The sequence below is a fragment of the Gossypium arboreum genome, chromosome 12, assembly GCF_025698485.1.
Source record: "Gossypium arboreum isolate Shixiya-1 chromosome 12, ASM2569848v2, whole genome shotgun sequence".
Taxonomy (NCBI): domain Eukaryota; kingdom Viridiplantae; phylum Streptophyta; class Magnoliopsida; order Malvales; family Malvaceae; genus Gossypium; species Gossypium arboreum.
Window position 1 is genome coordinate 87,214,550 of NC_069081.1, and position 144,179 is coordinate 87,358,728.

The 144,179-nt window shown below is 35.6% G+C and overlaps 6 protein-coding genes across 7 annotated transcripts; 3 read left to right on the top strand and 3 right to left on the bottom strand.

The window, feature by feature from the left end:
• Positions 1-26,461: 26,461 nt before the first annotated feature.
• LOC108478374 (ras-related protein RABH1b-like) lies at positions 26,462-100,736 on the top strand. Its single transcript, XM_053022788.1, has 7 exons — positions 26,462-26,465; positions 98,541-98,673; positions 98,849-98,919; positions 99,224-99,312; positions 99,510-99,621; positions 99,751-99,841; positions 100,147-100,736. The coding sequence occupies exons 2-7, from the start codon at positions 98,557-98,559 to the stop codon at positions 100,291-100,293; spliced, it is 627 nt and encodes a 208-aa protein (XP_052878748.1). The 5' UTR covers positions 26,462-26,465; positions 98,541-98,556; the 3' UTR covers positions 100,294-100,736.
• LOC108478174 (eukaryotic translation initiation factor 4G-like) lies at positions 79,741-87,411 on the bottom strand. The gene is made up of 10 exons (XM_017780597.2): positions 87,079-87,411; positions 86,762-87,005; positions 86,464-86,597; positions 86,212-86,361; positions 85,985-86,052; positions 85,839-85,895; positions 84,027-85,466; positions 80,824-83,942; positions 80,348-80,542; positions 79,741-80,251 (listed from the first exon to the last, which is right to left on the bottom strand). Exons 2-10 carry the CDS (start codon positions 86,938-86,940, stop codon positions 79,921-79,923), a joined length of 5,673 nt encoding a protein of 1,890 aa, XP_017636086.1. The 5' UTR covers positions 86,941-87,005; positions 87,079-87,411; the 3' UTR covers positions 79,741-79,920.
• LOC108479805 (E3 ubiquitin-protein ligase ATL4-like) lies at positions 91,599-93,751 on the top strand. Its single transcript, XM_017782602.2, has one exon. It carries the CDS (start codon positions 92,262-92,264, stop codon positions 93,354-93,356), a length of 1,095 nt encoding a protein of 364 aa, XP_017638091.1. The 5' UTR covers positions 91,599-92,261; the 3' UTR covers positions 93,357-93,751.
• LOC108479804 (protein TRIGALACTOSYLDIACYLGLYCEROL 4, chloroplastic) lies at positions 93,906-97,229 on the bottom strand. Its single transcript, XM_017782601.2, has 5 exons — positions 96,714-97,229; positions 96,227-96,476; positions 95,347-95,728; positions 94,683-94,975; positions 93,906-94,299 (listed from the first exon to the last, which is right to left on the bottom strand). The coding sequence occupies exons 1-5, from the start codon at positions 96,983-96,985 to the stop codon at positions 94,102-94,104; spliced, it is 1,395 nt and encodes a 464-aa protein (XP_017638090.1). The 5' UTR covers positions 96,986-97,229; the 3' UTR covers positions 93,906-94,101.
• Positions 100,737-101,426: 690 nt separating the features above from the next.
• LOC108478316 (probable purine permease 11) lies at positions 101,427-103,837 on the top strand. 2 transcript variants are annotated; one of them, XM_017780763.2, is made up of 2 exons: positions 101,427-101,626; positions 102,507-103,837. In XM_017780763.2, the coding sequence occupies exons 1-2, from the start codon at positions 101,620-101,622 to the stop codon at positions 103,592-103,594; spliced, it is 1,095 nt and encodes a 364-aa protein (XP_017636252.1). In that variant the 5' UTR covers positions 101,427-101,619; the 3' UTR covers positions 103,595-103,837. The 2 variants fall into 2 exon arrangements, with proteins under 2 accessions (XP_017636252.1, XP_017636253.1); XM_017780764.2 differs by lacking the exon at positions 101,427-101,626 and adding an exon at positions 101,662-102,006.
• A 5,631-nt stretch (positions 103,838-109,468) lies between these two features.
• LOC108478837 (uncharacterized) lies at positions 109,469-110,996 on the bottom strand. Its single transcript, XM_017781296.2, has one exon. The coding sequence runs from the start codon at positions 110,620-110,622 to the stop codon at positions 109,726-109,728; it is 897 nt and encodes a 298-aa protein (XP_017636785.1). The 5' UTR covers positions 110,623-110,996; the 3' UTR covers positions 109,469-109,725.
• Between the last annotated feature and the right edge of the window lie 33,183 nt (positions 110,997-144,179).

Genomic DNA, 144,179 nt, shown 5'->3' on the forward strand with positions numbered 1-144,179 from the left:
TCCTGAATGTTGAATGAAATCCTTGAATTGGAGGTATAGAGAATAATCGGCCAGGGCAATGATAAGATTGGAGGAGGATACTCTGGTGGTGGTAGAGGTTGGGTTCCACAACTACAGTGTCTAGCGAAGAGGTTATCGTGGTGGTCGGGCAGGACATGGTAGTCGTGGAGAACCTTTTCCAGTGGAGTTTCTAGTTCTTGAGTGATGATGAGCTTTGGAGCTCTTTATAACTGTGATAACATCAAGAACCCTTTAGGAAATATAGAGAAGCATAATTACTCGTAATGAAATAACCGAAACTATAAATTGTTCAATAAATATTATAAAGCCTAAAAATGAAATAGTATTAAAGGAAAATAAAATAAAAAGTACTTAAAAAAGATAGATAAAAATAAATGTGAAAATAAAAATAAAAAATAAAAAGTCTTTAAACATCGTCATCGCCGGATGGTTCGCGAGGTGGTGGTTGCGATGAGATGTGAAAGAGCTGACAAATCTGATGTAGAGTAGCATCAATGTGATCAAAGCACTAAAACACTGCTGCTCAAATCGAGTAAGGCGCTTAGAGATGTCAGAGTATGAAGTCACCGCATGAACTGGACGATGGATGGGTGGTGGCTGAGACCGTGGGTCCTCGTACTGTGGAGGGACATCATTAGTAATGTCCTCTAGGTCCTCCTTCTCGGCAGACTGGACGAGGCAGTACTGAAGAGGGTAGGTTCTACGTCGTTTCTTGATCATCCTCATATGTAGCATACTGGAGATGCCCTGTAGGGGCATTTGGCTGATGAGGGTCAGAGAGGATAATTGTGCTGCTGTATTGAGGAGCCCGAAGAACCATGCCAGTCTAGTCACATAGGGGCAAATAAAGATAACTACTCTCCTATGCCGCTCTGTCTGATGGCGAATGGCTAGGGTAATGAAATAGGCATGGTCGAAGACGTACCCATTCGCCATGCTCCACAAGAAATAGGAGTCGTGAGTGTTGACGACATCGGTGCTCTCTCGCCGCTCTATCAGTGTGTGAGTAAGGATAGCATGCAGGTATCTCATGGATGAGGCGAGAGCCGATGCCTTAGAGCGGCTGGGGTCATAGGTGGCTGAGTCAGGGACTAAAGCTCTCCAACACTTCGAAGGAGGATAGTGGATATGGCGATAGAAGGTGTCGCATTCGTTGTCGTCCATGAACTCCTCTGTATATAGCCCTAGTACAATTCCCAACTCAGGTACGCTCAACTGGCGAACCAAACCACCGAGGCAGAATTGGACCATTTCTGGATCATCAAACTCTGTCATAACGGTTTGGAAGTGAAAGGTCGAACAGAGTTCCAGTGTGAGCTCGAGGTATGTCGGCTCGATGATTCCAAAGAAGAGCTCCCATGGATCAGTCGATAGAAGGGCTCTGATCACGTCAGCCAGTTGGACTTGTTCAAGTGTGGTCCAGTCAATACAGTGGCCCACACCTAAGGGTCGGGCCCGAAGTATCTGAAAGAGTTCTTCTTGGGGTCCTTAGGAAAACTGAATAAAGGGGTGTCTGATCTTCGTTGTAGGACCCGATGATGACGCTACTCTTTTCCTTTTTTTCGAGGCGGGGACAGCGGTTTTCTTACCCCGTGGGTTTGACATGGTATCTACTATGAAAACATGAAGTTATAAGAATAATCCCCACGAATGGAAAGGCATGCAATAATGTTAAAACCAAATAACACTATTTCATAGGGGTTTTCTGACTAAATGAAAATCTACTGAAAAACAATTCAAATCCTAATTGATATATCAAATTATTATTATGAATACAAAGACGAGAATGATGCTAAAGGAAATAACTAGTGGATGACTGTATATGGGAATGATAATGAATGACTGTATCATAAAAAAGGGAAAAGAACTATCATTAGAACTATGAAAACAGTCAAATAAAATAAGAAAAATCAAATTAGTAAACAAAATGAAGAGAAAAGAATGAACAAATGCAAGAGCTTGGTAGAGAGAGGAGCTTGGGTTGTCGATGATGGTGTTGTGGTCGGCGCATGGGCATGGTAGGAAGGTGTGGGCAAGAGTTGCAGCAGCTAGGGTTAGGGATTTTAGGGACGGGGATGATGAATAGTGAGGGGTTTATATAGATTTTGGGGCACACGACTGTCGGGCACGCTCGTGTGCCCTTATTTTAGCCCGTGCTTATTGTGATTTTCAAATTTGGGCGCATCTGAAATTCATACCACGCCCGTGTCCTTTGGGCGTGTTGGTGCACACGGCCGTGTCCTACTTCGTTCGCCTCTCTCACGCCCATGTATATAGGTGCACGCCCGTGTTGTTTTATCAGTCTTGAGCATGGGTGGTGGGCACGGTCATGTCGTACGCCCGTGCTAAATTCTCAGTTTCAACCACGGTTTCTAGACACGGGTGTGTCACGCACCCGTGTTGTTTTGACAGACTTGCTCACGGCCACGTCGCACAGCCGTGGCAACTTATCGCATCTCGTGTTAGGGAAAAAAATTGCCCTGTTTTTACACGACCGTATTGCATGGCCGTGTCTACGCCCGTGTTGTGAGCACGGCCTAAGGCACGCCCGTGTGCCTGGCCGTGTAGATTAGAAAACTTGTGTTTTAAGGACTCAATTAGTATTAGATGTTAAAAACTAAAATTTAAAAGAAATCAATACTGTTAGTGCTCGGGTTGCCTCCCGAGAAGCGCTTATTTATAGTCTAAGCTCGACTTACCTTCCTTTTGTATGGTCTTGGTGGTGCAAGGAGTTTACACTCCTTGTTCCTGCTATCAATTTCATCAAAATAAGGTTTTAAACGTGTACTATTTACCTTAAAATTTCTGAATTTGGGATGAATTACCTCGACTGTACCGTATGGAAAAATATTAAGTACCGTTAGAGGGATTTCTCCATTAGGTTCAGAGGTGGCAATATGAGGGTCTACTGCATCTAGTAGTACTTTGTCTCCAACCTTGAGTTGATTTGGTGAGATATTGAGCTTGTCATGGCATGGTTTTGGTTTATCGTGTGTCTTCGGTTTATTTGTCCTCCATTCATCTAGTTTCTCAACTCGTAGCCTTCGTTCTTCATAGATAGGTCCCTTGTCGTTATTCGAATATAGCTCATGTGTGCTCTTCGAACGTGTTTCCTACAAAGAAGTTTTCACCACATGATCAGCATTAGTAGTACGATTTATACAATCACCCTGGATATTTGATGTGTTACTTGAATTACGAGCTTGAAGATTGATTGTTTCATTACCCACACGAAGTGTGAGTTCACCTGTACCAACATCAATTATCGTTCTAGCAGTTGCTAAAAAGGGCCTCCCTAAAATTAAAGGTACGTTACTATCCTCCTCTATGTCTAGAACAACGAAATCAATTGGGAATATAAATTTGTCAATTTTAACGAGTACATCTTCAATAATACCCCTAGGAAATCAGATTGTTTTATCAGCTAATTGAATGCTCATCCTAGTTTGTTTGGGTTTCCCAAGACCTAGTTGCTTAAACATTTTGTAAGGCATGACATTGATACTAGCCCCTAAATCGGCCAAGGCATTATTAACATCTAAGCTACCAATTAAACAAGGAATCGTAAAACTCCCGGGATCTTTCAATTTGTTGGCCAGCTTATTCTGTAGAATGGCTGAGCAAACTACATTCATCTCCACATGTGACGCCTCGTCTAACTTCCGTTTATTTGCTAAAAGCTCCTTTAAAAATTTGACTGCGTTTGGCATCTACGAAAGAGCCTCAATAAACGGTAAGTTAATATGTAACTTCTTTAAAAGTTTAAGGAATTTACCAAATTGTTCGTCTGAGTGGTCTTTCCTTGTCGTATTGGGGTATGGTACACGTGGTTTGTACTCTTTACTTACCCGTTTTTGGTCATTGTGGTCCACCTCACCTTTACCTTTACTTACCACAGTTTCTTGCCTCGGTTCTGGTTCAGGTGCAACTAACCCTTCCTCATCTTGCATGGTAACCGTATTGAGCTGCTCTCTTGGGTTAGATTCAGTGTTACTCGGTAGGCTACCTTGTGGTCGTTCAGATATCAATTTAGCGAGCTGGCCTATCTGAGTTTCGAGCCTTTGGATCGAAGCTTGTTGATTCTTAAGTGCTGTCTCGGTATTCTAAAACGAGTTTCTAACACCGAGATGAATTTTGTTAGCATCTCCTCAAGATTCAGTTTTTTCTCTTGTTGGTAAGGTGGTTGTTGGAAGCCCGGAGGTGGTGGTGGTCTCTGATTCCCTTGGCCTCCCCATGAGAAATTTGGGTGGTTCCTCCATCCTGCATTGTAAGTGTTGCTACAGGGATTATTTTGAGGTCGAGGATTATTACCCATATAATTTAATTGCTCATTTTCCATGTTATGGCCATAAGATGGGTATTCTAAATTGCTCGTTCCTCCTTCACTTGTATTGCATTACATTGCATTACTGGGTGAACCTGTGAAGAACCAAGGAAACCGTCAATTTTTTTATTCAAAAGTTCTACCTGATTAGAGAGCATGGTGACTGAATCAACGTTAAAAATGCCGGCTGCTTTCATTGGCTTTGTCCTCATGACTTGCCACTGATAATTGTTCAGTGACATCTCTTCTATAAATTCATAAGCATCCTTAGGTGTCTTATTATTGGTAGTCCCACCAGCGACTGCGTCAACCATCTGTCTAGTTGAAGAATTCAAGCCATTGTGAAAAGTTTGAACCTGTAGCCAGAGTGGTAACCCATAGTGAGGGCACCTTCTCAACAGGTCCTTGTATCTCTCCCATGCATCGTAGAGTGTTTCTAGATCCATCTGCACAAAAGAGTATATATCAGTCCTTAATTTAGTGGTTTTAGCCAGCAGAAAATATTTTAGTAAAAACTTCTCGGTCATTTGTTCCCAAGTGGTGATTGACCCTCTTGGTAACGAGTTCAACCACTGTTTAGACTTATTCCTTAATGAAAAGAGGAATAACCGAAGACGAATGGCATCATCAGAAACGCCATTGATTTTAAATGTGGAGGAATAACCGAAGACGAATGGCATCATCAGAAACGCCATTGATTTTAAATGTGTCGGAAAACTCTAGAAAAATTGCCAAGTGATTGTTTGGATCCTCATCCTGCAAACCATCAAACTGAACAAATTGCTATATCATTTGAATCGTGTTAGGTTTTAGTTCAAAATTATTTGTAGCAATTACAGGCCTAACTATACTTGAGTCAGTTCCTATTAAATTAGATTTAGCATAATCATACGTAGTGCGTGGAGCATGATTCTGATTTACTGGATCAGCAACAATCACAGGAGGTAGCAGATTTTTCTGATTTTTAGCCATCTCCTTGGTTGTGGTTTGAATATTGTCCTCTTGCTCTTCCTCTGTGTATCTTAAGTTTCGTCTTATTTCTCTTCGGTTTCTATAAGCTATGTGATCGATCTCACTATCAAAAAGTAATGGTCTTGATGGGTTTCTTCTGGTCATAAACTAGAAAAACCTATCAGAAGCTAATAAAAGAAATAATTAGAAAAGAAAATAAAAAGTTAAATTGCAAATAAAGTAAAATGGCTAAAGTAATAAAAATCGAGTGTTCCTAATATCTTAGTTCCCCCGCAACGGCGCCAAAAACTTGATACGTGATATTCGCCACAGGTTTTAAAAATTTTCTAATTAATCGTTCTTGAAACTAACTATTATCACGATGAAGGAAAGTGTACCTATTGAACAGTAGTATAGCTTTAGCAAGATCGGATTGTCGAATCCAAAGGAACCAAGAGTACTAGTAATTACTTTCTTTTTATTATCTAGCCTAAAAATTAAGGGATTTGTTTATCTAAACTAATTAACTAAACTGAGGGTGCACAGAGAGAAAATTGGGAAAAGCTTTTTGGGAAAACTCGATTGATTAAGACAATACTCAAGGAAAAATCCACCTAGACTTCACTTGTTATTTGACTCTGAATCAGATGATTTATTCATTTGACTTGATCCGTAGAAATTCCTAAGTTATATTATTATCTCTCTCGAGACTAATAACGTCTTACCCTAAGTTGATTAATTGAAATCTTTTTCTAATTAACACCCTAGTGTTGTATTAACTCGACCTATGGACTCCCTTATTAGGTTTCACCCTAATCCAGCAAAATCTTGTCACCCTATCTCTAGACGTGCAATCAACTCCATTTAATTACGACAAATTTACTCTTAGACAGGGACTTTTGCTCCTCTAAATAAGCGTATTAACTTGAATCAATATCCTGGAATATTAAAACAAGAATTAAGAACACATAATTAAGAACAAGTCAAATATTTATCATACAATTCAGATAATAATAACAAGATCCGTCTTAGGTTTCATTCCCCTTAGGTATTTAGGGGGTTTAGTTCATAATTATGAAAGAAAACATCTCAAAAGAATAAAGATAACAAAACATAAAGAAAACCCAAAACTCCTAAAGAAATTGAAGGGAGATCTTCAGTCTTGACGATGAATCCGACTTCTGAGATGGATCAATCGGCTTCCCTTGAGTAATTCCTGCCTCCTACTCCATATGTCCCCTTCTAAGTGCCTCCTCAGGTGTTTAAATAGTCTTTAGAATGCCTAAGAGCCCTAAAAAGTAGCCTTTTCCAAATAGAACTATACTTGGGCTCGACAAGAACACGCCCGTGTGCCACACCCGTGTGCGATTGCTTCAGACCATGGTCAAGGTTGTTAAATAGGCACGGGGGTGTGGTCTACCCGTGTGAATTGTGCTTCAATTCTGCCAAATGGACATGGCCGTGTGGCCTACCCGTGAGAGGAAGTCCAGCTGTGTTGATTTCCCATGTTCGCCCATTTTCTCCGTTTTTGGCCCATTTCTCGCTCTTTTTACTCTCCTATGCTCACCTAAGTATAAAACATGAAATTAAAGGATTAGGAGCATCGAATTCATCAAATCGAAAGAGAAATCTTCCATAAATGTGCTAAGAATAGGATAAAAATATATATAAACTACGGTTTATCATGAGCCCATACGGGCAAGCCACGCAAGTATGTGGGCTCGTAATTCTGTAATTTTCCCTAAGGCCGCATTGGCCGTTCCGATAGACTGTGGGCCTACCATATGGTCGGTAAGGGCTAACTAACCCCAATTTATGTGATATGATATTCTGATAGCCTGCTCTGAGTAGGACACTGATATGTAATATATGACTGTTCTGTTAAGTAAATATATGTTATTTATACGTGAGCATGTTAGGCATGTTATTTCTGTATCTGTATTCTGTATCTATGTTTGGGGTGGGACTTGTATATGTAGAGGATGTGATCTGTATGGCGACACATCGCCTATATTCTTGCAGCTTGACTACATATAAGCAGAAGTGATCTGTGTGGAACCAGGATCAATCAATGCAGTAATATCAGTATCAAGTAGAGAAAATGTACCAGTAATAAGGTCTGGTGCAGAGGCATCTTTTCTAGCACGATAGCATATGTTCTTACATGTGCTCTTGCTTTAGATCTAACTGTCGTATCCCTGATAATACCTCGACTACCACTAACATTGCAAAGGTGACAGGGTGGTCTACCCCTCGAAACAGGATTACTAAGCTTTGAGGCTGTTTCCATTTCTTTTTCAATTCTTTCTGGACAATCTCTGAGAAAATGGTCAAGTGAACCATATCAGTAACAAGCCCCACTTCAAAAAATAGCATTCCCCAAAATGAAATTTGTTACAATGCTTACACTTTGGTTTGGGATTACCGACACTAGTTACGTCATATCTCCATGCTTGAGTTCTAAAAATTCATTCTTTTTTTGATCCATAAATCTTTGACTAACATATTTCTTCCTAAATTCGGCCTAGAAGAATCCCCATGTAATGTTCTCTCTCGGTACAACTGAAGTTATGGTATTCCACCAATGATAAGTTGTATCTTTCAGTAGAGACACTGCACATTTCAGACATTCAGCAGGTGTATAAGATAATTCATCAATAACCCGGATGGTATTTTCCAACCAAAATTCAGCCTTTTCTGAATCATCATCTGCGGTAGCCCTAAATTCTTCCGCCTCATGCTTACGGATTTTATCTACTAAAGGCTTACCTATTCTAGAGGGGTTCAGCACCCTGTGGTACCTCAGGAACCGGTTAAGAAGCAGGTGGGGGAAGTCGTTGCTCAGCGGGGTTTGTTCTTAAGTACTCGATAAACCATTCATTCATCAATTGAAAGAAGGCTTGTTTTACCTCCTCACTTCGGCCCTCAGATACGGGCCTTTCACTATCAGATGTAGATGCAACTCTTTGAACTGAAGCTGAAGCATTGCTACCAGCTTCCTCGGATTCAGCTCTAGCTTGATTGGATGACATTACTAAATGAAAAACACATTTAAAATGATCAGGAGACATCACACTATTACAAATTATATAATGGCATGTATAGCTAAACTCGTGTTTGCTATGTCAAATTCGAGAATCGACTAAATCGTAGCTCTAATACCATTAAATGCAACACCCCTAACCCGTATCTTTCATCAAAATAGGGTTTCAGAGTATTACCGAAACGTTCAGAAACATTCACAGATAAATCATGCAAGTTACTACTCAAATTTTGAAATCACAAATTTTGAAATCATTCGTAACGTCCCTTAAATGGACCCTCAATGCCCAATACGAGCATTAGAATCTAGTCGAGACTTAATTGGAAGCTCTTAGAATTTTTCACGAAATTACAAAAAATTTCCAAGATGCAGAGCTCACATGCCCGTGTGGTCCAAGGGACACGTCCGAGTGACCCTAGAACATGCTTGTGCTACAGGCCGTGTTCGACCTCATGTAACTCTCTGACTTGTGCATACGGCCATGCCACATGCCCATGTGCTAGGCCATGTGGTTAGTGAATTCTTTTCAAAATTAGGTGCAGGTTTCATATGGCCAAGGCACATGCCCATGTTCTAGGCCATGTAGCACACACGGCTGAGACACATGCTTGTGTCTCTACCTGTATGCTCAATTCTGAGTATTCTGTTTCTAAAAATTAAGGTGCAGGGGACACACGGCCTAATCACATGCTCATGTACCAACCGTGTGTCACACACGGTCTAGACACACGCCTCATGTATCTGCCCGTGTGGACAAAATAAAGCTATTTCTAGCTTCATTTCTCACCCAAAATCAGACCAATGACCTGCACTTAAACTCATATCCAAATACTAGCCATTTCAAATATTCAAATTAAGCAAACTCTATCATTCAACATGGCATATCATTAGATGCATACATGTTTATAATCTTACCTTGGTATATTCCATATGATAGGCATAATTTGAACAACCTTTTAACATGCATATAACTACCATAGTATGATATTATAAGTATATAAAAAACAACCATTACTAGCCATTCTAATGGCTAGATTACAAACCACATACTTAAGCCATCTATGGCCAAGTAGTCTATACATCCCATTATACCAAAATGATTTTACTATATATACCCAAAATAAGCTAGTGAATAGTGTGATGATGCTCCAATGATCTCTAACCTTCGCGAGCTTTCGAGCACTATAAAACAGAGGGAAATAAAAAAATTTAAGCATTACATGCTTAGTAAGTTCGTATAACAGAAACTAAACTTAGCAATCCCGTTTATTTCTATGCATACAAATCATGTTTTCCATCCATTTGGCAAAATTGCCTAAACACATGCATTCAATCAAACATGTTAGTCACAAAATTTACATATACATCAAGTAAGGATGGATGAGCTCATCATGCAATATTCTCTCAAGCCATTATTCATTTCATCTCATAAATCCCTTATCGTGCTAAGAGTTTTGTGTCCATTGAATCGTTGAAATTCCGATGGATGCTCAAGTAGTACACTTGAGGTGTACTATTAAATAACCCGTCAATTCTTATTCAAGAGTACCCACTAGGGCACTTAATCAAGGAACGCACTTTAGAGCTACATGATGTATAACATGATTACCAGTCCAGGCTAAATCCTTTATATAATGTATGTTCTGAATAGCTCAAATAAGATTACCAGTCCAGACAAACCTTAATTGTAACATATTCTCGAGAGGGTTTACATTAGGATTACCCGTCCGGGCTAAATCCTTTTTATAATGAGGTCAATAGGATTACTCGTCCAAGCTAAATCCCGTCAACAACAAATGCAAGACCTCATTCATTTCGGGAAAGCACATATGTTCTTCGGAATTCAATATTCAATCGAGACTTAACCCTTTTTCACCATTTTCTAGCATGTTTAACCCTTTTTCACCATTTTCTAACATGTATTAATTTCTCATATTATAACATCTGAGTAAATAACATAAATGATAATCACATTTCATACAATCACAACATTTAATTTAACATAATTACATACTCGATTAAGTTACACGTACTTACCTTGACACTTGTTCGCGTAAGTAATCTACTAATCCGAAACATTTTCTTTTCCTCGATCTAACCTCAAATATAAGTTGTCCTAATCTATATAAATTGCTTTAACCATCAATTTCTCATATTTCATACTCATTTGGACTCAATTTACGTTTAAGAAAAAATTACCATTTTGCCCTTAACTTTTCTATAAATTCCAATCTCGTCCCTAGGCTCGGAAAATGAAACTTGTGCAATTTACTTCTTTTTCCAAGCCTAACCAAAATCCCATTACAAAACTTACAGCACATGTATTCATAAAAATTCAGAATTTTTCATCAAATTTCACAACTTTACATTTTAGTCCCTAAATCATGTTTTCATCAAAAGTCACTTGTAAAAGTTGTTTATCTATCAACAACCTTTCATTTTCTACCATAAATTTCAAATTTCCAGCATATTCGTGCATGACCCAAATTTCATAACTTGATAACTTTTCAAATTAATCCCCCAAATAGATAGATTAGACTATCCCGATTCTAAAAATATAAACATTACTAAAAACGTGACTTGATTTCATACCTTTTTAAGCTTGGAAAGTTTTCTTCCTCTCTCTTAGGGTTTCCATAGAAATTTTGGGGAAGAAGACATGAAAATAAGATGATAATTTCTTTTTAATTAGTTATCATCTTTTAATTTTTGTGATTTCTAATTTAGTCCCTACTCTTTTCTAATTATTCCATGGATAAGTCACCCAAAAATCTACATACCTTTCTTTAATGGTCTAATTACCATATAAGGACCTCTAGTTTTGAATTCCATAGCTATTTAATCCTTGTAGCTACTAGAATTCAACTTTTGCATTTTATGCGATTTAGTTCTTCTCATAATAAAACACTTAATCGATAAAATTTTCGTATCAAAATATTTACATGACATATCTATCATAATACGGGCAATATGATAAAATAAAAATAAACTTTATTTTCAGATCGGATTTGTTGTCTCGAAATCACTGTTCCGATTTCACTAAAAATAGGCCATTACACGGAGTCTCATGGTGACCACAAGTTTGTGAATTGACATTAAATAATTGTTTTTATTTAATTAATGATTATTTCTTGGAGTTTTGTAATTAATGGACTCTCCGGACTGTTTGGTCGTTTTGACTCTTTATTTGCTATAGTTGACTAAAAACATGGTTTTTACTAAAGCAAGGGTTTTTTCTGAAAATACAAACAGGATTTTCAAAATACAACGATTTCTAGTAAATTATGTTTTGGCAAGTGAATTAATTAAATAACGCTTTCAGTAATAGTTATAAACGAATATGGGTTATAAAACTTGGATGTTTTATCGAACAACTTTACAAAGCTTAATCGAAATAACACTGTTTTCAAAACCCTTCTTTGTAACATCTCCAGATTCGGCCATAACGTCTAGCCCGGGTTTGGGGTGTTACCGTAACATCCACATTTTGACTCGGAGCTAGGTACAGTGATGGATAGGATCAAAAAATAGTGAAGAATTTTTTAAATAGACTAAATAGGGTTTTTAAATATTAAATTAGGAAGTATTTAGACCCGATAGGAAATTAGAAAATACTTTTTAGATAGAAAATTTTAAATAAAAGCATTGACTAAATTAAAAAAGTATAAAAATTGTTATGGTGGAAGTAGGAATTTAGAAAGTTATAAGAATTTGTGTAGTAGTAGAAAATCAAGGAAGAACTGATAGGAAATTTTGCCAAACTAAAATATGATTCATACATGGGATTGTGAAGATGATTAAGGGTAAAATACGTAATAGTTAAATAAGATATTTTTAAGGTACAATCATTAAGGGTCAAAGTGTAAAGATGATAGGCTAAAGGACTAGCTTGCATTTTGATCATTTTAAAATAAAAATCATGTATTTTTCTTAAGAACTGTATAGAAAATTTGAGAAAGGATGAAAGCCACCATCCTTACTTAAGAAGCCAACCGTCACTTTCTTTTCTTCAACAACCAAACTTTTGTTTTTCTTCCATTTATGTTTTCTCCACCATTTTTAGCCATTCCAAGTTCATTTTCTTCCACTTATTTGATGTTCTCTTGCTACTAACCTTAGAGTAAGCTAGTAGATATCTAATTTCTTAAAGAGAGCTTCCATAGCTATATAAAGGAAAGAGAAAGTTAGGGATTTAGTGGTGATATCAAGTGGTAAGGTAAGACATGATGAAAACTTTCATTACATACATGTTTATTTCAATAGATAGCCTAAAAAAGTTATTTGATTATAGTTTTTAATATGGAGATGTTGTATTTATGGATATGGGATTAAAGAAAAAGAAAAGAATATTAAAGATCAAGTTGAAGGAAAAGGGAAAGATTTGGCTAAAAAGTAGGAACGAAGAAGAATCTATCATCCATATTTTGGTTGTAACTACTTCAAGAATTTTGTAACACCCATAACACGTATCTGTCGCTGGATTAGGATTACGGAGCATTACCGGACAAACGTAACATTAAAACATACATTTCATACATCATTGAAAACATATTTAACAACATTCATTCACGTACATATCGTCCCTAAATCGAGCCCTCGAGGCCTTAGAAACACCTTAGAAACAATTCGGGACCAAACTGGAAACATTTGGAAAGTTTAAGAAAAAGTTAGAAAAATTTGACTACAGGGGTCACACGGTCGTGTGGCTAGGCCATGTAACAATCAAATCAGGGCACACAGCTGTGTTCCAGCCCGTGTGCCAGGCTGTGTTACACGCCCGTATGCCAGGCTGTGTAACTCTCGAAATAGCCCCACACGCCCATGTGCCGGGCTGTGTGCTAGACCATGTAACTGTCTTACTTGCATTCAAAGGAACCTATAGGGGATACACAGCCGTGTCACTAGGCCATGTGTCATATACCGCTGAGTCACACGCCTGTATCTCAGGCCGTGTGAACATGAAATTTGCCCAAAATTAAGCCATTTCTACACCAATTCATGCATGACCATTTGAACAATTTATGCACACTAATAAGGCATCAAAACATACCTAAAGATACATATATTTGCCATTCCACAAGCAATACACACCTAACCAATCTAGTCATTTAAACATGCTTCAATGAACATAACCATCATTCACCACTATACAAACATACCATTTTAATGTCCTAAAATAAACCAACCAATTTTTCATTCATAGACACCACAATTATGTCCAAACATCAACAACTAAAACATGTCAAAATTGATCCATTCCTTGCATAGCAACTTAATTCAATCATATACCAAAACACATTACAAGTGTTCACTTTCATACCATTCTAATTATACAAAAAAGATACATATTTACAAGCTTGATAAAATACCTAATAACATAGTTTAGTATAGTATCAAATTGTACCAAAACAACCCATTTAGCCACATATACATGCCACTACCCTAAGAGATACAAGAACTACCAACATTGATGGATAGTGTGAGCCAAAAGTTTGATCCGTCCAAATGTCAGCATCAACGATCTACAAAACAATCCACTAGAACGAATAAGTTGATGGAGCTTAGTAATGACATAGTATATCATTTAATCTAACAATAATTGAAAACTATTCATATATTATTCGATTCAAGGTTACTGGAGTGCACACAAGGACACAAAAGTGATTCACGGGTACCAAACTACAAACAGGGGCACGTATGTGCAATTCAGGGGTACAGAAGTACAAATATGGGCACGCATGTGTGATTTATGGGTACCGAAGTACAAACAGGGGCACGTATATGCAATTCATACAATAATTAACTATAAGCATTTAACCAATAACTATAATATGAAAATACAAGTAGAGATTCAATTACATATTGAAATACTATGGACTTACCTTGACGACTAGAGCATATAAATATGATTGAGCTAATCCATTATTTTTGGCTTTTCTCGATTAAGATCCGGTTGAGATTTATCTTGATCTAAATAAATAATTATATTCAATTAAGTGTTTCAATCAATCTCAAACATTCAATTCAATCCATATTTCACATTTATGCATAATTACCATTTTACCCTTAACATTTTAACTTTTCACAATTTAGTCTTTAAGCTTATAACTTAAAATCTAACCATTTCAATCAAATTCCATGCTAATCAAACATTCAAGGGACCCTGAAACTACTCATATTTATCATTTTTCACAATAAAACCCTATAATTTATACCTTTAATAATATAATCCCTAATTCTAAAATTCAACAAAAATCACTTAACAGCAATGACTCATAATATATCATTAAACATCAATAATCATACAAAATAATTCATGGAATAACCCCAATCTTTAATAGTTTTACAAATTGATCCCCGAGCTAGCTAGATTAAACTACAACGATCCTAAAAACATAAAAATATTAAAAACGAGACTCAAAATCATACCATGCAAGTGAATTAACCCTGGCTAAATTCAAAGCTTCCTCTCCCATGGTAATTTCGGTTGAAACAAGAAAGAAATAAGGAAGATGACATCTTTTCTTAATTTAATTTTAACTTTAATTACCAAATTACCTTCTTACTCTTTAAAAACATTCAAAATTTAAAAAAAAAACCTTGCCATGAATATCCACTAACTATAGAAATGGTCTAATTATCATCTAACTCCATTCAGTTTAAAGTTTTATATCCATTTAGACCTTTTAACTAGTGGAACTCTACTTTTACACATATTACGGTTTAGTCATTTTTACTTAATTAATCATGCAAACATTAGAATTTCTTAACGAAATTTTAATACGAATTAACTAACATCCCATAGACATTAAAATAATAAAATAATAATTTACTCGTAGGATTTATGATCCTGAAACCAGTGTTTCGATTTTACTAAAAACGTGTTGTTACAACTCTCCCCCTAAAAGGAATTTTCTTCCTCGAAAATCTTACCAAAAAATAGGTGCTGGTATTGAACTTTCATAGCTTCTTCCAGTTCCCAGGTGGCGTCTTCTATTCTATGTCACTGCTAGAGAACTTTAACTAAAGTTATACTTTTATTTCTTCATTCTTTAACTTCCTGAGCTAGAATTCTAATCGGTTTTTCACCGTACGTTATATCAGACTAAATCTCAACATCAACTGGGGATATTATGTGTGAAGAATCTGATCGATACCATCGTAACATCGATACATGGAATACATTATGTATCTTTTCTAACTCTGATGGCAAATCCAACTAATAAGTTACTGGTCTAATCCTCTCAATAATCTCGTACAGTCCGATACACCGCGGACTAAGCTTTCCTTTTCGACCATATTGAAGAACTTTCTTCCAATGGGATACTTTCAGGATACTTTGTCACTAACTTGAAATTCTATATATTTTCTTTTCAAATCTACGTAAGATTTCTAACGATCTGAAGCTGCTTTCAAATTATCACGTATCACTTTCAACTTTTATTCAGCTTCCCGTATCAAATCAACACCAAACAACTTTTCCTCGCTCAACTCAGTCTAGTATAATAGAGTTTGACACTTTCGTCCATACAAAGCTTCATATGATTCTATTTTAATGCTCGCTTGATAGCTGTTATTATATACAAATTCAACTAACGGTAGAAATCTCTCCCAATTACCTTTTTAACTCTAAAACATAACATCGAAGCATATCTTTGAGTATATGTATTACTTGCTCAAACTGACTATCAGTCTATGGATGAAATGTTGTGCTAAAATCTGTATTCACTAGAATGAAATGCGTGGATTTCTTTAATCGATCTACAATGACCCATACAACATCTTTCTTTCTCAATGATAGCAGCAATCCCGATACAAAATCCATCGTAACATGTTCCCATTTCCATTCTAGAATAATCACAGGTTGTAGCAAACTAGAAGGTACCTGATGCTTAGCTTTAACCTGTTGACAGATTAAACATTTTGATACAAACTCTAATATCTCTCGTTTTATACTTGTCCACCAGTACATGTGTTTCAAATCACTGTACATTTTATTGCTACCAGGATGTATTGATAAGCTACTACTGTGAGCTTTCTGTAAAATCATCTGAATGAGATTAGAATGTCTTCCCCAAATTCCGCCTTTGAAGTACAACCTGTTATTGGAACCAATATGAAAATCTGAATCAGATGCTGACTCAATCTATTTCCATTTAGCAATCAAATTTTCATCACACTTCTAAGCTTTGAAAATTTGTTGTAGAAACATTGGTCTAGCTTTCAATTCAGCTAATATTGAACCATCATCAATCATCGTCAATCGTATGTTCAACGCTCGTAAAGCAAACAGAGATTTTCTACTCAAAGCATCAGTAACGACATTAGCCACAAGAGTTGTCTCGATAAGTCAATTTAGTCTAAAGAGAATAATGAGAGTTTGAACACTCACAAAGTAATATGATATTCATCAAATGATCCAAAGTTTCTTCACAATCAGTTGGAAACAAATATTTATAGCTAAACAAGAGGCTAGTCTAATGGTCTTCAAGCAACTAGAAAGTCGGCTTTTAGCTCAAATGAGCTGAAAATTCTATGAAATTTCCTTGAAGTTAATGTTGAGCTAAACAGTCCTTGATAGATTCAGCCAAAGAAAATGCATGGACTTTAATTTGCTGCTTTGGTTAGCTGAACAGCCTTGGAATATTAAAATTCAGCTTGGACACCCCAGTAGTCAAGCAATGGTTCAGTTGAATGTGGTGAAAATAGTTGTGGTTGATGGTGTTCACGATGGGTCAGCTTGGGAAGAATAATCAACACACTTCTTGGCTCTTGATGTTTCATGAAAAGACACTTCTTGGCTCTTGATGTTTTAATGCAGCTCATGTCTATTGAGCTCCACGAATAGTCACATGAAAAAGAGAAATCATCAACACCTTCCATGTCGTTCCATGCATGTAGCTGCACATTAAATTCAACAAATTAAAACAGCCTAAAATACATTAAATCTGCAGCAGCTAGGACACTTTAAAATTATGTTTGAGCTAAGACGCAATAATACCTACATATTAATTTGGCTGAAACTAAAACAAATTAAAAACATGTACTAAACTAAGACATATTTAAAACATGAATTAAAATAAAATACATTTAAAACATAATTAAGATGTCTAGATTTTTGACACATTAAACACAATAATTATTTAAGCTGATTTAACTAATTTAACTAAACACATTTAATTTATTCCAGCAACTAAAGACGCATAAAATAAAATGAAAGAAAGTCAAGCTCAATGAGCTAGGATCAAGTCGATTTGAGCTCCATTGAGCTGGATTGAGCTGAGTTAGCTTGCAAGAGGTTGCAAACTACACTTGGTAGGCTGGTCCAAAAATGATCAATGAGTCCGGCCACCTCTTCTCCCCAAGCTCAGCCTATGTAGCTCGTTATAGCTTTTTGGAACTTCTTAGCTTGAGATCGGGTGATGGGACCCAAAGAAAGCTCAATGGGTCGACAGCTAACTCCTCGACTAAGCTCGCATCACCCTATCCGTCAACTCTTGCAACTGAGCTTTCAACTCTTTTTATTCTGTAGGTGCCATTCTATACGGAGTTATCGATATCGAAGATGTTGCTGGCATTAACTCAATAGCAAACTCAACCTTTCTGATCAGCAGTAACCCTGGTAACTCCTCTAGAAATACATCTGTGAACTCACACACAATCAGAACTGATTCTAATTTTAATTTTGATACCATGGAATCAACTATATAAGTGGGATACGCTTCATAGCCTTTTTTAACATATTTTTGTGCCGTCACAATTGAGATTATTCTAGATGTACCATCCAATCTATCTGATTCAATTCAGATCCATTTATCGTTTTGCCATTTTAATACGACATGCTTTCATCTACAATTCACAATAGCTTCATGCAGAGTCAACCAGCCCATACCTAAAATTACATCAAACTCATCAAAGGGTAATAACATCAAACTAACGGGAAAATCGTAACCCCTAACTTTCAGTAGACATGATCTACATATCTGATTAACTAAAACACACTGACCCAAGGGATTTGTAACTTTAACAGTATATTCAGTGAACTCAACAAGTAATTTCTTTTTGTCTACTAATATAGTGTATATATGCGAATGAGTTGATCTAGGATCAATCAATGCATATACATTAATATCAAAGAGAGAAAAAGTACCCACAATAACATCTAGAGCAGTAGCTTCCTCTCGAGCTCGGATTGCATATGCCCTAGCTAGTGTTCTTGCTTCAGACCGTTCATACATCTTGCTAGCCTTCCCTCGACCTGGAGTAGCATTCTAGCATTTCCAGATCGTTTACCTTTCTGGGAAGTTGTTTCAAATTTGTTTGATTGATTACCAAAATCATTTTCCTTTTTTAGACTATCACGAAGGAAATGATCAGTAGATCTACAACGGAAACAATCTATTGACTTTGACCGACATTCACCAAAATATTTTTTATTGCATTCCTCACAGATGTTTATCTCAACATTTCTTACACTTCCAACACTAGTCGTTGGAGAATTTACAGATTGAAAAATATTTTGCCTGAGTTTCTCTCTACTTGTGAACTCTGAAAGGGTAGCTAATCGACTTGTATCATTTCTAAATTTCTTTGATGAAGGCATTTGAGCAGGCCTGAATGACCCCCTTTTGTTACATTCTTAAAATTTTAAATCTGACTGTCGTTTACTTTTACAAATTTCTTCAACTTTCTAAGCCCGTTCTAAAATTTTTACAAATTCTCGTAACTTCAATGCTACCATAAACATACAGATATCATCTTTCAACCCGTCCTCAAATCTAATACACATTTCCTCTTCATTTGATACTATGTTACGGAGGTGCTTGCTCAACTACACAAATTCCCGTTCATATTCAGCTACAATCCAATTTCCTTGTTTTAACTAGAGAAACTTTCTTTTTCCTGTCAATAAACAACTGACTAACATATTTCTTCTTGAATTTAGTTTGAAAGAAGTTCCAATTAATGCGATCATTTGATATCATCGTGTTCAAGGTGTCCCACCATAAATACACTTCATCTTTCAATAACAATACTGCACATCTCAAGCAATCTTCGAGAGTACACATCAATTTCACAAAAACTCTTTTTGTATTCATTAACCAATACTCGGCTTTTGAAGGATCATCATTGTGACAACCCGAATTAGGGCCTAATCGGAATAGTGGTTTCGTGACCATAAATCCGAGATAGAAATAATTGTTTTTAATTATTTTGGGGTTTATGATATGATTGCATGATTGTGTGAAAATTTCGTGATGAAATTCTATGCCTAAAGTGCTTAAATTGAAAATAGGGACTAAATCGAATAAGTTGCAAAATTTACATCCCAGAAGTTTTTAGTATGAAATTGTTTTGGAATATTAATTAGGAGGTCTTAAATAGCAATTTGACCAATTTTAAATTCATGGACAAAATTAGGACATGGAAGGAATTTTGAAAGTTTAGTAAGGAGGGCATTTTGGTCATTTGGATATTAAATGAAATAAAATGGGAAAAATAACACAAAATTGATCATCATCCTCCTTAGTTGCTACCGAATTCTCCCTCTCTCCATAGCTAGGGTTTCTTCAATTTTCAAGCTCCATAATCAAGAAAGACGCGAATTGATCTCGAGCAGGGAAGGAAAAAGTTTTGGACTAAATTGCAAAATTTCCATATTTTGCACCAAGGTAAGTTTGTATGTAAATATTACAATAATTTCATGTACATTCTTATATTTCAGCCTATTATATAAACATACTAGCTGATGTTAAAATATAAATCGACTATTGGAAGAATGGAAATAAATATAGAGAGAGATCCGGTTGAACATTCGGAGAGATCGAATGAAATAGAGGGCGTAGCTAGGTCACATGTATGATGCTGAGTGCACATCATGTGTACAAGAAAGCTACGAGACACCTGTAGTAGCTAGGTCACATGTGTGATACGAGATGTATCCCATGTAGACAAGAGAGCTACGTGAAAGATAAATGTAGCTAGGTCGCATGCATGATTCCAAGTGAAGGACACCATGTAGACAAGAGAGCTACGTGAAAGATAAATGTAGCTAGGTCGCATGCGTGATTCCAAGTGAAGGACACCATGTAGACAAGAGAGCTACGAGACAAATCGGTTGGGTCGCATGAGTGGTACTAAGTGTTCACCATGTGTACAAGAGAGCCGAACTAAGCGAAGTATGATGGTGGGGCCGTGTCTTTGAAACCATTAAATATCGAGGATTGATCCGAATTGTTCAACGGGATGGTTTTGTGGTGATATTGTGGTTTGGACCTACACTTATGGTGAATGAAATGTGGTGAAAATGATTTGTGGTATATACATATATAAGATAAAATGAGGTTAGCATAAAATGTGTGAAAGAGTGAAACTAGCATTAAAACTGTTTTTAAATGGTATCAGTGACGTGATTTTGAAAAATCACCAAAAATAGGAGGAATATAATTAGAGATTGAATGAGATGTAAAATTAAAGCTTAATGAGTCTACTTTCATATAAAAGAAACAGAGCAAGCAAAGGAATTCTATATTTTGAGATATTTACAATTGTATGTGACTTGCTCAGGATGAATACGTGATCCCTGTTCCAACTTTGAAAAATCATTAAAAATTGTACAAAGAAAATTAAGAAATATAGTTTACATGCCTAAATTCCTTATTGAGACTAGTTTTAAATGAAACAGACTTCAGGGTTGTTTGAATTGTGTACTGAGAGATATTCAATTCGTAGTGAACAGAGGTCAGATCAGTCGAGCTGTGTAACCGGGAAATTTTAACTAATAAACTGTACTAATCGGCTGAACCAAAATTATAGAAAAAATTAGCAAAAATCTTTATGAGTCTAGATTCAGGAAATTTTACGGATTTGAATTTCGAGTTTTGTAACTCGAGTTATGATTTATTTAGTGAATATGACGCAGCGAGACAGCTTAATCAAAGTGGAATGAATAGTGAAGTTAAAGTAGATATACTTGAATTGTTGTGTAAACATGTTAGATTCTTTAATTAGTATTTACATACTTACTTACTAAGCTATAAGCTTACTTTGTTTCTCTCTTTTGTCTTATAGTGTCCTTGACTTGTTCAGAGTTAAGGATCGTGAAGATCTACCCGCACTATCATACTTTAGGGTATTTGAACTAAACGTTTTGAATTATGGCATGTATAGTAGGCTTAATTATTTTGTTACGTGTCATATTTGTCTAGGTTTAAAATATTAGTTACAGTACTCGACCAGCTACTTTGTACAAGCCATTAAAGTTGGCTAATATTGTTCAAGACATATGTTATACGATGCACTATCAAATTGGATGACATATTTATATCTCGATTATGTTTAATGGTATGTGTTATGTTACGGTAATACCTTATATCTGTTCCTATGACGATAGCGGGTAAGGGTGTTACATTTAGTGGTATCGAGCTATGGTTTAGTCGGTTCTCGGACTAATAAAGTGTGTGTAAAAGTCTAGCTATACATGCCATAAAAATATTGTGATAGTGTGGTGACTCGATTATTCTAAAGCGTGTTTTGTTTTAATATAGTAATGGATCCCAAGGAACTGCGGTGATGATGTTTGCTAGTAATGCGCGGTTCCGTACAAGGGACCGCTACTGTGGAAAGTAGACACGAGACATTGAGACAAGGAGATGAGGCTCGGATGCCTTTCTCCAAATGATGAACAATTGGTATCTTGAATTTATTCGAGCAAATCCAAATGCTCAACCTCCTCCACCCCTCCTATACCTCGGGCGATTCCTGTGGCTGCTCAAGGTATAGATTTGGTAAGAATGAACAAGCCTCCGGTTGACAAGATTCAAAACAAGGGGCGAAGAGTTTAGAGCAAAGGTCGATGATGATCCCGAGAAAGCGGAATTACGGCTTGAAAATTCTACTCGTGTATTTGATGAGCTCTCATGTACACCGAGGAATGCTTAAAGTGTCTTTGTATCACTTTTGAGAGATTGACTTACCACCGGTGGAAGACTTTGGTTGCAGTGGTGCCAAAAGAAAAAGTTACTTGGGATTTCTTCCAGAAGAATTTAGAAAGAAATACATAAGTCGTGATTTATTGATCAAAAGCGGAAGGAGTTCCTTGAATTGAAGCGAGGGAAAATGTCTCAGCAGTATGAGCGCGAATTTGTAAGACTCAAGCAAGTATGCTCGAGAATGTGTGTCTACCGAGGCCATTATGTGTAGAAGATTTGAAGATGGACTGAATGAGGACATTAAAATGCTTGTAGGAATTTTGGAGTTGAAAGAATTTGTAGTATTGGTTGATCGAGCTCTTAAAGCCAAGAATTGAACAAAGAAAGAAGAAAAGTCGCTATTGAGGCCCGAGACGTCGAAAAAGACAGATAAGCAAGCCATTTCAATCTCAACCAAAGAGGTCCAAAGAGACAAACCCTCGAATGACAGTTTCAATTGGGGATTCACACGAGATCGTGGTAGAGCATATTCGGGTCTAAAGCTCAAGCTACTTGATGGCAAGTGTGGGTAATGTGCGACCTAGAAAGCCCGAGTGTCGACAATGCGGCGAGCAACATTATGGTGAGTGTTGGGGACCGAAAGCGAGCTTGTTTCAAAAGGTTCTCGTGAGCATTTTATTAGAGATTGTCCGGAGAAAATTAAAGAAGAAAGATTTGAGTGCTAGAGCAGAATACCACCGCTAGTAGAGGTAGACCACTGAGAAATCTTGGAGGTGGGACTAGTAGTAAAAGCGTGATGAAAGATTTAACGGCAAGATCGGAAGCTAGAGCACCTGCTAGAGCTTATGCTATACGTGCCGAGAAGATGCATCATCTCCGATGTCATTCTTGGTACATTTTCTCTCTATGATACTATTGTTATTGCATTGATTGATCCGGGTCCACTCATTCCTATATTTGCATGAATTTAGTATCCAATAAAAGTTGCTGTTGAATTCTTGAGTTTACGATTAAAGTGTCGAACCCTTAGGCCAATATGTGCTAGTTAACAAGGTTTGCAAGAATTGCCCATTAATAATTCAAGGTCACTGTTTTTTTGCCAACTTGATGTTGTTACCATTTGGTGAGTTTGACGTTATCTTGGGAATGGACCGGTTAACATTGTATGATGCTAAGGTAGATTGTAAACAAAAGACACTAGAGTTGAAATGTGAAAATGGAGAAATTCGTGGGTTGAAACAGATGAATCAAATAAATTGCCTATGGTGATTTCGCACATGTCTGCACGAAATACATGAGAAAAGGGTGTGAAGCTTATCCGCTTATGTAATGAATATTGAGTTGCCCCAACCGAAATTTGAATCGTCTTAGATAGTCCGTGAGTTTCGGATGTATTTCGGAGGAATTGCAGGTTGCCTCCGAAATAGAGATAGATTTTGCTATTGATTTGTTACCGCACCGCACCGATTTCGATTGCTCCATATAGAATGGCTCATTGAATTAAAAGAATTGAAGGCTCGATTGCAGGAGTTAACGGACAAGGGATTTGTGAGACCGAGTTTCTCTCCTGGGTGCTCTGTATTATTCAGTAAGAAGAAGGATGGTTCAATGAGACTTTGCATTGATTACCGTCGACAATAAGGTGACTATAAAGAACAAGTACCCATTGCCGAGGATTGATGATTTATTCGATCGGTTAAAGGGGCCACAGTGTTTTCAAAGATTGATTTGAGGTCCGGTTACTACCAATGAGAGTTAAGGAGTCGATGTCTTAAAGCGCCTTTAGGACAAGGTATGGACATTATGAGTTTCTTGTGATGCCTTTCGACAACAAATGCTCCACTATATTTATGGACTTAATGAATCGGATCTTCCGCCATATTTGGATAAGTTTGTAGTAGTGTTTATAGATGACATTTTAATTTATTCTCGAGATGAGTCTGAACATGCCGAACACTTGAGAACTATATTGCAAATCTTGAGAGAAAAGAAACTGTTTGCCAAGTTTAGTAAAAGTGAGTTACGGCCGTGAAGTCGGATTTTTGGGGCATATAGTCTCGGTGATGGTATTGGGTGGATCCAAGTAAGATTTCTGCGATCGTTGATTGGAAACCGCCAAGAATGTATCCGAGGTTAGAAGCTTTTAGGCTTAGCCGGGTATTATAGACGTTTTGTTGAAGGATTTTCGATGATTGCCTCTCCTATGACTAAGTTGTTGCAAAAGAATGTTAAGTTTGAATGGACTGATAAATGTCAACAAAGTTTTGAAAAGTTGAAAGCACGATTGATGAAGCACCAATTTTAGTACTGACTGAGTCGGGAAGGAGTTCGTAATTTATAGTGATGCATCATTGATGGGCCTTGGATGTGTGTTGATGCAAGAGGGTAAAGTGGTAGCTTATGCTTGAGGCAGTTAAAACCGCATGAGAAGAACTATCCTACACATGATTTGGGCCGTCATTGTTGTTTTTGCCTTGAAGATTTGGCGACATTATTTGTACGGTGAAAAATGCCGAATTTTTACTGATCACAAAAGTTTAAAGTACTTGATGAATCAAAAGGATCTGAATCTGCGACAGCGAAGATGGCTTGAATTATTAAAGGATTATGATCTAGTGATTGATTATCATCCGGAAAAGCAAATGTAGTTCTTGGCGCCTTGAGCGAAAATTTCTTTTTACTTTGAGAGCCATGAACACGGGGTTAGCATTGTCTGATGATGGGTCAATCTTAGCAGAGATGAGAGCTAAACCGTTATTTCTCCAGTTGATTTGTGATGCTCAAAAGAATGATAGTGAGTTGCGGATCAAGAGAACTCAATGCGAATCGAGTTACGACTCAGATTTTCGAGTTGGACCGGATGATTGTTTGATGTTTGAGACAGGATATGTGTGCGAAAACGATAAATTGATTGAGAAAATATTACATGAGGCGCACAATGGTCATTTTATCGGTTCATCTGGTAGCACAAAAATGTATAATGATTTAAAGAAGTCATATTGGTGGCGGTATGAAAAGGACATTTCGAATTTGTAACCAAGTGTTTGATCATCAACAAGTAAAAGTGAACATCAAGTGCCTTGAGATTACTTCAACCGGTAATGGTGCCCGAGTGGAAATGGGACAAGATTACCATGGATTTTGTAACCGGTTTGCCTTTAACTCCTAAAAAGAAGGATCTTTGTTTGGGTAGTGGTTGATAGATTAACAAAGTCACCCACTTTATACCGATGCGTCTGATTACTCACTTGATAAATTAGCGAATTATATATTGTGAAATTGTGAAGTTGCACGAGTACCTATATCTATAATATCGATAGAGATCCAAGATTTACCTCGAGATTTTGGAAAAAGTTACAAGAAGCTTTGGGTACAAAATTGAACTTTAGTACCGCATTTCATCCACAAACAGATGGTCAAGCAGAAAGAGTAATCCGGTACTCGAAGATATGCTTAGATCTTTGTGTTTTAGAATTTGGAGGTAGTTGGGAGAAATATCTATCTTTGATTGAGTTTGCCTACAATAACAGTTATCAATCAAGTATACAAATGGCACCGTCTGAAGCCTTGTATGGTCGTAAGTGTCGGACTCCTTTGTATTGGACCGAGCTTAGTGAGAAGCAGATTCATGGAGTTGATCTAGTTAAAGAAACCGAAGAGAAAATAAAAGTAATTGAATTGCTTAAAAGTCGCTTGGATCGACAAAAGTCATATCGATTTAAAAAGAAAAGAGATTGAATTTCGGTGGGTGATAAAGTGTTCTTGAAGGTGTCACCATGGAAAAAGATTCGAGATTTAGTCGGAAAGGCAAGTTGAGTCCGCGTTTTATTGGGCGTCTGAGATTCTTGAGAGAATTGGACCATGGCATATCGGTTGGCCTTACCGGCAGAGTTAGAAAGAATTCATAACGTGTTTCATGTATCAATGTTGTGACGTTATCGTTCTGATCCTTCACATGTGATTTCTCCAACAGAAATTGAGATTCGATCGGATATGACCTATGAGGAGGAACCAATAAAGATTTTGGCTCGAGAGGTTAAACAGTTAAGAAATAAAAGTATAGCTTTAGTGAAAGTATTGTGGCACAGACATGGGATAGAAGAGGCTACGTGGGAACCTGAAGAAGCTATGAGGAAACAGTACCCAAACCTCTTTACCGGTAAGATTTTCGAGGACGAAAATCTCAAAAGGGGGGGAGAATTGTGACAACCCGAATTAGGGCCTAATCGGAATAGTGGTTTCGTGACCATAAATCCGAGATAGAAATAATTGTTTTTAATTATTTTGGGGTTTATGATATGATTGCATGATTGTGTGAAAATTTCGTGATGAAATTCTATGCCTAAAGTGCTTAAATTGAAAATAGGGACTAAATCGAATAAGTTGCAAAATTTACATCCCGGAAGTTTTAGTATGAAATTGTTTTGGAATATTAATTAGGAGGTCTTAAATAGCAATTTGACCAATTTTAAATTCATGGACAAAATTAGGACATGGAAGGAATTTTGAAAGTTTAGTAAGGAGGGCATTTTGGTCATTTGGATATTAAATGAAATAAAATGGGAAAAATAACACAAAATTGATCATCATCCTCCTTAGTTGCTGCGAATTCTCCCTCTCTCCATAGCTAGGGTTTCTTCAATTTTCAAGCTCCATAATCAAGAAAGACGCGAATTGATCTCGAGCAGGGAAGGAAAAAGTTTTGGACTAAATTGCAAAATTTCCATATTTTGCACCAAGGTAAGTTTGTATGTAAATATTACAATAATTTCATGTACATTCTTATATTTCAGCCTATTATATAAACATACTAGCTGATGTTAAAATATAAATCGACTATTGGAAGAATGGAAATAAATATAGAGAGAGATCCGGTTGAACATTCGGAGAGATCGAATGAAATAGAGGGCGTAGCTAGGTCACATGTATGATGCTGAGTGCACATCATGTGTACAAGAAAGCTACGAGACACCTGTAGTAGCTAGGTCACATGTGTGATACGAGATGTATCCCATGTAGACAAGAGAGCTACGTGAAAGATAAATGTAGCTAGGTCGCATGCGTGATTCCAAGTGAAGGACACCATGTAGACAAGAGAGCTACGTGAAAGATAAATGTAGCTAGGTCGCATGCGTGATTCCAAGTGAAGGACACCATGTAGACAAGAGAGCTACGAGACAAATCGGTTGGGTCGCATGAGTGGTACTAAGTGTTCACCATGTGTACAAGAGAGCCGAACTAAGCGAAGTATGATGGTGGGGTGTGTCTTTGAAACCATTAAATATCGAGGATTGATCCGAATTGTTCAACGGGATGGTTTTGTGGTGATATTGTGGTTTGGACCTACACTTATGGTGAATGAAATGTGGTGAAAATGATTTGTGGTATATACATATATAAGATAAAATGAGGTTAGCATAAAGAATGTGTGAAAGAGTGAAACTAGCATTAAAACTGTTTTAAATGGTATCAGTGACGTGATTTTGAAAAATCACCAAAAATAGGAGGAATATAATTAGAGGTTGAATGAAATGTAAAATTAAAGCTTAATGAGTCTACTTTCATATAAAAGAAACAGAGCAAGCAAAGGAATTCTATATTTTGAGATATTTACAATTGTATGTGACTTGCTCAGGATGAATACGTGATCCCCTGTTCCAACTTTGAAAAATCATTAAAAATTGTACAAAGAAAATTAAGAAATATAGTTTACATGCCTAAATTCCTTATTGAGACTAGTTTTAAATGAAACAGACTTCAGGGTTGTTTGAATTGTGTACTGAGAGATATTCAATTCGTAGTGAACAGAGGTCAGATCAGTCGAGCTGTGTAACCGGGAAACTTTAACTAATAAACTGTACTAATCGGCTGAACCAAAATTATAGAAAAAATTAGCAGAAAGCTTTATGAGTCTAGATTCAGGAAATTTTACGGATTTGAATTTCGAGTTTTGTAACTCGAGTTATGATTTATTTAGTGAATATGACGCAGCAGAGACAGCTTAATCAAAGTGGAATGAATAGTGAAGTTAAAGTAGATATACTTGAATTGTTGTGTAAACATGTTAGATTCTTTAATTAGTATTTACATACTTACTTACTAAGCTATAAGCTTACTTTGTTTCTCTCTTTTGTCTTATAGTGTCCTTGACTTGTTCAGGAGTTAAGGATCGTGAAGATCTACCCGCACTATCATACTTTAGGGTATTTGAACTAAACGTTTTGAATTATGGCATGTATAGTAGGCTTAATTATTTTGTTACGTGTCATATTTGTCTAGGTTTAAAATATTAGTTACAGTACTCGACCAGCTACTTTGTACAAGCCATTAAAGTTGGCTAATATTGTTCAAGACATATGTTATACGATGCACTATCAAATTGGATGACATATTTATATCTCGATTATGTTTAATGGTATGTGTTATGTTCTGGTAATACCTTATATCCTGTTCCGGCGACGGTAACGGGTAAGGGGTGTTACAATCATACACTTTACCTTTGAATTCACCTGCTACATATTTTCAAATTTTATCTACCGATACTCGGGTAACCATCATAGGCATAGGGTTTGGAGTATTCAGGGGTGCCGAAGGAGGCACAGTAGGGGGTAGAGGTGGCAAAGTTGCAAGATTTGATTGCTTGAACTCATTGAACCACTAGTTCATCATTCTAAGGAATACATTTTTCATCTCATCAACAAAATATTGTGGAATAGATGCACTATTACTTGCTTTAGGAATCGAAGCTTGAACATTACTTTTAGTTTCATTAACTATAGCTCGGTTTGATTCAACTAACATCTTGAATCTATAAGAAAATACAATATTAGAACAAATTAAAAGCATTACACTATCACGGGGTACATGTGGCATGCATACACTAAACTCTATATCGCTACGTTAGTCTTAGAATCGGCTAAATCGTACTTTTGATACCACTAAATATAATACCCTTAACTCGTATATGTCACCGGATTAGGATTACAAAGTATTACCGTACAAACGAAACATTAAAACATACATTTCATACATCATCGAAAACATATTTAAAACATTCATTAACATTTATGGTCCTTAAATCGAGCCCTCGAGGCCTTAGAAACACCTTAGAAACAATTGAGACCAAACTAGAAACATTGGAAAGTTTAAGAAAAAGCTAGAAAAATTTGACTATAGGGGTTACACGGCAGAGACACAGGCCTGTGTCTTAGGTCGTGTAACAACCAAATTAGGGACACACAGCCGTGTCCTCACCTGTGTAACTCACTAAGTATGGTCACACAGCCGTGTGCTAGGCCGTGTAACTCTCGAAATAGCTTTACACGTCTATATGCCAGGCCATGTGTTAGGCCGTGTAACTGTCTAACTTACATGCAAAAGAACCTACATGGGACATACGGTCGTGTCGTCAGGCCGTGTGTCACACACGACTAAGTCACACACTCGTGTCTCAGGCCATGTGGACATGAAATTTGCCCAAAATAAAGCCATTTTTACACCAATTCATGCATGACCATTTGAAAATTTTGTGCACACTAATAAGGCATTAAAACATACCTAAAGATATATATATATATATATATATATATATTTGTCATTCCACAAGAAATCACACCTAACCAACCTGGTCATTTAAACATGCTTCAATGAACATAACCATCATTCACCACTATACAAGCATACCATTTTAATGTCTTAAAATAAACCAGCCAATGTGTCATTCATAGACACCACAATTATGTCCAAACATCATAAACTAAAACGTGTCAACATTGATCCATTCCTTGCATAACAACTTAATCCAACCATAAATCAAAACATACCACAAGTGTTCACTTTCATACCATTCTAATTATACCAAAAGATACCAATTTACAAGCTTGATAAAATACCTAATAACATAGTTTAGTATAGTATCAAATTGTACCAAAACATATATTTAGCGACATATACATGCCACTACCCTAAGAGACACAAGAACTACCAACATTGATTGATAGTGAGAGCTGAAAGTTTGATCCATCCAAATGTCAACAACAACGATCTACAAAACAATCCACAAGAATAAATAGGCTTATAAAGCTTAATAAAGACATAGTATATCATTTAATCTAACGATAATTGAATACGATTCATATATTATTCGATTCAAAGTTACCAGAGTGTAAACAGGGTACAAAAGTGCATTTAGAGGCACCAAAGTACAAACAAGGGCACATATGCGCAATTTAGGAGTACGAAGTAAAAACAGGGGCATGTATATGCAATTCAGGGGTACCAAAGTGAAAACAGGGGCATTTATGTGCAATTTAGGGGTATCAAAGTACAAATAGGGGCATGTACGTGCAATTTAGGGGTACCAAAGTACAAATAGGGGCACGTATGTAAAATTCATACAATAATTAACTATAAGCATTTAATCAATAACTATAATGTGAAAATACAAGTAGAGATTCAATTACATATTGAAATAGTATGGACTTACCTTGATGACTAGAGCGTAGAAATATGATCAAGCTAATATTTGATTTTCGTCTTTCCTCGATTTAGATCCGATTAAGATTTATCTTGATCTAAATATATAATTATATTAAATTAAATGTTTCAATCAATCTCAAGCATTCAATTCAATCCATATTTCACATTTATGAATAATTACCATTTTGCCATTAACATTTTAACTTTTCACAATTTAGTCTTTAAGCTTATAACATAAAATCTAACTATTTCAATCAAATTCCATGCTAATCAAACATTCAAGGGACCTTGAAACTACTCATATTTATCACCTTTTCAAAATAAAACCCTATAATTTATACCTTTAACAATTTAATCCCTAATTCTAAAATTCAATAAAAATCACTTAACAAAACTTGTTTATTTTTCAACAAGGACTCATGATCTATCATTAAACATCAATAATCATACAAAACCACTAATTTAATAACCATCAATATTTAATAGTTTTACAAATTAATCTCAATGCTAACTAGATTAAGCTACAATGATCTCGAAAACATAAAAATTATTAAAAACGGGACTCAAAATCATACAATGCAAGTGAATTAACCCTAGGAAAATTCAAATATTCCTCTCCCATGTCAATTTTGGTTGAAACAAGAAAGAATTAAGGAAGATGACATCTTTTCTTAGTTTAATTTTAACTTTAATTACCAATTAACTTTTTACCCTTTACAAACATTCAAGATTTCAATAAAACCTTGGTATGAATACCTACTAACTATAGAAATGGTCTAATTACCATATAAGTCCATTCACTTTAATTTTTTATAGCCATTTAACCCTTTTAACTAATGGAACTCTACTTTTACACCTTTTACGATTTAGTCCTTTTTACTTAATTAATCATTCAAACATCATAATTTCTTAACGAATTTTTCATATGAATTTACTAACATCCCATATACATTAAAATAATAAAAAATAATAATTTACTTGTCAAATTTGTGGTCCCAAAATCTACATTACGATTTTATTGAAAGCGGTCATTATAAATTTATCCATTTTTAGTTAGGGTTTAAGTATAAATTATGTTAATTGATAGTTGAAATCTAAAAATATTAATATTATGTGTAGTAAAAATTAATGCAGAGTTTATGAGAAGATTTCAAGTATTAAATTGTACAATAAAATTTGACATTTGCATAGTGATGGTAGAAGAGGACTAAATTAAAGAGAAGACAAATTATGTCTTGATATTTCTATATATATGGGAAGGTAAATTTTAAAAAGGTTGTATGAAGTGATTAAGTTACTAGAACTAAATGTGTAATCAAATTAAAAATTGTATAATGTTTGCAATAAGAAGGACTGAATTGTGAATATGGAAAACTATATACCATTTATCAACTAAATGTTTGTTTCAAATAGTGAAAATTTCAACCCAAATAGATGAGATAAGAACCATTAGTATATAAATGGCATGCCATTAAGGATATTTAGCGCGACCACTGTAACAACCCATTTTCAGTGAAATCGGAACAGTGGTTTCGGGACCACAAATCTGAGCCGAAAAGAAAATTTATTTTAATATTATTGCATGACCTACATTATGATAGGAATGTCATATGAAAATTCTAATAAGAAAATTTTATCGATTATGTGTTTAATTATGGAAAGGACCAAATTGCATAAAATGTAAAAGTTGAATTCTAGTAGTTATATGTATCAAATAGCTATGGAATTCAAAACTTGAGGTCCTTATATGGTAATTAGACCATTAAAGAATGTTAGTAGATATTTTTGGTTATTCATCCATGGAAAATTAGAAAAAGCTAAGGACTAAATTGGGAATCAAAAAAATTAATGGATGATAAATAATTTAAAAAGAAATATCATCATATTATTATCATCTTCATCCCAAAATTATATGGAAACCCTAGGAGAGAAAAATGAAACTAATCAAGCTTAATTAGGTATATTTTCTTGTCCCGTTTTTAGTAATTTTTATATTTTTGAGATCGGGATAGCTTAATCTATCTATTTTGGGAATTAATTTGCAAAGATATCAAAGTATAAAATTTTTTTCATGAATGAATATGCTAAAATTTTGAAATTTATGGCATAAAATGAAAGGCTGTTGATAGATAAACAACTTTTACAAAGTGAATTTGGATGAAATTATGATTTGGGGACTGAATTGCAAAGATGTAAAAGTTGTGGACAAATTCTGAATTTTGTGAAATACATGTGCTTTAAATGTTATATGAAAATTTTGGTTAGGCTTGGAATAAAGATTAAATTGCATGAAATTCATTTTCCGAGCCCAGGGATGAAATTGTCATTTATGAAAAGTTTAGGGGCAAAATGGTAATTTTGTCTAGGATGTAAATTGAATTCAATTGAATATGAAATGTGATAAATTGATTATCAAATTCGTTTATATAGATTCATATAACTCAAATTTGAAGCTAGATTGAGGAAAAGAAAAAGTTTCGGATTAATAGATTTTCATACACGAACAAGTGTCGAGGTAAGTTCGTGTAACCAAATTGTGTTTATTTATATGCTTGAATTGAATGTGGTATGTGAATGTATGAATTATATGAATGTTAAAAAAGTTGAAATAATTATATGTTCAATCATATCCGAAAAGTATTAAGTTCTGTTTGAATAATGAAATTCGATGGATATATGTGATTTCCCATATTACATGTGGTCCTGTATATGTTGCAGACAGAATATAGCTCAGACGAGCAGTCCTGTTAAAGACCTATTGAGCATTCTGATAAATAGTTCTTGCGAGCATCCTGATCGAATGTGATTCTGCATGGTTGCTCACTACTGTAGCTCTGTGTGAGTATCCTGTTACATCATTTGATCGATTATGATCCAGTATATAATGCGGAGACAAACGCAGCTCTGCGTGAGAGTCCTGATATAAGCTCTTATGGGCTTCTTGACATAGCTTGCTTGAACTCCCTGTTACCTTATTCAGTACTCCCTGATATTAACTCTTCGGAGTTATCTGTTAAGCTCTATGAGCTCCCTGAATAAAACTCTTATGAGTTTCCTGTTTAGCCTAGATAAGTGTCCTGATGCATGGCTCATCTGAGCATCATGATATGTGGCTCGAGAGTGTGCTCCCTAATTAAGTGCCTTAATGGGTACCCCTGATTGTGAATTGACAGTTTACAGTTTTGTACACCTTGTATGTACTACCTGAGTATCCATGGATAAATTTCCCAAAATGAGAATCTATGAAAATTTTTTTTTGACAAATGAATCTATGAAATTAAATGAACTATATCTCGAATGTTCTTCAAATTCCTGAAAGTTTGTAACATGATGAGCTCATCTATGTTTTCTTGATATATATATATATATATATATATGAATTATGTAACTTACTTGTTTATTTGAGCATGTGTAATTAGTCAAATTTGCTAATTTGTTTGGAAGCATGATATTTTTATGCTTATTTAAATGAGTATGATTGGTAATTTTAATTCCTGTTATACAAACTTACTAAGCATTAAATGCTTACTAGGTTTTATTTTCTCTGTTTTATAGTGCTCGAAAGCTCCCAAGGTTGGAGATTAGTCGGAGCATCATCACATTATCCACTAGTTCGTTTTGGTATAAACAGTAAACTTATTTTGGTATAATGGCTTGTATAAGCTAAATTGGCGAAATGATGGCTTGTAAATGGATGGTTGTAATCTAGCCATCGGTATGGCTAGTGATGTTTGATTTGGTATATTATAATAAGGTTATATCATGTTAATATATATATGTATATGGTATGGTAGATTGAATTAAAGTAAAACTTCTGCCTTTACTAAAAGTTAAGTTTGATTATATGAAAATAGGTGATGTTATATCATATATGTTAATGATGTTTGCTTGGTTTAATGCTTGGAATTGGTTGCTATATATATGCAAGTGTTATTGTAGGTTGATGGCAAACTTTGGGTGAGAAATAAAGCTAGGAAATGGCTTTATTTTGTCCACACGGGTAAACACACGGGCCAGTGTCTTGACCATGTGTGACACACGGCCTGGCACATGGGCATGTGGTTTGACCATGTGTCCCTTGCATTTTACAATTTAGAAACAGAATACTCATAATTGAGCACACGAGTAGAGAGACGGGCTTGGGTCTTAGCCGTGTGTGCTACACGGCCTAGAACATGGGCTTGTGTCTTGGCCATGTGAAACCTACACCTGTTTTGTGAAAATTAAATTGACCACACGGCCTAGCACATAGATGTGTGGCAGGTCGTATGGCACAAGCCAGAGAGTTACACGTGTAACAGCCCGATTTAGGGCCTAGTCAAAATAGTGGTCTTAGGACCACAAATTTAGAGTTGAATAAATTATTTTATTATTATTTTGGAGTCATTGCATGTTTATATTAGTGTATGAAAATTTTAGTGAAGTAATTTTAACGTTTGTGAGCCCAATTGCGAAAAAGGACTAAATCGCATAAAATGAAAAAGTCCTAAATTGATAGCTAAAAGTGTCAAATAGCTAGGAAACCTAAATTGAGGGTTTTTAAAGGGAAATTAGACCCTTTAGGGAGGCATGGTCAGCCATAGAAGACAAAGGTGGTCAAATTTTCAAAATTTGGTAGGTTAGGTGGCTTATTTTGACTAAAATAGGAGTAATGAAAGGAAAGATGATATCATCCCTTTTTCATCTTCTTTCTCCTCCGAAAATCAGCCATTGAAGGGGGTTTGAAAGCTTAAAAATTTCAGCAACTTGTAATCCTCACAAGTGATTTTGATAGTTTTTCTTGATGATTTTTGCATTTTTTAGACCCTTGAAGCATGAGCTTTCAAATTAGGGTACTATTTTGCAAAATGATTAAGAGTGTAGGGTTTTTACATGAAAGGATTTGTAAAGTTTGCTAAGTTTTTATGGAAGAAAGTTAGTATTGGGTGTGCTATAAATAACTTTTGTGAAAAGTGTTAGCATGAAAACACCTAAAAGGACCATTTTGCATAAGTTGTAAAAATAGATGATAAATGTGTGAAGAAGTGGGAATTTGGAGTTGCTATAAGAGTAGAAAGGATTCGGATAGTCTTAAGATGCGAAGAAATTTGATAAAAATTGATTTTCGGGCTTAGGCGTAAAATGGTTATTTTGCAAAAGTTTAGGGGCAAATTGGTCATTTTGCCCAATTATGACTTATGGGGTGCTTAGATTGATAATTTGACTAAATAAGTGCATTTTTATTATATATCAAGAAATACCGAATCAGAACCTAGAATGGGAGAAAGCCAAGCAAATCGACTAATTCGACTAGTCGCCACATTTTATAATCCGAGGTAAGTTGTATGTAAATAATACAACTACATTATATGCGTTTGAATTGTATTGAAATTATTATAGCATGAATTGCTTGATTGTGGAAATGAGAAAACGTGATGTGAATAGAGATAGTAGAATTTCTGATTAAACCTTAGGAAATAAATCGGATGTTCATGCCATGACATTTGGGTCACTTGTGTGAGCTAGTGTAAGACATGTCTGGGACATGCATCGGCCACATTATGAGAGCCAGTGTAAGGCCATGACTGGGACATGGCATCGGCATTGAGACGAATGCTAGTGTAAGGCATGTCTGGGACATGCATCGGCTACGAGATGTGTCAGTGTAAGACTATGTCTGGGACATGGCATCGGCACAGATATGCTAGAACTTGTGTAAGACCATGTCTGGGATATTGCATCGACATCTGACCCCATATTTGAGGCTAAATGAGTATCCGATAATGTCCCAAATGGTTCAACGGTGAAAGTATGATTTCAAGTTAACAAGAAAAGTATAACCGTATTGTGAGTGGCATAGGTACCTATATGGTACGTATGAAATGTGAGCTCAAAATATGCTATATGAGGTGTAATGATTATTGATGAGTAAGTTTTTCTTATGACACTTGTGTATTATGATACTTGTTGATGAATGGAAAATTTATGTTGTATATTTATTTAAGTGAAACTTACTAAGCTTTATGCTTACTCCCTCTCCTTTTTTATTTTCTTATAATGCCGCCTATTTAACTCAAGGACCAAAAGAAGTCAGAGATATCGATCACACTATCAATCGAAGCATTCGGTATAGTTTGATTTATATTTTTGAATATGGCATGTATAGGGCTTAGACTTTACTATTTTTATGTCATTGAAAACTAGTCAAATGTGTTGGCTTGGGTTGGAAACCCTTCATTTTGTATTAAGCCTTGAATAATGGCAAATATTCATTTTGATATATGTAAATGAAGTTACTCTCATGAAAGAATAATTGCTTAATTGATATGTAGTCTATTGTGGCTGATTGTGGTTGCTATCATGTAGATTGTGTAAGTAAGGGTGGCAAATAGGCTTGGTAAATAGCCTTATATTGTCCACATGAGTAGACACATGGGCATGTGTCTAGGCCGTGTATGACGCACGATCTGCCCTATGGGCGTGTGGTCCGACCGTGTGTCCCCTACGAGTAAAAAAAATCTCAAGTCAGTATGCATGATAGTAAACACACGGGCAAAGACATGGCCGTGTGCCTCAGCCGTGTGATGGACACGGCCTAACACACGGTCGTGTGCCTCGACCGTATGACATTTTGGGGATGCTGACGTCAGAAATAGAATGTCTATGTTTTTACACACGGGCTAGGGCACGGGCGTGTCATGGCTGTATGAATGAGGGACACGGCGTGTGCCAGGCCGTGTGAAAACCTCTCTATGTGTGCATTTAGAATTAATTCCACATGGGTGGAGGACACGGGCGTGTCCTTATATTGCTTAGGCCATGTAAGCCACAAAGGCCATTAACACGACCATGTTGAATCGGCCACACAGGCGTGTTGCCCTTCCACAGGAGTGTGTGCCCTACTTTAAAGTCAAATTTTCTATAGATGGTTTAAGGACCCGGGTTGATCCCGAATAATTTACAATGGTAGATTTGGGGCTCGTAGGCCCATAATAAGAAGTTTAAAGTAGAAATTGAAAAAGTTCTAAAGTGGACCAAGTCTTGGTGACTTGGGGAACATTTGTGTACATGAGATCGACTTAAGTAATACCTCGTATTTCGCTCCGACATGGGTTACGATATGGGGTTTACATTTAGTGGTATCAGAGCTATGGTTTAGTCAGTTTTAGGACTAACCTAGCGAGAGTACGAGTCTAGCTATACATGTCATAACTGTATATTGACAGTATGACGACTTCTAACAATTATAAATTATATTTTCATATAGTAAATAGATCCTGATAGAGCTACGGCGGATGACGTGGAGAGTAACATGCCAGCTCCTGCTGAAGGGACTACGCTAGTTGAGATGAGCCCGTGACTATGGGCCAAGACGGAGGGGCTAGAAAAGCCTACCTCCTAATGATGGATGCTTGGTATATGGTGTTCGTTCATGCGAATCTGAACACTCCACCTCCCCCACCTCCTCCGATTCCTCAATATGCCCCGGTATCTCCGCAAGGCACTGACTTGATCAAGAAGGAGAAGCCTCCTGTAGATAAGATTAGGAAGCAAGGGGCCGAGGAATTCTGGGCTAACTTAGATAACGACCAGGAGAAAGTAGAGTTTTGGTTAGAGAATATCATCAGGGTATTTGATGAATTGTCGTGCATGCCTAAAGAGTGCTTGAAGTGTACAGTGTCACTCCTACAGGATTCGGCCTACCAGTGGTCGAACACTCTCGTATCAGTGGTACCGAAAGAGAGAGTAGCTTGGGAATTCTTCCGGGAAGAGTTCTGAAAGAAGTATATTAGCCAGAGGTTCATAGACCAGAAAAGGAAGGAATTTCTAGAGTTGAAGCAATGTAGTAAGACTGTGACGGAGTATGAACTTGAATTTGTGAAACTCAGCAAGTATTTGCGAGAGTGCGTATCCAATGAAGCCGCTATGTGTAAAAGGTTTGAGGATGGTCTAAATGAGGATATCCGAGTATTCGTTGGCATTTTAGAGCTAAGAGAATTTGTGGTGCTCGTTGAGAGAGCATGCAAGGTAGAAGAATTGGTTAAAGAGAGGAGAAATACAGCTATTGTGTAGCGAGATTGAAAAAAAAGACAGATAGGGAAATCAAATCCGTCCTCATCTAAGAAGTCTAAGGAATTCTATACCCGAACAAATACTTCGATGGGGTTTTCTAATAGAAAGAAGAACCAATAGAACATGGCCTTTAGAGCCCAGGCCACCTCTATCTCAAGTGTCGGCAGTACTCGGCCAAATAGGCCAGAATGTTTGCAATGTAGTTGTAACGCCTCGGAATTTGGGCCTGGAAGAAATGGGCTTCGCGTGTCAGACGAATTGGAATTTAGTTGTGCAAGTGAATGACATAATTAAATGTATGTTCAAGTGGTTAAGGGTCGTGAGAGGAGTTGGAAAAGTCTTGGGTTCAACCCCGGGCTTTAGCAAAAATTTTGGTTTTAAGTGAATAAAACTCTAGATGCTTGGAAGTAGGCCTATTAAATTATTGCGTTAAATAAATGACACAAAGAAGCATGTGGTCTAGTGGTTGGAGTGTCATTAAGGTTGAAAGGGAGCCTGGGTTCAAGTCTTGGCTCTTGTAATTTATTTTAGTTTTTCTCTTAAGTGAATCTGAACACTAGCACATTTGTCTTATAGTTAATTATAGACGTTTTTATCACAAAAGGAGCCTGTGGTGTGGTGGCAAGGTGGTATGTAAAGGAACCTTAAGGTCTGAGGTTTGAGCGTAGCACAGCACAAATGAGGTATTTATTTTATAATTGGGTTCGACCAGTGGTTGAGTTGTAGTGGAATTCTGATGGAGGAGGTTATTGAGCAGATAATTGAGGAGTGATCTTGAGAGTGGATCATGGAGAGATAAGGGGATAATTATGTGGAGAAAATCGTGAAGTTTGATTGGGGGAGGAGTTGGCTGAATTTGGGAGTCTATAGGTGCCTATTCGGTCATTGACTTAGTGCCGAATTTGTTAAGGGAATTGAGAGTGTTCGATTTTGGTCAATGTGGCTTTGGGGAGAGTTTTCTTTTGTCGATTTGTTTTAGACTTCTAGTGTCGAAATCAATCTTGGTCATTTGGGGTATTTCGTTTGAGTCATTTTTACTCTCTTCCTGATTTCTTTTTGGTTTTCATTCTGCCAAAACCCCTGTTGGTAAAGTGCCAAAATTTTGTGTTGCTTTCCTTATATTTTTCTCTTCTTTCTTGTGTTCCAATCTTTGCCAAAGTACCTTTTCCTGGTTCTCCCTTCTCCGTTTTTCCTTTGGTCGAATAGTGATAAACCCGTACTTTGGTTTCTTTCAATTTTCTCTCTAATCGATTGCTCCCTTTTCTATTCTTTTCTTCTCTCATTTCTTCTTTCTAGATCGATTACTCGTGGTCTTTCTCTCCTCCTTAATACTTGACCAATTGTTCTGTACTCTGCTGTTAGTGTTAAGATTTTAGTTTTGCAAGAATTTCTGACAATCGGTGAGTATGCTTATGTTTCTCTATTGTTCCGATATATGATTTTCAATCTGTTCCTTTTATCTTTTTCTGAAAGTCAAAGTTTATTCTCCCTATATTCTTTGATTGTGTTATTCACTCCATCTCCAGGATGTGATTTGGGTTTTAGGTATTTCAGTGGGGTAAGGGGTGCAAGCGTTTCGGAAGCAATCAACTCTTTCTCTCATCATTCAATTAAGGTGAGATGTTACTTTAGTTTTGGGGTATTAGTTGAATTTTCCCTATGTCTCTATAAGATTAGTATTTGTGGATTTAGGCCACATTTATGATCAAGCCCGATTATTATGATCTGTGTTCATAATGCAAATTTTTGGAAAGAAAGGTGTGGTCAGTTTTAGCCAAGTGATCTAAAAGCAATAAGCCATACACATTCGTTCAAGGTAAAGGGTGTTTATCAATTTGGGTTAAGTGCTTATGAACGCTAGTGATTGGGGGTCTAACTGTAAGCCTTGACTGAATGTAGGCTTGGGTGCGGTGGACTGTTTACTCGACTTCAAAAAGGTGTGTAACCATACAGTATTCTATACTATCAAAAGCCGAAAAGGTGTGTATTCACACCCTATTTAACTGTGAATCAGTAAAAGCCGAAATGCCTGAACCTCGGCATTCGAGGCCCACGAGCGTGCGAACGCACGTAGGTCAAACCAAGCCTCAAATCATGGGTAACAGACTGCAGAGGCCACCACATGCGTTTTCGTGGACTAGGACCGTTATGGGCCTCAATGGCCAAAATAGACAGCGTGGGCCCAATGGGCTTGTAGGCCCACTCGGGTAAAATCCTCTATAAGTGATCATTGATAGGTTAGTTTATGAGGCTTGCGATGCCGTATGTGAATCTGGACTAAATGGGTCACACGAGCATGTGGGCCCACTTGGGCCTAATAACGGGTTTTGGGCCCATATACACTGTTCTAGGAGGCCGTGATAAGTACTGAAATACCCCCAATTGGTGAAAACTACCGAAATGCCCCTGTAGGGTAACATGACCGTAATACCCCTATATGGTAGAATAACGATTATTCCCTTATGTTTCGTATGACTGATGTGCTTAATATTTACATATATGATTGTACTGAGTATGACTCTGCGTACACGTATTATTTATGACATGACATACTGCATAGGGTTGGGTTTTATTGAATGAGGAAGTGTACGGCCTGTAGCCGTTCTGTATAAGGCTTTCAGGCTTTCTGCGATACTTATGGCTTATAGCCGTTCTGTTATTTGGCAGCGTTGCTACGATATTTATGGCCTTTAGCCGTTCTGTCTACGGCATTGAGTCGTTCTATTGCCTTAATGCCGCAACCGGTGCTAAGCTTGATGTATTAGCTGGGTGGGTCGATTTTATCCCTACAAAGTGTGCTGGTTGGTACGGGTGGTGTATTGGTTGGAATGGGCTGGATATCTGTCTGCATATCTACATCTATTACTGATTCTATAGTGGGCTTAGGCCCACCTGATTCTATTATTGGGCTAAGGCCCACCTGATACTGTGTCTGTGATAGGCTCAGGCCCAGTCTATGTCTATATACCGTACATCTGATTGTTTGTATTATAAGGGATTACACACTGAGTTTTCACAAACTCACCCTTCTGTCTAACTGTGTAGGTAATCTCCAGCCTTAGGCGATTTGGAGCCGCGAGAGACTCGGAGGTGGCCACACGACCGCTGATGCTCTGCTGTAGACTTTTTATTTGAATTTTATGTTTTGGGGTTTTAATTCTGTAATAAGGCCTTTGAGGGATTAAAATTTTAATTGGCTTTTGATTTCCTTATTTAAAACTGCTAAACAGGAATTTTCAAAAATTAATAAATATTTTCAAAAACACTTAAAAATATACGTTTTTATATTTCAAACTTTAGTAGCTTCTGTGTTTTGAAATAACTTAAAGTATCAATGCTAGACGTTAAGTAAACGTTTTTGAAGAGATGATTTGCTAACCTCGAGCAAAAGGTTTTAATTATAGAAATGAACTTTTAACGACAACTCAATTTTTGAATGACGCTTTGATGTGACACGTCAGATTCGGTCAAAATATCTAGGCCAATTTCAGGGTGTTACAGTGGTAGACACCATTTCAACAAGTGCCGAGGTAAGGAAAAAGGGTGCTTCAAATGTGGGTCACTAGACCACTTCATAAGAGACTATCTCAAAATGGAAGAGACATAGAAAAAGTAAGAAACGAAGGCAAATAGTGCTCCATTGAGGGGTAGACCACAAAAGAACTCTAGAAGTAGGGCTGCTAGTAGAGGTACATCAAGAGATCTGTAGTGAGGTCTGAGGGCAGAGTGCCTGCAAGGACTTACGCTATTCGTGCCCGTGACGAGGTAGAGTCTCCCGACGTGATCACGGGTACCTTTTCTATCCATGATATATCTGTCGTTGCTTTAATTGATTCGGGGTCAATCCACTCTTATATTTGTATGGAATTGATACCTCGTATGAACATGATAGTAAAGTCCACTGAGTTTGTGGTAAAAGTGTCCAACCCTTTAGGCAGACATGTGCTAGTGAACCAAGTATGTAGAAATTATCCTTTGACAATTAGGGATCGTTGTTTTCCGGCTAACTTGATGTTATTTCCGTTTAATAAATTTGATGTAATCCTTGGGATGGATTGGTTGACTTCTCATAGTGCTGTAGTGGACTGTGGGAGAGAAGTTATTGAGTTGAAATGTGAAGACAAAATTGTTCTTCGGGTTAGACCAGATGAGTCGAATAATTTGCCTGTAATAGTATCGTCTTTAACTAGTGAGAAATATTTGAGAAAAGGATATGAAGCTTACCTAGCTTTGGTGAAATATTTGAGAAAAGGATATGAAGCTTACCTAGCTTTGGTGCTGAATACTCAAGTGTCTGAGTTGAAGATTAAATCAGACCACTGGTTTGTGAGTTTATAGACGTGTTTCCGGAGGAATTACTCGGATTACCTACAGTGAGGGAAGTTGAGTTTGCAATAGAGTTGGTCCCTGGTACATCACCCATCTTGATTGCTCCGTATAGGATGAATCCTACGGAGTTAAAGGAATTGAAAGCTCAACTACAAGAGTTAACTGACAAGGGCTTTGAGAGACCAAGTTTTTCCCTGTGGGGTGCTCTGGTGCTCGTTGTGAAAAAGAAAGATGGGTCGATGAGATTATGTATTGACTATAGACATCTCAATAAGGTAACAGTGAAGAATAAGTATCCTTTACCAAGGATAGATGATCTGTTTGATTAGTTCAAGGGAGCCACTGTATTTTCCAAGATTGACCTAAGGTCAAGATACTACCAGTTAAAGGTGAAAGAGCAAGATCTACTAAAGACTGCGTTTCGGACAAGATACAGGCATTATGAGTTCCTTGTCATGCCCTTTGGTTTAACTAATGCCCTAGTAGTGTTTATGGATTTGATAAACCGCATTTTTCGACCGTATTTGGATAAGTTAGTGGTGGTCTTTATCAACGACATACTGATTTCCTCGCGTGATGAGAGTAAGCACGTGAAGCATTTAAAGATTGTATTACAGGCCCTGAGAGACAAAAAATTGTACACCAAGTTCAGTAAGAGTGAATTCTGGCTTAAGGAGGTTGAATTTCTAGGACACATTGTGTCAGGTGACGGGATTAGACTTGACCCAAGCAAAGTCTCGTCTATTATTGAATGAAACCACCGAAGAATTTGACAGAGGTCCAAAGTTTTTTAGATTTGGTCGGATACTATAGGCGGTTTGTAAACAGATTCTCTATGATAGCTACCCCGATAACAAGATTGCTGCAAAAAGATGTCAAGTTTGAATGGACAGAAAAGTGCCGACAGAGTTTCGAGCAATTAAAGGCTTTGTTGACCGAAGCCCCAGTGTTAGTCCAACCGGGGTCAGGTAAGGAATTTATGATATACAGCGACGCCTCCTTGAATGGTTTAGGGTACGTACTTATGCAAGAAGGTAAGGTCATAGCTTACACTTCGAGGCAGCTAAAGCCACATGAGAAAAATTACCCAACGCGCGATCTAGAGTTGGCTGCCATCATGTTTGCATTGAAGATTTGGAGACACCATTTGTATAGAGAGAAATGTCGAGTATTCACTGACCACAAAAGTCTCAAGTATTTAATGACTCAGAAGGAATTGAATCTACGAAAATGAAGGTGGCTAGAGCTAATAAAGGATTATGAGCTGATAATTGACTATCACCCGGGAAAGGCAAATGTAGTTACCAACGCTTTGAGTAGAAAGTCATTATTTGCCTTAAGAGTCATGAATACTTAGTTGACTGTGTCTAATGATGGTTCGATTCTAGCAGAGTTGAGAGCTAGACCGACATTTCTACAAGAGATCCGTAAAGCTCAGAAAGGTGATAAGGAGTTGCAAGCTAAGATGGCTCAGTGTGAGACAGGAAAAGAATCCGAATTTCGTATTGGCACCGAGGGGTGTATAATGTTCAGAGATAGAGTTTATGTACCCAAGGACAATGATCTTATTTAAAAGATTCTGCGAGAGGCACATAGTGGTTGTTTGTCCGTCCACCTGGGCAGTACAAAAATGTACAACGACTTGAAGAAAAGGTATTGGTAGATGGAGATGAAAAGAGATATTACAGAGTTTGTTTCCAACTATCTTGTGTGTCAGTAAGAGAAGGCTGAACACCAAGTACCTTCGAGTCTACTTCAATCTATCATGGTCCCCGAGTGGAAGTGGGATCGGATCACTATAGATTTTGTGACGGGTTTGCAGGTAACCCCGAAGAAAAAGGATGTTGTTTGGGTTGTTGTGGATAGGCTAACAAAGTCGGCATATTTTATACCAGTGCATACCGACTACTCCCTTGAGAGTTTGGCTGAATTGTATGTTTCCAAGATTGTGAGATTACACGGGGTGCCCTTGTCGATTATTTCGGATAAGGACCCGAGATTTACCTCAAGGTTTTGGAAAAAGTTACAAGAGGCATTGGGAACAAAGTTGAGTTTTAGCACGGCATTTCACCTGCAAACCGACGGCCACTCAAAAAGAGTGATTCAAATTTTAGAAGACATGTTGTGGTGTTGTGTTCTCGAGTTTCAAGGCAGTTGGGAAAGGTACTTGCCATTGGTTGAATTCGCTTACAACAACAATTATCAGACAAGTCTGAAAATGGCGCCTTATGAAGCTTTGTATGGGCAAAAGTGTCGAACACCCTTATATTGGACTGAGCTTAGAGATAGTCAGATTCACGGGGTCGATTTAATCAAAGAGACTGAAAAGAAAGGTAAAGTGATTCGTGACTGCTTGAAGGCTGCCTTGGATAAAAAGATATCCTACGCAGATTTGAAACAAAAGGAAATTGAGTTTCAAGTTGGCGATAGGGTATTTTTGAAAGTATACTCGTGGAGGAAAGTCCTCAGTTTTAGTAGAAGAGGCAAGTTGAGTCCTCGTTTCATAGGACCTTATGAGGTTATCGAGAGACTATGACTGGTTGCCTATCGATTGGCTTTGCCACCAGAGTTGGAAAAGATTCACAACGTGTTTCATGTATCCATGCTATGTCGATATAGATTAGACCCTTCGCACGTGATTGCGCTGACAGAGGTTGAGATTCATCCGGACATAACTTATGGCAAAAAGCCGGTCAAGATTTTATTTCGGAAAGTCAAACAGTTGAGGAATAAGAGCATAGCGCTTGTAAAAGTTTTATGGTAGAGACATGGAGTCGAGGAAGCCACATGGGAACCCGAGGAGACTATGAGAGATCAGTACCCAAACTTATTTGCCGGTAAGATTTTCAGAGACAAAAATCTCTAAGGGGGAGAATGTAATAACCCGATTTAGGGCCTAGTCAGAATAGTGGTCTCGGGACCATAAATCCATATTTGAATAAATTATTTCATTATTATTTTGGAGTCATTGCATGTTTATATTAGTGTATGGAAATTTTGGTGACGTAATTTTAACGTTTGTGAGCCCAATTGCGAAAAAGGACTAAATCGTATAAAATGTAAAAGTCCTAAATTGATAGCTAAAAGTGTCAAATAGCTAGAGAACCTAAATTGGGGGTCTTTAAAGGGAAATTAGACCCTTTAGGGAGGCATGGTCGGCCACAAGATACAAAGGTGGTTAAATTTTCAAAATTTGGTACGATAGGTGGCTTATTTCGACTAAAATAGGATTAATTAAAGTAAAGATGATATCATCCCTTTTTCATCTTCTTTCTCCACTAAAAATCAGCCATTGAAGGTGGTTTGAAAGCTTAAAAATTTCAGCAACTTTTAATCCTCACAAGTAAGTGATTTTGATAGCTTTTCTTGATGATTTTTGCATTTTTGAGACCCTTGAAGCATGAGCTTTCAAATGAGGGTACTATTTTGCAAAATAATTAAGAGTGTAGGGTTTTGCTATGAAAGGATTTGCAAATTTTTCTAAGTTTTTATGGAAGAAAATAAGTCTTGGGTGTGCTATAAAAAACTTTTCTGAAAGGTGTTAGCATGAAAACACCTAAAAGGACCATTTTGCATAAGTTGTAAAAATAGATGATAAATTTGTGAACAAGTGGGAATTTTGAGTTTCTATAAGAGTATAAAGGGTTCGGCTACACTTAAGATATGAAGAATTCGATAAAAATAGATTTTCGGGCTTAGGGGTAAAATAATCATTTTGTAAAAGTCTAGGGGCAAATAGGTCATTTTGCCCAATTATGAATTGTAGGGTGCCTAGATTGATAATGTTACTAAATAAGTGCATTTTTTTATTATAGATCAAGAAATACAAAATTCGAACTAGATCGGGGGTAAGCCAAGCAAATCGACTAATTCGACTAGTCGCCAGATTTTGTAATCCGAGGTAAGTTGTATGTAAATAATACAACTACGTTGGTAATATATGTGTTTTAATTGTATTGAAATTATTATAACATGAATTGCTTGATTGTGAAAATGAGAAAACGTGATGAGAATAGAGATAGTAGAATTTCTGATTGAACCTTAGGAAATAAATCGGATGTTCATGCCATGACGTTTGGGTCACTTGTGTGAGCTAGTGTAAAACATGTCTGGGACATGCATCAGCCACATTATGAGAGCCAGTGTAAGACCATGTTTGGAACATGGCATCAACATTGAGATGAGTGCTAGTGTAAGACATGTCTGGGACATGCATCGGCCTCGAGACGTAAGCCAATGCAAGACATGTCTGGAACATGCATCGGCTACGAGATGTGTCAGTGTAAGACCATGTCTGGGACATGGTATCAGCACAGATATGCTAGAACTTTTGTAAGACCATGTCTAGGACATGGCATCGGTATTTGACCCCATGTTTGAGGCTAAATGAGTATCCGATAATGTTCCAAATGGTTCAACGGTGAAAGTATGATTTCAAGTTAACAAGGAAAGTATAACCGTGTTGTGAGTGGCACAGGTACTTATATGGTATGTATGAAATGTGAGCTCAAAATATGCTATATGAGGTGTAATGATTATTGATGAGTAAGTTTTACTTATGACACTTGTGTATTATGATACTTGTTGATCAATGGTAAAGTTATGTTGTATATTTATTTATGTGCAACTTACTAAGTTTTATGCGTATTCCCTCTCCTTTTTCATTTTCTTATAGTGCCGCCTATCTAGCTCAAGGACCAAAGGAAGTCAGAGATATCGATCACACTATCAATCGAAGCATTCGGTATAGGTTGATTTATATTTTTGAATATGGCATGTATAGGGCTTAGACTTTACTATTTTTGTGTCATTGAAAACTAGTCAAATGTGTTGGCTTGGGTTGGAAACCCTTCATTTTGTATTAAGCCTTGAATAATGGCAAATATTCATTTTGATATATGTAAATGAAGTTACTATCATGAAAGAATAATTGCTTAATTGATATGTAGTCTATTATGGCTGATTGTGGTTGCTATTATGTAGGTTGTGTAAGTAAGGGTGGAAAATAGGCTTGGTATATAGCCTTATATTATCCACATGAGTAGACACACGGGCGTGTGTCTAGGTCGTGTGACGCACGGTCTGCCCTATGGGTGTGTGGTCCGGCTGTGTGTCCCCTGTATGTAAAAATAATTTCAAGTCAGTATGCATGATAGTAAACACACGGGCAGAGACACGGCCTTGTGTCTCAGTCGTGTGATGGACACGACCTAGCACATGGGCGTGTGCCTCGACTGTGTGACATTTTGGGGATGTTGACGTCAGAAACAGAATGTCCATGTTTTTACACACGGGCTAGGACACGGACCAGGGACACGAGCGTGTGCCAGGCTGTATGAAAACCCCTGTAGATGTACATTTAGAATTAATTCCACATGGGCAGAGAACACAGGTGTGTCCCTATATTGCTTAGGCCGTGTGAGCCACACGGGCCATCAACATGACCATATTGAAATGGCCACACGGGCATGTTGCCCTTCCACACCGACGTGTGCCCTGTTTCAAAGTCAAATTTTCTATAGATGGTTTAAGGACCCGGGTTGATCCCGAATAGTTTTCAATGGTCGATTTGGGGCTCGTAGGCCCATAATAAAAAGTTTAAAGTAGAAATTGAAAAAGTTCTAAAGTGGATCAAGTCTTGGTGACTTGGGGAACATTTGTGTACATGAGATCGAGTTAAGTAATGCCTCGTATTTCGCTCCGGCATGGGTTACAGGTATTGGGAGTTACAACACGGGTAAGGACACGGGCTGGGACACAGCCATGTGTCTTATATTGAATGCCCAGATGGCTTGAGACATGGGCATGTCACTTGGCCGTGTAAGCCACACGGCCTACTTACACGGGCGTGTGACTCCCGTATAAAATAAAAAATTTTAAATTTTGGGAAAAATTCTCTGAGATTCCAATTTAGTCCCGACTTGATTCTAAAGTTTAAATTGGGCCTAGAGGGTCCATTCTAGGGACAATATGATTAGTTTCGGATATGAATAGTAAATGACATGATTTACATGAAATTATTCTGTAAACTCTAGTATTGCTCCGTAACTGTGTTCCGCCGACGGAAATAGGTTAGGGATGTTACACCCACTGTTCTAAAATTCACTTTAGTGCCTTTTGTTCAGTTTAGCACTACAATGCCTACTGATATGATTATGCTCTTTAATTTGTCTTATATTCACGTATGTCCTAATTTGTTCTGTTAAGTCTACATCGGGCAATGATAAGAAATGTGGTTTATACAGGAAATTTTGTGTAATAATGTAAGTATTGAAAATAAAGGGTTGATTGTGTCGATTATAAGTATAAATTATAGTGTAGAAGAATATTTTAAGTTATTAATGAAATTTGGAAATTTTAATTGTTTATAGAATTCTTTTTGTACTTATTAAGTCTTCGTAGATTTAACTCATTTATTTTCTAGCATGTAGGTACAACAGATTCCTTCGAGCTTATATCAAGGTTGAGGGTATCCCATCTCATCACCACTTCAAGTGTCACTTGAGTATGTATAATTTTTGGAGTTAGTAGGACATGTACATAGGTTATTGGTATAGGTGAATGCTAGAAGGGCTAAAATGCAAACTTTGAAAACCTTGTTACTTTGGTATTCTAATGTAAGAACCCGATTTTTAGTGGTAACAAAACAATGATTTCAGACCATAAATTTTCATCATATCGACTTATAAATATTATTTTTAGAATATTTATAGAGTAATTAGGGTCGTATTAAAATTTTAATAAGAAATTTTAATGTTTAGATGGTTAATTAAGGAAATGATATTAAAATGATAAAAATATTAAGTTTTTAATGGAAAAATGGTAATTATAATGAAATTAAATAACAAATAGTAAAACAATACCTTTCTTTTTCATCTTCACTTCTTCCATAACCAAAATTGTCTTGAAATGGTGGCTTGAGAATCGGCTAAGCATAGAAACCTTGCATGTAAGTGAAATTCTTGCATTTTTTTTTGTAATTTTTATGTTTTTGATATCGTTGCAACTAGGTCCAACTAGTCTGTACCTTCGTTTTCGAATCTGTTAAAAGTTTTGGAAGTTTCCATTGATGAATATTGAATGTTTTTTTTTTAATACCATGTATTTGAAGATTTGATTGTGTTGTTCGATGATTTTGTAAAGTGATTTTTGTTAGATTTTGATTTTAAGATTAAATTGTAAAAATGTCAAAATTTTAGGGTTTGATAGTAAATTTAATGTTCATTAGGGACTCTTTAAGGGCCTATTATATTTGGATGGAATAATGACTTGAGAAAAATGGTTAATTTGATGAATTTTGGGTTAATGGACTAAAATTGAAAAAATTATAAAAGTTTGGGGTAATTGTGTAATTTTAAAATATATTAGTGTAGTAATTTTAAAATGGATTGGAATGTGAAATTTAAGCTGATAATTGGGAAATTTTATATTTTAGATCAAGATACTGTAGATACTCGTGAAAAATGAAAAATTATGAATAGTCCCTGAACTTCTACAACTACTACAATTTAATCCAAGTTCGTATGGTTTAAAATTTTACATCTATATGAATTATTGAATAGTATAACATGGTATGATAAATATATAAAATTGTTGATAACGAATGATTATTTGAGAAATATTATTGAATTTGATGTTTGGGTTGGATCTAACGCGGGATAGAGTACAGTCGAGATCTGGTGTGTTATTGGGGATTGGAGTGGAGATGGATACGGAGTGATGTACATAAATGTTTCTTGAGTAAACCGAGATTTAGCATTTGTTGTGAACTCTAGTGTCATACTCTCTGTTTGGTGTGTTTTGGAGGGACTAGCTCTTATGAGCATTGCTGTGTTTTGGAGGGAATGGCTCGTGTGAGCATCTAGTGTGTTTTGGTTGGACTGACGATATACTCCTATTTGTAAGTCATTCTTCGAATTGAAAATCTCAGTAAGCTAATTTGTTTAATGAATTTGATGGACTTGCTATATATTTGTGTATTGAATTGGACGTTTTTGATTTATCGGTTGAGATTGTGGATGACAGAGAACCTTCATAGTTGAATTCTTATTTTTAGAATTTTTGTATTTATTTTAGTAAGATTTATTTTTTTAATACGTCGAACTTATTAAACTTCATTGAGCTTACTTGTGTTATTTAATGTTCTTGTAGATACTTGGAAGGTAGGACGATTGGATCTGCACTCGAGTCACACTATTCAACATAATTCAGTAGTTTTTGGAATGTTTATTTTAGATTATATGGCATGTAATAGGATTGAATGTTGATATTAATGTTTTGGATATGTAAATAGTTAAGTATAATCTTGAATATATTAGTTGTTTATGGCTGATACTCATTTTAGTATGAGTTAATGTGGTTATGTTATAATTCTTGTTTGAAAGCTCGTAATGGTATGTGATGAATTGGTTTCAAAATGACCAAGAAATGGTATGTTTTTGAGATAGTATTGAACTAGATGTGTATGATTGAAACGCGGTAAAGTATATGTGTTTAAGCATGTTTGAATGTTTGCAATTGAGGTGCCTTGTATGACATATTGGAGAAATGATTTTAGAATATTGAATTGATCATTTCATGTAGGTTTTGGTCATGTTTCGATCCCTTGATGATAAGTACAAAAGGTTCTTAGGTGGTTGCATGATTTGTTGTTAAGAATGGCTTGATTTTAGGCAAATTTATTTCCACACGGCCTGAGCTGACTCTGCCATGTGTGACACATGGCCTGGCAAAACGGTTGTGTGTCCCTTGTAGGTTCCATTGCATGCAAGTTAGGCTATTACACGGCCTAGCACACGGGCATGTGAGGCTATTTCGAGAGTTACACGGCTTGGCACATGGGCGTGTGGCTTGGCCGTGTGACCCAACTCAGAGATTTACATGGGTAAGGACACAGGCTGGGACATGGCAGTGTGTCCCTATTTCGATTGTTACAAGGCCTGAGACATAGGTGTTTGTCTCAATCGTGTGAGTCACACGGCCAGGCCACATGGCCACGTGATCCCTGCAGTCCAAATGTTTTGACTTTTTCTTCATCTTTTCAAATGTTTTCAATTTAGTCTTAGATTGTTTCTAAAGTATTTTTAGGGCCTCGAGGCTCGATTAAGGGACGTTATGAATGTAATTGAATGTAATTGCATTGATGTATGAATTGAATGATTTAATGTTTCGTTTGTTTGGTAATGCCCTGTAACCCTATTCCAGTAATAGATACGGGTTACGGGTGTTACATCTAATGATATATTTTGTTAGTATTTGAAATGAATTTATAAGAGTTTAACATATGTATGCATATAAGACATTATTATATGGCTTTTGTGCTGAATTTTAATGAGTTTGAGATGAATTAGACTAGTTTTAAAGTGTTGGACTGTTTTGAAATATTGCAAGGGTTTTTAACAAATTTTCCAACTGAGTTTTAACAAATTTGACCCAAGGCATCGATACCAGGGGTTTAGATATCAATACCTGGTATTTAAAATTGAATATTTCGAAAACAAAATGTCATTTTTTTATCAATATCACATTTGGTATCAATTTTAAAGGCAAGGTATCCTTACCTAGGTCTAAGGTATTGATACCTTCATCAAAATTTGAAATTTTGGAGTTCTAGAGGCCGATTTTAGTATCGATACACATCAGGGGTATAGACATCTTAACATAGGTATCGATATCTTATGTTTTAGTATCAATACTTGACCCCTCTATTGATTAAAAATCATTTTTAATTCATTTTTAAATATACTCGATTAACCAATAATGTCCTTAAACTTCTAAAAAAATATTATCGGATTGATTTAATGAAAATTTCATTGCTTAGTGTTCATAATACCTAGTGACTAGTCAATATTGCTTTGGCACCAAATGTAATACTCCTATATCGAGTTTCAAAGGTCGGATCAGGAATAAGGGTGTTACATTTATTGATATCAGAGCTTAGGTTTTCTGATGTTTGAGTCGAGAACAAGTCTAGACGCAGGTGCCATGTAGGATATATTGTTGTGATGAGATGAGATTTAGTTGTTTAATTGTAAAATTCTTATATATTGTATACTTAAAGATGTCAAATAGGACTCGAGAAAGTTCTGAAGAGGAAGTAGATATTAGGGCTTCTAATATGGTTAGAGAAAGAAATCAACATAGAGCCGGAGTACGAAATGGATCAAATGAACCTGTGAATTTAAAAGATGATAGATAATAGGAATTTGAAGAAAGAACACAACCTGAAACTGAACAAGATAATATATAAAGAAATCAATGTAGGCCATTGCCAATGTGACTCCCTCAACACCCCAAACCGTCACTATTTCACTCGAATAGGCATGGCTAGCTCGGTTGTCGCTTTGGTCCAAGCTAGTGACGACCTGATTGGTTCGGTCCAACCACCAATTGGAGCATCAGCCCAGTTTTATACACAGGGCTCAGTTCAACCAATTTTTAGGTTTCAATATTGAGTTTTGGTTCTTGGGTTTGACTTTCGATCTCAGGTCCAACTTTTAAGTTGAATTACCCATTAGGCAAATTATCTGACATGAAAATTAACTACTAAAAATACTATATTTATTATGATTAATTTTATTAATTTAATTTTACTTGATCAAAATTAATTTTATCAAAAATCACCGAGACTTTCCAAATTAATTTTTCAATAAATTATTTAATTAAATTCTCTAGTTGAACAATCCTCACAACTGCCTAATTTATTTCCACATAAAATAAATAGATTCAATAAATTATTTCCAAATTCGTAAAGTTTTCTTCTAATTCAAATGCAGTTCGATGGAGCTTTTGTTCAGCTAGCAGAGGGACCAATCAGACATTTACAATTAGGCTCGAGTAATTGTAATTATATCCAGGAGTATCGTTTCGATAATTCGAAATTTACTCAATTATGGAGTCAGTCCACAAGAGTACCACGATTGAAATATCCTTATTGTATACTCTTTACTAAAGCAATTCATCACAATTTACTTATTTTGGACAAATACAATGATCGCTTGCTCCGTTGATGCCGAGTGTTCCACCGTCTATTTTGGACCTTCAAGCAATGCTCTCTAGCATTCGATTTGTAACACCCCTAACCCGTATCCGTCGTCGGACCAGAGTTAAGAGGCACTACCAGACATATCGAATCATTTAGCATTCATTTCATAATCACCAAAGCATCATAGTCACACATCATTACAGAGTCCCCTACATAAGTCAACGAGACCTAAAACATACTTTACAAAAGGGTCGGGACTGAACCGAGCAAATACAAGTTTTCTTAAAACTTAAAAATTTTTCTAAGTTATAAAGGTCACACGCCCATGTGAGCAAGCCATATGCATTACACGGAATTAGACACGCCCGTGTATCTAGGCTGTGGCAAAATAGGGCATACATACTGACTTGTCCACATGGCCACAAGAAATGCCCGCGTGCCAGGCCGAGTGAAAATTAGGAAGGCTATTGACTTGAGTCACACGGCCAATCACATGCCCGTGTGTCTAACCCGTGCTCGAAAATGACTTGGCCACACGGCTTGGCACACGCCCGTGTGTACGACTGTGTGGTCTGCCAAGGCTCATTTTGAAATGGCCCTCGAGCAACACGGCTGAGACACACGCCCGTGTCTCAACCCGAGTGGTCAAAAATAGACCATTTACAAGGCCAACATGCCATCCATTAAGGGTCCTCCCTACAAGCATCAAAACCAATTCATTTTATACCAAATTTTCAACCAATCCACAACCAAATCATACAACAATCATGCTATATTATAATCAACCAATTGCATGCTATTAATCCATACCAAAACATAAGCCAAAGTCATACCAAAACATAAAATTCATAACCTTAATTTACTCATTCAATCTCATGCCATAATCTTACCAAATATCAAAGTAGGCACACACTAAAAAATTCCCAACTTAACCAATTCTCTCGGCCATATATGAACACATCATATTAGCAATATTTCATCACATAGTTTATACTCAAAAGTCATATATAAACACAACCAAAACCAAGACATATCACATGGCTAAATTTAAACTTCACAACTTAAAACATATCTCAAATACTTTTAGCCTATACATGCCATATTTCAAATTTACATTTTCAAAAGGTACCAAAATAGAGGTCAATAGTGTGGTGATGATCCTCGATGATCCCCGAGCTCTCGGTAGCTTCGATATCTATAAAACAATTTAAAACACACACAAAGTAAGCTTTCAAAAGCTTAGTAAGCCATATACAAATAAACTTATCACATAACATAATTTAAATTCAATTCAATCATAAAGATCATGGCAAAGCATAACCACATATCTATAAATCTCATATAACTCATACATATTCCATATGTCCACATATGTTCAAATACAAACCTTTTATTCTTAACAATGGTATACATTTCAAACATACCTAAGTTGAAACACAACCATATAGTTACTCGTTTCTCGACATACCCGTTGAACCGTACGGAATAAAATAGGATACGCGGATAACTCGAAAAGCTCGTACAATGCCAACGTCTCAGACGTGGTCTTACATGTAATCAAGTATCGATGCCACTGTCCCAGACAGGGTCTTACATGAAATCAAATACGATGCCAATGTCCCTGACATGGTTTGACACGTAAATCTCAAATCATTTCCAACCTCCCAGACGTGGTCTCACACGAAATCACATATCGAAAATCCTATGTCATGACATATGTATCCTAGCTATTCTTATGGTTCATACGAGACTTTTCGGACATTATCACAATATCAGAAATTTCTTGGATTTCATATATTCAGCTCTCATATCCATTTACCTCAATTCAAATATCATATAAGAAATAATAATTCAATTTAACACATTTATTTGTATATCAACTTACCTCGTACGGATTCAAACGAACGAAATCGACTACTCGACGACTTTCGACTTTCCCCTGTATAATTCTGTTTTCTTTAGTTATTGATCTAAACACGTCCAAATTTTACTTATTCAATCTAACATTCATTCAAATCAATCCATAAATAAATTAGCCCTCACATTTTCACATTTTAACACTTTAGTCCCTAATTCACAAAATCACAAAATACACAAAATTTCATTATTCACATACTTGTCCGAATATTCATAGTGTTCATATAAGCCCACATCTTTCATTTATTTAACATTTTAGTCCCCAAAATCTCATTTTTATAATTTAACCCAAATTACTCAAATTCATCAAAAATTCAAAGACAAAATATATTAACCCAACAAATATCTTTCATTTTCCATTAGCTAACTTCACAAAGCTTACAATTTCTTCAATGGCATAACTCAAAATCATCAACAAAATCAGAAATTGAGACATGGGCTTGATAGAACACTAAGCAACAATCACAAAGACGTAGAAATTATCAAAAACCGAACAAAATCCATACCTTAATCACCAATCAAAAAGCTAAAACCCTAAGCTTGTATTTTTATTTTTTTTTCTTTGATATATTCAGCCAACATGGATGTTAATGGCCTAAATTTTCACTTTGTTTTATTAAATATAACTTTAATTACTAAATACCAATTCTGCCCTTAACTAAAAACATATAAAATTCCGTTAACTATAGGCATTTAAGTCCATCCATTACTCAAATGGTCTATTCTCAACATAAGAACCTCTCATTTACAAAGACATAACAAATAAGCACACTTAACATATGGCAAGTAACTTTTACATTTTATGCGATTAGGACATTTTATGCGATTAGGTTCTTTTATCAAATTGAGCACACAAACGATTAAATTTTCATACGAAACTTTCACACATGCTTAACCACATATTGTCAACACATAAAATAATCTTTAAATATTTTTCTAACTCGAATTTGTGGTCCCAAAACTACTATTCCGACTAAGGTCTAAACTTAGGGATTTTCATCCTCGAAAATCATACCGTTGAATAGATTCAGATATTGCTATCTCATAGCATCTTTAGGCACCCACGTAGCCTCTTCAACACCTGTCGATGCCACAATACTTCAACTAATAGAATTTTCTTATTTCACAATTTTTTAAACTCGCGTGCCAAGATACGGATTGGTTCTTCTTCATAAGTCATATCGAACTGAATCTCGATTTTGGACGGAAAAATCACATGTGAAGGATCAGATCTGTATCGTCGAAGCATCGATATGTGAAACACATTATGAATTTTTTTCTAACTCAGGTGGCAACAACAATCGATAAGCAACCGGCCCAATACGCTCGATAATCTCATATGGCCCGATAAACCTTAAACTCAATTTGTCTTTTCTGCCAAATAGGATTACTTTCTTCCACGGATAAACTTTTAAAAATACTTTGTCGCCGATCTCAAATTCAATATCTTTTCGTTTCAAATCTGCATAAGACTTCTAACGATCAAAAGCTACTTTCAAACTTTTACGAATCTTATTATAAGCAAATTCAAATGTGTATCGCATTTTCTACCATATAAGGCTTCGTACGGTGCCATTTTAATGCTCAATTGAAAACTATTATTATAAGCAAATTCAATCAATGGTAAATACTGCTCCCACATACCTTCAAACTCAAGAATGCAACATATTAACATATCCTCGAGTTTTTGAATAATCTGCTCGGATTGACCATCCGTCTACAGGTGAAAAGTAGTACTGAAATGTAATTTCATACCTAAAGACTATTGTAGTTTCTTCCAAAACCGCGATGTGAATCTTGGGTCTCTATTTGACACAATAGACAATGGCACCCCGTGCAATCTTACAGTATGAAAAATGTACAACTCAACAAGATTATCAAATGAATAATCTGTGAGAACCGGAATAAAATGAGCCTACTTAGTTAATCTATCAACAACAACACAGATTGCATCTTTATTACTCGGTGACAAAGGCAAACCCAATACAAAATTCATCATTATTCTGTCTAATTTCCACTCGGGAATCATAATCGACTAAAGTAAACCGGGCAAAACCTAATTTTTAGCTTTAACTTGCTAACAAATTAAGCATTTTGAAACAAATTCAAAGATGTCACACTTCATACCAGGCCACCAATAAAGCTGTTTCAGACTGTTATACATTTTTGTACTACCCGGATGTACAGATAACCGACTACTATGAGTTTTGATCAAAATCATTTGAATCAACTCTAAATTTCTTGGAATACCAATTCGATCTCGAAATCTTAAACGATCGTCATTATCAACTCAAAATTCAGAATCAGAATCCAAATCACACTGAGCTCGTTTTGTTATTATCTCATTATCAACTTTCTAAGCATCAATAATATGTTGTAAAAACAACGGTCTCGCTTTCAATTCTGCTAAAATTGAACCATCATCAGACAGAACTAATGAGTATTCATTGCTCACAAAACAAACAATGATTTCTGACTCAAAGCATCTACAACAACATTTACTTTTCCCGGATGATAATCAATAATAAGCTCGTAAACTTTTAGCAATTCTAGCCATCTTCTCTCTCGTAGGTTCAAATCTTTCTGAGTCATCAGATATTTCAAACTTTTATTATCAGAGTAAACATGACATTTCTCACCAAACAGATAGTGGCGCCAAATCTTCAAAGCAAACACAATAGCCGCCAATTATAAATCGTGTGTCGGATAGTTCTTTTCATGCGGCTTTAACTGTCTCGAGGCATAAGCTATGACTTTGACTTCCTACTTCAAAACACAACCCAGACCGTTCAACGATGCATCACTATAAATTACAAATTTTTTACCCTGTTCTAGTTGTACTAACACTGGAGCTTCAGTCAATAGAGCTTTCAATTGATCAAAGCTTTTCTGAAACTTTTCAGACCATTCAAATCTCACATCTTTCTGAAGCAATTTTGCCAGCAGAGTTACAATCATCGAAAAGCCTTTTACGAACCATCGGTAATAACCAGCAAGTCCCAGAAAACTACGAATTCCAGACAAATTTCTCGGAGGCTTCCAATCTAAGATAGCTGAAATTTTGCTCAGATCAACTCGGATATCTGATACTAACACAATATGGCCCAGAAAACCAACTTCGCGTAACCAGAACTCACATTTACTGAATTTCGTGAATAGTTGTTTATCACACAGAGTCTGTAACACTGTTCTCAAATACTCAGCATGTTCTTTTTCATCATGCGAATATATCAATATATCATCAATGAACACAACAATAAATCGATCTCAATACTGTCTAAATATCTGGTTCATCAAATCCATAAAGATAGCAGGTGAATTAGTTAATTTAAAAGGCATAACTAAAAACTCATAATGTTCGTACCCGTTCAGAAAGCAGTTTTTAGAATATCTGAATCTTTTACTCTCAACTGATAATATCCCGATCTCAGATCTATCTTTGAAAACACTGTAGCACCTTTCAATTGATCAAACAAATCGTCAATTCAGGACAGAGGATATTTGCTCTTGATAGTCACTTTGTTCAACTAACGATAATCAACGCACATTCTCATCGTACCATCTTTCTATTTCACAAATAGAACAGGAGCACCCCAAGGTGAGAAACTCGATCTTGCTAATCCTCTATCAGTCAACTCTTGCAACTGAGACTTTAATTCTTTTAACTCGATCGGAGCCATTCTATACGGAGCTAACGAAATCAAAGCAGTCCCCGGTACTAACTAAATACCAAATTCAACTTATTGTATAGGATGTAATCCTAAAAGTTCTTCAAGAAACACATCAAGGAATTCACAGACAATAGGTACTGATTCAATTTTCTTTTGAGTCACTTTAGAATAGATTACATAAGCAAAGTAGGCTTCACAACCCTTTTTCACATAATTCTAAGCTTTCATCAACGAAATCACAGCTGGTAACCCATCTAAATCACTAGATTCAATTTGAATTATTTCATCATTCTTGTATCTCAAATCAATAATTTTCTGTTTGCGGTTCATAATAGCATCATGCCAAGTTAACCAATCCATACCCAGAATTATATCAAGCTCATCAAAAGGTAAAAACATCAGATCAGCCGGAAAACTAATGTCTAAAAAATAAACGGACAATTCTTGCACACCTTGTCAACTAAAACACTTTTACCTAAGGGGTTTGATACTCTAACCACAAATTCAATAGACTCTACATGTAAAGTCTTATTGAAAACTAAATTCATGCATATATACGAGTGCGTTGATCCTAGATCTATCAATGCAATCATAGAAGTATCGTAAAGTGTAAATGTAACAACCTAATTTTGGGCCTAGTCAGAATAGTGGTTTCGGGACCACAGATCCGGAGTCAGAGAAATTTTATTATTATTTTGGTGTTATATCAAGATTATATGAGTGCATGAAAATTTTGGTAAATTAATTTTAGCAATTGTGGGCTCAATTACGAAAAAGGACTAAATCGCATAAAGGACAAAAGTTTTGTTTTACTAGCTAGATATGTTAAATAGCTAGAGAACGATAATTTGGGGTATTTAAAGTGAAATTAGACTGTATTAAGAGATGTGGCCGGCCATAGAGGACAAAGAGAGTCATGTTGACTAGGTTAGGTGGATATTTGGTGACTTACTTGACTAAAAAAATAAAGAAAAGAGAGGCTATAGTGTCATCTTCTCCACCAATTTTTTTAAAAAATAAGGGGGTTTAAAGAGATTAAAATATCAGCCATTTGTATCTCTTGCAAGTAAGTCATTTAGAAGGTTATTCTTGATGATTTTTGTATCTTTGGACCCCTTATAGCATGAGCTTTCTAATAAGGAGACTATTTTACAAATAGATGAAAGTATAGGGTTTTTCCATGAATGAATTTATATTGTTAGCTAAAATTTTATGGAATAAAATGAATCTCGGTTGTTAAATAAGCAACTTTTGTGAAAGAGGTTTCATGAAAACACCTAAATGGGCTATTTTGTAAATCTTGTAAAAATAGGTGATGATTGTGTGAAATGCTTGAAATTGTGAGTTTCTATAGGTATAAAAAGAGTTCGGGTAGGCTTGGTCAATGAGGAAACACGATAAAAATTTATTTACGAGCCTAAGGGTAAAATTGTAATTTTTGTAAAGTCTAAGGGTAAAACAGTCATTTTGTCAAATTGTTAATTGTAGTATGTTTTTTTTAATGTGATGATTAAATGAGTGAAATTTTATTATTATAGATCAAGAAATACGTAATCCGGACCTAAACCGAGGAAAAGCAAAGCAAGCTGATTAAATACAATTAGTCGCCTACATTTTGTGTACCGAGGTAAGTTGTACGTAAATAATGTAACTTATCTGTATTAATGTATTGTATAATTAATATGGCATAAATTGTGGACTATTTCTGTGAATGTACATGATGAGAATTGATGTAGTAGAGACTCCCGGTTGAACCTTAGGAATAATTTGGATATCCATGCGATGACATTTGGGTGATGTGTGTGCTAGTGTAAGACCTGTCTGGTACATGGCATCAGCTTAAGGTGTGTCAGCATAAGACCTGTCTGGGACATGGCATCGACACAGATAAGTGAGAGCCAGTGTAAGATTTGTCTGGGACATGGCATCAACTTAAATATGAGAACCAGTGTAACACCATGTTTAGAACATGGCATCGGCATCATACCCTATGTTTGAGACTTAGTGATTATCCTATAGAATTCCAAATGATTCAACGGGAAATTTACGGTTTATGTCAAATGATAGCGCTTATGACCATATTATGAGTGGTACAGGTACTTATATGAAATTGATGATATGTGAACTCTATTCTTATTGTATGAATAGCGAGAAATGAACATGAGTAAGTTGTCTTATGAACATTTACTCTTTGTGCGAGTTATGATATATTGAGGGTATGATCCCATGTGGTAACATGGTTGTTATTCGATATTTTACATGTAACTTACTAAACTATGTGCTTACCCTTTTCCTTTCTATTATCTTGTAGTGCAGTCCAATTAGCCCGTGGATCAAAGAACGTCAGAGGCATCGCTCACACTATCACTCGAAGCTTTTGGTATAGTTAGTTTTACTATCTTAAGTATGGCATGTATAGGGATTGAGTCTTTTTGTTATGTGTCATATTGTTAAGTTAGCCAATTTTGTTGGCTTGGGATGAAAACCTTCCTTTTTTTAGGACATGGTTGATGGCTAATATTCATTATTGATAATTGTAAACGATGATGCTTCTATGGATAAAAAAAATGTATGAATGATCAAATGCATGTTTAGTTTGTTAGAATGTCATGTTACGATTAATTTAGTCTTATATTACTATGTAGATTGGAGATATTTGTTGTTGTGTAGGTTGGTGTAAGTAAGGGTGGCAAAAAGGCTTGCTAGATAGCCTTGTATCTGTCCACACGGGTAGACACACGGGCGTGTGTCTAGGTCGTGTGTGACATACAGTCAGCCCCATGGGCATGTTGTCCGGCCGTGTGTCCCCTGCACTTTAAAATTTCAAGTCAGTATGCATGGTAGTGAACACAAGGGTAGAGACACAACTGTGTGTCTCAGCCGTGTGGAGGACACGACCTTTGGGCAAGGGCGTGTGCCCAGGCCGCGTAGAGTCTACACCTTAAATGTGGAACTAAATTCACCAAATAGCCTAGCACACGGGCATGTGCCTTGGCTGTGTGCCCCTAAATGGTTGCTAACGTCAGAAATAGAATGTCAAGATTGTTGGACACGTGTTGAGACACAGACGTGTCATGGCCGTGTGAGGGACACAGGCCATGGACATAAGCGTGTGCCAAGCCGTGTGAAAACCCCTGTAGGTTCGAATTAGGAATTAATTATACACAGGTTAGGGACACGACCGTGTCCCGATGTGTTTAGGCCATGTGAACTGCACGGGCCTTCAACATGGCCATGTCAAGAAGGCCACACGGGCGTGTCGCCTCTTCCACACGGGCGTGTGCCCCTGTTTCAAGAGTCATTTTCCAGAGTTCTTTAAAGGACCCAGTTTGATTTTGAATCGTCCTTAAAGCTTGTTTTGGGCCTCGTAGGCCCATAATAAGGAATTCTAGACAAGGTTTGAAAAGTTTTAAGTTTGATTAAGTTTTTAGATTTGTAAATGTTGGAATGCATGTGTTTAAGTTTAGTAATGCCTCGTACTTAGTTCTGGCCTCAGACTCGGGTAAGGGGTGTTACAGTAAAAGTACCAATTATAACATCAGGAGACGAAGCTTCCTCACGTGCACAAATAGCACAAGCTCTGGTAGGTGCGTGAGCCTCAGATCTAATAGCGGTATCTTTAGTTCCCCTCTGACTACCACTCACATTACCAGTATTTTTGGGTGGTCTACCACAAGTTGTATTACCACCTGGCCTCATATTTTGCACAATTTCTTACTTAACAGACGCGAGACAATCACAGATAAAATTATCTAAAGATCCACATTTGAAACAAGCCCGATCATACAGTCTACAATTGTCAGGATGCCTTCTACCACAATGTTTACACTCAGGTCAATCAGATCTGACATTTTCGACACTACCAATCGAAGTAGCTGGAGTTTTAAAAATCGAATGTGATCTTACACGATCTCTACTCGAATGTCCCATATTAGTCTTTAAATGGTTATAATAGTCTCAGAATTTCTTTTATACAGACTGAAATGATTTACTTGTAGATCTCTTTTTCACATCTTTAGCTTCTGAGTCGACTTTTCTTTTCTCTTTCTTGAGTTCTTTAGCTTTACATGCTCGTTCTACAAGCACAAAAACTCTTTTATTTCCAGCATCCCTACTAATAATTTGATGTCTTCATTTAAGCCATTTTCGAATCTTTTGCACATAATTGCTTTAGTCGAGACATATTCTCATGCATATTGGCTCAATCTTACAAATTCTCACTCGTATTCTGTAACAGACATACTTCCTTGTTTCAATTCAAGAAACTCTTTTCGTTTCTTATCGATGAACCTCTGACTGATGTATTTCTTTCGGAATTTAGCTTGGAAGATGTAACACCCCTTACCCGTATCCAAGGCCGGAACAGAGTACGAGGCATTACCAGACTTAACAATACACATAGACGAAAATCGAGCCATAAAGTTTCATTTAATTCAAAACTTTGCGAACACATGCATAACAAACAAAGCTAACTATATCATCACATCAAAACATAGGACATGGCACGATTAATTAAACTTATAAACCATAATGGATAAGGATCACATCTCATGATTTTATACGATAACTCAATGCAGACTGATACGTATGGTCAAAATCATAATAAAAATACATATCACAAACCAACTTCCTGTACATGCCACTCACTTGATATTTCTAATATTTGAATTAATTTTCCCAAAAATGATAGTTTGATAGTGTGATTTTGCCTCCGAAAATCTCCAACCCCGAGCCGACCTACCAATACTAAAGAAATGGAGAGGATGGGTAAGCTTTACGCTTAGTAAGTTCATATGAAAATAATAAGCAATTACTATTATGCTTTTCAAGATAAAACACTATAATTGTACAATTACACATATTCAGGACAGGTTATTTTCTGGAGTCCCGGTGTTAAAAAAAATCATATCTCAAGTTACAAAACTCGAAATCCAATTCTGTAAAATTTTTATGAAACTATACTCATATGTCTACTTACTAATTTTTTTCTAGAATTTTTTGTCAGGCCATTTAGTACAGTTTATTAGTTAAAGTCTCCCCTGTTTCAGGGTATGACTACTCTGACCCCTGTGCACTACGAACCAAATTTCTCCCTGTACAGAATTTCAACGAACATGCCGTTTGTTTCCCTTAAAATTAGATTCAATAAGGAATCCAATTATGTAAGGTATGACTCTCAATAATTTTTTTGCAATTTATAGTTAATTTCTAAAGTCAGAACAGGGGATCTCGAATTCATTCAGACCCTGTTTCACAAGAATTCAAATATCACACAATATAGAATTATTTTGCTTTCCCTGTTTCTTTCATGTGAAAATAGACTTATTAAGCTTTATTTTAATATATCATTTTAATTTTTATTCAACTTACACAATTTTTAGTGAATTTTAAAAGTCATGCAACTGTTGCTGTCCAACACTGTTTTACCACTAAAATTCATTCTTACATAATTCCACTTAATCCATTTTGTCTTATCGAAATTCACCCAATTATCGAGCACATTGCTCATAATTTTTCATAAACATATACCTACACTTATTCACCATATAATCATATTCAATTGTATTTTTACTTAATCGATTTTCCCGTTGAACTCTTCAAAATAATAACTGATACTCAATTTCTGCACATATTTTCACACTTGTAGCCAAACCTATCTGGTACGCATAGTAGCCTGCACATAGTACTACACATGCGACCAATTATCCGGTACACGTAGTAGCCTGCACTTAGTACTACACACTGACCAATTATCCGGTACACATAGTAGCCTGCACTTAGTACTACACACGTAACCTAACCATCTGATACACGTAGTAGCCTGCACTTAGTTCTACACACGTGATCACAGTTTTCGGGTACGCATAGTAGCCTGCACTTATTACTACACATGCGACCTCACAATAGATCATTCGTATCGTTTTTATTCCGAAGGTTCAATCGGGAAATTCCTCACTTTTCAACATTTTACTAAATTGTCCGTAATCAATTTAAATTCATAATTTACATCAAATAACCATTTGATAGGCGACCACATTTCATATGATATCAAAATATAATAACATAAAAAGAATCGATAGATTATTTATATACGAATTTACTCGAAGTGTCGATTTCACTATCCATAGTACCAATTGTCCATTCATAGTATAATAAGACACAACTCAAATATCAAATCGACTTTTAAGAATTGACATAACATATATCACATATTTCATATATCACTTGTCATGTATCATCATTTTATTGCATTTCATGTAACATTCTTTCATGTCATATTTCCACATCATAAACACCATTCCATCAACTTGTCCAATATATTAAATCATAAAATATATGTAATAATAGTAAGAAATATAATTCAAACATAACATTACATTATTATTATCATACGAACTTACCTCGATCCAGAAACAGTAATTTACCATTTTAGTCCATAACCTTGTATTTTCCTGATTTAAGCCCGAATCTCAATTTCCTTCTTCTATAATATCACATTTAGCCTAATAATTAGTCACACTATTCATACGGGTCCAAAAATCATTTTTTAAAAATTTTCATTTTGACCCCTAAACTTTTGCATATTTGCACTTTTTCCCCAAGGTTCGGAAATTAAACTTCATCCTATTTTCTTATGTTTTATGACATGCTGATCATTTTTCCCTTCTATGGAAACATCAAATTCTCACTCTAACATGTACTTATGACTATTAGGTATTTTTACCGATTAAGCCCTTTTGCTTGTTTTCACTTAAAATCGAGTAGCACAAGTTGTCTAACATAATTTAAAACCTCATATTCTATCATAAAACACCAAAATACACAAATTTCACCTGTGGGTATTTTTCCAAATATGAACCCTAGGTTGAATTATTGCTAGCATAAGCTAAATCAAGTTACCAGGACTCAAAAAACGTAAAAATCATTAAAAACGAGGCTAGAACGGGCTTACAATCGAGCTTGGAAGCTTGGAAACCCTAGCCATGGAGTCTCCCTTGGTATACACGTCCATGGTGAAGAAGATGAGCAAAATTGGCTTTTAATTTTGTATTTTAATTCATTTTACCCCTAAATGACCAAAATACCCTTACTACTAAACTTTCCAAAAATTCCATTCATGTCCAATATTTGTCCATAAACTTTGAAATTGGTCAAATTTCTATTTAAGACCTCCTAATTAATATTTCAAAGCAATTTCATACTAGAAACTTCTAGAATACAAGTTTTCCAACTTATTCAATTTAGTCCCTAACTTCAAATTAAGCACTTTATGCATAGAATTTCTTCACGAAATTTTCACACAATCATGCAATCATATCATAGACCTCAAAATAATCATAAAATAATTATTTCTATCTCAGATTTGTGGTCACAAAACCACCATTCCAATTAGGCCCTAATTCGGGATATTACAGAAGAAATCCCAAATGACTCGTTCTCTCGAAACTACGGATATCAATGTCTTTCACCAATGATACGTCGTATCTCTCAGAAGCAAAACAGCACATTTAATGCATTCATCGGGAGTACATGATAATTTATCAAATACTCGTATCGTATTCTCTAAGCAGAATTCAGTTCTCTCAGCATCATCATTAGTAGTAGCACGGAATTTTTCAACCTCATATTTTCTAATTTTATTGACAGGAGGCTTATTCAACTGAATCAGATTAATTTTGTGGCATGACAGGGACTTGGGGTGGATTAGACGGGGGTGCCGGATTGCTTCTTATATATTGTGTAAACCAATCATTCATCATTTGATAAAATGCTTGCTTAGCCTCTCCCTCATGACTACTACTAACAGTTCTAGATTCAGATGGCACTGTCACTTGAGCGGAAGCAGGTGCATTACTTTCTACATCATCAGTTACGGCTCGTTCAGGATCCATTTACTATATAAACAAATAAATTTTCATCATCAAGAATCATCACACCATCGCAGTTCGTATATATGGCATGTATAGCTAGACTCACATGCTACATTAGTCCTAGAATCGACTAAACCGTAACTGTAATACCAACCAAATGTAACACCCCTAACCCGTATCCATCGCCTGACTAGAGTTAAAAGGCTTTACCGGACATATCGGATCATTTAGCATTCATTTCATAATCATCAAAGCATCATAGTCATACATCATTACAGAGTCCCTTACATAAGTCATCAAAGCATCATAGTCATACATCATTACAGAGTCCCTTACATAAGTCAACGAGACCTAAAACATGCTTTAGCAAAGGGTCGGGACTATACCGAGCACATACAAATTTTCTCAAAACTTAACAATTTTTCTAAGTTATAAAAGTTATAAGCCCGTGTGAGCAGGCCGTGTACCTTACACGGTATTAGACACGCCCGTGTGTCTAGGCCGTGGCAAAACAGGGCATACACATTGACTTGTCAACACAGCCACAAGACACGCCCGTGTGCCAGGCCATGTGAAAATTAGGAAGGCTACTGACTTGAGTCACACGGCCAGTCACACGCCCGTGTGTCTAGCCCGTGCTCGAAACTGACTTGGCCACACGACTTGGCACACACACGTGTGTACGACCGTGCGGTCTGCCCAAGCTCATTTTGAAATGGCCCTCGAGAAACATGGCTGAGACACACGCTCGTGTCTCAGCCTGAGAGGTCAAAAATAGACCATTTACAAGGTCAACATGCCACCCATTAAGGTTCCTCCCTACTAGCATCAAAATCAATTCATTTTATACCAAATTTTCAACCAATTCACAACCAAATCATACACCAATTATGCCATACTATAATCAACCAATTGCATGCTATTAATCCATACCAAAACATACCAAAACATAAGCCAAAGTCATACCAAAACATAAAATTCATAACCTTAATTTACTCATTCAATCTCATGCCATAATCTTACCAAATATCAAAATAGGCACACACTAAAAACTTACCAACTTAACCAATTCTCTTGGCCATATATGAACACATCATATTAGCAATATTTCATCACATAGTTTATACTCAAAAGTCATATATAAACACAACCAAAACCAAGCCATATCACATGGCTAAATTTACACTTCACAACTTAAAACATATCTCAAATACTTTTAGCCTATACATGCCATATTTCAAATTTACATTTTCAAAAGGTACCAAAATAGAGGTCGATAGTGTGGTGATGATCCTCGACGATCCCCGAGCTCTCGGTAGCTTCGATATCTATAAAACAATTGAAAACACACACAAAGTAAGCTTTCAAAAGCTTAGTAAGCCATATACAAATAAACTTATCACATAACATAATTTAAATTCAATTCAATCATAAAAGATCATGGCAAAGCATAACCACATATCTATAAATCTCATATAACTCATACATATTCCATATGTCCACATATGTTCAAATACTTACCTTTTATTCTTAACCATGATATACATTTCAAACGTACCTGAGTTGATACACAACCATATAGTTACTCGTTTCTCGGAAAGCCTGTTGAAATGCACGGAATCAAATATGATACGCGGATAACTCGGAAAGCTCGTACAATGCCAACGTCCTAGACGTGGTCTTACATGTAATCAAGTATCGATGACATTGTCCCAGACAGGGTCTTACATGAAATCAAATACTATGCTAATGTCCCTGACATGGTCTTACACATAAATCTCAAATCGATGCCAACGTTCCAGTCGTGGTCTTACACGAAATCACATATTGAAAATCCTATGTCATAGCATATGTATCCTAGCTATTCCTATGGTTCATACAGGACTTTTCGGACATCGTCACAATATCGAAAATTTCTCAGTTTTCATATATTCAGCTCTCATATCAATTTACCACAATTCAAATATCATATAAGCAATAATAATTCAATTTAACACATTTATTTGTATATCAACTTACCTTATACAGATTCGAACGAACGAAATCGACTATTCGACGACTTCCGACTTTCCCCGGTCTAATTCCATTTTCTTTCATTCTTGATCTGAACAACTTCAAATTTGACTGATTCAATCTCACATTCATTCAAATCAATCCCTAAAGACATATTTAGGGCATTTTACAAATTAGCCCTCACATTTTTACATTTTAACACTTTAGTCCTTAATTCATAAAATCATAAAATACACAAAATTTCCTTTTTCAAATACTTGGCCGAATATTCATAATGTTCATATAAGCCCACATATTTCATTTATTTAACATTTTAGTCCCTCAAAATCTCATTTTTACAATTTAACCCAAATTACTCAAATTCTTTAAAAATTCAAAGACAAAATATATTAACCCAACACATATCTTTCATTTTCCATCAACTAACTTCACAAAGCTTACAATTTCTTCAATAGCATAACTCAAAATAATCAAACAAATCATAAATTGAGACATGGGCTTGATAGAACACTAAGCAACAATCATTAAAACGTAGAAATTATCAAAAACCGAACAAAATCCATACCTTAATCACCAATCAAAATGTCGAAACCGTAAGCTTGTATTTTTCTTTCTTTTTCTTTGATATATTTGGCCAACATGGATGTTAATGGCCTAAATTTTCACTTTGTTTTATTAAATATAACTTTAATTACTAAATACCAATTTTGCCCTTAACTAATAACATATAAAATTCCATTAACTATAGGCATTTATGTCCATCCATTATTCAAATGGTCTATTCTTAACATAAGGACCTCTCATTTACAAAGATATAACAAATAAGTACACTTAACATATGGCAAGAAACTTTTACATTTTATGCGATTAGGTCCTTTTATCAAATTGAGCACACAAACGATTAAATTCTCATACGAAACTTTCACACATGCTTAGCCACATAATGTAAACACAGAAAATAATATTTAAAAATTTTTTTGACTCAGATTTGTGGTCCCGAAACCACTATTCTGACTAAGGTATAAACCGGGTTGTTACAATTCTCCCCCCTTAGGGATTTTCGTCCTCGAAAACCTTACCGTTGAACAGATTCGGATATTGTTGTCTCATAGCATATTCGGGCACCCACGTAGCCTCTTCAACACCGTGTCGATGCCATAATACTTTGACTAACGAAAATTTCTTATTTCGCAATTCTTTAACCTCGCGTGCCAAGATACGGATCGGTTCTTCTTCACAAGTCATATCGAATTGAATCTTGATTTCGGACAGAGAAATCAAATGTGAGGGATCGGATCTGTATCATCGAAGCATCGATACTTGAAACACATTATGAATCTTTTCTAACTCAGGTGGCAACAACAATCGATAAGCAACCAGCCTGATACGCTCAATAATCTCATGTGGCCCGATAAACCTCGGACTCAATTTGTCTTTCCTGCCAAATCGGAGTACTTTATTCTACGAAGACACTTTTAAAAATACTTTGTCGCCAATCTCAAATTCAATATCTTTTCATTTCAAATCTGCATATAACTTCTGACGATCGGAAGCTGCTTTCAAACTTTCACGAATCATTTTTACCTTCTGTTCAGTTTCTTTTATTAACTCAACCTCATGCATCTTATTCTCACTTAACTCAGTCCAATACAAAGGTGTACGGCATTTTCTACCATATAAGGCTTCGTACGGTGCCATTTTAATGCTCGATTGAAAACTATTATTATAAACAAATTCAATCAATGGTAAATACTGTTCCCACGTACCTTCAAACTCAAGAATGCAACATCTTAACATATCCTCGAGTATCTGAATAATCTGCTTGGATTGACCATCCGTATGCAGGTGAAAAGTAGTACTGAAATGTAATTTTTACCTAAAGCCTCTTGTAGTTTCTTCCAAAATCGCGATGTGAATCTCGGGTCTCTATCTGACACAATAGACAATGGCACCCAGTGCAATCTCACAATCTGAAAAATGTACAACTCAGCAAGATTATCAAATGAATAATCTGTGTGAACCGGAATAAAATGATCCGATTTAGTCAATCTATCAACAACAACCCAGATTGCATCTTTCTTACCTGGTGACAAAGGCAAACCTGATACAAAATCCATCGTGATTCTGTCCCATTTCCATTCTGGAATCATAATCGACTGAAGTAACTCGGATGGAACCTAATGTTCAGCTTTAACTTGATGACAAATTAAGCATTTCGAAACAAATTCAGAGATGTCACACTTCATACTAGACCACCAATAAAGCTGTTTCAGATCGTTATACATTTTTGTACTACCCGGATGTACAGATAACCGACTACTATGAGCTTTGTTCAAAATCATCTGAATCAACTCTAAATTTCTTGAAATACAAATTAGATCTTGAAATCTTAAACAATCGTCATTATCAACTAGAAATTCAGAATCAGAATCCAAATCACACTAAGCTTGTTTTGTTATTATTTCATTATCAACTTTTTAAGCATCAATAATCTATTGTAAAAACAACAGTCTAGCTTTCAATTCTGCTAAAATCGAACCATATCGAACAGAACTAAATGAGTATTCATTGCTCGTAAAACAAACAATGATTTTCAACTAAAAGCATCAGCAACAACATTTGCTTTTCCCGGATGATAATCAATAATAAGCTCGTAATCTTTTAGCAATTCTATCCATCTTCTCTATCGCAGGTTCAAATCTTTCTGAGTCATCAGATATTTCAAACTTTTATGATCAGAATAAACATGAAATTTCTCACCAAACAGATAGTGGCGCCAAATCTTCAATACAAACACAATAGCCGCCAATTCCAGATCGTGTGTCGGATAGTTCTTCTCGTGAGGCTTTAACTGTCTCGAGGCATAAGATATGACTTTGCCTTCCTGTAAAAAAACACAACCCAGACCTATCAACGATGCATCACTGTAAATTACAAATTTTTTACCCAATTCTAGCTGTACTAACATTGGAGCTTCAGTCAATAGAGCTTTCAATTGATCAAAGCTTTTCTGACACTTTTTAGACCATTCAAATTTCACATCTTTCTGAAGCAATTTCGTCAACGGAGTTGCGATCATTGAAAAGCCTTTTACGAACCGTCGGTAATAACCAGCAAGTCCCAGAAAACTACAAACTTCAGGCACATTTCTCAGAGGCTTCCAATCTAAGATAGCTGAAATTTTGCTCAGATTAACTCGGATACCTGATTCTGACACAATATGGCCCTGAAAACCAACTTCGCGTAACTAGAACTCACACTTACTGAATTTCGCGAATAGTTGTTTATCACGCAGAGTCTGTAACACTGTTCTAAAATACTCGGCATGTTTATTTTCATCACGCGAATATATCAATATATCATTAATGAACACAACAACAAATCGATCTAAATACTGTCTAAATATCCAGTTCGTCAAATCCATAAAGATAGCAGGTGCATTAGTTAATCCGAAAGGCATAACTAAAAACTCATAATGTCCGTACCTCGTTCAGAAAGTAATTTTTGGAATATCTGAATCTTTTACTCCCAACTGATAATATCCCGATCTCAAATCTATCTTTAAAAACACTGTAGCTCCTTTCAATTGATCAAATAAATCATCAATTCGGGGCAAAGGATATTTGTTCTTGATAGTCACTTTGTTCAACTGACGATAATCAATGCATATTCTCATCGTACCATCTTTCTTTTTCACAAATAGAATAAGAGCACCCCAAAGTGAGAAACTCAGTCTTGCGAATCCTTTATCAATCAACTCTTACAACTGAGACTTTAATTCTTTTAACTCGATCGGAGCCATTCTATACAGAGCTATCGAAATCGGAGTAGTCCCCGGTAATAACTTAATACCAAATTCAACTTATCGTATTAGAAGTAATCTCGGAAGTTCTTCATGAAACACATAAAGGAATTCACAGACAGTAGGTACTGATTCAATTTTCTTTTCAGTCACTTTAGAATCGATTACATAAGTAAAATACGCTTCACAACCCTTTTCATATAATTCTGAGCTTTCATCGACAAAATCATATTTGGTAACCCATCCAAATCACTAGATTCCATTTTAAAGTAAATACATCATTTGTTGATAACCTCGATTGTGAAAGAGACATACTTTCGTTTGGCAAAACTATTCCCAAAACGAGCGGCAATTTATGTTGTGCAATTGTAGGGAGGCTACGTATGGTGCCCGGATGTGGTAAAAAAACTAAGAAGGCTAAGACAAGAGCGAACTGCATGCACTTAGTGTGTCACTCACGCGAAGACAGATGGTTTCGAATAACGTAGTTCGACTGGCCAGACCAAGGTATTGCCAGGGGAGTGTACTGTGTACACCTGAGAAATAGGACTTACAACTATGAAAGATTTTACGTACTTCGTTTTCTATGCGCTCATACAATTTCAACTTGTAGCAATCAACGCTTAGATCCCATAAGTTTTGTGGACGAAGTGTACAAATTAGAAAACTTATACAACGTGTGGAGACACGTATTCCCACCAGTCCCAAATGAACTTATGTGACCACTTGTATCGAGCGCTCTGTTTAAGTTGTTGCCCAATAAAAGATTGTGTCGTAGACCCAAATGTCTACCGACATCGACTCGAATATGCGACAACAAGGATATTCAGGATAGGTCAAACCAACCGAGGTTATGCGAGTGGTGTAGAAACTCAGGCTATACAATGTCGTTATGTCCACATCGAAAGGACTATGCAAACTAGAAAACAAATATCAATTCCATTATAATATGTAAACATGTGGTTCTGTGAAATGATAACAAATATCAGCTTTTCATTTTGTGAATTTATAACAAATTACAACTTTAATTTTGTAAAATGATAACAAATATCAATTAGTATTCTATTAAATGATAACAATATTGCTCTAAAAATATAATAATAAAAATCATCGATACAATATAAACATTTGATAGAAAGATAAAATTAATCAATGCATATGTTGATTAGAATTTGTGCCACATCGGGGTGGTCGATGGTTATGCGCTAGATTCCTTCTTAGTTCAGCCTTCGAGCAGGGTTATGGTTGTTAGGGTTGTGGTGGTTATGATCTCGGTAGTTCTTCTTCTTCGCCTTCGGCCAATTGTGATCCTTACATTCTCTGTTGTCATCGTACATCCTTCGGTTTAGGAATAGGTGGTTGGGAAGATGACCCAGCTTGGTAGAACAAAGATCTCGAAGGTGTTTGCATCATAAATGACGAATGAGCATAACTATGTTGAGTCCCATGCACCGATGGGATAACAAATGGACTCTCTGCCAATGCCTAAAACATAAAAGGCCTATACATCGTCATCGACGTCATTAGAAAAGTAGATGGCACAGACGTGTAAAACATCGAAGATGGATGTCCAAAAGTCCAACCTGACATAGGACTAGAAGCAGAAAAATGTGGTGCAACATATGGTGCTTATGCGAAGATGATAAGGTTAGAATATGCACCGGTATAAGACAGTACATATTGAACGAAGGGTGGTGTGGGCATCGGTGCTGAGGCCATCAGTGCCAGTTCTTGTGTGGGCATTGATGATGGACCCACATCGCTAGCCTTTAAATTTAAAGAGGGCTGTCATGGCTTACTCGTATAGGGATGTTGATGCCTCGCCTCTTCCTTGTACAAATATGGCTTCCCATGAATCCTAAACCATGGCATGTATTCCGGATTGCATGCTAACTCTGGAATAATAATAGGTTTATGAGTAGGTAAAAAAATCATACCGACTATTCCACATATTGATATATTGGAAGTGGAATACCAACCAATTCTCATCTGGCCACCACAAGCTGATAGGATGCAGATCATCAAGGTCTTGAGGTGCCATGGGAATCGACTATTAGAATCTAAATTGTTACAACACTTTATCGGTCCCGTGCATCTTGACGGTAGCATACAGTACCAATGGGACCTTCACGTGCTAGGCGTTGAGATTCACAAAGAATTTCTCAGGGATTACTTCTTGAATTGTCAGATCCTCGTATGATGTCCATTCAAACTATATTAACATGATAAAAACATTAGTTATATATATACTAGTAAATACAAAATCAACTACGTTATTTGTATATATTTCAAAATTAAATAAATACATACCTCCGCTTTTGATTGTTGGTCTAATAGAAGTCATATATCTTAAAGCTCAGTAGTTAATCTCACATGACTCGGTGTATGGTTCCACCTATTTAAATAACTTCTCAGCGTAATAAATTTAATTTAAATCAATTTAATCATGGTAATATCTACTGAATTTTACCCTGTTACGAGTGGGAATGTATACGAGTAGTTTGCTCGAGCACGTAAAAATGAGAATCAGAATTGAGCCCATAATTGTAGTACTAAAAGGCAACCACCAATTTTGATTTTTCCTGGTTCTCCCGACACATCTTCCGGTACAAGGTCGCCAGCACAACGTACCTCCAACTAAGTTCGCTCATTCCTCTAAAATCAATGAGTTTCAGTAGTCACCTTAGATGGACGAGGTTTCGTGACTTATCCGGCATCAAGATATCCCCGATGATTTGAATGATGTATGCCCAAGTGTATCGTTCTCTTTGGACTTCAGTTGAATCCTTATCCAGCCCCATGGAATTTTTTCGTATCCAAGCCATTTCGATCCGACCTCTGTAAATCGTCTCCAGAGCCGCACCCAAAATACCACTTCATACATCTCCCCAATTAGCAGACTAAAAAACCCGGTGACTACCGACCCGTCAACGGGTAACCCCAACTGTAAATGCACGTCCTCTAGAGTGATAGTACACTCGCCTCATAGAAGATGGAATGTGTGCGTCTCGGGTCTCCCCCTTTCTACCAACGCGCTTATGAGTTTCATGTCCAACTTACGTCCCTGACCTACAAGGGCCAGGTGCCAAAAACTGGCTTCCTTCAAGTATGGTTCGATCAACGGTGATAGAAGATCGGGTAGATTATGAATATGGCATTGTAAAATTCGATCTTCCGCCTATTTACATAAAAAATAAAAAAATATTAAGTCAAAATATAACAATGAAATAAAAAATCAAACAATATTAAAATTTATTCTTACCATTTGCAATTGATTGATGAAGATATGCTTGTTATCAAGACGGATTAGAGATCTAGCCATTGTTAATTATATAGAACATGAAATAATTTTAACAAAAAATATTTCTTGAAAATATTAATAAAAATAGAATTTAGATAGAAATTAAATTTTAGTAAAAAAATTAAGAGAGAATTTGAGAGATTTTGAGAGAATGTTGTGAGAAATTAGTATGGGGTTTATAGTTCTTTCTTTTTTTTTTTTAAATGTTGGGAGGGCAATGACCATTGAGGGGGCAATGACTATTTAAAATAGTCGTTGGAAGTAACCATTGAGGTGGGTAGAGAATGTGCTAAGCTGGAAGCGTTTTTCATTAACGCTTCCTGCTGGAATCGTTTTACTAGTCAGACAGGAAAAGCGCTTCCAACTGAAAGCCTTTTTTTGAATTTTCCCTAAGCGCTTTATCAAAAAAGATCCATTCTTGGAATTTTTAAATTTGATATATTTCCTTAATTTAAAAAAATAATTTTTTTTTGGTAATTTAGTCCAAAAATGAAAAAACTTGCACTTTAATTCTCATTTTATCAATTGATTCTGTTTTTTATTCTCCAACTTTTTCTTCCTTTTCTTCTTTCCTATTTTCTCGACTTTAACGCAATCCACTTTCCCTCAAACCCGTTATTTTGAAGAATTGGTTGTACAAATGTCTTATTCACGTCTAATTTTAAAGCCCCTATGCTTCCTTTCCCTTTGATCTTTAATTCCGACGTCAAAATAAAGTTGCCGTTAATTTATCTTCCATCAACGAAGAGACAATTTCACTAAGAATGGGCTTAAGCAGCTAAATTATTGTACAGAGCGAAATTGACTGGGCATTTTAGGCTCCGTCTGTTTCATTCAAGAAAATCAACTCAGTCAAAAGATTTTATAAGTCTACGGAAACCCGGTAACTTTTTCTGTAAGGGGTTTTACATGCTTTTCTTCGTCCACGCCTCCTCTGCCATTCCCTCATTCTCTTCGGTAACTTTTTCTCCCCCCATCTTTGATATCTTCTTCTTTTTCTTTTTTCCCCCTTCTTTTACCTAATTGCTTCCCAAATGTCTCTTCAGATTGCTTGGGACTTAGCTCAAATTTGGCGAATAAATTTGTGTCACGGCCCAAACCCTGGTTTGCTCTTTCCTCTTTTAACTTTCCAAGATTTTTCATGTGTATGTTTGTGGAATTTATTAATATATAGAAATAGAGAAGTGAAAACTGAAAAGTTGGATTTAATCTATTTATGGCTTGCTGCTCTGCTTTAATATCTGTTGCTTGGCAGCTTAGTACTTAATTGGATAATGAATAATCTTCCATGATCCCATGTATTATATATATTAGTGATAAACATGAGAATGCTTGCTAGTACTGCTAAACAAAGGGGAGATTGACATGAATGTCAAATGTTGACATGAATGTCAAATGTTGACATGAATGACAAATGTTTGGCAATGAAAAGAGCAAAGATGTAGGATATGTCTACTTCAACTGCTTACTTTGTGGGATCTGAACATTTTCTTAGGTTCTTTGTGTGAATGGTGGAAAAGAAGTTACAGATATAGGTATGTCAACGGTAGAAAAGAAGTTACAAATATAGGTATTTTCTGAAGCTTATATTTCCTACTCGTTAAGATTATATAAATGTTGATATTTTAACTAGCGTCTGCACAAATGTTTGTCTATACAAAATTTATCTGTGTTGTGTAAGATTGAACATAATTTCTTCAGGAGTTGTTGTTCTGCTTTCCTTTTCTTATGAAACTATATTCTTTGACTTTAAGTTGATAGGGAAAGCTTCTTATTTGGGCAGGTGACTATACCGTTGCTGCCAATGTATATCAGAAAATCTTGGAAATATGGCATGCTTATGGATGTTACCAAAAATTGCAATAAAACTTTGCATTAGTTACTATAGCAGTTTGCCATCTTCTTCAAGCTTATCAATGTGAGCTTCACTTTGTTATACCTCTTTTCTTATTTTGTGCTTTGTATTAACAAAAATATAATGCATGAGGCAAAGGACCTAAATATCTAGTGATTGAATTTGAAACTTGAGAACATAAGAAGATTGTCTTTTATATATTTTCAACTAATGGCATGAGTTTGATGGTCTTTTTCATTACGACTATGTAATTAGGTGCCTAAATTTTACCATTTTTTTGCCTAAAAAATATATAAAGTTGTAAATATATAAAGAGACACTTCTGGTTATGATGCTGAAAACCCCTTACATTGTTGTCATGGCTTGAAAAAAATGCAGGCTTTAAGAATGGAATGCTATACGTTTTCAAACTTCTGGTGGTCAGGACCTCTACTGAAGAAGTAAATCTATCACGGGCAAGGGGAGCAGGGAAGTTAAGCTCATTACTAGTAGAGAAACCCTGCTAGAGACTTCTTGAAGAGGCTTTACCCTATGTTGTATATGGAAAAGAGATGGAATGCTAAGAAAAATATTTACGAACTCCGTTGTTCGTATTCATTGGAGCCTAATGCTGATTATGGAGGATACTAAAAGTTTCCTCTTCAAAGCTCAAGAACACTAGAGTCAAAAGGAAGATAATTGAAAAGGCTATAGCTGCCGGAAGAGATGACAATACTTTTCTATGGCCTTGAGTCTCATAGTTTAATGTTTTCCTTTGCTTTTGTCTGTCTAATTGTAGGACTAATGACTTTGTTTATATAAAACAATTTTAGATATCCATGAACGAATTAATTATTTTAGATTGATTATGAAACAAAACTTCTCAAATTAATATTATTTCCTGATTTATAATTAATACTTAAATATCTTTTTCAGTTCAGAAAACATTTTCATTGTAAAATAATTTCAAGAAAAAACCAACTAATGAATAATGTTTTACACAAAAGCATTCAAACATCAAAAAAGATACCACACTCCAAAAAATCATTCAATTTTCCTGAAAAGCCTTACCGTTGATAGAAAGGCTATTTAAAATAATAAAAATTAAGATTGTTAATGAATACATTTAAATGTTGGAATAAATATAGACATGTACTAAGTGTTGTTTAATTACTGTATCTTGCCGACTAAAGAGTTAGCCAATTGGTAGCGACAGTCTTTTCATAATTTTTGTGAAGTGAATATTTGCAAGATAATAATAATGTTCAAACATAGCAAAGAAGCTTGGAACTTGACAAGAACCCAAGGCTAGGCTAGGCTAGGCTAGGCCAGACATGAATTTTCTTATAACAAAACCAAAGGGAGCATCACTATTCACTGCACTCGCTATGTTCTAAATTAAAAAAAAGTTTCTAAAATCCTTGATCTGTTAGGATGCGAAGGCCGAAAGTCCTCCAGCCGCAAACAGGAGCTACCTCTAATTTCATTCAACACACTTTCTCCTTTCTCCGTTTTAATCATCCCCAAGGTGCTTCCCATTACATCCCCGCCCAGCCCTATTTCCACTATCTGCCCTGCTTCCTCCCCACCCTCCAGTATTAACCGCCCTATCTCCTTCATACTTATCACATTTTCCACTACCATTTTCCCAAAAATACGTCCCAGAAATTCTGGAGCTTTTGGCGCATCGTTCACAGCATCCTCCAATGTACTCAGGACAGAATCAAACCTGAATATAACACAACATCAACATCATCACTTCAAAATGTTATTATAATCAATCATTACAGTAAGATGGTTTTATAGTCTTAAATGATCCTCTTACCCTTTAACAAGTTCAGCCTGGCTCAATACACCATCATGGGACCTTGTCAGGTTGACAAGTAGCTTTGCCAAAAGATCACGTTCCATGTCTTTTCTCTCAAAACAGTCCGTTACCCATAGTGCAATCATTGTTGGATGGAAGCTTGTAGAATTCAAATCTTTGATGCACAAAACAACTTCTTTCTCATCTCTAGCGCTGTTTCAATTATGACACAAAATTGCCAATTACTTCATAAAAGTAATCAGGTAACAACTACCGACAGCAAATATAGATATGCAGCATAACTCTTTAAAATTTACCATTTAACAATCACTACTTGTATTTTAAATCAACCCATCAATATCATATTACTATCATACTCTGAGCAAAAGACCATTCTAAGGTCAAATTTATGCGTTCGCACATATATATACATCTTCTTATGGGAAACAAGTCTAATATAACAAACTCTAAAATCAAATGAGCCAAGAGGATACCTGTAAAATTCTTTAATTGCCTCCATGGACATGTTACGCAGGCGCTCCTCAGACCAGCCCTTTTCAGGAGGAATATTTTGACTGAAACCAGATGATTGGGCTTGTGTGGAAGGTGAAGCTGCAAGAGGTCTAACAAAGCTGCGATCCGGGGTCCTCGAGTCCCTATTACCAAAATTCATGCCCCGTTCCTGGGAACTCGGATGCTCATAAGCAGCTGTTAGTGCAAACCTATCAGTTCCAAATCTTGGCATGAGATCCTCTCTAGGACCATAAGTCATTCGCTCTGATCCAGAACTAAAACCATTTGATCCAGCAGTTCTTCTTGAATCTCCAGAAATTGGAGAAATATTAGCTAAGGGAGTACTGGACATTGCAGGTGGTCCTCTAAAAGACATCCCTCTACCAAGGCCACCCTGGGGGCCCAAAGTAATAGAATCGTCACAAGTTGGTCTTTGAGGCAAGGGAACCGATAGAGTCCTAGACTCCAAAGACTGTCTGTCATCCATGCGAACATCCTGAGCCCCAAAACCATGGGGTTGACCCTGCAGCCCCCGGAAACTACCCATTTGAAAACCTGGAGAAGATAACATTGACCCTCGTGGACTAAAATCCATGGGTGCTCTTCTTGCAGTAGCATTGAAGCCAGGACCACGAGCAAGCCTACCGGATTGTGCTTGTCGCTCTTGAGCAGCATCTCTGTGCACTTCCTCAATCTTTTTAGGCCCTTCAACTTTCCTCCTCTGCTGCCATTTATTCTTTCTCAGATCAATAGCATCCTTCAACATGAACCTGATCCTAGAAGACAATTTCATATTGTTCGACAACTTCGCCATCCTCTCAAAATAAGCATCCATATGCACTTTTGCCTTAGGATGGTCAATCATTTCTCCAATCGTACTCATTAATTTGCACAATGCCTCAACATCTTCCTCATCAGGATTCTCATATTCACCAAGTAGTTTCTTGATGCATTCATGCATTATTCTCTCAGTTAACATTTTCTTCTTGTACAACTCCCCAATAAGTCTAATGTTACCTAACATTCGTCTTCGAGCCTTGATTCTCTTCTCCTCTCTTTCCTCCTCAGACAGCTTAGCCTCACCCTCTTCCTCTATTTTATTTGCTTCTTCTTGCTCTCTCTCTCCCCTCTCAAATTCCTCCTGGCACTTGTTCAGCAGCAATCTCTTGAAAGTTATCTTTTCATTGTTTTCGATAAAATCAGGCAACTCCCCAGCCAGACACTGGCAGAAGTTTGCATACATTTCACAAAAAGTAGGCTCCATCAAAGCTTTGTCAAAGATCTGTGAGATGACACCAGTGAGTGTAACTGCATTGTCAATGTTAACAGCTTTTACTTGCTCAAAGAGTTTCTCAAAATTTTGAGGAGTTAGCTTGTTCAAAATGGCCTTCAGCTGCCTTTGCTTGGCTTCTTCCTCATCAGTCACTTTACCCACTTGATACTTCCTTTCAGCTCTGTGCATTGTCTGCAATAGAGTCTGTGGAGAGGGAATTAAACCCTTCTGCTGATACATAACACCACGATGCCACCTGTCAGCATCAGGACCACTGTGTTGCATCCCTCCATGTGGACTCATATGCGGCATTGGTCCACCAGGGACCCCTCCGAGATATGGGAGAGGTGTTTGCGCCCATGGGTGCCTTAGAACACCAAAGTTACCTCCTTGGACAGGCCGAAAACCTGCAACAGCACCATAACCAAGATCAAGTCGCAGATCCCTTCCAGGGCCAAAAGAACCAGGTGGTCTAATCCATCTGTCATCATCAACAATTCCACTAGCACGGCGATCGAATCGAGATCCACTGGATTGCCTATCTAATTTTCTTCCAGGATTAGCGTATGAATCATGATCAACAGCATGAGATGCATTGACATTTGCAGCCATCAAGGCCGCTGCAATATCAGAAGCAATATCAAATCCCTGTGGAAGATCAGTATATTGTCCAGCAAACTTAAGAAGGAAATCTCGGGAATACTTCTTCGTTATATTCCCACTTCCATCTTCCTCATGACTTGGTAGACCTCCATGAGCCTTTTCGTCAGTGTCTGAAGTTTCTAAGTTTGGTGTAGATATGTCAGCAGCATCTTCCCAATCATCGAGTTCAGCTTTACTCTGTGTAATTTTCTCTCTTTCTATGGAATCCACCTGAAGGGCCTCATGAGATGTCTGCTTCAAATTCACACCAACAGAACTGGTTTCCGCACTTGCTGAAGGTGCGACAGTCTCTTTCTTTTCCTCGGGACCTTTATACGCCATATAGAGATCGGAAGTTGTCCCGGCAGCATCTGCTTTCTGAAGAATTTCTCTTCTTTTTTTCTTCCCACTAGTTATAGTACTCTTTGTCCTACTAAGTTGTGACCCTGGTTTGTCCTTTGAACTAGGTAACAGAACACCTTCCCCTTCATAATTTGAACTTGACTCTAAGAGATCAGGAGATGGGACAGATGCAGACTGCTGGTCCAATATGCCAGATTTAGTAACATGACTACCTTCGATATCAGTAGAGTCAGCAATTCTAGAGGTCGAGATATCCTTACTATCACTGACTTCCACATTTTCTACCTTGCCACTCAAATCTTCATTTAGTACCCTGTGCTCAGTTCCTTGGGTATGAACAACATTGTCGGTAGCTACTACCTTTGAAGCAGAGTCCTGATCAGATTTAAGCTCCGTAGATTTCAAGGGAACCGGTTGAGAAGAAATCTCAAGGCTAACGCTGTCTTTTAAGTGCTCTTCAGGTAAATGTTTTTCCTCTTCATCACTAATTCCACTAATTTCAGACCTTGGTAGTTCATCCAGCTTGGAAGAACCATCAAACTTAGCATGCTTGACAAGGTCAAAGCTATCAAGTTTACTGCCAGTACCAGAAACTTCAGAAGAAACAGAGTTTAAGCCTTCTATTTTGCTCTCTGTCTTCGGGTCTAAGGACGAAGGCAAAGCCTCATTAATGGTTGGAAATTCCCTGGTAGATTGTGACAAAACATCAGCAGCTGCTAATGATGTTAAAGCCTTTTTAGCCTCTAGAGCTTCAGTGACGGCACTTTCTGAGGAAACACCATATTCTGCAGGGTTGGTACCCAAGTAGGATGTTGATGTAGACTGTACAGAAATGTGTCAGATAAAGAAATGAAAACTGTAACATAGTAAGTGCAACAAAAAAAAAAAAAAAGACAAGGAAGATACCTGAACTGGTGGCTGAATTTGTCCTTCTTGTACTGGTTTCTTCTGATAATTTTTTATAGAGTTTGACCTACTCAATCCCTCCCTCTTCTTGCCTTCATTACTGGCAAAAACTGGCGTAGACTCCTTGGATGTGGAATCTGAAGCAGAAGATACACAACTAGATGGCTGGCTCTCATCCAAGTTAGTCGCTGGAACTCCACCAGATTGTTTAGCTGCAGCTGGTAATGACTCGGATGTTAAGGATTCATTACCAAGTTTTGGCTGTTGTACAGAGCTTTCCGGGAAAGTATCCAAATCCCTTTGAGCCTGAGACAAACTAACCTCACAAGCTGGCATAGAGTGTTTTAGCGACCCAGCCTTTTCAGTAGAAGGCAAGATACTTGAAAAAGAGGAATCTTCAAACTTCTCCCCAGCAGAAACAGTAGCTGGCTTAACTGTCACCTGTGTTGAACCTGAGGTAGCAAAGGATATAACATTTTGTGCATCACGTACAGTATCCACATTCACTGATTCTGAAGTGCCATGAGCATGATTAACAGATTTATTAACTGCCAATGAACCAGGGGCAGCCGCTGAATTCATGAAAGAAATGTTTTGATGACCCTGGCTAACAGGATAGTTAAATCTCGGTCCTTGGGCATTGGGTGCTATCTGGCTACTAGCCAATGGCAGTGAACTTGGTGGCGGATAATATACGGAATTGGTATTATAGGAATTGGAATAGTAATTGATTGAATGAGATGGTGCAAAGGAAGGAATTGGCTGGGATTGAGAAGGCATGTTAGGATGAGACCTTGGAACTGATGAACCACCATCTGCACGTATATCTGTTCGTTTATCAAGCCTTAATTCTTCATGAGTATCAGGGTGAGTAATCTTGACAGGAGTGGTTTTACGTGTAACACCAAACTTTCCACCTTGCTGTTGAGAATACTGAGGGGCAATGCCCATCCCCAAGTTGCCCAATTGTGGCGTAAGCTGGCCACCTATGGGTGGCGTGAAACTTAAGCCCCCACCCTGATGCATCATCCCTTGAGGTGGCAATGGAAGAGCCTGAAGACCTGCAACAAAGACTTGCTGCTGCACCTGAGGTCCATTTCCCATAGCTAAGGGGATATGGATTGGCATTTGCATTGAACTAGCAGTAACACTTTGAGACTGAATTTGTGGATTAGGCCCGCCATATTGAATGGAAACCTGAGGCTGGTGATGAAATGGCATCTGCATAGATGTCATGGGTATATTAAGAGGAGACGGCTTCTGTGTCTGGTTCACAGGGGGTACAGCAGAGGGTTGTGCATCTTTTTTTATCTTGGGCACTGGATGAGCCTCCCCAGAACTAGATTGCTCAGTTGCAACTGAATCCTTTCTTGGTAGCTGCTGTTTAGGAATGGGAGTCGGCAAATTCGGAACAGATTTAAAAGAAGAATCATGGCGTGCCTGCAGATAAAAAATTTCATTTAAATATAAGTTAATCCCTAAACGTCCAAAACAATATCAGTTAAAAGGCATCTAATGTATAAACATGATAGACCAACAATTAACATGGTCCCAAACAGGTCTTATTCGTATTTTTCTTCAGTTCTATAGGATCTGTCTCTTAACATTCGAAAATGTAACCACAGTGAGCAGAAGGAAGAGATCTTTCAGTTTTATGCATCTTAACTTACATGTTTCTTCAAAGTTTAAAATAAACAAAGAATGACAATCACTCAGTAGATTAAATGATCCAATACCCTCTTAACTTTAAAAGTTTTTAAAAAGGAAAAAAACAAAAATGTTATATTGTACAGTTTATGATAAGAGACAAACCTGATTACGTTTCTGTTCATCCAAATTTGGGGGTGCTGAGCTAGTTCTAGCTGGAATCTGATTCAAATGAGAACAAGACATATGCTGTTAGAAACAAGTTTTTGAATGGTAAAAGAAGGAATGCCTAGATGACAATAGTACGATACCTGCATTCCATTCATGAAACCAGGAGTTATGGACCCAAACTGTAAAGAGAATGCTTTGGATGGATCTTCTGGTGTTAATCCATCAGAAACAACAAAAACATGAAAGTAGTTGCATCAGCTTAAAGCTAACTAGAAACACTATCAAGTAAACAAACAGCCAATAGTATTACCTTACTAAAGCAAATTTGATCCTATAAGCTTAGTACACAAGCGCAATAAAAACATACCCTTTCCAGCGGTTGTAGGGAGACCACTGTCGGAAATTATGGTGGGTGGTTGAGAAGTTGGAGCTTTTGAAACAGCTCGAGTGCTATTCTGGATGATGGGTGATTGAACAGGCTGGGCAGCATTGCTTGCAATCGATGCATCTGATGCTCCTATGAGAAAAATAAAGGCAAATGCAAATAACATAAATATAATCACGTTTCTTCAACTGTAAACCTATAAAGCTAAGCAAGTTTAAGAAATTTAAATCATACCCTGTAGCTGGGGTTGTAAATGAGCGCCATTTTGTTTGGTGCGGCCAGCAGAAGTATTACTAGACTCGGTAGAGTTCGCGGCCAGTGAATTTAACCGGTATTGCCCTCCTTGTGCATTGTTAGACTTCTTAAGACTATTGTACGATTACCAAGCGAACAGCAAAATAAAATCACGAAATCATGGAATTGCCTAGAAAACCTTAATCCTATGAACCCTAAATAATCTGGCAATCAAAACGGAAAGAGACACAGCAAAACAAACTGAAAAGCGCAAAGCATGATGATCAGTTGTTATTACCTTCGATTGGAAGATAAAGAAGAAGAAGAAGATGAAGGAGACCGCGAGGGGGCAGGGCCGCCGCCAGCGCCCTTACTGTAAACGCCTGAGGAGGACCGCTGTTGATTAAAACTGGCTGATCGCCCGGATTTTCGGTATTGTTGCTCGCTTTTATCCGACCTAGATTGATTGAAGGACATATCCCACACTTGATTCCACCTATTGCCCTCCTTTTTTTTTTTTTTTGTTTACCTTCTTTTTATCTCTGCATCCAAACAGATCGCAAAATCCATGAAATTAAAGAAACAGCAATGAGATCAAACAGCAAAAGACAGTACCTGTGAACTCCAAAGAGTTTGCAGAGAGAAAGAGAATTAGGGTTTCTTTTAATGGCTAGTCGTAGAAGATGAAAAAAGCTTTATTTTTTAAAATAAATAGAAAGAGAAAGAGAAAGAGAAAGAAAGATAAGCCAAATTAAAAAAGAGAGAGTTACTGGGAAGAGGAATATGGTCAAAAAGTCGGAAGTTTTAGGAGGTGAAAAACAGTGGGAGGTGAAAAACAGAAAACAACTCGTTTTTGAGTTTTCAAGTGCGAGAGATTTCCGATACTTTTAACTGCCCTCTCTTTTATACTGCTCTTTTCACCGACGTCTTCTTTCTTCTTTCTTCCCTATTTATTTTATTTGTATTACTACTTTTTATTATTATTCGGATTTTCATAATGTTTTTATTTTCACATACAAATATATTTGTGGGCAGGCATTGGTTAATGCTTTGTTTCAAATTTTATTTCAGATTTTGTAGTTAAAAATAAAAATTATAAAAATAGTCATTTTATTTATCTCAAATTATATTTTAGTCACTTATGTTTAAAATTTTACATTTATTCACTTATGTTATTGTTTTATTATGAAGTAGTCACTTTATCGTTAAGCTTCATTACTTCCCTAACAATGATTCTACGTGATAGTCTAAATAAATTTTAAATACCAATTTAGATATCCAATTCATAATAAAACGATAACATAAATAATTAAAACGTAACATTTTAAATATAAATAACTAAATTATAATCTAAAATAAATAAAAATAACTATTTTATAATTTACACTAAAATGAAAGTAGAAACACATTCCCAAGTCAGCAGCAAACATAACATACATAAATGAGACTGCATTTTATGTTTGCGTGGGGATTCTCTTGGTCGAAACTGAGAATTAATAACCTTTTTTATTAAGCATGGTGCGCCCAAATTTTTATCCGAAAAATGAGAAGATTTAAATAAAAATATAAGTTTAAAAATAAGTTTAGATAAAAATGAGATCCATTTTCTAAATGGATTAAATCTTGGGTAAGTTTTTAACTTAGTCTAACCAATTTGTAAAAAAAATATATTTTATTATTTTTTGTTGTTGTTTAAATGTTGTATAATTATTATTTTATTGTTAATTTTTTATTATTTTAAATGCGTTACTTGTTAAATTAGATTTATTTTAGTGTTATTTAAGTATAAATATATTTTTAATTTATTAAGAAATATTTATTTTAATTTTTAGTGTATTTAATGTATTATATTTTTAAATTTTATTTTATATAAAAATAAAATTATAAAAAATTATCTGGATGAACTAAGCCGAGTTTAGATTTTAATATTTTTAGAGTCTAGACGAACTAAAAAACGAGTCTAAAATTCGCCTCACCATCAACTTTTTGCACAAACCAAGTTGGGGTTAATGGATATTAAATATTAAATTGCCCTGGACTTAATAAATACAACACATCCTATTGGAGCTTTTAGAACACTCATCTGCAATAAGAAAAACTATTTAGACTCATAAACCAGGAGTCGGGACAGTAAAGGGAAAGACCTTCGCTCATTCTCTGAAGTTAACTGCATCACTGTATTAATCTGTGAAGTTTTCCGGTAATCGGGTGGCAAAGATCCGTTGCCGGATTCAGCTATATGGTGTTTCCTTTCCATCCTTTTTCAAAACAGGGATGGGCATTTCATGTTGGATGGTACACTTGGCCCTTTTTCGGTCTTGTGCTCGTGGGCTTTAGTCAATTCTTCAATGTTTGTTTTATGGACTTGTTTGGTTCTAGGCTTTACTTTGGGGTCTATCAATATCATACGTGCCCTCTAAATAAGACGTAAGATTATTGAAGCCATAAAAATAAATTGGTAAAAACATCACTTTAGTCCCTCTCAAAAAATCATAACAATTTAATTTCTATCAAAATCAAAAGTGAGAAATTAAGGAAAATTAATCATAACTTTAATGTTTTTCATTATTTATACAATTAATCATAATCTTAATGTTTTTCATCGTAACTTAAATAAGACAGTCTGCCACTGATGTGACTCATCGATCGTGGGTTTAGGTTCCAACACCCGTTTATTTAAATTATTTTTCAGTTTAATAAAAAATTAATGTTAAAATATTCCATTAAAAAATAATTATTTTTTTTACGTTCTACATATATAAAATACCGTGTATTCTTTGGGTATTAGATACGGGTGTTGCCGATTGCTCAGGTGGCACCATAAAAAAATTATTTTTTTTTAAACTCAATAATTGCTTCAATCATCAGTGACAAGGGGGATGCCGTCGATTGCTTAGGTGGCACTATGGGTGCACTATTCATTCTGCCTATATTGATATTTAATGGTGGCCTTATCCTATTTCAATAAATTTTTTTTATATTATTTAGGTAAAAACTCCAAATTTTTTTATTGGTATAGTAACAATTTTTACCTTCAAAGTTTACAAATTCTATCAATTTTTGCCTTGATTTAACAAATTTAGCTTTCAACATTTACACAAATTATATAAACATTAAGAGCTAAATTTATAATTAAACCAATTAAAGTCATGTACAATTGATCTTCTTCTTTTTTTGAGAGAGTCCAATCCTCAACATCGAAAATGAGAAAGACCCGAGAGATATTTTTATCTAATAAATTTGAAATTGATTAAAAATGTAATGTTGTAAATTGAACTTGATGTATGGTCATCCCATAATGATATGAAAACAAGTTTAAGCTCAAGCACGCTTGTTGGCCTTAACCACTTGGGGTCGGATAAGGATTAATCTGAAATTTTATGTGATTTGGTGTCTATGTAAAATCAACTTGATTTTAGAAGAATATTAATATAAAATTGTTATGATACTTGCCGTCATTGGTCCAAAATCCAAATGGGATTGGGTCGGATTCTATCGAGTTCGTGCATCGAGTTTGCAAACCGAACTCGCATAATGATAGGTGTTTGCAGGATGGGTACCTACATTCTCCTGCGAAGCCACACGTGAGATCGCATATGAGACCGCATAAACATATGTTAGGTCTAGAGTAGGATACATGTTAATATGCATGAAACTTATCTAATATGTTATATCAATAAATAATACTTATATCATATTAAAAAGAGAACTATTTAAGGAAGATAGAAAAAAAATACTCAACAAAAATAATTAGTCTTAACAAAATGTGAATAACCCTAAATAAAAAGAAAGATAAATAGAAAAAAAAAACATAATGAAAATTGCGACCTCTGGTTGTTTCATGTTAGTATAATAGCTAAATCAGCAGATTTGGGCTCCTTTGACCAGGTAGTCAAAGAAGAATTTGGAGAATACATAAGACAAGGAGATGGAAAATGAAATGTAACTATCTACACTAGGAAACAAGAAAGCAATAGAATAGAGTGTAAGTTTAAAGGAGGGGAGGCCGAAATTTCTTGGTGTGTGGGATTTTGTAAATTATTACTACATCACAGCGTGTATGACTGAAATTACATATATGTTTGAATATTGTTCTTCGCTGACTGTATCCCATATTCAGTTATTAAACTAATACACTCCTTTTGCTTCGCAACTTGTTTTCTCCTAAACCTTAAAAATAAAGAAAAACATGGTTTAAAATTACTTATAGTTTTATTATTTATAGTTTTTCTCTAACTCATAAATAAAAAAATAATATTATTTTAACTTACGTTCTTCTACATTAACAATATACAGATTAAAAGTTAATTTATGTAGCAGTTGACAAAAAATAATCTTATATTACACCACTCCATTTCCTCGGAAGCGGGAATATGTAGTGTTGGAAGAAGAGAAACCACATACTTGTTCTATAATTAACATCAATCGTCGTATATGCTTTTAAGAGCCGAGGCCACATCAGAATTTACTCACACTTAGCTATGGGTTAAAGAAAAGAGATTGGTCGCTGGGTGTTCCATCCAAATGTTTATTAATGTTGTGGGGGGTAATACATGGCGCTCTGTGCTTTCCAACAAGACCGCTGTCCTTGTCTTAATTTCCCTTCCTTTAAAAGCAGTTTAATAATATTATTATTAATAATACACCAACTGTATATATATTAAGACCTAATCTTTCCGATTCGTGGCTTTGAATTTTTTTTTTTTTAAGGAATGAAATGCAACTTGCTTTGTATTTTCCCTTCACATTAAAAAAATGGAAGTTGACTTTGCTGCAAATACCAAGAAACTCTCTTCAACGACATAGCAACACTATTACTAATCAGCAGGTTCGTGGAGTTTGAGCATTGAAACTAAGGAATAAAGAAAAACAAAAAAAGAAAGAAATAGTTTATCTAACAAGGTGGAGAAATAATATTGCAGCACGAAACCTCATACACGTATGTATATATTTGGATAAATATGAATTAGCCAAAGTAAAAGCCTTTCCCTTGCCTGCTGCTGTGTAAGTGAGAGAAAATCTGGTTGACTTTTAAGACTAAAAATGTAGGCTTGTAATTTTCCAATAACTTTGATCAATTTAACCTCGTTTTCCTTTGCAGTATATATTCATGTAAGAGTTGGAAATGTTAGTCAAAATGTGATGAGTGAAAACAATATTATATATATATATTAATTTAAAAAAAAAATGAAAAGGCTAACCTTGAAGGGAATGCTACTTTAGGAGCATGCCAAGAGTGTGCAGGAAGCGAAGCGATGGCAGGGCAGGCACACGCGAGATCCTACAAGTATATATGTTAAGTGTATATTATTATTAATTATGGATGTAATCATAGAGGTGCTGTGGTGTGTGTGAGTGATGCTATATTATTTTTGAATGATATACAGTGATCAGATAGAGAGCCATAGCTAGGCGTTTTATTGGAGTAATAGAATAAAGGGTTTGCTTTCTTGTTGTGGCTTGTTAGGTTTCAGTTTAGTCGAGCAAAAGTAAAAAGTAAAAAGGATAATGTTGGGTGGCTAGTTGAGTTTAAAATGCAAAATGGGCGAGGTGTTTGGTGAAAGGGTCTTTAATTTTGGGGGGTTTTGTCTGGCTTCGACGACACAACCTTTAAAATCTGCGCCAAAGAGCATTTACTTCCCTCCTTCCTTGATTTTGCCAGTTTGAACCAATTTAATGCTCTGATCTGATATCTCTCTTACAGTCCTCCCTCCATTTTACTATAACCCAACAACGCCTTCTTCATCTCCACTCATCTCTTAGTCGCTGTCCATAAGACCCTAGTTACTACACGTCACATGCACTTCATCCTCATCTACTTCAACAACCTTCCTTCTTTTGTTACTGGCTTTTCTTTTTTGTTGGCGGCGTCATCGATGGCTTCGCCACCTGCGTTGTTAGGCGTTATGGGAGGAGCTGTCACGGCAGCCGAAAATAATGCCACTTTACCCTCGCATCCTTCTTCTTCTTCGACTGAGAACGTGAAGCCGAGTATAATTATAATAGTTTCTATATTTTCCATTACGGTGATTGTTTCCGTATGTATTTGTCTTCTCCTTCGCCACCTCAATCGCCGTTGCTTGCGTCACCTCTCTCCTTCATCTACGTCCACTATCACCGCTTCTTCTGCCCACCGTGTCAGTCCCGAACAATCATCACCACCGACAACTTCGTTGCTTGATTCGCTTCCTTTGTTCACATTCTCTTCAATTACTAGCCGCACCAACAAGGATTCAACCGTTTCCGGAGATTGCGCGGTTTGTTTGTCCAAATTTGAACCGATGGATCAACTCAGGCTTCTCCCTCTTTGTTGCCATGCGTTCCATGCTCAATGCATTGATACTTGGCTCACTTCAAACAGAACTTGCCCTCTATGTCGCTCACCTCTCTTAGCTTCCGATTCCGATCTCATAAAGCTTTCGCTTCAGTTTTCTAACGTATCCGCCGTGATCGGGGCTGGCGGCAGCGACAGTTTCCGGCTGGAGATTGGCTCCATCAGTGGCCGTCAACCAGGCTCCGAATCTGTTGAACGGGGAAGATCTTATTCCGTTGGCTCTTTCGATTATATCGTGGAGGAAGAATCAGAGATTACTAGGAATCAAACGCATCGGAGAAACTTGTCCGATAAGGAAGAACTTGGAGGAGCTGAGCCAGCTTTGGAAGCGAGCCTCGCCGGGGAAGTTGCTAATGAGAGGAGTTGGCTTAAGGACTACGTGGATAGGCTATCTTCTTCCTTATCGTCTCGTACCATGTCGTTTTGCAGCTCAGGTAGGTTCTTCACCGGAAGCAGTCGCCGAAGCGAAATCTCCGGCGCCACGGAAGATTGTGACGTGGAAGCCAATTGCATAGGTGAGGAGATCAGTGAAATGTTTCGTTGGTTCTCAGGGGTATGACGTAGGTAACGGCATTTCTGCATTTTCAGCTTTCACGGTTTGACCAGTTACTTCAACAATCACACTATTTTTGCTCCTTCCACTCTGTTCCTAATGAAACTTACGACAGAGAGTTAATGTTCAGAAATGGAGTGGACATAGCAAATTTTTTAAGTGTTGCCTGCCTCCTTTTTACCATTATATCCCGCTGCAAATATTAAATAAAGTAGTTGAAAGAATACAAATAGTTTCAACAGAATGTAATCCACGGTGATATTTTAGTAGACAATGCGTTAAAATTGCTTTTGACCGTCAAAACCTTATGGGAAATCAAGTTCCAAGACAAACCTGTAGTAACCAAATTGAAGACTCATGTTATCCGTATTATTATTAAATTTAATTTTAGAAATTCCGAATCTGATTTTCGATATTCAATTGCTTCATTAAAAGTAATGTATGAATGAGACCATTAGAAGAAAATAGTGCCTACTGGAACTGAACAACCAGATACCACCTGACCATCTCGCTCCCGCAGGCTCAATTGTTGAATATAAAAGGGAGAAGACAAACTTAACATGCAGGGTTTGGATTTGGGATTAACTATGAAGCTCCATAAAGGCCTACAAAACATGGGAATTGGGCAAAAAAAGGGAAATGAAGCTGTAAATTCAGCTGCAAGATTTCACATCAGCCTCTAACTAGGATAATCATATGATTAGAAAAAGAAATTCTGAACAAAAACAATGATAGGATGACAGAAGATGAGTTAAAATTCGAAAAGGCGCAATTCTATCATCCCTTCCTTCCTCTTTGGAGAATACCAAGCTACAACTTTTCCGGAACGCAGAAGCCTCAACGAGTAGCTCAAGCTGTATATGACATCTTCGATATGAGGGCCTAGTTTCCCAGCTTTAGAATTGAGCAGCAACTTTGAATCCACTCGAAACACTATTGGCCCTGCAACCTGCATATCCCAAAATGTGGAACTCTTTTAAGTAAATATATACCATGCCATGTGAGATCTGTATGCAATAATTAACTTAATCCAATATTGGTTTCAACAGTTTCCTAGAAACCTGCAATTGAATCATCATTTCATCGACCTCCCGTAACAGTTCATGAGGCCCCTCTATAAATTCCCTTTCAAAAGTACATCTCAACTGACACGAACCAGGTTAATACGTGTTAACGTGTTCAATTCTAAAGCTTGTTCATCAAGAACTCCATAAGAGTATGCAGGAAACTTGTGACCAAAAACAGCTAATAAAATCCACTATCAATGCCATGTTTTCATTTAAAAAGAAAGAAAAAGAGTAACAATCAAGCAAGGGGTATGGACAAAATTACCTGTTGTTGAAATATCAAATTTAGTCTGGGGGATGATAGAGATTTGTTTGCACTAGAACTCTGGAAAATTCTTTTGGCAAAAGATGAGAGTGAAGATAAGTCCAAACGAGCATCAACTCGAGTTAGATCGCCATATAGCTTACGAAACTGCCCATGCTGAAAAGTATAGCAAGCTGAACCGAAGAAATCCGCACTCAAAGGACTTCGCTTGTTATTGGTTGTGGGTATGTTATCCTCGCTCTGTGATTCAACATTTCTGGAGCCTTTCCCAAACCAGGCCGCACATGTGCCTCCTAGAATAAGATTAAGAAGGAAGAAAACAATAACTCAAAAAAGAAGCCTTCTCCAAAACAAACCAAAAGTAGCAAAAAATGAAACTTTTGGAATCACTAGTCTGAATAACTTGTTTCTCGATGCTGTTGGCTCTTCCAACAAGCAAGCAATAACGAAGGAATACCGATTTCCTTCAAGGTTTTGGTCTGATAGCATAATCTAAAATATAATATGATCTAAAGCAATAGAAGAGGATACCATAAAATGGTGGTATTGGTACTACTAGTATTACTGCATTGAGTGCAAAAATTGACAAGATCACTAGAGGGCAAGTTGGGAAAGTCAAGCAAGAAAAGTAAAAAAACCATACCCTGCAATACAGAAAACATACCTATAATTCCAGATATAGCAGCATGGGGTTCTCTAAGACGAACATCATATGATGGTCGCCAATATGAACCTTTGTCTGTCTTTATGATAAGATCCTCTTTTGTCTCCTTTTGCCTCCAAATATCCTTCCTCTTCTGATAGGAAAATGCAGCCTTTGCGCATAACCCTGGCATTAAAGCAGAAGGTGCCTCACCGTCAAGTGCATTGAAAGCCTGGGGATGGCCACTGTTTTTGTGTATGCCAAAATGATATTGCAACCCCGAGTCAGAAGGAAGAGAAGACATGTCTAAGGATATTGATTCTGGAACCTCCCAATATTTTCCTTTATGGTCCATAAAAAGCTCAGGCCATGCAGCATCTAATGTGATATCGTGATCAGGAAGCTGTAAATACACACAAGTGGTGCCATAAACATGTAGGTTAAAAAACTCTCATTCACCATCATGCAACCAGAAAGATTTGACATTATGAGTGTAGACAACATCAAAACTTTAAGCTTCTGAATCAAAAGTAGGCTTGAGAATTCAATTTGCAGAACTTATTTCGTGTTTTGAACACAAACAACTAGAATTTGGATTTAAAGTTCCATATCTGGCACTAATTCTTATATACTTGTTTATGCTACTAGCCATATGACTCTTAAATTCACCCAATTAAAAGTCCAACACAAATATAATAAAGAAAAATTGAAACAATACTTTATCATGCATGAAGTATCCCAGCAGCAAACCAATATTCCTATGCAATAACTGTCTGGAAACTTGCAAAACTTTGAAACTTAGCAGAGTTCACTAATATATAAAGGTAAAAATGGAAAAAATGAATGCGTGCATGATGTTTTCAAGGGAACATATGAAGGTGAATGGAGTTGAATTGCCTGCCTGGTGATAAATCTTAAACTTGTTGCGATAACCTTTCTTCTCGCCTTGTCGCTCCGTGCTCCACAATAGGGATGTAGAAGGAGACAAGGAAAGCTGTGTGGCCAATGCAACTGAATACAGTGACTTGTCAAGAAAATGCTTGGCTGCATCCCGGAAAACAGGGAGCTCCAACTCATCAGCACTCTGAAGTTCCGTTTTAATAGCTGAAATAAGCTTCTTTGGCCTAAACTGACCAATTAACCCAAACCACCTACATGTGCAAAAGATAAATAGTGTTTTTTGAGGCATAAAGCACAGCATTTGAGAACTAAAGTGAACAAGTTTGTAGCAAGAGAACAACTTTATGCAACTAAATCGATGTTAACCCCCCCCCCCCAATTTTCATACTAACCACGATTTTTCCAACAACCACATAAAAATCTTACCTTTTGCTAGACAAAATAGAGAAAAAAAAAAGGGTAGAAACCCAAGAGAGGGAAGGGAATACCAGTTAGAAGTGGAAGGCCTAAGCAAGAGAGTCTGAAGAGAGAAAGAGCCCAAGTCTTTCTGAGAAGGAGGAGATACTGAAGGAATGATACCCAAAGGGAAGCCATTTCTGAGAAATGAAAGCTGCTGAATTCGAAGGGCTTTGCTGGCTCGAGCTCCATCTAAAGGAAAAGGCTCACCTGGAACTGACTTGGCCGAGCCATCCAAAGTCTGCGGGGAGGATATGCTCTGATCCCAAAATGCAGAGTCTATTGCCGATTCCAGGTTCGCCATTTTTGGCTAAACTTTTGCGCTTGACTACTTGGGGTTTGAGGTTTGGTGTTTTGCCTTATCTGAGCTGTTTTTGTGGCATTTTGAGATGATGAGAGTACATAAAAGGGTTTTTGGGGTGTTTTGGCCTTATGTTTAGCGCTTTGAGGAAGGGTTATAATTTCAAGGTGAGTAAGGGTTTAAGGGCGTTTTTGCTTCTGTTTCTGTTTAAGATGGTGGCCCAGCAAAGCTTCTTATTCTGGAAATTCAATTTCATTTTTGGTAAAAGAAAAATATGCCTCAATATTTTGTTATATAGTAATTAAATTGCTAGTCAACAATTCATCATATCCCCTACTACATGTTTATCATTCTAAATATTTGAATATTTGTGCTACTTTTTTAGGATTTGGATGATATTTGAATTTAGATATTTCAATTATGGGAGTTGAGTTGCTAATATTCGAATCTATTTTATTTTTTTTATAAAAATGATGTTTTAATTAGACCTGATTATGGCCGGATCGGGTCAATGCAAAATTTTAGATTCATTTTTTAGACCTTGACTTGGCTCGAAAAATAGAGCTAAATTTTGCCCCAAGTCTAGTCCAAATAAAAAATGCTAAACCCAAGCCTAATCCAACTTACCCATATTAGATTTGTTTTTATATAAAAACAAATTTAAAAATATAATACATCAAATACACTACAAATATTAAAATAAATGTTTCCCAACAAATTAAAAATATATTAAAAAAAGTTTTATATTTAAATAACACTAAAATAATAATTGCAACTTATCAAGCAAATAATAACAAAAAATAATAAACAAGAATTATATAATATCCAAATAATAATAACAAACTAGTGGCAATATAATAATAAATGACAGCAAAACAACAAATAATAGTGAAAATATAAGGCAAATTTGGGTCGAACCTAAGCAAAAAATTTTACCTGAAGTCCATCTCGTTTAGAAAATGGGTTATATTTTTTTATCTAAATTCATTTTTCAGATTTATAATTTTTTTTCTAAATCCTTCTATTTTTATGACAACTTTAAGCCCGAATGAGTGATCTGGTCCATGTAACAAATGTGTCAGAGGGAATTATTTTAGAGCAGTGGAAACAGGGAGGAAATGAGTGATGTTGGTATGCATTGAGTGGTTGTCTTGAGGCAGAAAGAAGCCTCATTAATAATGAGTTCCAAGGGTAGTAGTACCCAATGTCCATCTTGGGAACCATATTCAATGGCTCCGAACATACAGCAGGTAATGTTGTAAGAGATGATGGCTATGGGGTGGGACTGTGGCAAATTTGGGTGGACCTTCCCGGAAAGAAATAAGCATAGCACCATCCTTGTGAATAACCTTGATTTTATTTTATTATCATATAAAGTTTAGTGCATTAGACAATTTTACATTCATTAAGGTAAAATTGTTAAACACATTTGTCTGTTTTGTTTTATTATCATATAAATAAAACATGTATTATTTCTTTTAAAAATAAAATAAAATGTTTTAAAAAAATTAATTTATAATTTATGAAATAAATAGTAATGTCTGGAAATCATTTTCGCGTCTCTCTCAATCACCATGGCTCCTATTTCAGCTCTGGCGAAATACAAGCTGGTTTTCTTGGGGGATCAATCTGTGGGGAAGACCAGTATCATCAGTCGCTTCATGTATGATAAATTCGATAACAATTACCAGGTGTTTTTCTTTCTTTTTATTATACTCCTCTCATTGCCCTTTCATGTATTTTTACGATCCGCCTTGGATCTGATCATACCTTTATTTGGTTGCGATTTAGATTGCCTAACTTCCATGTTCTTTTAAGATCTTGTTTGCTCCCATTTCTGAAATTTGTCTCTTTTTTATTTACCAGGCTACCATTGGTATCGACTTTCTATCCAAAACAATGTACCTTGAAGATCGAACTGTTCGATTGCAGCTTTGGTGAGTCTGTTATTGTTCATCTTAACCTATTGTATTTTCAACTTTTATGGGTTTATCTTAACTTAGCGTGCTAATGTATACCCACTTTAGATTCTGCCTCTTTTTCCTTGTATGTATCAAGTATCTTGTTTTAGCATGGAATCACTATTGCTACTTGAATTTTGGATTAACTTCATAAGGTGTCATTGTGTTAGTTGGAAATTTTGGTTTCAAATGTTTGTGAGGGATAGAGTTTTGCTTCTTTTTTTTTTTTTTTTTAAAGTTTCATGTTTGAAAAGAGTGGCATCTTTGATCTTTATTACAGGGATACTGCAGGGCAGGAAAGGTTCAGGAGTCTTATACCAAGCTACATTAGGGATTCCTCGGTGGCAGTCATTGTCTATGATGTAGCAAGTATGGTATCATTTCACTCTGTTTTCTTCTTTCACTATCTCATTGTATGTTTGCTTGTTCAAGCTATTGTGTTTTATGCATGTTTCTGTAGGACATTGCCAATTTCTAAAATGCAATCTCGAAGATTTATTCCTGTTTAGTTAATTGTTCGTAAAAGTGGGGTGAAGTTTTACCAACTTCTAATTTTGATGGTGTAGGCAGGCAGTCCTTCTTAAATACTTCAAATTGGATTGAAGAGGTGCGGGCTGAACGGGGAAGTGACGTTATCATTATGCTTGTGGGGAACAAAACAGATCTTGTGGACAAAAGGTAATGTTATTTCATCTTTATTGTTGAAGAAAATAAGATTGGTTGCCTTCCTTTCTAGTTTCCAATTGCCTCAGGCATTAGTTTGTGATCATTACTTCACTGTTGTGTATTCGGTGGCTGGTTCAACAGGCAAGTCTCGGTGGAGGAAGGAGAAGCCAAGGCTCGTGACATCAATGTTATGTTTATTGAAGCTAGTGCCAAGGCTGGTTTCAATATCAAGGTAAAGTGGTAAACAATTGGTAACCTATCATCATGTATATATATTCCTAGAAATATTAAATTGATTGTATCTGTTGCTGAAGAACATTGTTGTGCTTAGGACTGCATTGTTGTTTTGGGATAATATTGAGGAGTGACTGATGGTTTGATCAGTTTTTTTACATCTTGTTTGTGCATGCATCTCCAGTCCAACATGACAAATATTGCACCATTAGCTGATACTAAGATTTGTTTTCTCTCCTCCCCGCAGCATTGGTGAGCAATGTATTGGCTTCTCTCACTCTTTCTGTTGATCACATTTTACAGGCTCTATTTCGGAAGATTGCAGCTGCATTGCCTGGAATGGAAACACTATCTTCAACAAAGCATGAAGACATGGTGGATGTGAATCTTAAGTCGAGCAATTCAAATGGATCGCAGTCACAACAAGAGTCAGGAGGATGTGCCTGCTAATACCCAAAATTATTCATCTCAGCATTTCTTTTGTGCTTCCATGATCCTACTAAGTGTATGTAAGAAATCTTGTTTTGAAGCACTGGGTTTGGTCGAATATTTGAGCATATAACTTGAGAGAGAAGATATTGGTATGGTAGTTAGGCTAGTCCTAAGTCCTAACCAGTCATATATGAGTAGGGTTCTTGTGATCTCAAGCAAGTATGCCAGTTTGATTTTGCTTATTTAAATTAATAGTGGATTTGCTTTGCTCTTGACTATGTAAAGAATATTATTAGCTTCACTTTAAGCGATTTTCCTCGTCAGTGATGGTTGATGCGCTATTCCATTTTTTTCCTTCTTCCAATATATATCGATTGAGCTTTAGTTTTGTTCGTACTATTGTTGATGTAACAAGACATTGGTTCAAATGTACTTAAATGCATGTTATCTTTCAATTTAAAGATTTTGAGGTATATAGATAGTAGTAGGAATTAGATAATTATATATATTAGATTTTGATCTAAAATAATTAGTCTATAATACTTTTTAATGTATCTTTTGAAAGGTTCTTTAATTCCTAATGAATGACAAAAAAAATACTTATAGTCTTTTTGTTATGTTTTGCAGTTACTTTAAAACAGATAAGCTTTAAAACTATAATATAAAATTCATCCAATGTGATGAAGAATAGAACTAATTTGAAAATAATCAAATACGTTGTACACATCGCATATGTACGTGATGAAGCCAAGATTCATACGTCATAATTATAAGTTGTAAATGATGAAAGTCAAACTCAAACTTTCAAAGTTTGAGACTTTATTTTTTACTAACTATTCCAAGTATAGCAAATAAATTTTAATTTTAAAATTTGAACACTGTTACGTGAAAACAAAAACCAAACATACATGACAAAAAGAGCTAGAAGTACTTGATATTAAAAATTCTCAAATTCAATTTTTTTATTAAGTTATTTTTTTTTCCTAATAAAGAATATTAATAAAAAAATCTTGTCCTAAAGCGGGTGGTAGTTGAAGCTAGATATTAGAACCCGTGGGCAACTGTGACCACTTTGTACAAACTAGACTTTCTCCGGTCTTCCATAAAAAAAATATCATTAATATTTGACTTTCCATTATAAAGTAACATAATAATGAAATTCTCTTTCTAATTTTCCAATAAAGTTACTCTATTGGGCACTGCCTGTGTGGTGGTTCTCAATTTTACGATAGCATTTATACAGAACAAAATGGTCCCTTCTTTTGTTTATGTTCTTTCTTTTGTTTTTACACACATTCTCACTTTGTCTTCTTGCTTTGATTCAACGGTCCACTCCTTCACACCATGACTGGTAATGCCGCTTTCTTTTTCCCTGCTTTCTTAAGCCAAATACTTTACTGGGTTCTGAAAGGGTTCTCTTCAGAATCGGATTTATTTTTACTATGCCGATAAGATTCCTTTTAAATGACTGATGGAAAAAAGGGGGCTTTCGTGATAAATCTTGAATGTCCCTTTTAGCTTTTTATGTATAGATTTCATTACTACGCTTGTTTTAGCGATTCGTGATGATATGATTCTTTACCAGTCTAGTTTTTGCTTTGAAATATAAATATATATATATATATAGCAATGAAGTAAAAGATGATATACCTTGTGTTCTAGCTTGACTTTGTGAACATCCGATAGGTTTTGGTCAAAAACTTGGATATTGCCAAGCAAATCAGTTAATTGGTAGGCTATTTTTCTTTGGAAATTTATATTTTTGGTTCTATTTCATGTTTGCTTACTTGTAATTTCCAGGACCCCGTTGAAGATTCCTAATATAATCCAAGGGAGGATTTCTAGATTATTGCATGAATGGTCTTGCATGTTTTTCTTATGTTCTTGAAGTGGTCCTATTTTTTTTCTTTATGCTCTCTATAAGAAGAGTAGTTCTTTTTATCCTCCATATTTGTTTTACTGTCCATGTTAAGGTTTGTGGAAGGCCCTTCTAACAATGTCGATAAAGGTATACTTGTAACTTGAGAAACAATTTAACCCTTAGTTCCTACCTTTATAAACAATATTTGTGCTTGAGCTTGAAGTGTGTTGTAAATGTTAAGTTTATAGTGCTGGGATTTGGAAGACTCTCTTTCATGCTCTCTTGTTGGCAAAAGTCAACATTAGTTCTCTTGATGTTAGAACATTGATCTTATTTCATTAAATTTGAGTTTTCTATTGTTCAATTGCAGATAATCAAGAATCTATTGTCAACAAGGCGGAAAATTTAATGGATGAATCACCATTTCTTAAACTGAAGCGGTGGCAATGGTGGCTTTTGGTGGCAATCAACATATTCTTCCTCATTGCTGGCCAAGCTGCAGCAGTTCTTCTGGGGAGATTTTATTATGATAAAGGTGGAAACAGTAAATGGATGGCCACTCTTGTGCAAACTGCTGGCTTCCCAGTCCTTTGTATCCCCTGGTTTCTTCTTCGCCCTTCTCGGGAAGCTTCGACTTCTTCCACTTCACCTTCCATCAAAACCCTTGCTCTGCTATATTTTGTTCTTGGTGTACTTCTTGCTGGTGACAATATGTTGTATTCTGTAGGGCTTTTGTATCTCTCAGCCTCTACTTATTCGCTCATTTGCGCAACTCAATTAGCTTTCAATGCAGTTTTTTCCTACTTCCTTAACTCACAGAAGGTCACTGCTTTGATTCTCAACTCAGTGGTCATCCTGTCATTGTCTGCTGCCTTAATTGCAGTGAATGATGATTCAGATGGGCCATCAGGAGTTCCCAAGGGGAAGTTCCTTATCGGCTTTCTCTGCACCCTTGGAGCTTCTGCCCTTTATTCCCTTTTGCTTTCCGTTATGCAACTTTCATTTCAGAAGGTTTTGAAAAAGGAAACATTTTCTGTCGTTTTGGAAATGCAAATCTGTACATCAGTTGTTGCAAGCTGCCTATCGTCTACCGGCCTCTTTGCAAGTGGTGAATGGAAGAGTTTGCAGCACGAGCTGGAGGTATTTGGCACCGGAAGAGTTTCATACGTGCTGACATTGGTGTGGACTGCTATAACTTGGCAAGTATGTGCTGTTGGTGTTGTGGGGTTGATTTTTGTTGTGTCATCTCTCTTCTCAAATGTAATCAGCACTCTGTCTCTGGCTGTTACCCCACTAGCTGCACTGGTAGTTTTCCATGACAAGATGAATGGTGTGAAGGTAATAGCCATGCTTTTGGCTCTTTGTGGTTTTGCTTCTTATATTTATCAAAATTATATTGATGATAAGAAGGCAAGGAGGTTGCAGACCCATGTCCGGGAAATCCAGCATACTGCTTGATATGTTTGGTACCAATGTAGACACACTCAATATTTTCTGTGAAATTATGTCTGTTTTTTGTTCAACTGGGAGACCAAACATTAGTTTATAGCTTACTACATTGCAACAAGATCTCTAAAGATATAAAGCAAGTTATTTATAAGCAAAGCACTAGTGTTTGTTAGTTTAATACTCAGGATTTTGCAGGGAAGAGCATTTGTATTTGCTGAACTTCGATTAATACAACTGATTTTTTATGGTTCATTCATGTGAATTGTAAATGTTTTGATAATTTTCTTGTATGATGCTGTTGTTGTAGGTTTTGTCAACCAAATGATTAACTACAGCCACTATTGTACAATGGGTTTCAAACCATGCTTATATTTAACAAATCTATTATAAATGTACATGCATGTGTCATGGAGTTAGAATTTTAGTCTCACAATTCGTGTAGTTTTAGGCAATTTCTTCGCTACAAAACGTCTAAGTCAACCTAACTCCCAATAATTGAGGATTCAAACAAAATTCCTCCAAGACACTAACGAAAAGCAAAGTGGAAGCAACCCAAATGTTGAAAGAACTCGAAAGATGAGCAAAGCGAATTCTATTACTCAATGAATGAAATACAATGAGAGGGTGAGGCCTCTATTTATAGTTGAACCTCCCAAAATCAACGGTACTGATTAAAGTACATCAATGGCTAGGATTAAAAGTTATCTACAAATCAAATCTTTAATATTATAAAATATTATCTTCTAAGATTTCAAGTCATCTTTAAGCTTGCATATCTTCGAAGATTACGTTCCATATTTGCATGCTTTGTAGATGGACTTTTAATCTCTCCAAGCAACGGGCCATTTCGGTTCGACCAAATGACCTCCCTTGAACATGATGGGTCTCACAATTGTGCCATGGTTGTGGGCTTCCATGCACAACCCATGACATTCTTCCCTACCTGTTTTAGCGATGCCCTCGTCGTGTCTTCCACATTGAATTGATCTATCTTGTCTTAGAATTGCCATAAGGCCTCAGTAGGTTCCCAACTTATTTCACTATTGGGAAGTCTCTTCCACCGAACTAAGTATTCATGCCACGACATATAATACTTTTGTCCGATCACACGGCCTGTTTCGATGCTTTCAACTTCACGATTGTAAGAGACCTTCACTCCCATTGGTGCTCTTTTGGATTTGCCTCAATTTGGATCCTCATGTAATGACTTAAGCATATTGACATGGAAAACCTAATGAACCTTGAGTTTTGGTGGCAACTCAAGTTTGTAGGCCACCTTACCTACTCTCTTTACAACTCGGAATGGACCCTTATACCACCGTACAAGCCCTTTGTGCAAGCCATTATTGCGCAAAATCGAATGCAACTTTGTAAGGACTGAATCACCAACATGAAATTCCATATCCCTACAATTCTGATTGGCCCACTTCTTGTTGCGCTTACTTGCCTTATATAAACAAGCTCTAGCTAAATCAGTCTGCTCTTGCCAATCCTTTGCAAAATAAACATGTTGGATTTGGTCCTGTATAACGGGTCACTACAGCATTGGGTGTGAGTGGTTGTTGCCTTGTCATTATATTGAACGGACTTTGGTTCGTGGCCCCACTTCGCTGCAAGTTGTATGAAAATTGGGCCACATCCAACAATTTTGACCAACCTCTCTATGTGGCACTCACATAGTTTTGAAAATACGTCTCCAACAATGCATTCACTCTTTCAGTTTGTCCATCGGTTTGGGGATGCATGCTAGTGGAATAGTTCAAGCCAGAGCCCATCAACTTGAAAAACTCTATCGAGAACTAGCCCGTAAATCGCCATTCTGATAACTGATGATAGACTATGACACTCCCTAATATTTCACTACATGTCTAAGGAACAAATAAGTCGCCTCCTCAGCAGGGCACTCATTAGTTGCTGGAATGAACCTTCTATACTTAGAAAACTTGTCCACCACAACAAAACCCATTAGACTTAGACAGACCAACAATAAAGTCCATGGATACACTCTCCTATAGACGGTTCAGAATGGACAAAGGATGTAGCAATCTGGCCGGAGTCTTCAACTTTACATTGTCATGTTGGCACAAATTTTCACATAGGTCTCAACATTATCACCTATATGAGGCCAATAAAAGTGGTCCTCCAAAAGATCCATAGTGTGGTGTATACTTGGATTGCTAGCTCATCTCGAGTCATAACACTTCTTCATAATTTCCTTGTGCAAACTCCTATATTAAGGCACATAAAGATGATGCCTCTGAGTGAATAACAATTCCCCCTCAAGCCAAAATCGCCTCATTCTTTCGTTCTTGGCAAGCTCGATTAAATTTTTGGCTGTGGGATTATGGGACAATCCCTCTCGAATGTGCTCCAATAGAGAGCTATCAGGCTGACTAATTGTCGTAAACTCAATCTTTTGGCTAAGCGCATTAGCCACAGTGTTGGCACTCCCCGACTTGTATTCCATACTAAAATCAAACTCTGCTAGGAAAATCTGCCAATGAGTCTGCTTGGGAGGCAAATTTTTCTGGGTTAGAAAATAACTATTTGCAACAGTATTAGTAAATACCATGAACTTGGAACCCAATAAATAGTGCCTCAAAGTGCGCAAACAATGCACCACAATGATCATCTCTTTTTCTTGAACTGTATATCTCCATTCCGTCTAATTAAGCTTTTGACTTTCCAAAAGCAATTGGATGCCCATCTTGCATCAGTTCTTCCCTAATTGCATATCTTGATGCATCCGTGCGTACCTCGTATGGCTTCGAATGATCTGATAAAGCAAGTACGAGCTCCCTCGTCATCATTTGCTTAACTTGGTTAAAGCATTCTCACGTTAAGGATTCCAATCCCACATCTTAACTTTCTTCAACAAGTCGTCAAGGGTGCGATGATTTTAGATTATCCTTTGATGAAGTGTTGGTAGTAGTTTACCAACCCAAGGAAAGATATCAATTCTGTCACCTTGGTTGGTGGTTCCCAATCAACAATGACCCGGATTTTTCTTCCATCCATCTGAATCTTGCCACCTCCCACAACATAGCCTAAAAACGGTACCTTGCGTTGGGCGGATGAACACTTATCCTCTTTGACATATAACTATTTTCCTGCAAGGTTTGGAGCACCACCCTCAAATGTTACACATGCTTCTCAATTGATTTAATGTACACCACAATATCATTAAGATAAACAACCATAAAACAATTTAGGAAGGATTAAAGTACCTTATTCGTAAGGGTGTAAAATGTGGCTGGAGCATTCGTTAGCCCAAAGGACATTACAAGGAACTCATACGAACTATAGCATGTCACACACATTATCTTTGGGCCTTCAATCTCTCCAAACAAGGGGCCAATCTGATTGGGCCAAATGATCACCCTTAAACATGATGGATGGCACAAGTATGCTATAATTGCGAGCTTCCATGTGCAACCCATGACACATGCACAAACAAATTTAAATTATTTAATTCAAGGAAAAAGAGGTGGCGCCAATTATAATACTAATTTATTTTTTAAAAATATATAAATTTATGGAATATGTTTTAACTATAACATTTTTAACTAAATTCCTTTCAAACCCACTCGACAGGGAGTTCTAATTCAAGAAATGGAGGCTCGTTTCATTCTTCAAAGTGCGTTAGGTTTTATTAGCCTTTCGGGACTTTGTTTTATATGGTACTGAAGTCATTCGTTAATTTATATGAGATGTACGTTTTGCAAGCAGTGCTGTATGTTGCACTTGTATTCTCTCTAAATTGAAGCAACCTCTATTTTGTTTCTCAAATAAAATAAGACTTCTCCATTGAGGCACAAGCTAATTCAATTAGTCTAGGATAGAATAAGCTTAACCACCAATAATATAATACATTTTACCATCATTTATAAGAGAATGAGCTAAGTGATTGGATTAAATACCTTTTTTCTGAAATATATTCATAATGTGTGATGCCAACTTAACAAAATAGTATATAAATTTTTGGTTTTTTTTTTTTTTGAAATAAAATGAAAAATAACATGATGAATTATGGTTAACTCCTGGTCTGAAATTTAGATAACAGGAACTCAAATTCTGTCATCTCCCTGCCATCAACTGTTTGGCATTTAATTAGGATGAAACGTTGTTTGTAGGCAGCACATGGAATAAGTGAGATAAGATTAAATGACAGATCCATAATTATATGTTTGGTTAGAAATTTCAACCATAAAATTTATCATCTCTTTTGTGTGCTCTTCTCCATTTAATATTTTGCTGAATCTGTTACACAATTAAACCGCCCCATCATGCAGTTTGAAGGAAAAGAAGGAAGAAAAATAGTTGGTTTCAAAAGCTCTTAAACATGCAAATAGCTTTCAAATAAGATGGTGGGAGTAAAAAAATTAAGGAACAAGATATGGACAGTACTAAATTGAGAACTGCACCTTTTCCTAGATTGTGTTTGACCTACTCTTTTTGATGACGTGGAGGGATATTATTGGAGTAAAACTAGGGTCTTGTGTTGTGGGGGATGTTAGAAAGCGCCCACCATGGCCAACCAGAAGTGCTGATGCGGCAGTTGCAGAACCACTGACACTCACCATTCTTTTATATGGTTTTTTTATTTTTTTTAGTTTTGTTTTGCCACCTCATTGATGTTTATCCACGTGGCTGCATTGCTTCAACTTGATCGTGTTTTCAAGAATTTTGGTCCCCACATATTTGTCCCTTGCTTTGGGTTAAGGTTTGGTTGGAAGAGGAAGCAGCATATACAATTTTCATGTTCAAATTCATCCAACATTACCAATTAAACTGTTATAAAAGAACAAAAAATATTGTAAAAATTTTAAGCTATACAAATAAATTAATCAATGAGATTTTAAGACGCACAAAGTGAAGCATTAATAGGATCAATTAATCAATTCTATTGATTGGTCTTCCTCTTAAGTGAGCCCGCACAATCTCTTTAATCTGCATCAAGATAATATCTTCAATCAAGAAAAATAAACCAAAATACCTCTTATTTTTCTGTCTCTATATCATATACAAATATGAACTCCAAGCAATTTTGAATATAACAACAAGTCAGGACTTTCTTAAGTTTAGACCATAAATATAAGTTAATTAAATTTATCAAATATAATGGACGAGCTACCTTTGGATTATAATGGTTTATACGAGTTCAAATTCTAATGGTATTAAGGACATGTTTAATAGTGCTTAAAAAAAAATTACTTTTGGCTCTAAAATTTATTTTGGAAGAAAAACTGTGCTAAACAAACTGTTTTTGTTGAAATTTTAACTTTTCTCTTTCAAATAAACTTTTAGTGTTTAATTATTTTTTATCACTCCAATAACATAATACTTTTCTTTTTTTGGTATTTAATTACAAAAATATTAAAATTATTAATTAAAATAAAATTTTAAAAAATACTAATTACAAATATTTAATGATTATATTTAATATTTAAAATATAATTTATATATTCTAATTAAATTTTATAAATAATTAATATTTATTACTTAGAAATATTTAAAATTTATATTTCATATATTAAAATATTAACAACAAGTTATAATAAAATTTTTATATTCTTACTAAAATATAATAATATTAACTAATTTAAATATTATTTAAATGTATATTTATTACTTGATAATAACATGTCTAAAATAAATATTTTATTTTTAAAATTGTCTTTTGACAACAATGCTAAACACTTAAATTTTAAACTAAACTTTTCAAAAACATTTCTTAAAAATACATTTTACAGCACTTTTAAAAATATTGCTAAACTACTCCTAAGTCATTTATGTGGGTTGAAATTTTGAAATTTTGATATAATGAAGTTTAAGAACCTTGGTTATACTGAAAAATTATTGAATATAGGAGGCTAGCTAAAATTTTCATTAAAAAAAAACTAGTCCCATAAATATCATATTCTATAAAATAATTGTTTTAGAAAACACTAAATGCAGGAACTAACAAATTTTGTATCTCTTTTTTCTTTCTTCTCAAAAAGAAATACAATAATAATTTAGGAATCACAAAGTAAAAATTGCACAAAAGCAATGGCATAATCGTAGTTTGATATGTCATTTGCAAGTAGCTTCACTCTAAATCACAAGTGTGTCTGGTCATGTATCAACAGTTTATCGACTCAGTGGTTATAGCTGACTCGGCCAAAATCAGCAAGCTTCCTGGACCTATTTGCACAAAACCCCGCGGCGGTTGCCAGGTGGGGCTTCATCTGCGGCCTACCTTCGCCTGCAAACGACTTGTCAGGTGGCAATCCACCCTTTTGGTTCCACTGTCGGTTAGGACTCGCCCTCACGAGCGGACTCAAGCAAAATGCTAATCCCGACACGTTCCTTGTTCGTGTCTTCCCCCACCTCGCCGCCGTTGGCGTCCTCTTCCACTGGGGGGAAGCTTCTAGCGTGCTTACCGATGGCGATTGATCACACTCTTCTCCTGAATCCACTTCAATCGCTGGCGACATTCCACGATTTACGACCCGGCATGATTTTCGACAGCCAGGATCAAATTGGCCAAAATCTTCTGCATGAGTCCTCGAAGATTTGTGCTGCTTTCGATGAAAGGCAAAGATTGCTGAGAACCAAGACGAGGACGACCCATCGCACAAGTCCCGATGAAACTGAGTCCCAGCACCCGAATTGAACTTATCGGATCTCGGCCTGAACAGATTCGAAAACATCGAGAACTTGCTCTTCTTTTTGAAAGATTTGGCGGCTTCAAAATCGGCGGTGGTTATGGTACTGTAGGTGGGGCCCATCTGAGGAGTGCTGAAAAACCGCTGGTGGTGGATCCCCGAGGCACTGTTTTCGTCGGATTTCCGTCGGCTGACATAAGGAGAAACAGAGCGAGGGAAAACCAGCGGGGGCGGATTAGGTTTCCGACAGTTCTCAGCAACGCGCGTTAATTGAGCCTGTTGGTCTCGGGTCTGCGCAGCCATGAGCGCCAGAAGACGTTCTCGTAGACATGTCGCACACACGCCGGCGCTGCTACTTAGGTCGGCAAGGTGCTTCTTACACCTCATTTGCTTTTGTTTTATAAAAGAAGAAAGAAGAGCTTTTGTTGTAGTCCTATGTTAGTGAATTGTGAGTATAACCATAAAAAAAAGGTTGTTTCGGGATGGGACATAAGTGGATGTTGTTGTAAGATGTAATGAAGCTGCAAAAAGTGATGGAGAGAAGGGAGGACTTGTTGGGTGCTTGAGACTTGCTGATCATATGAATGTGTGTATTTGTAATGGGGTTAACTTATCTCTTTTGGCATCTTCATTTAAATTTAGAAAGAAAAAGATTGGTCAATGACGACCCAAACCATTGTTTAAAAATGAGGCCACGCTATATCACAACGGCAGGATCTCAGGGGGCATTACTTTTTACGTGGATCATAAAGCAGTGGTTTGAATACCATACTTTTTCTTTTTCTTCAATTTTGAATCAATCAATACTCATCTTTATTTTCTTACTTAGCAGTAGCATATTGAGGAAACCTGGACTCCGGTCTTTTGAGTTTTTCCCTCTTAGTGCTCATCCAAAATATTTCGTCATTACAATTTGTAAGATATCTTGCAATTTTTAGCCTTGATTCTGATGCCTCCCTTGCATGTGGAGATATATTAATAAGGGAAAACTCTTTAAATTCATTGACCTAATTTTAGTGAGATGCGCGTGCTAAGTTGTTGCGTCAGTTATGAGGATGGGGCATTACAAAAAATTTCGGATAAGTTTAGCATTGTTTCTTAAAAGTTTTTTTTGAGCAAAAGTTAAAATTTTTTTCTTCTACTTTTGGTTAAAAAATACTTTGCAACACTTTTAAAAAGCACAAAAATATCTTAAAAAAATACAAAAACATCTTATTTAATAATGTTTTTACCTGAAAGGTACATTAAACTGATCCGAGGATGTTGGTGATTGTCAAAGCCAGGCACGCGCTGCAGAAACAAGTGGGCTAGTTGGATTTCATCTCCAGTTCCATGGTGGTTGACCCGAATGCCAGGTGACGGACATATATTTGTCGGTATTCCCTCTACCACAGCCTGGATTTATGGATGATTTTTGAGGTCCCATTTTCAAAGTAACAAAAAAGCTGTATTATTGTTCTTGCATGTCAAAGTATGTGTATTATGTATGAACACTTTAGCATATGGCTAAAAGAAAAATGATGTGGGAGCTAGTTTGAAAGGATATATGCACTAGATCACGTTAACACTAATCACATTTTACAAAAACTTGCATATATATATAAGATAGAAAAAAGATTATATGAAACTATGATTTTATGTTATTCTCTATTATCATATAAGATAATTTCAACTCGGAGCACATATTCTTACCACTTCAAACCACAAACCTTATTTTAATTACTATTATTGGATGCAGGTTTTCATGTTAGGTGTATGGAGCTTTTTTAATTTTTGCATAAAAAGAAAATTATATTCAACCAATTTCTCCATTATTTTATCCTCACCTGAAGTTGAAATCTTTGTTTGAGAACCATCGGAATTTTAAACTCCTCAACTAGACTAAAACAAATACTACAATTTTAAGTCAATGAAGGCAACATCGAATATATTTATTGTGTGAGTAAAGATGAATGTATCGAATGATAGAGTATGTATCATCTTAAAAGATTTCAAACGACAATTTTAATCAATTGTTAGATTTATAGGGTGAAAATAATTTATGTAATAAATATATTTATTAAAAATTCATATAAAATTATATGATTGTAATGATAAAGTTAAAAGTTTATTGTTAGAGTTATGACCCAAATTCTTATTAAAATAAAATACAAGTTGCAAGATAAGGGGCTTCGCGGGGTGAAGGTCGCAACCCGTCGTGGATCCCCAATAAACAAGATATTGTACTGGGATCGCAACCGGAGGTGCGGGGGCTCTGGCCCTCACGGTATGGTACATGCTCCACAGGAAGAATCCGTATAGAAGTTTACTTTCTCTGTTTGATATTGATTTGAATAAGGTGTTTCAAACTTACTGCATTACTTCTATTAGATATTGGTTAGAATAAGGTTTTCTAAACCTATAAATAGATGCAGTCTATACTCTTTGTAATCATTCAAATTAGACATAGTAAATTTTCTTCTACTCTGCCCGTGATTTTTTCCCTGAAAGGGTTTCCATGTAAAAATATGTATGTTCTATTTTTCTTTATTTTCTTTGAGGTACATTGCCATTATTGACATTCTATTTTTTTTTATTATACTATTATTTCATTTCAAAACATGAAAATATACAAACACCTTGGTATTAACATTCACTCTTTTGCATACTAACAAGATATTTTAATAAATATTCAACTAAATTGATGTTCGATTTGCTTATTATACAATCTCATTAAAGAGTTTGATGTAAGTATAGATATAATTAAAATGATGCGATATTAGATAATGATATAGCAAATTAATCCATTCAACTCAAGTTTTGTTGATAGGTATTTGGGAGTCCAATCTTATGAATCAAAGTGAAGGAAAAAATAGAGAGGTGCTTTCCCTTTGGTTTATAATTCATTGGAAATTTGTTTAAATAAAAATGAATACCATGCTGCAAAAAGAATAAAGCTTAGTTGATTTTAGAATTTATAATAAAGCTTAGTTGATTTCAGAATTTATAAACATTTATCAGTATCCATTTAACTACTTGAACAAAATAAAACATATAGTTAAATGCAAAACTTGTTAAATCATTAGACAAAGCCTTATAGACAACTGATCGGATTAGGGTTCATTTTTGTTAATAAATTAAAGGATAAATTACACCAACAATCACTCAACTTTGGGGTAGCTAACAAAATAGTCACCTAGGTTTCATTTCAGTCACTCAACTTTTGAAAAATAACAAAAGAGTCACTAACGTTATAAAAAGTGACAAAACAGTCACTGATTAACAGGTTCCGTTAGCGTCTTAACAAGACCATTGATGTGGCAAGTTAACTAGCTGATGTGGCTGGTTAACTTGCCACTTTGGATGAAGAAATTGAAAAAAAAAACTAAAAAACCCTTAAAAATATCAAGAAATTGGAAAAACTAGTTTTCTGGTTAGCCCTATTAACAGAGAAGACGAAGAAGAAGAAGAGATTGTAAAAAAAAGAAGAAGTCTTTTTTGCCTAAATTGGCAGGGTCTGATTCTTTGCCATTGAAACACCATATCTTTGCTCTTCTTCTTCTTCTTCTTCTTCTTCTTGGCTCTCTACTTTTGTAACCTTCCATCATTATTGGCGGGGTATTATGGCTTTTCCAGATTGGGATATTGTAACACCTCTAACTTGTAACCGTCGCCGGAATAAGTTAAGAGGCATTACCGAACTTATAACTCAATTCAGAACAATCATTTATCTGATAACATCTTATCTCAATCAATATCATTCAATCACATTCAATATGTACTTAAATCAAGCATACAAGGCTTTAATCATGCATTCGGGACTAAGTTGATAACATATAAAAATTTCAAAAACTTAGAAAAATTTTCAACATTTCAAATATCACACGACTGTGTGCCTCACACGGCATTAGACACGCCCGTATATCAAGGCCGTGACAAAACAGGGCATATATACTGACTTGTACCACACGGCCGAAGATATGCCCGTGTGCCTTGGCCGTGGTCGAAACTGACTTGGGTCACACAGCTAACCACATGCTTGTGTGTCTAGGCCTTGCTCGAGACTGACTTTAAATTGTAGGACTACCACAGAGGACACACGATCGTGTAACATGACCGTGTGTCGCACACGGCCGAGGCACACGCACGTGTCTCTGCCTGTATGGACAAAAATAGGCCATTTGAAAAGCCAATTTGCCACCCTTAATGGTCATCCCTACAAGTCCAAAATCAAAGCACAATTGTACCATAATTTCAACCAATTTCAACCATAAATATACATCATTCATGTTATATAATCACCAACCAATTTCATCTTTATTATCAAATCCAAAACATATCAAAATCACATACCAAACTCATTTATTCATACATGTCATAATCCCAATTTTTCACATCTATTTTTTCATATCAAAATCATTCCATTTCCATAACTAATTCAAATAACTAACTTACCAAATTGACCATTTCTTACTAGCCCATTTATGCACATCAAAACATACCATTTCTTAACACAGCTTATATACCAAAAACCAAACCAAATAGCAACTTTAATCTAGCCATATCACATGGCATGATATACACTTCACAAATCATATTCAAATACTTCTAGCTTATACATGCCATACTTCACTATTCACATTTTCAAAAGGTACCAAAATAGAGTTCGATAGTATGGTGATGATCCTCGACGATCCCCGAGCTTCCGGTAGCTTTGATAATCTATAAAATAATTGAAAGCACACACAAAGTAAGCTTTCAAAAGCTTAGTAAGCCATATACAAATAAAATTATCTCATAACACAATTTTAAACCAATTCATTCATGTAGTTATGGCAAAATACTATCACATATCCATATGTCTCATATAGCTCATTTGATCATAATTCACTTATATATAACACATCTCATTCTCATAATAATTCATACATATATCATATGTCCAAAAATGTACATATACTTACCTTTCATTCTAAAAAATGATATACATTTCAAACGTACCTGAATTGGATACACATTCACATAGTTATTTGTTTCTTAGAATGCCCGTTGAACTGTACGAAATCAAATAGGATACGCGGATAGCTCGAAAAGCTCGTACAATGCCAACGTCCTAGACGTGGTCTTACATGTAATCAAATATCGATGTCATTGTCCTAGATAGGGTCTTACACAAAATCAAATACAATGCCGATATCCCAGACATGGTCTTACACGTAAATCTCAAATCGATGCCAATGTCTCAGATGTGGTCTTACACTAAATCATATATCGGAATCTTATGTCATGACATATGTATCCTAACTATTCCTATGGTTCGTACGGGGCTTTTGGACGTCGTCACATTATCGAAACTTTCTCAATTTCACATATTCAACTTCTGTAACCATTCATCACAATTGAATATCATATAAGCATGAATAAATCAATTCAAACACATTTATTTGTATATAGACTTACCTTGTACTTATTCGAATGAATGAGATCGACTAATCAATGACTTTCGACTTTCCCCGATCTAATTCCGTTTTCTTTGGTTCTTGATCTATATAAATTTAAATTTAAATATTTTATTCAAAAATCATTCAATTCAATCCATGTACACATATTTAGGGCATTTTACAAATTAGCCTCACATTTTCACATTTTAACATTTTAGTCCCTAATTCATAAAATCACAAAATACACATAATTTCATAATACACATGCTAGGCCGAATTTTCCTCTAGCCCATATATTTCATTTATTTCACATTTTATCCCCTCAATTCTTTATTTTCACAAATTAGTCCAAAATACTCAAATTCATCAAAAATTCAAATACAAAACACATTAATCTAACACATGTCTTTCATTTTTCATCAATTAACATCACAAAGCTCACAATTTCATCAATGGCTCAACTCAAAGTCTTCATAAATTTCTTAAATTGAGTAATGGGCTTAATAGAACACAAAGCAACAATCACAAAAACGTAGAAATTATCAAAAACGGATCAAAAACCATACCTTGATCACCAATCTCCTTAGCCGAACCCTAGGAACTCTTTTCTTTCTCTTTCTTTTGTAATTTCGAAAATATGGTGAAAGAATGACAACAAAAATCCATTTTTTTATTTAATATTAACATAAATATGAATTTCCAATTTTAACCTTAATGTTAATTCTTGAAAACTCATTAATACATGCCTATAATGGTCCACTCAAGCTTAAAATTGTCTATTCACAACATAAGGACATCACAATTAAAAAGACATAGCAAATAGGCACTTTTAACATATAAAATGTAACTTTTGCATTTTACGCGATTAGGTCCTTTTTATCAAATTAAGCACACAAACGATCAAATTTTTATATGAAAATTTCACACATATTAATTCAAATATTGTAAATGATGGTCGCTAAACTAACTAAAAATTCAACTAAGGCAAGCGCACCTATCGAACAGTAGTATAGTTATGATGAGACCGGAAATATCGTATTCTCAAGGACTAAAATTACTAGTAATTACTATCTTTTTATTATCTAGCCTAAGAATTAAAGGGATGTTTTTAAACTAAGATTAACTATCTAATTAACTAAGAACACGATAGAGATTAAAATTGGAAAATACTTTTGGAAAACCAATGGAGAAGACAATACCCAAGGAAGAATCCGCCTAGACTTCACTTATTACTTCTGAATTAGATGATTTATTCACTTGAATTAATCCATAGAAATCCCTAGCTTATGTTAATATCTCTCTCGAGACTAAAAACAACTGACTCTTGGTTGATTAGTCGAAATCTCTTTTTGACTAATACCCCTATTGTCGCATTAACTTGATCTATAGACTCCCTTACTAGATTTGACTCTAATCTGGCAGATTTATGTCATCCTATCTCTAGGATTGCATGTAACTCCTCTTAATTATGGAAGATCTACTCTTAAACAGAGACTTTTGCTCTATTGAATAAGCACATCAAAATCTGAATTAATATTCTGGAATATTAAAGCAATGATTAAAACTCATAATTAAGAATAAGGCAGGTATTTATCATATAATTCAAATAATAATAAAATCTATCTTAGGTTTCATCCCCCTTAGGTATTTAGGGAGTTTAATTCATAACTATGAGGGAAAACATCTCAAAATTGGGAAAACAACAAAACATAAAGAAAACCCAAAGAGCTTCTAAGGAAATTAAATGGAGATCTTCAGTCTTGAAGTAGATCCTACTTCCAAGCTAATTCCGATGGCTGTCTTCGAGTATTCTCTGCCTTCTACCTTCCGTGTCCTCTTTGATCCTATTCTCTTGTGTTTAAATAGACTTTGGAATGCCCAAAATAGCCTAAAATTAGCCTTTTTCGAGTAGAATTAAAATAGGTTTCGATAGGGACACGGCCGTGTGGCACGCCCGTGTGGTGGTGATCAAGCCGTGTGTAATTCTGATATGGTTTTAAGTCGACACGACTATTATACACGGGTGTGTGGTCTTCCTGTGTATCTAACACAGGCGTGTGGATTACCCGTGTGGAAGTGTCTGGACCGTGTGCAACACTGAAATAAACCTATTTTGTCCGTTTTTGGCATTTTTCTCATACTTTTCACTTTCCTATGCTCATCTGGATATAAAACATGAAATTAAAGGATTAGGAGCATCAAATTCACTAAATCTTATGATAAATCATCCGAAAATATGCCAAGTATTGGATTAAAATATGTTACTTTTGAGGTTTACCAAATATCCCCACACTTAAGCATTTTCTTGTCCTCAAGCAAAATCCTCATCTCACAATTAAAATAAATCTTCTCAACTTATAATTCTCATAAAAAATGTTTCAAAGTAATCCACAAGTAATCATACATTGAGAATTCAACTGAAAGAACATTAAAGTTTCTAACGATCCAAGTTGCGCATTTTAATCATAAGATCATAGGTATCCCCCTTTATCTAAGTGATTACCTTTAATTCCAAATCGACAAGGGTTGACATTCTCACTGAGGATTCACTCAAATCACTCAAAGTGTTTAAGGTTCAATAATTAAACACTCAATAGTCAAACATGAAAAGTTATTACCATAGGCTTGCATGAAAATCAAACCTCCACCACTATAAATGAGATGATACATAAATCAAAAGGTCTTTAACAGGGTTGTAATGGGGCTTAGGTTAACGGTGTGGATAAAGGCTGAAAAAGAGGGTTAGAATCGAGATTAATTTAATTTATTACCAAACTTTAGAAAAATAAAGCTAATTGTTGAATTAAAAACAGGTGCCAGAATTAAAACTATCCAAAACTAATGAAGTGAGCTTTTTCTCAATATAATAACTCTAACTTATCCAAGCTCTTTATAATATGCAATTATATGAATATAATATACGGTTTTTTTCTTCTTCCTTTTTTTTTAAAGAATAAGACAAATACAAAAATGGAAAGTACATAAAGAAATAATTCAGCAACTGATATGAACGAACACAGTTAGGCAACTAATAAAATCAAATCTCGATAAAAAAATAAGTCAATCAAAAGAGAAAAATTCTTAACAAGTCAAAAAGGGTTAAGTTGTGGGTTATAATTAAGGGGAAAAATCAAGAAACAATGATTAAGGCTCAAAAGGGGTTCACTAAGGGTCAATTATGTGGGTAGGCTTTTTACGGGTTAAGCGGGCTAAAACCTAAGTGCCTTTTTCATCTCAGTATATCAAATCAAAGGTGTGGTCTTGACATGTATAATCGATGCAAGTTCTAGAATAACAAATCAACATTGACTCACTCATAACTATCAATAAAAGCGAGCAAGAACGATATATGCTCTAAACGACTCAAACTCTCACAAAAATTATGGGTTTTTGATGTCAATCCTGTAAATCCAAACTTTAAGATATTACCTCGATTCAAGGAAACAACCTAGCAATTTTAATTCTTAAAATTGCAACTTTTCATGCTTGATTCTCTATTGTCCTCAAGTTTAAATAATCAATACATAATTACCTATGTTTTATTTCAAAACATATCAATAAAAACCAGAAATCAATCAAAATTCATTCTAATAGTAATATGAGAAAATTATTTGAGAACAAGATATAATTCAAGGATTTTCTGATAATCATAATATCATAACCTCCCACACTTAATATGTACATTGTCCTCAATGTACAAAGATAGATAATAATAATATAAGCATAATATCATAAAAGAGGGGGAGAAGCGAAACTGCTCTGGATTTGGATGTAGTCTTTGGAATAGCGAAAGCGGGTTTATAGGCATTAGAAATGATGTGCATGTGGACCTAGGCAGAGGTGAAGGTGGTGGTAGAGGTTGGGTTCCACAATCACAGCGCCAAGCGAAGAGGTTATTATGGTGGTCGGTGTCGTGGTGGCTATGGTCGTGGTCGAGCAGGACATGGCAGTCGTGGATTATCTTTCCCCATAGGATTGTTTGTATATTCCTGAGTAACACCAATCGACTGAACCTTTTGAAACTGCGATATCAACAGTAATGTTTTAGGAAGTTATATCGATGGGGTTGTTATGGTTACTTATAAAGGAACAGCCATAAAATTAAGGGGTTTAAAATATACTAATAAAATTCTTTTGGAACATGAAACAAAAATAAAAAAATAAAAAATAAAAAATAAAAAAAAAAAAAAAAAATAAATATAAAAATAAAAACAAAAGGGAAAGCAAAACAAAGTGAAAATAAATGGACTCAAAAGTGCTCATGAAGTTAGAATGGTCATCATGCTCCTTCAAGGAATTTTGGGTGTACTGTTCTTTTACAGTTTATTCTTCTTCTACTGCTGCTGTAATAACCCGTATTTAGTCAAATAGGAATAGTGATTTTGGGACCACAAATCTGAAGTCAAAATTATTATTTTATTTTTATTTTAATGTCTACAGCATGATAATGTGATTGTGTGAAAGTGTCGTTAGGAAATTTTATGGTTAGGTTGGTTAATTTGGTAAAAAGGACTAAATCTTGTAAAGTGTAAAAGTGGAGTTCTATTATATAAAAGTATCTAATAGCTATAAAACCTTAAATTAAAGGTCCTTATGTTGTAATTAAACCATTATTATAGACAATGGACATTTATGGACATAAAACAAGTGAATTTTAATATTTTAAACCAAGGTTAATTTAGTAATTTATGAATTAAAGTTAAATTAAATAAAACAAACATTAGTATCATCTTTCGTCTTCACTTTATCAACCAAAAATAAGAAGGAAAAGAACTCCATGGATGCATGTTGATTCGGTTAAGCTTGGTAGCTCAATTGATGATTGAATTTTGTCTCGTTTTTAATGATTTCTATGTTTTTGTGATCGTTGCAACTAGTACTAGCTAGCCCAGGGACTATTTTGCAAAATTTTTAAAGATTTTTAATGATTTCATTGATGAATACATGGTATTTTGAAGTTTCTTGATAGATTATAAATGCTTGTTGATGGATATACAAGTTTTGTTAAGTGATTTTTAGTGAAAATGCAAAATAGGGATTAAATTGAGAAATGTTGAAACTTTGTGGTTAAAATGTGAAATAATTGAAAAATATAAGTTGCTAGGGGTATAATGGTAATTCGACTAAGCATGGGTGTTTTGAAATTTGCATGAATTTATGATTTTGTATAATAAGGACTAAATTATAAAAATGTGAAAGTTTAGGGGCTAATGTGTAAAATAGCTCAAATGTGTATTTTAGATTGAATTGAATAAATAGATGATTAAATTAGTTGAATTTGATATTATATAGATCAAGAAAAACGAAATTTGGAATTGGATGGGGTAAAAGATAAAGTACTCGACTAATCGAATCATTTCATCGTTTCCACATTTGAGGTAAGTTTGTATGTGATAAATTTCAATATAAATGTATTTCATATGCTTTGACATTGCATAAATTGCGAATATAATACTGTAAATATGAACGATAGTGATTCGACGACGATTCGGCTTTCGAAATCTCGGTTGAAACTTAGGAATAGTTTAGGATGCTAGTGACATGTCATTAGTGGATACATTGAGTTGGCTTCGGGGCATGATATAGCACTTCAGGTGCGAGTTATACTAATTTAGCTTCGGGCCATGCATATCGGCTGATTTGGCTTTTGGCCACGATATAAGTACTTTGGAGATAAGTTACCTTGATTTGGCTTCGGGCCATAGTTTAGGTACTTATCGTGTGAAAATCTTTAGTATCCGACTTCTATTCCCAATGGTTCAACGGGTAAAAGAAAGACAAGAATGTGTATGAGATTGGTACGAGATGGTATAGGTATGTGCATAAACCATATTAGCTCTGAATCAAAGAAATGGCAAAGGAAGTATATAGTTTTGTGAATGAGTAATCGAGAGGTTTGTTAGTTGATGTGAATTCTTATACTTATGATCAATTGTTGAATTATGTGTTTATGATTATATTGAATTTATGTCATACGAGCTTACTAAGCTTTATAGCTTACATCGTTTATTTTCTATGTTTTATAGTGAATACAAAGCTAGCTCGGATTCGAGGACTGCTGGAGATTGCTTCACATTATCCACCTATCTCTCTGTACCTATGAACTTGGTATTTTAAGCATATGGCATGTATAGGAACTTTGAGTCATTTTGGTATTTATAGCATGATTTTGGCCATTTGTGTTGGCTTGTATATATTAAGTGTTTGGTTTTGTGTTAGCCATGTAGTTGGCTTATTTTGGCAATTATGTTATGTATATATATAAGCATTAATGCCTCTTAGTGATTTGGTTCATGTTTGATAGTGAATGGCTTGTTGAATGCAACTTTCATGGTAGTTAAAGTTGAAAATTGAGAATGTTTGTGTTTGTGATTTTAGGCTAAGAAATGCTTAGTTGATATGGTATATATATATGGATGCTTTAGAAATTTGATGTGACATCCCTAATTTGACCCTAGTCGAGATGTGGTTTTGGGACCACAAAATCGAGTTATAAAATTTATTAAATATTAAAATTCATATCTACTATGTGTGATAGTGCATGTGTGAAATTTTGATACTTAAATTCTGTTAGTTGAATGTGAATTTTAGTCAAAGGGCTTATGTGAGAAATAAAAAAAAAAAGTGATGAATTAATTTGAAGACTAATTAGTGCATGATTCTCAAAATGGGGCATGGGGACTTGCATGTCACATACCCCATTTTGAGAAGTAGTGGCCGGCCATAATGATTAGGGTGCATAGAAAATGAATTTAAGTAAGTATATTAATAGTATATGGCCTTAATTTATAAAGAAAAGATAAATAAAATATTTTGGGGTGAAAAAAAAAAAACAAAGTTTGGTTCATTCTTCTTCTTCATTGCCGTGGTAAAGAAAGAATAAGGGAGTGAAGCTCAAATAATCGGCCATATGCATAGATCTAATTCTAAAGGTATGTAATGTGATTTTTGTCAAATTGATTATGAAATTTGGTTGTTAATGACATGTGGTAGATAACCCATGATTTTAATTCTAGATTAAGTGATCATAGGGCATTCGACCATTTAAGAGAAATGTGGAAATTTTGTTTTAAAGCTCGTAATTCATGTTTAATTGCTGAATGGAGTTTTGAATTGGTAGAATTGAGTTTTAATTTTAAGAAATAAGTGATGTTTGTAAGGATTTTCAAAGTTCATGTAAAGCTTACCTTCGGTCATATTAAGGAATGGTAAATTGGTTGTAATATTATATATATTTTGATAGTATATTAGATGGTTTGAGATTTGAGCTAGTTACATGTGCTATTATGAAGATTTATGGATGTTTTAGAATCGGCCTAAGTGTTTTAGTCATTAATATATATATATATTGCCGAATGTATGCTTAAGGAATTGGTTAAGTACATTGTTGTTAAATGCTTGTTGTTTTTGTATAATTGTTGCCTAGCTACTAAATGAACTTAGGGTATTATGGATAAGTTTAAGAGTGGCATAATTGAATTAGGAGTTTAATTTCATTCGGTAACTCATACCAAATTGGGAGATAGTATTAAACATTAGTATTATTTGTTAAATAATTGAAGTGAGCTTTGAATGGTTGTTTTGCTTATAATGGCCGAATGTGAACTTAAGTTTTGAATTACAATTGAAGCTTGTTAATTAGTTGATGATGTCCTTTGATAGCCCTTTTGATATTTGGCCATTGTTAAAGAATTTTGAATTGGTTATAAATTTCTATGTTTTAATTAGCAAATTGAATTATTGAAGGTTGAGCTAATTATATATGTATACGTTTTATATGTACATTAATTTCTTAGTCTATGTTATTCGCTATAATTGTCATGGTAGAAATTTTTTAATTTGTAAATTTGTTAATCATTAGCTCAAGAGCATCAAGGACAAAAGTCGAAAAAAGGGAAGGCAAAACTAAGTGAATAGCCGTAGAATTATAGTCGTCGACAACTCTTAAGGTAAGTTTCTAGCATATAAGTTTAGTTATAATGAAGAATGATATGGAATACGGGTAAAGATGGAACTATGAATTGGTGTAATTACCTATAGTAAAATGATAAGGAATAAGTTACTTCTATGAGCCTTAGCCGATTGGTTATTAGAAAAGTGATATTTAAATTATGGTTTGTATGTGATAATAAGAAGTACTTATATATGATGATATGTTTTAAACTCAAATGGTAAGTTCTTAAGTGTTTGGACTTGGAAATTTAAGAGCAAATTGTAATAATCTGCTTAGGACAGCAGCAGTAGCGTGATTTTTGAAAATCACCATAAATTGTTGGAGTGGAACTAGAGACTGAATAAAATATGTAATCAAAGCTCAATGAGTCTAGTTTCTTATAAAATAAACAGTGCAAGCAAAGGAATTTCCTATAGAGAGATATTTAAAGTTGTGTGTGACAGTATCAGAATGAATCTGAAATCCCCTGTTCTGTTTTTAGAAAATCATTATAAATAGTAAAAAATTGTTATAAGATAAAATTTATATTATTAGACTCCTTAATGAGTATAGTTTCAAATGAAATAAACAATAACATATTTTGAAATCTGTACAATGAGAAATTTGATTCGTAGTGAAGAGTGGTCAGTATAGTCAAACAGTGAAATAGGGGAAACTTTAAGAAAATTCTGGTTTTGATTGGTCTAACCAAAAATCCTGAAAATTTTATGGATAGAAGATATATGAGTCTATTTTCGGGGAAAATTTACGGCACTTCATTTGGAGTTTCGTAGTTCCAGTTACAAATAATTTAATGATTGTTGTTCAAGAAAATAGCTTGTAGTGAATCTGTGATTTTGTTGTAAACATTGATGAAACTAATTGAGTTGCTTATAAGCTATTGCTGAATTGATGTACAAGATAAATATATAGGTGGTGAGGCCAAAATGGCTAAAATTTAAATGTGTGCAAGTTATCCGAATGGCTATTTTATAAACGTAAGCAATGTATATGTAATATGTATTGATAGTTTTATAAATTGAAGGTGTAGTGACTTATATGTTGTTTAGCCGAATGGTTGTCATGAGAAGAATGTAAGTCATGTGTGTATTTTCTTATTTAGTTGGAAGTTTATTGAAAGGGATATATATATATATATAAATATGTATTAAAGTCGAATGATATTATGACATGAAGTTAAGGTACATGCTATATGCTTATATTCGAATGAGGTTAATGAATTACAATGGTGATAGTTTGTGTGAAATGTGGTAACATGTGATTAAATATACATGGAATTTGGAAAGTATCCGAGTTAAGACTCACGACTACGTGATGTGGCCTAATGGCTCTTGTGAAATGAGACTAGCTATATTGAGATACTGAATAAGTTCGAATGAAGTGATACCTTATTAATGTGTTTCCGTGTTGGAAAGATCGAAGGTATGTGAATTGATGTGTATACAACTTTGTGAATTAACTATGATGATATATCAGGGCTTAAAGTCTCGCAGGCTTGGTACTGGTAACTGGATTCGAATTTTTTTTAAACCTAGCAGACTATGGCTAAGTGCCTTGAATTATTTCAAACCGAAGGCCATTTGTATATCTTTAAGATAAGGATTTAATTAGTTTCATAAAAATTTACTAATTTGAGTTGTATTCGGCAGGATGTGCAAATACAATGTATGGATTGCATTTGGTCGTTTATGTATATGTGATAAAGAATATGTTTGGTCCTTTATATACGTATACGAAACTTTAATACTTGTCATGATTTGATTATTTGAAATATTAATGTGAATATGAACTAAAGAACTAAGCTCCTAAATACATATATACATTTATGTACGTGCACGAAATGAGTGCATATGATTAAGTGGTTAGAGGTATTGAAAGATTGAATTGGTAATTGGTAACTATGGAAACGGTAAGTGTACAAAGGTTAAGTATATGGTAACTGATACTTACTTGCTATGTGAACTCGATTTTGTTTGTATTACAAATGTACTTGGGGAATCACTTATGAGATGGTTATAAGTTATATTCAACGAGTATTGACTCTATCAAATTGTTTATGTAAGATGAAAACATGAATATGTGCTTCCAAATATGGAAACCGAATGTGATTATAGTGTTATGTTTTAGTTCGACTGATTAAACTAAAAGTAGCATTGATGTTTTTAAATGCGAAGGGGTATATACTCTTAAATTGGGATGAAATAGATGAATTACATGTGCATACATAGGGTTTAATCTATTTGACCGAATGGTGATATATCTTGACATTTCAAAACGTGATTTGTGTAAGGCCTAATCTTAAGCGACTTAGTAATAAATCAACAATTACGGATGTTCAGCACATTAAGTTGGCCAGGTATGTATTATGTACTTGTGTAGGCTTATTAAGCCCACCGAGACTTCACTTGGATTTTGTGTAAGTTATAAATGTATTTAATCCAGCAAAGTTAATTGTTTTACTTAAGACTTACTAAGCCTTGAAAGCTTACTCTGTTGTTACGTTTCTCTGTTTTATAGATTATCAAATTTGGCCTTTGCTCGGGGATCGTCAACAACTCGTCACACTATCACTTTCCACTGTTTGGTACTGCTATGTTTTGGATTATTTTATGGCATGTATAGAATAGACTAGTAGCGGAATAATATTCTGGTTAATGTATATAAGCCATGCGAAAATGGCATCTTTTGAATGTGTACTTATAGAAGTTTAATTTTATCCCTAGCTGTATTTAGCATTTATCTAAATGAATGATCTTTATTCCAAGAAAAAGTTTAAAATTTTACTGTTCTGACATGAGTTACAAGTCTGGTAATACCCCTTTCCTATTCCGACAACGGTTACGGGATAGGGGTGTTACATTTGAATTGGCATGATTTGAGTAGGGAAAGTATGGTGTTGAAAGTATGTTAGATGTTGATGTTGAAATGGTACATTTTAGTCTTGGTTGTGGTTGATTTGGATATCTATATATGCTATGAATGTGTACCAATTGGATTGTATAGGTTTGTGCAATTTGGGGTGGCAAATTGGCTTGGTAAATAGCCTATTTTTGTCCACACGGGCAGAGACACGGGCGTGTTTCTCAGTCGTGTGTGACACACGATCAAGTACACAGCCGTTTTTCCCCTGATGTTGATTTTGAAATTAAGTCAGTATACTCCACACGGCCTCACACACGGGCATGTGACTTGGCTGTGTGGCGTAAGTCAGTATACCCTACAGGTTTAGCATGGCCTAGTACACGGCCTGGCACACAGGCGTGTATGACCATTTTTAAGGCACACGGGCTAGCCACACAGGCGTGTGCGTTGGTTGTATGACTCAACTCAGAGAGTTACACGGGGTCGGACATGGGCTGGGTTACGGCCATGTGCTCCCATTTTGAATGACCACATGGCCTGTGACACGGGCGTGTTTGGAGGCCATGTGAGACACATAGCCTAGCCACACGGGCGTGTGCCCCCTATTTTGAGAAAAACTTTTCGAAGTTTCGTGAAAGTTTTTGAAGTTATCGATTAAGTCCCGAACCACTCTTAAAGTATATTTAAGGGCCTCATAGACTCGTTATAGGGACATTATGCTTGAGTTTGATTAATGTTTGTATGAAACGTGAATTTATATGAGAATTGAGTGTTTAAATGTGTTGTAAGTCTGGTAATACTCCGTAACCCTATTCCAGTGTTGAATATGGGTGAGAGATGTAACATTTATTGGTATCAGAGCTACGGTTGAGTCGATTTTAGGACTAACGTAGCACATGTGAGAGTCTAGCAATACATGCCATATATAAACTATGATAATGTGATGACTTCTAACATTTTAAAATTTATTTTTATATAGTAAATGGATCCCAATCGAGCTATAGCTAATGAGGTTGAAAGTAAAGCGCCAGCTCCCACTCAAGGGATAACGCCTTCTGAATCTAGACCCGTATCGGGTAGCCAAGGTGAAGAGGCTAAGGAAGCCTTCTTTCAAATGATGAACAAGTGGTTCATTCAATATATCCGGACAAATTTAGCTGCTCAACAACCTCTACCCCTTCCTAATCCCTAACCGATTCCCGTAGCTCCTCAAGGAGTCGAGCTTTTAAGATTGAATAAGCCTCCAGTTGATAAGATCCGTAAACACAGGGCTAAAGAGTTTAGAGCTAATGTTGATGATGATCCTGAGAGAGCAGAGTTTGGGCTTGAAAACACTATTAGAGTACTTGATGAGCTTTCTTGCACACCAGCGGAGTGTTTAAAATGTGCTATGTAACAACCCAATTTAGACCTTAATCGGAACGGTGGTTTCGGGATCACGAATCCGAGTAAAAAATTTTTTTAAAATTATTTTCTTTGTTTTTATTTTGTGTGAATTTATATCTGTGAAATTTTCGTGATTTAATTTTATCGTTTAGCCGATTGAATAAAAGGACTTAATCGCGTAAAAATAAAAATTTAGTGGTTATTTCTAAAAGGGTTTGAATTGTTAGTGGCTTTCTAAATTGAAGCATTTATGTTGTAAATAAACCAAATTCAAGTAATATGGACGGTAGTGCCCTAGCTTATAATGGCTTTATAATTTTATTATTAAGGTTAAATTAGTAAATTAGAAATATAAGTTATTATATTAAAACATATGTGAAAAAAATATCATTCATTCATCTTATTCTTAAGTGACCGAATATTATAAACAAGAAAGAAAAAGAAAAGAAGCTAGGTTTGGCCATCCTTTTAAGCTTGATTCAAGGTTCGTTCTTAGTCGGTTTTTGATAATTTTTACGTTTTTGAGATCGTTGCTTCGAGTACTACAAAATCCATGCTTAAATTTTTGATTTTGGTGAATATTTTAAGTTATGCCATTGTTGAGAGCTTGTGATTTTTGTTGTTTGATGATGAAATATGAAAGATATGTTTTAGATTAACATGTTTTGTATTAGAGTTTTTGATAATTTTGAGTAATTAAGACTAAATTGCAAAAATAATAATTTGAGGGACTAAAATGTGAAATAAATTAAATATATGGACTTCTATGAGTATGGGTAAAATTCGGCCCAACATGGATATATTGAAATTTTGTATATTTTGTGTTTTGTGCAATAAGGACTAAATTGTAAAAAATGTAAATGTTAGGGGTAAAATGGTAATTTGCCCATTTATGTGTGTTTTGGACTGAATTGAATGAAACATGTTTGAATGAGCTTAATTTGAATATGTTTAGATCAAGAACCAAAGAAATCGAATTTGGATTAGGGAAAAGCGAAAGTTGTCGACTAGTTGTCCCGTTCCGTTTTACATAGTCCGAGGTAAGTTTATAAGCAAATAGACGTACTTAATTATAATTATATGTAAATTATACTTGCTGAAATGAATTATGTGATTTTACTTATGAAATAGCTGAATGTGAATAAGCTTGATTACTATGTTTTTGAATTTGTTTCAATTGAGTTATGGCGTTCGAAAGCCCCGTATGAACCTTAGGAATAGTTAGGATACATATGTCATGACATAGGATTCCGACATGTGTGTGCGAGTAAGACCATGGCATCGATATGTGACTCTAATATATGTGTGCGAGTAAGACCCTGTCTGAGATAGTGACATTGATCTGTGACTACATGTAAGACCACGTCTGGGACGTTGGCATTGTACGATATATGTGATTATCTGAGTGTCCTATCCAATTTCGAATGGTTCATCAAGAAAGGATAAGTTGTGTTTGAGTAATTAAAATGAGCTAAATGGCCAGGTATGAATTAACTTGTTACCTATGTGAGATAAGGTAAGTAAGTACTTTGAATATTTGTGTTAAATCATGTATGATTAATATGAAAAAAATATGTGAGATTAGTATGTGTATTCGGCCTTGTGACTAAATAATTTGAATATCAATGAAATGATTCTTCACTATGTGCATATGTGTGACTATGTATATTCGGCCATATAGGTAATATACATATGTGATGTTATATATGATCTTGTATATTCGGCCAAATAAGTGATGTATGTATATGAAGTTAAATCTTGTTTTGTGAGCTTGTGTAAATGAGTGGAAGTATATTTGGATGTGTAATGATATTTGGCTTTGAAAGTTGAATGAAAACTTTTAAAATTTAACCTTATAAGTATTCGACCAAAGTGATAGTTATGTTAAAAATGTGTGGTTTATGGAATGTATAAGTTGAGATTAAATATGGCATTGATCTAGTAAATTGGTTTAGTTTAAATTTAATGAGTTGACTATATTATTGAGTTTTTATTTGCTTATGACTTACTAAGCTATGATAGCTTACTTTGTTTGTTCGTGTTTACTTTGTTTTATAGATTTTGGGTTCACGTTACAAGCTCGGGGATCGTCAGCAAAGTTCATCACACTATCTGCTGCTTCGATATTTAAATAGTTGAATTCGAAATATGGCATGTATAGGCTAGATTACATTTTGAAATAATGAATTTTGGTTGTGTATAAAGGCTATGCGAAAACGGCTTGCTAATTATGCTTAGACTTAATATTATGCGTGCTTAATTATAATGTCTGATGAGTCTGGTTGTGATTTTGGTGTTTCGATCCTTCTACATGTTTAGGTGAATGATGGTTGATTAAAGTACTAATGGTTGTATATATGTTTGGCCATGTTTAATTTTGGTATTCGGTTATGGCTATCATGTGAACTATGCTTTGGAATTGGTTGATGATTGCGGTATATATGTATATCTTTATGTGGTGTAAAAATCGGCTATGTTATATATATATATTCGTAAGTGTATTTGTTTGACTCAACCATGATTCATGTTTAGATGTGATATATGTGTAAAATTGGTTATTAGGTTGGTAAAGGTGATATTATGTGAATTGGATAAAAATGGTTCAACTTGGTTGTAAAACATGTTCGGTTATATGCTGAAACTTTAATTAGGGTGAATACTTAACTTGGTATTTTCCCACATTGATGTATTTTGGTACAAATATTAGTAACAATAGGTGCATGTACATGACCTCAAGAAATAAATATATATATATGTTGTAATTTTTAATCTTATGTTTCGGCAATGGTGTAAGGCATTAGCTGATAATATGAATATTATAAATGTGTATATAGTGTTTAGTATAAGTGTGACACCCCTAATTTGACCCTAGTCGGAAAGTGGTTTCGAGACCACAAAACCGAGCCACAAAAATAATTAATTGTTATATTTTATGCTTATTATTTATGAATAAGTATGTGTGAAAATTTCATGCTTTAATTTTGTCATTTGGATGTGAAATAAATAAAAGGGCTTATGTGAAAAATCTTGAAAATGTCATAGGTTAATTGGTAGTGGCTAAAATTGCATGGTTTGAAGCATGAGGGACTTGCATGTCAAACATTCCTTTTCTTGGTAATGGACGGCAAGGATGGGCATGAATGACACATTTTGGCATTTTGTAAGTTATATTTTAGTTAAATAATATCAAATAGTTTTATAATAAATCAAGTTATTATATGTCATAAATTATAAGAGGAATTAAATAATTAAAAGGGTGAGAAAAAACAAAGTTGGGTCTTTTCTTCTCCTCCATTGCAGTAGCCTAAAGGGAGGGAGGAGAAAGTTTGGTTGCTTTGATTTTTGGCTTAGAAGATGGCTAGAATGAGGTATGTATTGAATGATTCTTGAAAATCTATGCATGTTTGAGATGATTAGTTCAAACTCTACTTATCCCATAGATTAAACTTAGAATTTTGAGGTTTGAGATTCGGTTAATAAGCTTGAAACTCATAGTAGTTTGTTTTGGTAAGCTTGGTATACTGGATGATAGATGTGTTTTGGTTTTGGTTTGATAATGATGTTAATGATGGTGATTTTCGGTCATGCATTAACTTAAATTGTAAGTATGATTTATGGTATAATTTGTGTGATGGAATGGTCTTGAGATTTGGCTTGATTAAATGGGTAAAATGCTAAGTGTTTTAAAGATGATGTAATGGTTATTTCGGTTTATGTGAAGTAAATATAGATGATGGTTATAAGTTGTTTTATGATTTGATAATGGTGATTAAATCTTGTAGTTAAGTGTTTAGATATATATATATATATATATATTAATAATGAATTTAGTTGTACTTGCTATGTGAGAAATGTGCAATGCTATAGGTATTTGATTATTAGATATGGTTATTTTAAGTTGATTTGTAATGGTATGATTGCATTGATGAATTGGTTTGGAAATGGTGGGAAGAATTGGCTATTATGCTTGACACTAATGCCGAATATGAGAATGTTGTACTTGAAAAATGTAGGTGAACATGACAAGTGTATTTGGCTTAGGGCATAAAGGATATGAAAATTTGGTATTTATTTTTGATTGTGTGTGTATGACCATGGATAATTGGCTGCACAAATATTATGAATACATAATGTATGTTAAATTTATTAAGCTACAAAACATTATACATGATCGGCCAATGTAAATTATTTGAGTAAAGTATATCTTGATGGTACATTTCGGCTAGTATAAAATGTATATGGATGTCGTATGACTATGTTTAATTTGGGAAGTAAATTGTTTGATTTAGCTCAAGAGCCTAGAGGATCAAAGTTGGATAAGGGAAAGGAAAAGTGATCGAATAGCCGTCAGAATCGTTCGGCAACTTCCGAGGTAAGTTTTAAGTGATTAAACGTTGAGTAAATTCAATCATTATAGGACATAATGAGTTGATTTAATAAGATATGATGTGGCCATGATATGTCTTAAACTCAAATGGTAAGTTCATAAGTGTTTGGACTTGGAAATTTAAGAGCAAATTGTAATAACTTGCTTAGGACAGCAGCAGTAACGTGATTTTAGAAAATCACTATAAATTGTTGGTATGGAATTATAGGCCAAATAAAATATGTAATCAAAGCTTAATTAGTCTAGTTTCTTATAAAAGAGACCGTGTAAGCAAAGAAATTTCCTATAAAGAGATATTTAAAGTTGTGTGAGACAGTGTCAGAATGACTCCGAAATCCCCTGTTCTGTATTTAGAAAATCATTATAATTTGTAAAAAAATGGTTATAAGATAAAATTTATATGCTTAGACTCCTTAATGAGTATAGTTTCAAATGAAATCAAATAGAACATATTTTGAATTCTGTACAATGAGAAATTTGATTCGTAGTGAAGAGTGGTCAGATTAGTCAAACAGAGAAATAGGGGAAACTTTAAGAAAAATATGGTATTGATTGGCAAAACATAAAATTATGAAAATTTTATGGATGGAAGATATATGAGTCTATATTCAGGGAAAATTAACGGCAATTGATTTTGAGTTTTGTAGCTCCAGTTATAAATAATCTAGTGACTATTGCTCAGGAAAACAGCTTGTAGTGAATATGTGAATTTGTTGTAAACATTGATGAAACTATTTGAGTTGCTTATAAGCTATTGCTGAAATTGATGTACAAGATAAATATATATGTGTGTGGTAAAGCCGAATGGCTAATGTGAAATATGTATGAGATATGTATATGTGGTAAAGCCGAATGGCTAGTGTGAAATATGTATGAGATATGTATATGTGGTAAAGCCGAATGGCTAATGTGAAATATGTATGAGATATGTATATGTGGTAAAGCCGAATGGCTAATGTGAAATATGTATGAGATATGTATATGTGGTAAAGCCGAATGGCTAGTGATTCGGCTAGTGTGAAATATGTAGGAGATGTGTGTATATTGTGGCCGAATGACCAAATGTGAAAGGTGTGTATTATTAGATATTTGATGAGGCAAATGAATTACAAATATAACAGTCGATGTGAATGTTGTAACATGTGAATAAATGTACATGAAACTTGGAAATATATTCCGGTAAGACCCGATGACTACGCTGTGGAGATTATGTCCGGTAAGACCCGATGACTACGTGTGGAGATTATGTCCGGTAAGACCCGATGACTACGTGTGAAGATTTTGTCCGGTAAGACCCGATGACTACGTGTGGAGATTTTGTCCGGTAAGACCCAATAACTACGTGTGGGGACTATTCGAGCTAAAGGTTTCATGAAGATTCGAGTAAAGCATAAGATTGTACGACTTCACAGTAACAATTGGTAATAAATACGTTCAATGCGTTAAGCTGGTCAGGTATGTATTTTGAGATTATATTTAAGCTTGATTTGGACTAAATCACAAAGTCGTTATGTGATGCATATGTGAGAAAAGCAATAAGACTGTTCTATGATTATTGTGCGTTTGGTCAATGTGGAAAGTTAGGTGAAAACATGTAATGTACCTATGTTTATAAGAGATCACTATCAAGTGAGAATTTATCTGCCTATTATATATGATGAGATGGGAATATTCGGTAAAGGGATGGTATGCCCGAAGGAAGAGTGAAATAAAAATACGAACAACTATGTTATAATTTGATTGTTATCTGTTGACACTGCTTAAAACTTACTAAGCATTGTAATGCTTACTCCGTTTACTTTGTTTCCTCTGTTTTATAGATCTCATTTGGAAGCTACAGGCTCGGGATTGTCAAGAACTAGTCGACTATCACTATCCACCGGGTTATTCTTGTTATGTTTTGAATTATTTTATGGCATGTAAAGAATAGACTAGTGGCCGAAGAATATTTTGGTTAATGTATATAAGCCATGCGAAAATGGCATCTTTTGAATGTGTTCTTATAGCAGTTAAATTGTATCCCTGATTGTCTTTAGTATTTACCTAAAGGAACGTTCTTTATAAAAAAAATATATATATTCAAAATTTTTACTGTTCGGATATGAGTTTCAAGTCCGGTAATGCCCTTGTACCTATTCCGGCGACGGATACGGGATAGGGGTGTTACAATAAGCTCCCGGTTGTAAGGTAATAACTTAGATGGATTACGATAATATGTAATTAATTTATGTAAGATCTATGCATAAATAAATTTGGTATGTGACCGAGTTGTACTTTAATTTATATATTTTGCCCAAATAATGATTTATAATAGTATATTTGAGATTGCCAAGTTGGGTTGATTTAATAGCATGATTTGGTATAAGATTTCGAATGTTTTAATACTTGTATATGAGATTTTCTATGATAGTATGTAATATAAAATTGATATTTGAATATTATAAATGAGGTGCATATATGTTTTATTTAGTTGAACATATTTTCCTTTAAAAAAAAAATTCGTAGTAAGGAAAATTTTTTTCTCTTTCTCCCTTAAGCTGTGAATTGTTCGGTTATGCCTTGTAACCCCATTTCAGCGACGAATTCAGGTTAGAGGTGTTACATGCTATATCACTATTGAGGGACACCGCGTACCAGTGGTGGAATAGGTTAGTATTAGTGGTGCCGAGAGAGAGAGAGTCACTTGAGAATTCTTTCAGACCAAGTTTCGGAAGAAATATATAAGCCAACAGTTTCTGAGTCAAAAGCAGAAAGATATTTTAGAATTAAAACAGGGCCATATGACTATAACCGAACACGAGATAAAATTTTTGCGGTTGAGTAAATATGCTCGGGAGTATGTTTCTACCGAAGAGATCATGTGCAAGCGGTTTGTCGACGGGCTGAACGAAGACATTAAACATCTGGTCGAGATTCTAGATTTGAAAGAATTTGTTGTATTGGTTGGTCGAGCTTGTAAAGCCGAAGATTTTAGTAGAGAAAAGAGGAAAGCTGATTTAGAGGCTAGAGATTCGAGAAAAAGACCGATGAATAAACCTTATCATTTTTCATCAAAAAATGTGTCTCTCAGCCGTGTGTGACACATGGTCAAGTACACGGCCGTTTTTCCCCTGGTGTTGATTTTGAAATTAAGTCAGTATACTTCACACGGCCTCACACACGGGCATGTGACTTGGCCGAATCGCATAAGTCAGTATACCCTACAAGTTTAGTACGGCTTAGTACACGGCCAGACATACAAGCGTGTATGACCATTTTTAAGGCACACGGGCTAGCCACACGGCCGTGTGCGTTGGTCGTATGACTCAAGTCAGAGAGTTAAATGGAGTCAGACACGGGCTGGGTTACGGTAATGTGCTCCCATTTTGAATGTCTACATGGCCTGTGACGCGGGTGTGTCTGGAGGCCATGTGAGACACACAGCCTAGCCATACGGGCGTGTGTCCCTTATTTTGAGAAAAACTTTTCGAAGTTTCGTGAAAATTTTTGAAGTTATCGATTTAGTCCCGAACCACTCCTAAAGTATGTTTAAGGGCCTCATAGACTCGTTATAGGGACATTATGCTTGAGTTTGATTAATGTTTGTATGAAACGTGAATTTATATGAGAATTGAGTGTTTAAATGTGTTGTAAGTTTGGTAATGCTCCGTAACCCTATTCTAGTGTTGAATACGAGTGAGGGGTGTTACATTTATTGGTATCAGAGCTACGGTTTAGTCGATTCTAGGACTAACGTAGCGTATGTGAGAGTCTAGCTATACATGCCATATATAAACTGTGATAATGTGATGACTTTTAACATTTTAAAATGTATTTTTATATAGTAAATGGATCCCAATCGAGCTATAGCTGATGAGGTTGAAAGTAAAGCGTTAGCTCCCACTCAAGGGATAGCGCCTTCTAAATCTAGGCTTGTATTGGGTAGCCAAGGTGAAGAGGATAAGGAAGCCTTCTTTCAATTGATGAACGAGTGGTTCTCGCAATATATCCGAACAAATCCGGCTGCTCAACAACCTCCACCCGCTCTAATCCCCAAACAATTCCCGTAGCTCCTCAAAGAGTTGCGCTTTGAAGGTTGAATAAGCCTCTAGTTGATAAGATCCATAAGCACAGGGCTAAAGAGTTCAGAGCTAATGTTGATGATGATCCTGAGAGAGCCGAGTTTTGGCTTGAAAACACTATTAGAGTACTTGATGAGCTTTCTTGCACACCAATGGAGTGTTCAAAATGTGCTATATCACTATTGAGGGACACTACGTACCAGTGGTGGAATATGTTAGTATCAGTGGTGCCGAGAGAGGGAGTCACCTGGGAATTCTTTCAGACCAAGTTTCATAAGAAATATATAAGCCAATGATTTCTGGATCAAAACCAGAAAGAGTTTTTAGAATTGAAACAGGGCCGTATGACCGTAACTGAATACGAGAGAGAATTTGTGCGGTTGAGTAAATATGCTTGGGAGTATGTTTCTACCGAAGAGATCATGTGCAAGCAGTTTGTCAATGGGATGAACGAAAACATTAAACTTCTGGTCGGCATTCTAGATTTGAAAGAATTTGTTTTATTGGTTGGTTGAGCTTGTAAAGCCGAAGATTTTAGTCGAGAAAAGAGGAAAACTGATTCAAAGGCTAGGGATTTGAGAAAAAGACTGATGAGTAAACCATATCATTCTTCATCAAAGAAATCCCAAGATTCATATAGTCGATCCAATGCATCAGTGGGATATCAGAATAGAAATCGTGGAAATCAACATATGAATCCTAAAGCTCAAGCAACTTTTGTCTTGAGCGTTGGCAGTGTGAAAAACAAAAAACCCGAGTGTCAACAATGTGGGAAAAGACATTTTGATGAGTGGTGGAATAAGAGTGTTAAAGCTTGTTTCAAATGTAGCTCACTAGATCACTTTATTCGAGATTGCCTAGAGTTATCCAATGAAGATGAATTTCAAAACACAAGATTGAGCAACACGAATGTGAGAGGAAGACTACCGAGGAATATGGGAAATATCTCCAGTGGTAGAGGTGTGATTAGGGATTCAGCTGTGAGATCCAAAGCTAGAGCACCAGTTAGAGCTTACGCCATTTGTGCTCGCAAAGAAGTGATGTCGCCAGATGTTATCACTGGTACATTTTCTCTTTACGACATTAATGTAATTGCTTTAATTAATTCTGGATCAACACATTCATATGTTTGTGAGAATTTAGTGTCTAGTAAGAAATTACCTGTTGAGTCTATAGAATTTGTTATTAAAGTATCAAACCCCTTAGGTAAGTATGTTCTAGTTGACAAAGTATGGTAGAACTGTCCTTTAATGACTCGGGGTTACTGTTTTCCAGCTGACTTGATGCTTTTACCTTTTGATGAGTTCAATATGATTCTGGGTATGGATTGGTTGACTCTGCATGATGCCGTTGTGAACTGTAAATGAAAGATTATAAAATTGAAATGTCAGAATAATGAAATTCTTCGGATTAAATCTGACGAGTCAGGTGGATTGCCTATAGTGATTTCGTCGATATCGGCTCAGAGATATGTGAGAAAAGGTTGTGACACATATTTAGCATAAGGTTGTGACACATATTTAGCATATGCTTTAGATACCAAAGTGTTTAAAAAGAAGATTGAATCGGTGCCTGTAGTTTACGAATATCCGGATGTATTTCCAGAAGAATTGCCTAGGTTTCCACCGGTCAGAGAGGTTGAGTTTGCTATTGAATTAGTACCGGGAACTTCACTGATATCTATAGCTCTGTACAGAATGGCTCCGATAGAGTTGAAAATGTTGAAAGTTCAATTGCAAGTATTAACATATAGAGGTTTTGTATGACCGAGTTTTTTGCCCTGGGGTGCGCCAGATTTGTTTGTTAAAAAGAAAGACAGGTCAATGAGAATGTGTATTGACTATCGTCAGCTCTACAAGGTTACGATAAAGAACAAGAATTCGTTGCCGAGAATAGATGATTTGTTGGATCAGTGAAAAGGTGTAATAGTGTTTTAAAAGATTGATTTGAGATCTGGTTATTATCAGTTGCGAGTTAAAGGCTCAGATGTGTCGAAAATTGCATTTGGAACAAGGTACGAATATTATGAATTCCTTGTTATGCCTTTTGGTTTAACAATGCTTTTGTCTTCTTTATGAATTTGATGAATCAGATCTTTAGACCGTATTTTGATAGATTTGTTGTTGTGTTTATTGACTGCATTCTGATCTATTCGCTGTAACACCTCTCATCCGTATTCAATGCTGGAATAGGGTTATGGAGCATTACTGGACTTACAACACATTTAACCATAATTTTCACATACATTTAATCAAATTATACAATCATCATTTAATCTCAATCACTTTGTCCCTAATACGAGCCTACGAGGCCCTAAACATGCATTGGGAGTGGTTTGGGACTAAACCAATAACTTAAGGAACTTTCACGAACTTTCAAAATTTTTCTCAAAACAGGGGACACACGCCCGTGTGGCCAGGCTGTGTATCTCACACAGCCACCAGACACACCCGTGTCATAGGCCGTGTGGACATTCAAAATGGGAGCACATGACCGTATCTCAGCCAGTGTCCAACCCCGTGTAACTCTCTGACTTGGGTACACGGCCAACACACATGCCCGTGTGCCCTAAAAATGGCCACACACGCCCGTGTGCCAGGCCATGTGCTAGGCCGTGCCAAACCTATAGGGTGACTTATGCTACCCTGGCAAGTCACATGCCCGTGTGTGAGGCCGTGTGGAGTATACTGACTTGATTTCAATTTCAACACTAGGGGATACACGGCCGTGTACTTGACCGTGTGTCATACACGGCTGAGACACATGCCCGTGTAGACAAAAATAGGCTATTTACCAATCCATTTTGCCACCCAAATTGTCACACATCTACACCATAATTCAATGTATCAACTCAAAGCATAATAGTCATTAAATCCACCTCAACCAAGTATCATTTAAACCATTTCAATGCCAACAATTTAGAAGACACACAATATTCCAATTTGCCATTTAGTTCATGTAAATATCAACTACTTCAAACATCAAAATGATCAAACTCAAATATGCATTATTTGGCCTAATTTCACAAGCATACCAACATCCACAATTCATCAATTTAACTTTCATAATACCTATTATAAAAAATCATCACACAACCATCAACCAACTCAATTTGCAAGACATAATCATACATATATGTACATGATTCAAACATACCAAACATACCAAAATACGCCATCACTCATGGCTATTTATACATACCAAAACATATACATTTACAAGCCAATTCATTTGGCCAAAATCATTATCAAACCATAACCAAAATGACCAAAATCACTATACATGCCATATACTTAAAATACCAAGTTCATAGGTACCAAGATATTTGTGGATAGTGTGACGATGTCTTAAACGATCCCTAAATCTAAACTAGCTTTGAATTCACTATAAAACATAGAAAAATAAACGGAGTAAGCTATAAAGCTTAGTAAGCTCGTATGACATAAATTCGATATAATCATAACACATAATTCAACAATTGATCATAAGTATAAGAATTCATATAAACTAACAAACCTTTCAATAACTCATTCACTAAACTATATACTTTCTTCACCATTTCTTCGATTTCAAGCTAATATGGTTTATGCACATACCTATACCATTTTGTACTAATATCATACACATTCTCGTCTTTCATTTACTCGTTGAACCATTCGGAATAAAAGTCAGATACTCAAGGGTTTCACACGATAAGTACCTATACCATGGCCCAAAGCCGAATCAGCCGATATGCATGGCCCGAAACCAAATTGGTTTATCTCGCACCCAAAGTGCTATATCATGGCCCGAAGCCAACTCACTGAATCTCCTAATGACATGTCACTAGTATCCTAAACTATTCCTAAGGTTCAACCGGGGTTTCAACTGTCAAATTATCGTTCAATCATTTCCAAACTTATCTATAGTCACATAATCACAAGTTATACTATATCAAATCATATAGAGAATACATTGACATGAAATTATAACATACGAACTTACCTCGGCGACGAATCGAGTCAACTATTCCACAACTTTATTCTTTCCTTGATCTAAGCCCGTATTTCTCCTTTCTTGATTTAAGTATATTCAAAATTGACTTATTCAATCATCTATTCATTCAATGTAGTCCAAAACATACTTTAAAACACATTTACACTTTTGCCCCTAATATTTCCCATTTTTCACAATTTAGTCCTCATTTTATAAAATCACAAATTAATGAAATTTCAATTAAACCCATGCTAGCCAAATTATAGTTATGCCCCTAGCAACCCATATTTTTCATTATTTCACATTTTAACCACTAACTTTACGCATTTCATAATTTAATCCCTATTTTGCATTTTCACTAAAAATCAATTAACAAAACTTGTTTAACTATCAACAACTATTCAAAATCTATCATAAAACATCAAAATGCTCATGTATTCGTCAATGAAATAATTCAAAATCTTTAATATTTTTGCAAATTAGTCCCTGGGCTAGCTAGTACTAGCTGCAATGATCTTAAACACGTAAAAATCATTAAAAACGGGACAAAAACCGTACCTTAATAGACAATGAAAGCTTGGCCGAATAAACCCTAAAGAAATGGATTTTCTTCTTTGCTATGTACGGTTGAAGATGATGATATTAGATAATGATTTCATTTTGTTTTATTTATTTTAACTTAATTAACCAAATTACCTTTTTAACCTTAATTAATAACCATCAAAATATTTTAATACATGTCCATATATATCCATTTATTAAATTAATGGTCTAATTATAACATAGGGACCTTAAATTTGAGGTTCTATAGCTATTAGATACTTTTAGCTAATAGAACTTTACTTTTACACTTTATACGATTTAGTCCTTTTTTATCAAATTAACTAATCAAACGATAAAATTTCTTAACGAAATTTTCACACAAACATATTTTCATGCTGTAGAAATTAAAATAATAATTTCAATTTCAAACTTGTGGTCCCGAAACCACGTTCTGATTTGACTAAAAATGGGCTGTTACATTCACGAGATGTGTCTGAGCATGCCGAGCACTTGAGGATTGTGTTGCAAACCTTGAGAGATAAAAAAATGTATGTTAAATTTAGTAAGTGTGATTTTTAGCTCTGCGAAGTCAGATTTTTGGGACATATTGTCTCAGCGGATGGCATTCGAGTTAATCCGAGCAAGATTTCTGCAATTATTGACTGAAATCACCTAGAAATGTATCCAAGGTCAAAATCTTTCGGGGATTAGAAGGTTACTATCGACGCTTTGTAAAAGGGTTCTTGATGATTACTACACCAATGACCAGACTGTTATAGAAAGATGTAAAGTTTGAATGGTCCGAGAAGTGTCAACAAAGTTTTGATAAATTGAAAGCATTGTTAACCGAGGCACCAGTATTGGTTCAACTTGAGTCAGGTAAAGAATTTGTGATTTTCGGCAACGCCTCATTGAACAGTTTGGGTTGCGTGTTGATGCAAGAAGGAAAAGTGATAGCTTATGCTTCTAGACAGTTGAAGCCGCATGAAAAGAACTATTCGACATACGATTTAGAATTGGCCGCTATAGTTTTTGCATTGAAAATTTGGCGTCAACATTTGTACGGTGAAAAATGCCATATCTTTACTGATCATAAAAGCTTAAAATATATTATGACTCAGAAAGATTTGAATTTGTGACAATGGAGATGGCTCAAACTGCTAAAAGATTATAAGTGAGTAAACGATTATCATCTAGGGAAAGCGAATGTAGTCGCGGATGCTTTGAGTAAAAAATCGTTGTTCACCTTGAGAGCAATGAATACACAGTTGACATTATCTGATGATGGTTCGATTTTAGCTGAGTTAAAGGCTAAACAAATTTTTCTTCAACAAATTTACGATGCTCAAAAGTGTGATACTGAGTTACAAGCTAAAAGAGTGCAATGCGAGTCGACTAGTGATTTAGAGTACCAAATTAGATCCGATGATTGTTTGATGTTTCGAGATCAAATCTGCGTACCAAAAAATCCAGAGTTGATTCAGAAAATTTTGCACGAGGTACATAGTAGTAGTTTATCTGTTCACCCGGGGAGTACCAAAATCTACAATGATTCAAAGAAGTTGTATTGGTGGTTGGGTATGAAATGAGACATTTCTGAGTTTGTATCGAAATGTTTGATTTGTTAGGAAATAAAAGCCGAGCATCAAGTGCCTTCGGGTTTGCTTCAGCCTGTGATAATACCAGAGTGGAAATGGGATAGAGTGACTATGGATTTTGTATCGGGATTACCCTTGTCTTCGAAAAAAAAGATGCAATTCGGGTTATCATTGATCGATTATCGAAATCAGCACATTTCATTCCGGTACTACTAACTATTCGCTTGAGCGATTAGTTGAGTTGTACACTGCTGAGATTGTTAGATTGCACGGGATACCAGTTTCAATTATTTCGGATAGAGATTTGAGGTTTACATTACGATTTTGGAGGAAATTGCAAGAAGCTCTAGGTACGAAATTAAATTTTAATACCGCTTTTCATCCACAAACTGATGGATAGTCTGAACGAGTAATTCAGATCCTCGAAAATATGCTCCGATATTGTGTTTTAGAGTTCGAAGGCAATTGGAGAAATATTTGCCGCTGGTTGAATTTGCATATAATAACAATTTTCAATCGAGTATAAAGATGGCACTGTATGAAGCTTTATATGGCCACAAATGTCGAACTCCGTTGTATTGGACCGAGTTGAGTAAGAAAAAGATTCACGGGGTTGATTTGATCCGACAAATCAAAGAAAAAGTGAAAGTAATTCGCGATTGTTTGAAAGCAGCTTAAAATCGTCAGAAATTGTACGCGGATTTAAAACGAAAAGACATTGAATTTCAAATCGATGACAAAATTTTCTTGAAGGTATTTCCATGGAAGAAAATACTTCGTTTCGGTCACAAAGGCAAATTGAGTCTGCGATTCATCAGGCCGTATGAAATTATTGAACGAATAGGGCTAGTGGCATATCGGCTAGCGTTACCTATTAAGTTAGAAAATATTCACAACGTGTTTCATGTATCGATGTTACATTGATATAGATCTAATCCATCCCATGTGATTTCTCCGTCGGAGATCGAAATTCAACCTGATTTGACGTACAACGAAGAACTGATTAAAATTTTAGCACGTGAGGTTAAAGAGTTGAGAAATAAACGCATAGCTTTGGTGAAATTTTTGTGGCAACGACACGGTGTCAAAGAGGCTACATGGGAGCTTGAGGAAGCTATGAGAAAACAGTACCCTAACCTATTCACTGGTAAGATTTTTGGGAGCAAAAATCCCTAAGGGGGAGAGTTGTAACAGCCCGTATTGAGTCAAATCAGAACAGTGGTTTTGGGACCACAAATTCAAATTTAAAATTATTATTTTATTGTTATTTTAATGTCTACAGCATGATAGTGTGATTTTGTAAAAGTTTCTTTAGGAAATTTTATCGTTTCGTTGGTTAATTTGGTAAAAAGGACTAAATTGTGTAAAGTGTAAAAGTGAAGTTCTATTAGCGAAAAGTATCTAATAGCTATAAAACCTTAAAGTAAAAGTCCTTATGTTGTAATTAAACCATTATTATAGGTAATGGACATTTATGGACATAAAATAAGTGAATTTTAATGTTTTGAACCAAGGTTAATTTATGAATTAAAGTTAAATGAAATAAAACAAACATTAGTATCATCTTTCTTCTTCACTTTCTCAACCAAAAATAAGAAAGAAAAGAACTCCATGAATGCATGTTGGTTCGGCTAAGCTTGGTAGCTCAATTGTTGAGTGAATTTTGTCCCATTTTTAATGATTTCTATGTTTTTGTGATCGTTGCAACTAGTACTAGCTAGCCCAGGGACTATTTTACAAAAATGTTAAAGATTTTGA

Bases quoted from the DNA above. Each gene is read 5' to 3' on its own strand.
- LOC108478374 (XM_053022788.1), top strand. From the start codon at position 98,557: ATGGCTCCTATTTCAGCTCTGGCGAAATACAAGCTGGTTTTCTTGGGG. The intron at 99,313-99,509 runs GTATGGTATCAT...TTGATGGTGTAG, and splicing joins CATTGTCTATGATGTAGCAA to GCAGGCAGTCCTTCTTAAAT. The intron at 99,842-100,146 runs GTAAAGTGGTAA...CACATTTTACAG, and splicing joins AGGCTGGTTTCAATATCAAG to GCTCTATTTCGGAAGATTGC.
- LOC108479804 (XM_017782601.2), bottom strand. From the start codon at position 96,985: ATGGCGAACCTGGAATCGGCAATAGACTCTGCATTTTGGGATCAGAGC. The intron at 95,729-96,226 runs GCAGGCAATTCA...GTGTATTTACAG, and splicing joins AGTTTAAGATTTATCACCAG to CTTCCTGATCACGATATCAC. The intron at 94,976-95,346 runs GTATGTTTTCTG...ATCTTATTCTAG, and splicing joins TGCTATATCTGGAATTATAG to GAGGCACATGTGCGGCCTGG.
- LOC108478837 (XM_017781296.2), bottom strand. From the start codon at position 110,622: ATGAGGTGTAAGAAGCACCTTGCCGACCTAAGTAGCAGCGCCGGCGTG.
- LOC108479805 (XM_017782602.2), top strand. From the start codon at position 92,262: ATGCACTTCATCCTCATCTACTTCAACAACCTTCCTTCTTTTGTTACT.
- LOC108478174 (XM_017780597.2), bottom strand. From the start codon at position 86,940: ATGTCCTTCAATCAATCTAGGTCGGATAAAAGCGAGCAACAATACCGA. The intron at 85,896-85,984 runs GTATCGTACTAT...CATTTGAATCAG, and splicing joins GTTTCATGAATGGAATGCAG to ATTCCAGCTAGAACTAGCTC. The intron at 80,543-80,823 runs GTATCCTCTTGG...TAATTGAAACAG, and splicing joins GCAATTAAAGAATTTTACAG to CGCTAGAGATGAGAAAGAAG.